Source organism: Jaculus jaculus, chromosome 6 (assembly GCF_020740685.1).
Source record: "Jaculus jaculus isolate mJacJac1 chromosome 6, mJacJac1.mat.Y.cur, whole genome shotgun sequence".
NCBI lineage: Eukaryota > Metazoa > Chordata > Mammalia > Rodentia > Dipodidae > Jaculus > Jaculus jaculus.
Window position 1 is genome coordinate 152,897,328 of NC_059107.1, and position 137,348 is coordinate 153,034,675.

At 49.1% G+C, this 137,348-nt stretch overlaps 2 protein-coding genes, 1 non-coding gene and 1 pseudogene across 7 annotated transcripts; all 4 read left to right on the top strand.

Annotated features, from left to right (window-relative positions):
• The first annotated feature begins 13,642 nt into the window (after window positions 1–13,642).
• LOC101607973 lies at window positions 13,643–14,067 on the top strand (annotated as a pseudogene).
• Window positions 14,068–42,694: 28,627 nt separating this feature from the next.
• On the top strand, window positions 42,695–71,505 carry Hmgxb4 (HMG-box containing 4). Of its 5 annotated transcripts, XR_006637754.1 has the most exons (12): window positions 42,695–42,766; window positions 48,164–48,262; window positions 48,871–49,019; window positions 49,112–49,190; window positions 49,934–50,877; window positions 59,520–59,601; window positions 61,271–61,335; window positions 62,627–62,732; window positions 63,824–63,993; window positions 68,294–68,416; window positions 69,473–69,610; window positions 70,600–71,505. XR_006637754.1 is itself a non-coding variant. In XM_045153046.1 (11 exons), the coding sequence occupies exons 2-11, from the start codon at window positions 48,232–48,234 to the stop codon at window positions 69,515–69,517; spliced, it is 1,794 nt and encodes a 597-aa protein (XP_045008981.1). In that variant the 5' UTR covers window positions 42,695–42,766; window positions 48,164–48,231; the 3' UTR covers window positions 69,518–71,505. The 5 variants fall into 5 exon arrangements, 4 of the variants coding, with proteins under 4 accessions (XP_045008981.1, XP_045008982.1, XP_045008983.1 ...); XM_045153046.1 differs by having other exon boundaries at window positions 69,473–71,505; XM_045153047.1 differs by having other exon boundaries at window positions 59,520–59,595; window positions 69,473–71,505.
• Window positions 71,506–77,134: 5,629 nt separating this feature from the next.
• On the top strand, window positions 77,135–116,347 carry Tom1 (target of myb1 membrane trafficking protein). The gene is made up of 15 exons (XM_004650256.3): window positions 77,135–77,267; window positions 94,375–94,459; window positions 98,493–98,571; window positions 99,456–99,605; window positions 99,879–100,013; window positions 100,094–100,240; window positions 102,904–103,020; window positions 106,385–106,518; window positions 107,512–107,545; window positions 108,065–108,158; window positions 108,813–108,933; window positions 112,433–112,508; window positions 114,234–114,293; window positions 115,447–115,486; window positions 115,562–116,347. The coding sequence occupies exons 1-15, from the start codon at window positions 77,216–77,218 to the stop codon at window positions 115,714–115,716; spliced, it is 1,479 nt and encodes a 492-aa protein (XP_004650313.2). The 5' UTR covers window positions 77,135–77,215; the 3' UTR covers window positions 115,717–116,347.
• LOC123461853 lies at window positions 88,598–88,701 on the top strand. Its single transcript, XR_006637917.1, has one exon. It is a non-coding gene; the product is annotated as a U6 spliceosomal RNA (small nuclear RNA).
• Window positions 116,348–137,348: the final 21,001 nt, after the last annotated feature.

Genomic DNA, 137,348 nt, shown 5'->3' on the forward strand with positions numbered 1-137,348 from the left:
CAAAGAAAGAGCTAGGTTCCTTCCACGCCAGAGCCCGATCTCATCATTCACCAGGCTGTGTGCAGCTGTCCATAGTCCTTACTCCTCCGGGCCTCTGACTCAGCTTCAACAGACAGCCTTCCAAGCCATCACTTTCACGTAAGTTGCATAGATATTTCCTCCAAAATGAAACATTCCCTACAGAGAGAAATGAGGCAGGCTCATAAGACTCAGGAAGCAACTGAAACATACAAAGCCCAGGTGGCAAAAGTCTCTAGAAGCTCCTGAAAGCTACAAAATTAGCAAGACCCCTCCCAAGGTTATATAAAACAGTAACATCAGCTGGTGAGGGGACTGCAGAAAAAGAGAGAGAGAGAGAGAGAGAGAGACAGGCCAGCTGAACTGCCAACAAGTGGTGCAGAGAGCTCCAGGGAAGGAGAACAGGAGAGGCGTGTAACTACAACTGTGCCTTCCCCACACCCGACTATAAGCCAGAATACATCCTTTCTCCCCTGCGATGTTTCTTTTGAATTTCTTTTTTCAAGGTAGGGTCTTGCTCTAGCCCAGGCTGACCTGGAATTCACTAAGTACTCTCAGGGTGGCCTCGAACTCACAGCGATCCTCCTACCTCTGCCTCCTGAGTGCTGGGGTTAAAGGTACGCTCCACCACACCCGGCTTCTGTGGAATATTTTATCATAGCAATGAGAAAAGTCCAACACATCGTCTTTCCTGAACCTCCACAGCTCCTCTGCTTTCACACTGGTTAGCCTCTGAGCCAGTCTCTTCCTATAGAACTAACATATCAACAACCTTAGAGTTGTTTCAGGCATTATCTTATTTAGCAGGGCACCTGAGCTGCATACCCTATGTTGCAGCTACCAAAAACACTGCTCACTATCCAGCCGCCCGCCTGCTGTGCCTGGGACCAGAATGCCCTTCCCCAGATTACATTCCACCTTCAAGGTCCTGCTCAGAATAGCTATCATCAAGAAAACAAGGGACAACAAATGCGGCAAGGATGCAGACACTTTTATACATCATCAGTGATGTGGTAGGAAAAATAAAAACAACTTTACAGAAAAATCAAACCCAGTTGATGCTGTGAAACGCAGCGCGCTCAACCCAGACCCCAGCTGAGACCACAGAGCAATTGGGGAAATGAGCAAGAATGCTGCTCTCAGTTAAGCTGATATCAGCACAAGGGTGATGGAGAGAGACACTGAGGACACTCAACCCCTACCAAACCAGACATCCAGAGGCTGCTAAGAGCCCATCACTGAAGTAGACTTCAAATGTTCCCAGCATGGCTCAGGGAATCTTGCGGAAGAGGGGCGGAAAGATTGTTAGAACCACAAGTTGGGAGATTTTTGCACAGAGATATTGCCTCTCCCCCATAACTGACTGCTGCCCCATAATGCATGACCCACAATCCCCACGGGGTTGTCCTGCATCCCCAATAAGGAAGGCCTCTTCAGAAAACGGGCAGGGAGGAGGGAAAGGATGGTACCAACATGTGATGTTTACATGCAAAATATGTCCATGTCTAATACAAATAAATTCCCCTGAACTTCTGTTATTTTCCACTTGTGGTCCCCAGTCACATAGACCAGAACTTTAACCCACCAATAGTAGAAAGAAATCAAGGGGCTGGAAAGATGGTTAAGGCGTTTGCCTGCAAAGCCTATGGACTCAGGTTAAATTCCCCAGTACCCACATAAGCCAGACGCACAAGTGGCTCATGCATCTGTGCATCTGGAGTTCGTCTGCAGAGGCAGGAGGCCCTATTCTCTCTCTCTCTCCCTCCTTCCCTCCTTCCCTTTCTCTCTCTCTCTCTCCCTCCCTCCCTCCTTCCCTTTCTCTCTCTCTCATAAAAAAATAAAAATAAATATTTCTTAAAAGGAATGCAACGTGGGCTGGAGAGATGGCTTAGCAGTTAAGTGCTTGCCTGTGAAGCCTAAGAACCCCGGTTCAAGGCTCGATTCCCCAGGACCCATGTTAGCCAGATGCACAAGGGGGTGCATGAATCTGGAGTTTGTCTGCAGTGGCTGGAGGCCCTGGTGTGCTCATTCTCTCTCTCTATCTGCCTCTTTCTCTCTGTTTGTCGCTCTCAAATAAGTAAATAAAAAAATAAACAAAAAAATTAAAATAAAAAAGAATGCAAGGTATCAAACTGCTTGTCATACTGTCTATAAAACTCTGGGGGCTGGAGAGATACCTTAGTAGTTAAGGAACTTGCCTGTGAAGCCTTATGACCCAGGTTCTAGTACCCAGTGCCCACATAAAGCCAGATGCACCAAGTGGCACATGCATCTGGAGTTCGTTTACACTGTCTATGTGCGTGTCCCTGCTTGCAAATAAAACCTCTGGATTCTACATGCACCTGCACGTGCGCACACACACACACACACACACACACACACACACACACACATACAGATAATAAAAAAAAAAATGAAACCATGACATTTACAGGAAAATGGATGGAATTGGACATTGTGTTAAGTGAAATAAGCGAGACTTGTAAAGACAAATATTACGTGCTTGTTCTCATATCTGGTGAGATAGTTTGAATTAGATTTCTCTCATAAACTCATGTATTTTTCAATGCCTGGTCCCCAGCTCATAGCAATTTTGGAAATGAAGTCTTGCTGGAGGAGGTGTGTTTCTGAGAGTGGGCTTTGGGGTTTTTTGTTTGTTTTGTTTTGTTTTTTTCAAGGTAGGGTCTCACTGTAGCCCAGACTGACCTGAAACTCTGAAGCTCCAGGTTGCCCTTGAAATCACAGCGATCCTCCGACCTGTGCTTCCCAACGTGCTGGGATTAAAGGCGTGTGCCGCCACACCCGGCCACAGCTTTGGGGTTTCACAGCCAGCTCACTCACCTGGGCCAGAACTCAGCTCACTCTTGCTGCCACCTTACACATGCTGTGGCAGGAGTGACACCCAGCTTCTGCTCTACCTCCTTCCCCTGCCATGATGAAGCTTCCCCTGGAGGCTGTACGCCAAAAGTAACCTCTTTCCTCCCATCGGCTCCTTCTTGTCAGGTGTTTTATCCTAGCAATGTGATGCTAACTACAACAGAAAATTGGCCCGAGAAATGGTAGAAAACCTGACCTTGTGGCTTTTGACCTTTGGAGACTAATTGGCAGGAGGAATGTAGAAGAAGAATTTGAAACGTTGGACTGAGAGATCCTCCCAGACCCTCAAGTTTCCATGGGAAGTGTACTTCATGGCTGAGCCATCTCCCTAGCGCCCATGGCTTATCTTTTTAATTTTTGGGGGGGGATTTTTCTTTTTTTTATTTTGTTTTTTATTAGCAACTTCTATAATTATAAACAATAACCCATGGTAATTCCCTCTTCCCCACCCCACTTTCCCCTTTGCAACTCCACTCTCCATCATAGTCCTTCCCCTCCTCAGTGAGTCTTAAATCAATTGATTTTAGTTTTTTGAGGTAGGGTCTCACTCTAGCTCAGGCTGAGCTGGAATTCAGGATGTAGTCTCAGGACGGCCTTGAACTCATAAAGATCCTCCTGCCTCTGCCTCTCATGTGCTAGGATTAAAGGTGTGCATCACCACACCTGGCTCTCTCTTTTATTTGGATGTCATCATCTTTTCCTCCTAATATGATCATCTTGTGTAGGTAGTGTCAGGCACTGCAAGGTCATGGATATCCAGACCATTTTGTGCCTGGAGGAGCACATTGTAAGGAGTCCTACCTTCCTTTGGCTCTTACATTCTTTCCACCACCTCTTCCGCAATGAACCCTGAGCCTTGGAAGGTGTGATAGAGATGTTTCAGTGCTGAGCACTCCTCTGTCACTTCTCAGCACCATGGTGACTTCTGAGTCATCCCAAGTTCACCACCATCTGAAAAGAGAAGCTTCTCTAACCAAAAATGAGAGTAGCATTAATATACCCCCATGGCTTATCTTTATCACAAGTAGGCACAAGAGGTCCACATACCTGGAGAAGAAATTAACAAAGATTTCAACAATGATAGAAGCAAAGCCTATCGTTTCTCTTACATCCAATTAACTTCTGAAAGCGTGTATAAAGTCCCACTCCATGCTTTATTGACTCGACCTGGAAACAAGCCTCTCTGTCTCTTTCCCTCTCTCTCTCCCTCTCCCTCTCTCTTTTTTTTCTCTCTCTCTCAACAAAATAAAATAAAAATTAAAGTTGGCTGTGATGACACATACCTGTGACCCAGCACTTGGAAGGCTGAAGTGCGAGACTTACAGGCTCCTGGAGGCCAGCCTAAGGCTACCTAGTGGTTTTGACCACAAAGCAAAGCCCTGTCTGAGTTCCCTACCACAGCAAAGTGAAACCCTGTCTCAAAAAAAGAAAGAGAGAGGAGTAAGGGGGGAAAGGAGAGAGGGAGGGAGGGAGAGAACGAGGAAGGGAGGGAGGGAGGGAAGGAAGGAAGGAAGGAAGGAAGGAGGGAGGGAGGGAGGGAGGGAGGGAGAGAGAGAGAGAGAGAGAGAGAGAGAGAGAGAGAAGAGGGGAGGGGAGGGGAGGGGAGGGGAGGGGAGGGGAGGGGAGGGGAGGAGAGGAGAGGAGAGGAGAGGAGAGGAGAGGAGAGGAGAGGAGAGGAGAGGAGAGGAGAGGAGAGGAGAGGAGAGGAGAGGAGAGGAGAGGAGAGGAGAGGAGAGGAGAAAGGAGAATCACAAGGGAAAGAAACTCAGTTTCAGAGAATCTGTCTCTCTAAGCAGCTGAGCAGAGATAGAAGAAACTAGAAACGTGAAGATCAGTGGGAGTGGACACTGGACAGCCATGAAGTGATGGAGAAAGGTTTCTAGAATCCAAATTAGCTCATCCCTTTAATCCCAGCCCTCAGGAGGCAGAGGTAGGAGGATCACTCTGAGTTTGAGGCCACCCAGAGACTACATAGTGAATTCCAGGTCAGCCTAGACTAAAACAATACCTACCTCAAAAGAAAAAAGAAAGAAAGAAAAGAAAAAAGAATTTAAATTGAGGGGCTAGGGAGATAGCTCATTCAGCAAAGTACTTTCCACACAAGCGGAGTTAGTTCCCAGCACCTAGGTGAAAGCCAGGCACTTGCCTGTAATTCCAGAGCTGGGAAGGCTAAAGGATCCCTGAGACTCACTGACTAGTCCCACCTGATTGGTGAGTACCAGGTTTAATGAGAGACCCTGTCTCCAAAAATAAGGTGGAGAGTGACGGAATAAGACACTGACAGTTGATCTGTTTTCCACAGGCACATGCATGCATGGACACCCACCACTCCCCCCACACACACCCACATGTGTGAATCTGTATACACGCATACATACACACCATACACACACACATGCAATATAAATACATAAATGATAGATGATGACAGATGATACATAGATAGATAGAAAGATAGATGATAGATATATAGATAATAGATAAAGAGATGATAGATAGATAGATAGATAGATAGATAGATAGATAGATAGATAGATAGATAGATGATAGATAAATGAAAGAGTCAAAAGTATCAGAAAAAATTGATGAAAGATGAGGGTGAAGTTAAATATAGGTGTCCTTGTCCACGTTGCTTTCTCTTGTTTGTAATACAAGGCAGCCGCCACCCACTTGCTGATTCCTGATGATAAGAGCTGGTGCTCCGAAGGGAAGCAGTACAATAGCGGCGGTGTTGTGCATGTTGATTGATTTAAGTCGCTGGCCTTGAGATGAGACAAGAGCCTTCTACCACAGAAGGAAGACCAAATTGCAATCACTGTGGATTTGCTGTTGAGTGTGTTTTTCCTTCATTCATCAAGAAGTCGTAGAAGGGCTATCAAGAATCCGACACTGCACTGGGGGTCCTGAGATAAGGCCACAGTGCCTGGTCCAGGGACACCCCAAACCTCTCCTGGAAGACAAGCACTTGAGGAGCAGTGGACACACAACGTGGATGAGCTGTCTGAGCGTGAATATGGACTTTGGGGACTTGGAGGTGGTTCAAGGGGAGTTCAGGGGAGGCTCAGCAACTATTTCAAAGCAGGTGGGTCACAGGAAACCCTGTGAAGACAATTACCTTCTCTTTAAAAACAAAAAGTTAAATCTTAAAGCCTTATTAAAGGGCTGGAGAGCTGGCTTAGTGATTAAGGCGTTTGCCTTCAAAGCCAAAGGACCTTGGTTCGATTCCCCAGGACCCACATCAGCCAGATGCACAAAGGGGCATTCGCATCTAGAGTTCATTTGCAGTGGCTGGAGCCTTGGTGTGCCCATTCTCTGTCTCCATTTCTCTGCCTCTTTCTCTCTCTCTCTCTCCATATATATGTATGTATATATATATATATAGTTGGGAGGCAGAAGTAAGAGGATTAAAGTGAGTTCAAAGGCCACCCTGAGACTATACAGCCTGGGCTAGAGTGAGACCCTGCATCAAACACCACCACCCCCAAAAACAAGGTGGAAGCCAGGCGTGGTGGCACACACCTTTAATCCCAGCACTCGCGAGGCAGAAGTAAGAGGATTGAAATGAGTTCAAAGCCACCCTGAGACTAGTGAATTCCAGGTCAGCCTGGACTAGAGTGAGACCCTACCTTGAAAAAAAAAAGATGGAGATAAATTGAGGAAGACACCCAACACCGACCTCCTGCTTCCAAGCATGCATGTACACACGTGCACCTGCACACACCTTTGCACACATACATGCGCTCACACTCATTTGAACATGCATATACACATGCATATGTACCATACACATGCCAAAAACTACCAGGATTCTTAGCAATTTTTTATAGTTTATCTCCCAGCAGACTGAGCCGGAATTCACTATGTAGTCTCAGGGTGGCCTCGAATTCACGGCAATCCTCCTACCTCTGCCTCCCTAGTGCTGGGATTAAAGGCGTGCGGCACCATGCCCAACCACACTTTTTTTTTAATTAAGTAGAAAGGCGTATGGGCGCATCACATGTTAGAACCATCATTTCCCTCCTCCCTGCCCCCAATCCATCGAGGGCCCTCATCAGTGGATGGCTGGTAGTCCCCCCTTGGTGTGCAGGTTGTGAGGTGTGAGATCATCAGTGAGTCATTGTAACTGGGGTGAGGGCGGTGTCTCTGGGCATTCCCTTCCACTCTGTGGCTCTTACAAGCTTTCTTCCCAGGCTACACCATTCCCTGGGCCGTGGGGGTGGGTTTTAAGTCTACTTCAGTGTTGAGCTCTCAGCAGGTTCTGCATTTCTGCCTTGCTGTGATTAGTATCCTCAGTGTCTGTCTCACTATTGAAGCAACACTCTTGCTCATCTGCCTTTTGATCGATCATTTTCATCTAGGTATATAATGTATTTTGATCATAACTCCCTCCCACTACCTTCTCTTGTCCCCCGCCCCCGCCCCCATTCCACTGAACTCCCTCTTTCTAATTAGTCCCTCTTCTACTTGGCATCTTTTTTGTTTCCGGGTGGGGGGGTCTGTTTTGCTCTCTTCCACCATCCACAATAGAATGTCGATAGGCCAATATTGTGCAGTTCTTATACAAGTAATGGCAGCTGCCAAAACACAAACTTTTGTCAAAAAACAAAAAAATGGCCGGGCATGGTGGCACACGTCTTCAATCCCAGCACTCAGGAGGCAGAGGTAGGAGGATTGCCATGAGTTCAAGGCCACCCTGAGACTACATAGTGAATTCCAGGTCAGCCTGGACCACAATGAGATCCTACCAAAAAAAAAAGAAAGAAAGAAAAAGAACCAACTTACAGATAAGATGGTGGTGTAATTGAAGGACTCAGGAACCAGATGGACGCCATGACAGGCTTCAGAGTCCTCAGTAGGCCTAAGTTTTGTTTCCCAGCAAGATCTAAGTCTTTTATCTTCTGGTAAGGATGGGCTTAACAGATACTGGAAACTGATCATGCCATGCATTCCTGAAGTCATAAAGTTCAGTTCCCCTAGCTCCAGCCCGCCGACCTTGCCATAACGGTAGGCTTAACAGTTAAACAGGTTATGCCATACATTATGCCATACAGTCCTGAAGTCATGAGACATTCCTGTAGTCATGGATGAGCTCAATTCCCCTAGCTCCTGCCCGCCAACTTTGCCCACCAAAATCCTAAGCCAACCAGAAGAGTACACTGTTTAAATCAACCAATCATGTGCCCATCCCCTTCTTCTCTGTTCAAGTCCATGCGCCCATTCCCTTCTTCTCTGTTCAAATCCATGCGCCCATTCCCTTCTTCTCTGTTCAAATACACGTGCCCATCCCCTTCTTCTCTGTTCAAGTCCATGTGCCCATCCCCTTCTTCTCTGTTCAAATCCATGCGCCCATTCCCTTCTTCTCTGTTCAAATACACGTGCCCATCCCCTTCTTCTCTGTTCAAATACATGTGCCCATCCGCTTCTTCTCTGTTCAAATACATGTGCCCATCCCTTCTTCTCTGTTCAAATACATGTGCCCATCCCTTCTTCTCTGTTCAAATCCCTATAAAAACCCTACCCTCCCACTACTTGGGGCTCTTGTATGGATCCACTGCGTTGGTGAAGTCAAGAGACTGAGCCTAAGGCCAAATTACAGCTCCTTGTCCTTGAGTACGTGTTTGGTTCTCCTTGGTGGTCACTGGGGGTGCCCAGAACTGGGCATAAGAGTAATAACCACGCCAAAGCAGCCTGGGGGGAAGTGATAAAAAAAATAATAATAAAACAGCAAAAATGCACTCTTCTACCAAAAAGTGAAGGTCTCTGAGGAATTATGAACCTCAGCAGAGAAGCAGGAGAGCTCCAGATCTTCTAGCAAACAGGCAACCAGCAAGAATCAGCTCCTGCCATGGTGCTGGTCTAAGTGGCCACCAGTGCCTGAGCTGCAGCAGAGTCCAGACGAGGGGGTTTTCCACGCACACCAGCCTCCTCATGAAGTCAAGAAGCCTGCAGGGGAAGACGCGCGGACCAGCTGAGCAGCTGCTGATGGAAAACACAAAGGGGTCAAGCTGACCAGCTCTGGAATAACTCCAGGCACCCTGCACAGCCTCCCTTGCCCCAACTGCCAGCGTTGTGAACCACCGAGAGCCACCCCTCAGCCACTCAGCGTCCAGCACAGCCCGTCACAACACGAGATCCAGCGACCCAAATAGCCTAACCAAGTCCACAGCGCAGAGAGGGACTGAGGTGGGCACTCAGCATAGGTGAGGTTGGAAGCCATGCCAAGAAGTAACAGGGCCTGCTTGCACAAAGCCAGGTACGGAGGCCTGCCCTGGAAGTGCTTAGTAATCTCACCTTCCATGTCAGGAAAGGTTATGTGTGAGATTTGATTGATGTAATCTTGGTCAGCTTTATCAATCTCAAATAAGATGTATTTTGGTGTTGAGTCTTGTTGCCTGTGACATCTCCTGATTTTTAAGGGCCTTTGACTTTTTCTTTGTCATTTATATGTCATTACTGGGGGCAGGGTCTCACTGGGCCCCAGGCTGACCTGGAACCTATTTCAGACCAGAAATCTCAGCTTCCCACTTGACAGGATTAAGGGTGTGGGACAACACAAATCCTTAGGGACTTTGACTTTATTAGATTATTATTAGGAGGATCACCATGAGTTTAAGGCTACCTTGAGAATACAAAGTGAATTCCAGGTCAGCCTGGACTAGAGTGAGACCCAACCTAAAAAAAAAAAAAAAAAAAAAAAAAGGCTATAGTACTAACTAGAGAGTACTCAAAAGAAGTACATGGGGCTGGAGAGATGGCTTAGCGGTTAAGTGCTTGCTTGTGAAGCCCAAGGATCCTAGTTCAAGCTCGATTCCCCAGGACCCACGTAAGCCAAATGCACAAAGTGGTACATGCATCTGCAGTTCATTTGCAGTGGCTAGAGGCCCTGGTGTGCCCATTCTATCTATCTCTCTGCCTCTTTCTCTGTCTGTCACTCTCAAATAAATAAAAATAAACAAAAATATCATTTATTTAAAAAAAGAAATACATTCCTGATACTGAAAACTTAAAACAGGGGTAGTCATGAGCCCTAGGGGTATAACATCTGCTAATGTCTGGATAAATGTATATACTATGCTTATCAAACTGACCAGTAAGCACTTCTCTTAATATTTATACCCTTATATTAATGCTACTCTCACTTTGGGTAGAGAATCTTCTCTTTTCAGATGGCAGTGACTTTGGGATGACTCAGAAGGTATCATTGTGCTGGAAAGAAGTGACTGGAGTACTGAGTAACATCTCGATCACACCTTCCAAGGCTCAGCATCTGATGCGGAAGAGGTGGCAGAAAGAATGTAAGATCCAAAGGAAGGGTAGGACTCCTTACAACGTGCTCCCTCCAGACACATTTTTAGCCTCAGTCTCCATGACCTCACAGAGCCTGACACTACCTACACAAGCCCCTCACAATGGCAGGAAAAGACGATGACATCAAAATAAGAGAGAGACTAATTGAGGGGGGATATGATGGAAAGTGGATTTGTGAAAGGAAAAGTGGGAGCGGGAGGGAATTATCATGACTTATTATCTATAATTATGGAAGTTGTCAATAAAAAATAGTATTTAAAAAAAAAAACAGAAAAAGTAGCCGGGCGTGGTAGCGCACGCCTTTAATCCCAGCACTCGGGAGGCCGAGGTAGGAGGATCACCGTGAATTCGAGGCCAGCCTGAGACTAGAGAGTAAATTCCAAAATCCCTGTATGTCCTGGAGGCCTAGTGGGGCAGGAAGAACAGTGGACAGCGACTTTGGTCTGTCCTGAGCAAGTCATGGTGGCTCCTTGGAGGTCAATTCGTCTGTACAAGGTAGCTGAAGGCCTCTCGGTGCCCTTCTCTGGGGCACTTCAGAGCTTCCATTCACTGAAGCGCTGCGATGAGGCAGGCGCTCCTCTCCGACATGTTCGGGCTTTAGCATCTCTGTTCCCCTTTGCAACAATGGAGGCAGCTACAACCAAGGCCACGGAGGCCTGACACGACTTTCTGAAGTCCAAAGGGCTTGTGAGTTGGAGCCGCCATTCAGCACCCAGCATTGCTGTGCTCCAAAATCCAGGCAGAGGAAGCCGTCTTTGGATAGCTGGAGCCCTGAGACGATAAACTTAGCAGAACAGTGAGGAAGGAACCGTCTGATGCTGTCCCCTCCTTTCAACAATGTCCTCCCCAGACCCAGGCAGCTGCGCCACCATGTTAAGTAAGGCTCACGGGGTCTGAGGAAACGCAGAGTTTCTGAGTTCCCAAAGGTCAGTTGGCAAGTGCCTTCGCAAAGAGTCACGGTGGATGGGGTCTGGTAAGGCCTTGCCTGCCCCTTCCTTCCTCTGCCCTCCTCTCTCCTGCCTCGGCCCCCATCACAGAGCGGGGACCTTGCCACCTCCTTCTCCATCAACATCCGGCCAAGCTCGCAGGCAGGCCCACACAGGAATCCCAAATTAGCTCAACCTGCCTCCCAGCTGCTGGGTGAGCCTAATTAGACCAAATTAATAATTTATTCAAGCAAAATGAGACATGCCAAGAATCTCCAGGGAGGCTGTGAAATGATAATGCCTTCTTATTAGAGAAATGTGTCAACACCCCACGCAAACTCTTTGCATCTGGGATAGAAGTGGGAGGCCAGCCAGTCTGACATGACACACCTCCCGAAACCAGCACCCAGGCCTTCCCACCTGGCTGGCCCCATGTAGGACACCTCTGTCATCCCACATGTCCCTTCTGCTCCTCTCCCTTTGGTCTCCTCCTGCTGCTGCTCCTTCTCCCCGCCCCCACCACGTCATTAACCTCACTTGCAAGATCATTCTCCCCCACCAGAAAGAAAAGCTGATGACAAGCTAATATTTCCATGTCACACACTTAGAGATTCTTACATAAAAATTAACAGGCGCCTGACAAAGTCATAATTACTAACTAATGATGCATTATGCAATTTCCATAATTAGTCATGCTATTGATATTTTCTTCCAAGCGCTGAGCTGAGGGGGGACACCTTTATTTACAGGGACAGAACGTCTGCGTGCAGGTTGTCCAGACACAAGCTCAGGAAAGACAGTCCTCTTCTGACACATAGGCCAAGCCACGCCGGCCCTGCATACCAGACACCCCTGGGATTCGCTCCTCTCCTCAGAGCAACAGACACAGGCCAGAAGAGGAGGCACAAGGACCCACAGGGACACTGAGGCTGAGCGCTGTGGCAGGTTTCGCATAGGAGCCAGGCTCTCGAGGCATCCACGAAGCAGAGAAGGAAGCTGGGAACATCACGGGGACTCTACCGTCATCTCCTCCTGTGTGGAGCAGGTCTCCTGGAGGCCATGTCTGTCTGTCCATGTACACGTGGGAGGCTGCCCAAAGCTGGGGCGTGAATGCATGCCTTGCGGTTGGCAGCCTGGCCGGCTGTGCACGCGGCGACTCATGCCACGAGCTCCGCCGCAGCCGTCACTGACGTGGGCAAGGTGCTTGAGCTCAACCTGCGTGTCCTCATCTAAAAAAAAAATTATTTATTTGACAGAGAGAGAGAGAGACACATAGAGATAATGGGCACACTAAGGTCTCCAGCTGCTGCAAACGGACTCCAGACACATGCGCCACCTTGTGCATCTGGCTTACATGGGTCCTGGAGAGTCGAACGTGGATCCTTTGACTTTGCAGGCAAACACCTTAACCGCTAAGCCATCCCTTCAGCCCGTTTTTGTTCCCCCCCCCCCTTTCAAGACAGGGTCTCACTCTAGCCCAGGCTGACCTGTGATTCGCTATGTAGTCTCAGGCTGGCCTCAAACTCCTACCTCAGCCTCCACAACTGGCATCATGTCCTCGCCTTTACCATGACAACACCATGGTAAAGCTCTCTGTGGTGTTCTACATTACATCACCCTGTGTTACCAGCATATCTTTATCACATTACAGTAGTAGTATCTTTCCATTTTGTTGTTCATTGCTTATCTCTTCCTTACGAGAGGAAAGCCCTTGTGAGCAAGTACACTGTGGGCTCTACATCTGGGGATTCAACCAACTGCCAATCAGAAATATTCAGGGAGGGCTGGAGGGATGGCTTAGCAGTTAAGACATTTACCTGCAAGGCCAAAGGGCCCAGGTTTGATTCCCCAGGACCCACGTTAGCCAGATGCACAAGCGGACGCATGTGTCTGGATTTCTTTTGCAGTGCCTGGAGGCCCTGGTGTGCCCATTCTCTCTCTCTCTCTCTCTCTCTGTCTATCTATCTATCTCTGTCTTTCTTCTATCACTAATCTCTCTCTGCTTGAAAATATTCAGGGCAAAATGTGTATGCACTAAACATACGAAGACATGTTTGCTCTTGTAATTGTACCCTAAACAAGGCAGTGAGGCAGCCGTGGACATAGCACTTGCAGTCCATTGGGTATTAGAGTCTGCAATGGTTTAAAGTGTGTGCATACATGAAGACCTTATTTCCACCTCCAGCACTGCACAAAAGTGAATAAATGACCCGAAGCTGTCTGCAACAAACACCAAAGATCTCGACCTGTCTTTGCACAGGCACGGGGTTTAAAGGTCCCCATGAGGGTAGGGCAAGAAGTCAGCCACGTACAAGCCAGAGAGACGGGCCCCCACTGGAAACCGAATCAGCAGGAGCCTTGATCCTGGACTTCCAGGTTCCTGAACTGTGAGGGAAAAAAATCCCTCAGCCCGCGTGGTATTTTGTTATGGAATATTTCCAATGCCCTGCCCAATTTGCCCCACTCTGAACTTTGCCCACTTTCTGGGCACTTAAATCCCTTTCAAAACTTAAATGCACATATGTGCCGGTGCGGCCCGAGCCCGTCAACAGCGGAAAGTGCGCGGGCGCCCCGGGGATGTCTTAGGAGCCGAGCTGGACCGCGCACATGCCCGCCGCCCTCAACGCCGCAGGAAGCGTCCATCGCCTGCCACTAGCAAGGCGACATCCTCCCAGGACCGTCAACACCGCCAGCTGCTGAGTGACTATGGGCCACCATCGCTAGGCTGTACCCAGGGAACCCGGAACAGCCAGGTGCCTCGGAGCAAATATGCCCAGCTGCTAGCCATCACTGAGGAACTGGGAAAGGAGATCAGACCCACATTTGCAGGGAGCAAGAGTGCCATGGAGCCGCTCAAACAAGGCGTCCTCCACGCTGGTTCGGGAGTGCTTGGCTGAGACAGAACGCAATGCCAGATCCTAGTCTCATTAGATCTGAAGGTCCCGTCTTTCTACAAGATGGGAGGTCACAGTTCATCTCTCCTGCTGAGACAGAACTCTTTGGTTTCAAAATGCTAACAGTTTAGTCTTTTCTACCGTGGTTCACTAAGCTCTATACCTACACCCTCAAAGATTGGGAAAATATTTTGCAGTAAAATTTGCATTTTAAGTCTTTAGGATGATCCAAGGTTTTTTTTTAAATTTTATTATTTTTAACATTGACTTAAAGATGCATGTGACAGTGTCTCCCTTTAACCTTTTTTTAAACACCTTTGCATCACCTGAATTGGTCTGCTCCTTTTCATAAGCTTGTCTGACTCTCAGGACTTCACTGCTAGCTGGCTCACCTGCCACACCGTAGCTTCTGCTCAACAGAGCTTTGCTTAAGCATTTGCATGACTGAGTGCTTTGAAGTCAATCTTAAAGATACACAAGTTATAAATTCGAAGAAAGAACAATCTACCAAACCTAACATGCACCCTGAACATTTTCATACTGAGTGGAGATTTCAGTTCTATGTTTATTGTAAGTTGATCAAAACATCTGGAAGAAAGTGACTAAATTGTTTGCATCTTTGTATGTATTTATTACTTGATGTAATAAAACTTATTGTCATTTAAAAAAAAAAAAAAACTTAAATGCCCCAGCGTGCTCCAAATCTCTGAAGAGCATTGCCTCCTCCATCAAAGCATCCCTGGCCCTTCCTACACCGAGCTCAGTGCTCACATGTCAAAAATAAGGACTCAACAACGAGTGCAATAGTGGCACTTCTGTCATGGTGGAAATCAACTGCCCTCTAACTGGACTGGAGGCCCGCTCCATGGGAGGGAATACATCCCTGATACTGAAAACTTAAAACAGGGGTAGTCATGAGCCCTAGGGGTGTAACGTCTGCTGCTGTCTGGCTAAATGTATATACTATGCTTATCAAACTGCCCAGTAAGCACTTCTGTTAATGTTCATACCCTTATATTAATGCTACTCTCACTTTTGGTAGGGAATCTTCTCTTTTCAGATGGCAGCGACCTTGGGACAACTCAGAAGGTATCATGGTGATGGAAAGAAGTGACCGGAGTGCTCAGTACTGTAATATCTCTGTCACACCTTCCAAGGTTCAGGGTCTAATACGAAAGAGGTGGCAGAAAGAATGTAAGATCCAAAGGAAGGGTAGGACTCCTTACAATGTGCTCCCTCCAGACACAAAATGGCCTGGATATCCATGACCCCACAGTGCCTGACACTACCTACACAAAACCATCATAAGAGGAGGAAAAGATCATGACATCAAAATTAAAAGAGAGACTGATTGAGATGGGGAGGGGACATGATGGAGAATGGAGTTTCAAAGGGGAAAGTGGGAGGAGGGAGGGTATTACCATGGGATATTTTTTATAATCATGGAAGTTGTTAATAAAAATTTGAAAAAAATAAGGGTTCCAACAAGTAATATTCACTGAAACTCGGTATGCTCTGCACTGAGCACCTGTCCATATAAACACTGTGCTACAGATCTTACACTGTATCACACAGTCCTTGCACTCACTCTAAGGAAGACAGTACTTCCTAACCCCATTTTACAGATAAAGAAACTAAGGTAGCATCTTGTCTGAGTAACAGGACTGGAGTGATGCTAAAAACCAGGGCCTCTGACCTTGTCCACACTCATGGTATGTTAACAGTTCATTCCCTGTTCTGATCCTTCTCTTTCTCCCCTACCAGACTTCCAGGGATTGAAGACATTGTCTGATTCATTTCTGTATGTGAGCCTTTCAATGCGTAGCATGATGTCTGGCACACACTGGATGTAAAAAGGCTTAAGGAATGAACAAATGCCTCAACATTATACTGCTAGCCACTTGTCATAGTGATAAAAAAAAAAAACAGTCCCTTTCACTGAGGACATTAACAAAGCATCTCAGTGTGGGATAATGAAAGTTACAGCATGCACAGTCTGTCCACACAACTCCACAGTCTCCACGTATGCCCCATCCGAGTGAGCAGATAACTCACGCTGAGATTTACTTAAAAGGCATTTAACTCAGCTCACACGTCTGTAGGCTGAGCCTATTACTTGCAATCCATGCATTTCCATTTTGATTGCCAGCACTGACAGTCAGTGGTAGGTTGGTAGGATCTTCCGCCCACCCCACCATCACCACCAACCAGTTGAGTTACTGTCTGCTTTTGTGGAATAAATTGCTATAAATTGAGTCACCAACACTCTAAAACGAGCAAATATATTCTCGGTGCTATATGTGCAGCTGACAACATTATGGAAATACACAAAGTGTGTGTCAAAGTTTATGCAGACGCTGATGAGCTGTGATGGGTGGAGGATGGTGATTCTGGGGTGGCGGATGGAGAGGGCCCCAGGCAAGGCAATCTCTGCATACTTTTCACAGTGCTCCTGCATGCTCTTCCCAGTGCTCTCTGCATGCTCTTCCCAGTGCTCTCTGCATGCTCTCCCCAGTGCTCTCTGCATACTCTTCCCAGTGCTCTCTGCATACTCTTCCCAGTGCTCTCTGCATACTCTTCCCAGTGCTCTCTGCATGCTCTTCCCAGTGCTCTCTGCATGCTCTTCCCAGTGCTCTCTGCATGCTCTCCCCAGTGCTCTCTGCATACTCTGCCCAGTGCTCTCTGCATGCTCTCCCCAGTGCTCTCTGCATGCTCTCCCCAGTGCTCTCTGCATGCTCTCCCCAGTGCTCTCTGCATGCTCTCCCCAGTGCTCTCTGCATACTTTTCACAGTGCTCCTGCATGCTCTTCCCAGTGCTCTCTGCATGCTCTCCCCAATGCTCTCTGCATGCTCTCCCCAGTGCTCTCTGCATGCTCTTCCCAGTGCACTCTGCATGCTCTCCCCAGTGCTCTCTGCATAATCTTCCCAGTGCTCTCTGCATGCTCTCCCCAGTGCTCTCTGCATGCTCTCCCCAGTGCTCTCTGCATGCTCTCCCCAGTGCTCTCTGCATACTCTGCCCAGTGCTCTCTGCATGCTCTTCCAAGTGCTCTCTGCATACCCTTCCCAGTGCTCTCTGCATGCTCTCCCCAGTGCTCTCTGCATGCTCTCCCCAGTGCTCTCTGCATACTCTCCCCAGTGCTCTCTGCATGCTCTCCCCAGTACTCTCTGCATGCTCTTCCCAGTGCTCTCTGCATGCTCTCCCCAGTGCTCTCTGCATAATCTTCCCAGTGCTCTCTGCATGCTCTCCCCAGTGCTCTCTGCATACTCTCCCCAGTGCTCTCTGCATACTCTCCCCAGTGCTCTCTGCATGCTCTCCCCAGTGCTCTCTGCATACTCTCCCCAGTGCTCTCTGCATACTCTCCCCAGTGCTCTCTGCATGCTCTCCCCAGTGCTCTCTGCATGCTCTCCCCAGTGCTCTCTGCATACTCTCCCCAGTGCTCTCTGCATACTCTCCCCAGTGCTCTCTGCATACTCTCCCCAGTGCTCTCTGCATGCTCTCCCCAGTGCTCTCTGCATACTCTCCCCAGTGCTCTCTGCATACTCTCCCCAGTGCTCTCTGCATGCTCTCCCCAGTGCTCTCTGCATACTCTCCCCAGTGCTCTCTGCATGCTCTTCCCAGTGCTCTCTGCATGCTCTCCCCAGTGCTCTCTGCATGCTCTCCCCAGTGCTCTCTGCATACTCTCCCCAGTGCTCTCTGCATGCTCTCCCCAGTGCTCTCTGCATGCTCTCCCCAGTGCTCTCTACATGCTCTTCCCAGTGCTCTCTGCATGCTCTCCCCAGTGCTCTCTGCATAATCTTCCCAGTGCTCTCTGCATGCTCTCCCCAGTGCTCTCTGCATGCTCTCCCCAGTGCTCTCTGCATGCTCTCCCCAGTGCTCTCTGCATACTCTGCCCAGTGCTCTCTGCATGCTCTTCCAAGTGCTCTCTGCATACCCTTCCCAGTGCTCTCTGCATGCTCTCCCCAGTGCTCTCTGCATGCTCTCCCCAGTGCTCTCTGCATACTCTCCCCAGTGCTCTCTGCATGCTCTCCCCAGTGCTCTCTGCATGCTCTTCCCAGTGCTCTCTGCATGCTCTCCCCAGTGCTCTCTGCATAATCTTCCCAGTGCTCTCTGCATGCTCTCCCCAGTGCTCTCTGCATACTCTCCCCAGTGCTCTCTGCATACTCTCCCCAGTGCTCTCTGCATGCTCTCCCCAGTGCTCTCTGCATACTCTCCCCAGTGCTCTCTGCATACTCTCCCCAGTGCTCTCTGCATGCTCTCCCCAGTGCTCTCTGCATACTCTCCCCAGTGCTCTCTGCATACTCTCCCCAGTGCTCTCTGCATGCTCTCCCCAGTGCTCTCTGCATGCTCTCCCCAGTGCTCTCTGCATACTCTCCCCAGTGCTCTCTGCATGCTCTTCCCAGTGCTCTCTGCATGCTCTCCCCAGTGCTCTCTGCATGCTCTCCCCAGTGCTCTCTGCATACTCTCCCCAGTGCTCTCTGCATGCTCTCCCCAGTGCTCTCTGCATGCTCTTCCCAGTGCTCTCTGCATGCTCTCCCCAGTGCTCTCTGCATAATCTTCCCAGTGCTCTCTGCATGCTCTCCCCAGTGCTCTCTGCATACTCTCCCCATTGCTCTCTGCATACTCTCCCCAGTGCTCTCTGCATGCTCTCCCCAGTGCTCTCTGCATACTCTCCCCAGTGCTCTCTGTATGCTCTCCCCAGTGCTCTCTGCATACTCTCCCCAGTGCTCTCTGCATGCTCTCCCCAGTGCTCTCTGCATGCTCTCCCCAGTGCTCTCTGCATACTCTCCCCAGTGCTCTCTGCATGCTCTCCCCAGTGCTCTCTGCATGCTCTCCCCAGTGCTCTCTGCATGCTCTCCCCAGTGCTCTCTGTATGCCCTTCCCAGTGCTCTCTGCATGCTCTCCCCAGTGCTCTCTGTATGCCCTTCCCAGTGCTCTCTGCATACTCTTCCCAGTGCTCTCTGCATGCTCTCCCCAGTGCTCTCTGCATGCTCTCCCCAGTGCTCTCTGCATAATCTTCCCAGTGCTCTCTGCATACTCTCCCCAGTGCTCTCTGCATACTCTCCCCGGTGCTCTCTGCATACTCTCCCCGGTGCTCTCTGCATACTCTCCCCGGTGCTCTCTGAATACTCTCCCCAGTGCTCTCTGCATACTCTCCCCAGTGCTCTCTGCATACTCTCCCCAGTGCTCTCTGCATGCTCTCCCCAGTGCTCTCTGCATGCTCTCCCCAGTGCTCTCTGCATGCTCTCCCCAGTGCTCTCTGCATACTCTCCCCAGTGCTCTCTGCATACTCTCCCCAGTGCTCTCTGCATGCTCTCCCCAGTGCTCTCTGCATGCTCTCCCCAGTGCTCTCTGCATGCTCTCCCCAGTGCTCTCTGCATACTCTCCCCTGTGCTCTCTGCATGCTCTCCCCAGTGCTCTCTGCATGCTCTCCCCAGTGCTCTCTGCATACTCTCCCCAGTGCTCTCTGCATGCTCTCCCCAGTGCTCTCTGCATGCTCTCCCCAGTGCTCTCTGCATACTCTCCCCAGTGCTCTCTGCATACTCTCCCCAGTGCTCTCTGCATACTCTCCCCAGTGCTCTCTGCATACTCTCCCCAGTGCTCTCTGCATACTCTCCCCAGTGCTCTCTGCATGCTCTCCCCAGTGCTCTCTGCATGCTCTCCCGAGTGCTCTCTGCATGCTCTCCCCAGTGCTCTCTGCATGCTCTCCCCAGTGCTCTCTGCATACTCTCCCCAGTGCTCTCTGTATGCTCTTCCCAGTGCTCTCTGCATGCTCTCCCCAGTGCTCTCTGCTTATCCTTCCCAGTGCTCTCTGCATGCTCTCCCCAGTGCTCTCTGCATACTCTCCCCAGTGCTCTCTGCATGCTCTTCCCAGTGCTCTCTGCATACTCTCCCCAGTGCTCTCTGCATACTCTCCCCAGTGCTCTCTGCATACTCTCCCCAGTGCTCTTTGCATACTCTCCCCAGTGCTCTCTGCATGCTCTCCCCAGTGCTCTCTGCATACTCTCCCCAGTGCTCTCTGCATGCTCTTCCCAGTGCTCTCTGCATACTCTCCCCAGTGCTCTCTGTATGCTCTTCCCAGTGCTCTCTGCATGCTCTCCCCAGTGCTCTCTGCATATCCTTCCCAGTGCTCTCTGCATGCTCTCCCCAGTGCTCTCTGCATACTCTCCCCAGTGCTCTCTGCATGCTCTCCCCAGTGCTCTCTGCATACTCTCCCCAGTGCTCTCTGCATGCTCTCCCCAGTGCTCTCTGTATGCTCTCCCCAGTGCTCTCTGCATGCTCTCCCCAGTGCTCTCTGTATGCCTCTCCCAGTGCTCTCTGCATGCTCTTCCACAGTGCTCTCTGCATACTCTCCCCAGTGCTCTCTGCATACTCTCCCCAGTGCTCTCTGCATACCTCTCCCAGTGCTCTCTGCATATTCTTCCCCAGTGCTCTCTGCATGCTCTCCCCAGTGCTCTCTGCATGCTCTCCCCAGTGCTCTCTGCATGCTCTCCCCAGTGCTCTCTGTATGCTCTTCCCAGTGCTCTCTGCATGCTCTCCCCAGTGCTCTCTGCATGCTCTCCCCAGTGCTCTCTGTATGCCCTTCCCAGTGCTCTCTGCATGCTCTCCCCAGTGCTCTCTGCATGCTCTCCCCAGTGCTCTCTGTATGCTCTTCCCAGTGCTCTCTGCATGCTCTCCCCAGTGCTCTCTGCATGCTCTCCCCAGTGCTCTCTGTATGCTCTCCCCAGTGCTCTCTGCATGCTCTCCCCAGTGCTCTCTGTATGCCCTTCCCAGTGCTTTCTGCATGCTCTTCCCAGTGCTCTCTGCATACTCTCCCCAGTGCTCTCTGCATACTCTCCCCAGTGCTCTCTGCATACTCTCCCCAGTGCTCTCTGCATGCTCTCCCCAGTGCTCTCTGCATACTCTCCCCAGTGCTCTCTGCATGCTCTCCCCAGTGCTCTCTGCATGCTCTCCCCAGTGCTCTCTGCATACCCTTCCCAGTGCTCTCTGCATATTCTTCCCAGTGCTCGGTGCATACTCTCCCCAGTGCTCTCTGCATACTCTCCCCAGTGCTCTCTGCATACCCTTCCCAGTGCTCTCTGCATATTCTTCCCAGTGCTCTGTGCATACTCTCCCCAGTGCTCTCTGCATGCTCTCCCCAGTGCTCTCTGCATACCCTTCCCAGTGCTCTCTGCATGCTCTCCCCAGTGCTCTCTGCATACTCTCCCCAGTGCTCTCTGCATACTCTCCCCAGTGCTCTCTGCATGCTCTCCCCAGTGCTCTCTGCATACCCTTCCCAGTGCTCTCTGCATATTCTTCCCAGTGCTCTGTGCATACTCTCCCCAGTGCTCTCTGCATGCTCTCCCCAGTGCTCTCTGCATACCCTTCCCAGTGCTCTCTGCATGCTCTTCCCAGTGCTCTCTGCATACTCTCCCCAGTGCTCTCTGCATACTCTCCCCAGTGCTCTCTGCATACCCTTCCCAGTGCTCTCTGCATATTCTTCCCAGTGCTCTCTGCATGCTCTCCCCAGTGCTCTCTGCATGCTCTCCCCAGTGCTCTCTGCATGCTCTCCCCAGTGCTCTCTGTATGCTCTTCCCAGTGCTCTCTGCATGCTCTCCCCAGTGCTCTCTGCATGCTCTCCCCAGTGCTCTCTGTATGCTCTTCCCAGTGCTCTCTGCATGCTCTCCCCAGTGCTCTCTGCATGCTCTCCCCAGTGCTCTCTGTATGCCCTTCCCAGTGCTCTCTGCATGCTCTCCCCAGTGCTCTCTGCATGCTCTCCCCAGTGCTCTCTGCATGCTCTCCCCAGTGCTCTCTGTATGCTCTTCCCAGTGCTCTCTGCATGCTCTCCCCAGTGCTCTCTGCATGCTCTCCCCAGTGCTCTCTGTATGCTCTCCCCAGTGCTCTCTGCATGCTCTCCCCAGTGCTCTCTGTATGCCCTTCCCAGTGCTCTCTGCATGCTCTTCCCAGTGCTCTCTGCATACTCTCCCCAGTGCTCTCTGCATACTCTCCCCAGTGCTCTCTGCATACTCTCCCCAGTGCTCTCTGCATGCTCTCCCCAGTGCTCTCTGCATACTCTCCCCAGTGCTCTCTGCATGCTCTCCCCAGTGCTCTCTGTATGCTCTCCCCAGTGCTCTCTGCATGCTCTCCCCAGTGCTCTCTGTATGCCCTTCCCAGTGCTCTCTGCATGCTCTTCCCAGTGCTCTCTGCATACTCTCCCCAGTGCTCTCTGCATACTCTCCCCAGTGCTCTCTGCATACTCTCCCCAGTGCTCTCTGCATGCTCTCCCCAGTGCTCTCTGCATACCCTTCCCAGTGCTCTCTGCATATTCTTCCCAGTGCTCTGTGCATGCTCTCCCCAGTGCTCTCTGCATGCTCTCCCCAGTGCTCTCTGCATACCCTTCCCAGTGCTCTCTGCATGCTCTCCCCAGTGCTCTCTGCATACCCTTCCCAGTGCTCTCTGCATGCTCTCCCCAGTGCTCTCTGCATGCTCTCCCCAGTGCTCTCTGCATACCCTTCCCAGTGCTCTCTGCATGCTCTTCCCAGTGCTCTCTGCATGCTCTCCCCAGTGCTCTCTGCATACCCTTCCCAGTGCTCTCTGCATGCTCTCCCCAGTGCTCTCTGCATGCTCTCCCCAGTGCTCTCTGCATGCTCTCCCCAGTGCTCTCTGCATGCTCTTCCCAGTGCTCTCTGCATGCTCTCCCCAGTGCTCTCTGCATACTCTCCCCAGTGCTCTCTGCATGCTCTCCCCAGTGCTCTCTGCATACTCTCCCCAGTGCTCTCTGCATGCTCTTCCCAGTGCTCTCTGCATGCTCTCCCCAGTGCTCTCTGCATACTCTCCCCAGTGCTCTCTGCATGCTCTCCCCAGTGCTCTCTGCATGCTCTTCCCAGTGCTCTCTGCATGCTCTTCCCAGTGCTCTCTGCATGCTCTCCCCAGTGCTCTCTGCATACTCTCCCCAGTGCTCTCTGCATGCTCTCCCCAGTGCTCTCTGCATGCTCTCCCCAGTGCTCTTTGCATACTCTCCCCAGTGCTCTCTGCATGCTCTCCCCAGTGCTCTCTGCATGCTCTCCCCAGTGCTCTCTGCATGCTCTCCCCAGTGCTCTTTGCATACTCTCCCCAGTGCTCTCTGCATACTCTCCCCAGTGCTCTCTGCATACTCTCCCCAGTGCTCTCTGCATGCTCTCCCCAGTGCTCTTTGCATACTCTCCCCAGTGCTCTCTGCATGCTCTCCCCAGTGCTCTCTGCATGCTCTTCCCAGTGCTCTCTGCATGCTCTCCCCAGTGCTCTCTGCATGCTCTCCCCAGTGCTCTCTGCATACTCTCCCCAGTGCTCTCTGCATGCTCTCCCCAGTGCTCTCTGCATACTCTCCCCAGTGCTCTCTGCATGCTCTCCCCAGTGCTCTCTGCATGCTCTTCCCAGTGCTCTCTGCATGCTCTCCCCAGTGCTCTCTGCATGCTCTCCCCAGTGCTCTCTGCATGCTCTCCCCAGTGCTCTCTGCATGCTCTCCCCAGTGCTCTCTGCATGCTCTTCCCAGTGCTCTCTGCATGCTCTCCCCAGTGCTCTCTGCATGCTCTCCCCAGTGCTCTCTGCATACTCTCCCCAGTGCTCTCTGCATGCTCTTCCCAGTGCTCTCTGCATGCTCTCCCCAGTGCTCTCTGCACCTCTAACCCTGCACCATCTTCTCAGCCCCTCTAATGGGAATTTTGAGGGTGGAACACTAGTATCATAGTAAACAGGAGGCACCAATGGCTGAAGGGGGAAATCTGGACTGTTAACAAAAATAACAATAACAATAATAATAATAATAATAGTAATTCACCTCAAGTAATTAAGAACTAGTTTATTATGTAGTCTAATATAAATGACCATAACCTGAAACATAGATTTAATTTACCCCAATTCCATGTTCCAACATGGTGACAGCTTCATTAAGTTTTGTTTTGTTTTTGTTTGTTTGGGGATTTTTTTTAATGTTTTTTGAGGTAGGTCTCACTCTAGCCTAGGCTCACCTAGAATTCACTATGTAGTCTCAGGATGGCTTCAAACTCATGGTAATCCTCCTACCTCTGCCTCCCAAATCCTGGGATTAAAGGCGTGCGCCACCATGCTCTTCTTCTTTAAGATATATATATATATATATATATATATATATATATATATATATATATATATACATATACATATATATATATTACAAAACAAAGAGAATCACAAACCAAGATACTTTTCAAATACATTAGTGGAAATAGTAGGCAGGTGGGCTGGACAGAGTGAGAAAATCTCCAGCATAGGCTTCAGATGCTCTGATGACATTCTTAGTGTAGGTTGGTGGAAGCTGGGGGTCTATTAGTACATTCCAGAAAGGTCTCCCCTTACCCACTGATAGTCATCACGATGTTAGGTCAGACACAGAGGGGAGCAATTAATAGCTATTAAGGGGCTAAAAGTAACCCAAGATAGTTGGCTTTGAACCTTTGAACCATCTCTCCACAATCACAGAAGCTCTATCAGTTAGTCAGCCAGCCTTGTCTGAAACTGATATAGCCGCTTTCCAGGAACTTTAGTTCTCAATACAATAGAACCAACGTCTGCTAGCGCCCAATAAAGATGATATTGTGAGCCGGGAGTGATGGCGCATGCCTTTAATCCCAGCACTCGCGAGACAGAGGTAGGAGGAGCACTGTGAGTTCAAGGCCACCCTGAGACTACAGAATGAATTCCAGATCAGCCTGGGCTAGAGGAAAACTCTACCTTGAAAAAGAAAAAAAAAAAAAAAAATATATATATATATATATATATGTATGTATGTATGTATGTATATGTATATGTATATGTATATGTATATGTATATGTATATGTATATGTATATGTATATGTATATGTATATGCTGTGCCATGTCCTGTCCTGGGGTCTTCCAGGGCTTGTGTCTGTGCTTCAGCTTCCAGGCTGCACAGTGGGGTCTCTCTGGAAGCCTTCCTGGGTAGACCTTGGTCAGCGACCCCATGATGTGGAAAATGGAATTCCAACCAGTGTCCAGGTTAGAGGAACTCTGAGGGAAAAGGCTGCAGAGCTTCCTGTGGGCTAGGTCTCCTCAGAGGTGACAAGCCTGCTTGATTTCCCTCACCTCCTCCTCCTTCCCCAGCTTGCTGGAGGCTTTCTACAAGGACCCCTGTCCTAAGGTTCCATTGGATGTGAATCCTCATCTCAGGGCCTGACCTTGGGAAAGGGGACATGTGTTGACGTCTATCAACCAGGACAATCTATGTGAGAAAACTGTGGCTGCCATACTTGGGCTGCAAGGTCACTGAGAAATCCTACTGGAGCTGAGCTGAAAACTCCTCCTCCATGTAGACCAGTTGACAGAAAGCTAGAAAAAGCCACGCTGCATGCAGTTCAGTGGGAGAGAGAGAAATCACCAGTGAAGATACTCAACAGTGGACACTGCAAGCCTTAGATTTGGCCATTCAGGTCAAACGAACTAACTAGTGCAATAGTGGCATGTCTGTTATGGGGAAAACTAACCTTCCTCTAATTGGGCTGGAGGCCTGCTCCATGGGAGGGAATACATCCCTGATACTGAAAACCTACAACATGGGTAGTCATGAGCCCTAGGGGTATAACATCTGCTGATATCTGGCTAAATGTATATACTATGCTCACCAAGCTGCCCAATAAGCATTTCTCTTTATGTTCATACCCATATGTTAATGCTACTCTCACTTTTGGTTAGAGAAGCTTCTCTTTTCAGATAGCAGTGACCTTGGAATGACTCAGAAGGCACCATAGTGCTGAGAAGTGACAGAAGAGTGTTCACACTGAAATATCTCTATCAGACCTTCCAAGGCTCAAGGTCCATTGCGGAAGAGGTGGCAGAAAGAACGTAACCGCCAAAGGAAGGGTAGGACTCCTTACAACGTGCTTCTCCAGACACAAAATGGCCTGGATATGCATGACCTCACAGTGCCTGACACTACCTACACAAGACCATCATAATAGGAGCAAAAGATGGTGACATCAAAATGAAGGAGACTGATTGAGGGGGGAGGGGATATGATGGAGAGTAGAGTTTCAAAGGGGAAAGTGGGGGGAGGGAAGAAACTACCATGGGATATTGTTTACAGTTATGTAAGTTGTCAATTTAAAAAATAGATAAATAAATAAATAAATAAAACCAAAGGAGACAAAAATGTATTTAAAAAAAAAAAAAAGGAAAGAAAATGGTGCCTGCATACTCAGGGGAGTGGGTGGGACTGAGGCAGCAGCAGGAAACATACCATGTGGCAGAGTGACTGAGTCACCAGAACCTCACACCAGGCCAAAGGCCATGAAGCCATGTGACATTAGCAGACATAGAAAGACTTCCCTGACCCCTTTTCTTCCCTCCAGATCTCCCTGTCAGTGTTCCACAGCTCGCAGAGGAGTCAGACATAGAAGCTCTGGGAGAGGAAAAGAGCTGTCCCCTCCGAAAGGCCAGCATTGGCCTTCACTGGAGAGGGCCACTGCTAAGATAGGCATTCTTGGGAAATCCCAGCCTGCGACAGCTGCTGAAGGTGTCCTGACTGCCACACGGAGAAATTTGAGGTGTATTGGTTACCTTCTCATTGCTGAGACAAAGCACCTGGAAAAAAAAATTAGCTGAAATGCAGGGCATGGTAGTACATGCCTTTAATCCCAGCATTTGGGAGGCTTGGATAGGAGGATCACTGTGATTTGGAGGCCAGCCTGGGACTACAGAGTGAGCTCCAGGTCAGGCTGCACTGGAGTTGGTTGAAGGGAGGAAGGGTTTGTTTCAGCCTAGAGATCATCGTGGTGGGGAAGGTGTGACAAGAGTTTGAGGCAGCTGATCACTTAAAGCACAGTGAGGAAGCAAAGGGTGGTGAATGCCGCTGCTAAGCCAGCCCACTCCTTTATTTCTTTCTTTATTTAGTTAAGAGAGAGAGGGACAGAGAGAATGAGCACGCCAGGGCCTCTAGTCACTGCAATTGAACATGCATTCTCCACCTTGTGCATCTGTCTATTATATGGATACTGAGGAATCAAACCAGGGTCCTTAGGCTTTACCAGCAAGTACCTTAACCACTGAGCCACCTCTCCAGCCCCATCATTCCTTTTTATATAGTCCAGAACTCCACCCCATGAAATGGTGCCAATGAAAGTTAAGATGGGTCTTCCCAACACAATAAAATAAAATAAATCAAGATAATCCCTCATATAATCTATTGACTTCATTACAGGTGATTCCCAGCCCTGCTAAGTTGACAATCAATAAAAACCATCACACGGGGCTTTTGAGAGGCCAGGTTAATGGCTCAGGGTTTTTTTGTTAAAAAAAAAAAAAAAGAAAAGAAAAGAAAGAAAGCACTTGCTTGAGAGGCCAACAAGTCAGGAGTACTTTTTTTTCTTTATTTTTATTTGTTTATTTGAGAGTGACAGAGAGAGAGAGAGGGAGAGAGAGAATGGGCACACCAGGGCTTCCAGCCACTGCAAATAAACTCCAGACGCATGCACCCCCTTGTGCATCTGGCTAATGTGGGTCCTGGGTAATCAAGCCTCGAACCGGGGTCCTTAGGCTTCACAGGCAAGTGCTTAACCGCTAAGCCATCTCTCCAGCCCAGTCAGGAGTACTTTAATAGAGCCAAGGAAGAGGGTTGGGACATCCTTAGCATCTGCCCATGGCTGCCTGCTCTCTAGAGTCTAACAGAGCATAGACAGGAGTTGGGAGGGGCTGGGCTAGGGTGGGGGAGAAGCGGGGCTGGGGGCTTCTATCCCAGCACCGCAAGGAGGCCGGCGGGCCCCACAGGTGCAGCAAACACACACCAGGCCGAGGCATGGGCCGGTTCCACGTCCCCATGCCGGGCCCTCAAGCAGTGAAAAGCTGTAGATCCCCTGGCAGGGATGCGACTCAGATGTGGACAGAGTTCCCACTGGAGCCAAGCTCCCTTATAAGAGAGAACAACATGGAGGTCTCCACAGAGACACTGAGAACCCAGGCAGAAGCCTATCAAGAATTATTTAAAGGTTTAATGGATGACTTAGAAGTTAAGGCACTTGCCCACAAAGTGAAAGGACCCAGGTTCAATTCTCCAGGACCCATATAAGCCAGATGCACAAGGTGGCGAATGTGTCAGGCGTTCATTTGCAGTGGCTGGAGGCCCTGGAGTGTCCATTCTCTTTCTATCCACCTCTCTCTCCTTCTCTCTCTCTCTCTCTCTCTCTCTCTCTCTCTCTCTCTAAAATAAATATTTTTTAAATAAGGTATTTATTTGCCTCTTTATGGTATGTGTGTGTACGTATAGATAGGTAGGTAGGTAGGTAGGTAGATAGATACATACATAGATAGACAGACACACACAAATATATATATATAATGTTTGTGTGTATGTGCATGTGGAAGCCAGAGCTTGACATCAGGTGCCTTCTTCCATGCTTTCCGCCTTATTTATTTACTTTTAGTTGTATTTACTTATTTGAGAGAGGGAGAAAGAGGCACACACAGAGAGTGAGTATGAACACAGCAGGGCTTTCTGCCACTACAAACTCCAGATGCATGTGCCACTTAGTGCATCTGGCTTTACATGGGTACCGGATAATCAAACCTGGGTCCCTAGACTTTGCAGCCTTAGTACCTCAACCACTGAGCCACCTCTCCAGGCCACCCACCTTATTTGTTGAGATAGGAGCTTTCATTTGACCCCAGAGTTTGCTGCTTCAGCTAGTCTCATTAGCCATCTTACCCAGGGCATCTCCGATCTCCACCTCCCAAGCAACGGGATCACAGGCAGCCATCCACACCCACAAGGCCTTCATGTGAGAGCTGGCACTCTGAACTCAGGTCCCCATGCTTGCATGGCAAGCGTTTGATCCATTCATCCATCACCCCAGCCCTGTATTTGCCTTTTTCTCCCATTTTTCCCATCCTCCTACTGCTGCAGGCATAAGGACCATGGCCAAACCCTGCACCGTTAAATGGAATATGGAGCGGAAAGCCTTAGCTGCAATGGTCAAAGGGATCTGGGACTAGCCTACAGGATTATTAGAAGGCCAAGGTAGAGGATATCATCCCACCCAACACACCCGCAGCTTTAAAGTTGGAAAATGAGGCCCAAAGAGGAGATAAAAGGTCGTTGCAATTCTTTGCAGACTGCTAACTGATCATCATGTGGAAGGTCAAAGTCGAACCGGGCAGACTCCGGGCATTCCAGGAGCCCACAGCCCACAGGAAGGGACAAGCAATCACTCCGGGGCACTCCATGCTGCACCAAGGTTCAGCATACAGATTTGTGGAGCCTGAAGCTTGCTCCAAAAGACCAGCTGTAGGAAAATAAAGTCAGGTTACAAATGTGAGTTTGAACACAAAAGCAGAAGTTTCTGTGCAGGTGAGAGGCAGGGCAACTGAAGTTCTTCAGAAGCGGACGCGGAAACTTCAAGAGCAGGAAGCGTCTAAACTGGGCCAGCAGCGCCCTCTAGTGGTTTCCTGAAGACAGGACTTGGGGAGCCAGAGCCTCTGGAATACATCCTATCCCAGGTGTCCTAAAGCCCGATGTGGGCGTCCTAAAAAATTATCTCATTCGCTGTGGTCCTGCCCTCTCCCCCTCCCCAGAGGGTGTGAAGACAAGCTCAGATATCAGCAGCCAGATGTAGCTACGTCTGGTTGGTAGTCTCCCTACCTGTAAATAAATTGTAGCTTGATAGGATTAGGTACTTACCCCAGAGGGTGGCTGTAAGAACCAAAGACAATGATTTACAGGAAATACTTTCTATAAAGGGCACTTTGATATGCAAGTTATCTATTTTGAACGTGTGTGCATGCATGAGAAGACCAGAGGTCTTCCTCAGTCACTCTACACGTTTTTAAATTTTTTATTTGCAAACTGGGTGAGGTGGCACACGCCTTTAATCCCAACTCTCGTGAGGCAGAGGTAGGAGGGTCGCCATGAGTTCGAGGCCACCCTGAGACTACATAGTGAGTTCCAGGTCAGACTGAGCTACAGTGAGACCCTACTTTGAAACCCCACCAAAAAAAATAATAATTATTATTTGCACCAGGGTCTCTTTCCACTGCAAATGAATGCCAGGCACTTATACCACTTTTTTCATCTGGCTTGACATGGATGCTGGGTAATTGAATCCAGGTCAGAAGGCTTTGCAAGCAAGCATTTTTAACCACTGAGCCATCTCCCTAGCCCCCGCTTTCTTTTTTCGTTTTTATTTATTTATGTGTGTGTGTGTGTGTGTGTGTGTGTGTGTGTGTGCGCGCGCCCATGTCATGGCACACATGGAGGTCGGAGGACAACTTCAAAGTATCTATACTTTCTTTCTTTTTTTTTTTTTTTTTGCTGACATGTGAACTTGTAACACAGCACACTGGAATCACAGATGCATGCACCACCTTGCAGCAGGCTTTATGTGAGTGCTGGGGACCCAAGCCTGCAGGCTTTCCAAGCAAGTGCCTTTAAATGATGAGCTATCTCCCCATGGCATGTTACAGATCCAGAGACAAATCGCCTTGGGCCACCTTTAGTCCCTTTAATAACCACTCATTGCTAACCTGGGTGCGACCTAACATCCTTGTGACTACCAGGCAAAGCCTTCTGTAATATATTAACTTTACAGAGCACTGGCTTCCACCAGCTCAGAAGCCCAGAATGTCACCAGAAAGCATCTGAGACTTGGCCACATTGATATTTTCTTTTTTTAAATATTTTATTTTATTTATTTATTTATGTGACAGAGAAAGAGGGAGAGAGAATGGGCCTCCAGCCACTGCAAACAAACTCCAGATGTATGTGCTCCCTTGTGCATCTGGCTAACGTGGGTCCTGGGGAATCAAACCTGGGTCCTTCGGTTTGCAGGCAAATGCCTTAACCACTAAGCCACCCCTGCAGCCTGACATAGATACTTTTTGAGAGTGCAAGCCGCTCACATTGCAGGATGTCTCCAATTAAGAGTTTACCGGATGTTTCCTCAGGTTAGATTCAGATTATACACGTTCAGTAAAATATCACAGTGTGGTAATTTTCTTCTCAGTGAATTAATTATGTCAGGGAGTAGACGGTATTGATTCCCCATTATTGGTGGCATTAATATCAATTACTTGGGTGGCCAGGCATAGTGGCACACACCGGTAATCCCAGCACTGAGGAGGCAGAGGTAGGAGGACTGCTGTGAGTTCAAAGCCAGCCTGAGACCACATAGTGAATTCCACATCAGCCCAGGCTAGAGTGAGACTTTAGCTCAAAAAACAAAACAAACAAACAAAAAACTACTGATTATGTAGAAGCTGGGGAGATGGCTCAGTAGGTAAGGCGCTGGCTGCTCGTGCCTGGGCATTGAATCCTTGACCACGCATAAAACCCTGAGCGTGGGGGTGTGCACCTGGCTTCCCGGTGATGGGAAGGTGGAGACGGCTGGAGCCCCAGGGCTTTCCGGCCTGCCCGATCCAGCTCTAGGTTCACCTGTGAGAGCCCCTGTCTCAAAACAAAGCAAATCTGGGGAAACTGTTCAGTGAGCAAAGTACTTGCCACTTACATGTGAGGAACGGAGTTTGGATCCCCAGTATATTTGTACATGTATACACACACACACGCACATGTACATACACCCACACATATCACACATGTACATGTATATACATCTGCACACACGTGCACATGTACATACACCAAAAAAGGAAAAAAAAAAAGCAGGGTGTGGTGGCACACGTCTTTAATCCCAGCACTCAGGAGGCAGAGGCAGGAAGATTGCTGTAAATTCAAGGCCAGCCTGAGACTATATAGTGAATTCCAAGTCAGCCTGAGCTAGAGTGAGACCCTACTTTGAAAAAAAGAAAAGAAAAGAAAAAGAAACAAAAGGAAGGAAGATAAAGAGTTAAACTTGGATAAAAGAACATCTTCAAGGTAGCAGAAAAAATGTAAGAGCCTAAGAAAGCCTAAGTACTGCTTACAATGCTGTCTTCCAGACACAAAACGAACTTGACAGTGGTGACCTCACAGTTCCTGATACTACCTACACAAGACCTGCATAATAGGAGTTAAAAATGATGACATCAAGCCAGGATTGGTGGCGCACGCCTTTAATCCCAGCACTCAGGAGGCAGAGGTAGGAAGATCATTGTGAGTTCGAGGCCACCCTGAGACTACATAGTGAATTACAGGTCAGCCTGGGCTAGAGTGAGACCCTACCTCGAAAAACAAAAAAAAAAAAAAAAGATGACATCAAAACAGAAGCAAGACTAAGTAGAAAGAAGAAGGGATTCAATGGTGGGTGGATTTGGGAGGGGGAGTTGCGGGTGGCAATCATTAGTTTATTAATCTGTATTTGTGGAAGCTGTCAATAAAAAGTTTTAAAAAGCTGGGCATAGTGGTGCATGCCTTTAATCCCCAGCACTTGGGAAGGCCAAGGTAGGAGGATCACTATGAGTTTGAGGCCACCCAGAGACTATAGAGCCTGGGCTAGAGCAAGACTCTACCTCAAAAAAAGGGGGGGGGGGGCTGGAGAGCAGGGTTAGCAGTTAAGGCATTTGTCTGCAAAGCCAAAAGAGTTTGGTTTAATTCCCCAGAACCCACGTAAGTCAGATGGACAAGAGGACACATGCATCTGGAGTTTGTTTGCAGTGGCTGGAGGCCCTGGCATGCCCATTTTCTCTCTCTCTCTCTCTCTCTCTCTCTCTCAGTCTCTCTCTCTCTCTCCCTCTCTCTCTCTCTGTGTGTGTGTGTGTGTGTGTGTGTCTGCTACTTTCTCTCTCTATCAAATAAATAAAAATAAAATAAACCATCACATTAAAAAAAATATTAAACAAAAAAGAACATTTTCAAATCCAGGCATGTGGTTCATGCTTATAATACTGACACTCAGGATGCTGAGATAGGAGTATTACTGTGAGCTCGAGGCCAGCCTGGGCTACAGAATGAGTATCAACTAAACCCCGACCAGAGTGAGACATTACCTCAAAAAAAAAAAAAAAAAATTTTAGTTGTTCCACTCTTCTTTTCTTTTTCCTTCATTGTTAGTGTCTTGTGCAGAGCTAATGTGAAACCATATGACTGCTTACTAGCCCCAAACCTCCCCCCAGCAGCACTTGCCCACTTGCACCTGAATGATTTGTGATGCCTGACAAACAGTGGTTGTCTAATTCCATCACCCCACCCCAATTTATTAATTGTATTTCCTCTGTAAGGAAGAGCATTTCCTTCTATATTTATTTATGTTAGTGGGTGACTTTATCAAGTCCCCCTTGTCCAATATTTCACTTTCTGTGATTTTAGTCACCCAGGGTCAACCACAGTCTGAACATATTAAGTGGAAAATTAGAGAAAACAAGCAATTTTGTAAGTTTTAAATTCTGCACCATTCTAATATGATAAAATTCCACACATCCTTTTCTTCTTCTCTTATTGCAGGGGCTAGAATTTCTACCACTGTGATGATTAAGAAAAATGAGATCTGGGCTAGAGAGATGGCTTAGTGGTTAAGGTGCTTGCCTGCAAAGCCTAAGGATCCAGGTTTGATTTCCCAGAACCCACAAAAGACAGATGCACATAGTGGCACATGTAACTGGAGTTTATTTGCAGTGGCTAGAGGCCCTGGTGTGTCCATTCTCATTCTCTCTCTCTCTCTCTAAGAATTAAAGAAAATAAAAATGAGATCAGACATCTGTGCCTCACTCCCAATATAATGAGGAAAGCATTTAGTCCCTCATTGAGGCTGTGAGTTTTTCTGTTCTTGTATCAAGTTGAAATTTTCTTCTCTTTATGACAGTTGTTAGGTTTTATTAATTTTAATGGATGTTGAATTTCATCAAATGCTTTTCCTGAATTATTCTTATGAATATGTAAATTTACTTCTTTAGGCTATCATGATGAAATGTAGAATGATTTAGAAACCCTGATCCCAGGGCTTACTGTCAAAGCCAAAGGACTCAGGTTTGATTCCCCAGTACCATAAAGCCAGATGCACAAGGTGATGCATGCATCTGGACTGGAGTTCATTGCAGTGGCTGGAGGCCCTGGCACACCAATTCTCTTTCCTTGTCTCTATCTCTGTCTATCTAACTCTTTCTCTTCTCTCTCTCTCTCCCTCCCTCTGAAATAAATAAATAAATGCAAGAAAGAAAGAAAGAAGGAAGGAAGGAAGGAAGGAAGGGAGGGAGGGAGGAGGAGGGAGGGGAAGGGAAGGGAAGGGAAAGGAAAAGGGAAGGGGAAAGGGAAGGGAAAAGGAAAAGGGAAGGGAAGGGAAAGGGAAGGGAAAAGAGAAAGGGAAGGGGAGGGGAGGGGAAGGGAGGTGGGAAGGCCGGCGGCGGGCAGGCAGACAGGCAGAAAGGAAGGGAAGGAGAGAGAGAAAGAAAGAAATCCCAGTTACTTTGGAGAGCGGTGTGGCACTGAGCCCTAGATTTCGAGAGTAGTGATACTTCTGAAGCTGAAGAAACATGAAGAACATGCACAAGGTCGCGCATGCATCTGTTTGCAAGTAGCCTGGCGGAGGACAGTGTACCGGGGTACCTGACACGCCCTCCCAAATCTCCTCCAGTCACGGAGGGATGGAACGGCCACAGGTCGCAGGACAACGGGCAGTTTAGAGGTGGGGATAACGGACTGGGATGGCCAGGAGACAAGCGATCGAGTCAGAGGCATAGAAGATCACGGGGCAATCGTGACCCACAGCATAGACAAGAACCAAACTACCCGTGACAGCTTGGGCAACACGGTCACAACCAGCGGCCTCCACATGGCTACTGCTGAAATGTCAGCAGCTTTTGACTACTTTGTTATAACATGCTAAAAGCTGGTGTGTCTTCTTTGATCATGGTTTTATCATACTTTGAAAATGGTTAATTTTTAGAACTTGAGATTTTGTTGTTTTTTGTTGTTGTTGTTGTTGTTTGGTTGGTTGGTTTTTCGAGGTGGGGTCTCACTGTAGCCCAGGCTGACCTGGAATTCACTACATGGTCTCAGGGCGGCCTCGAACTCACTGCGATCCTCCTACCTCTGCCCCCCACCCAGTGCTGGGATTAAAGGCGTGCGCCACCACGCCCAGCTGTTGTTGGTTTTTTGAGTTAGGGTCTCACTCTGGCCCAGGCTGACCTGGAACTCACTATGTAGTATAGAACTTGAAATTTTAAAAAAAAATAAATAAATCTTGCTGAAGAGATGTGATTGTTTCTGGGAACAAATGCGCCCCTTCCCTTCCCCCTAACAAAAAGACGCACTGTATTCTTTGGACTTGTACCTTGTGTACTTCTTTGTTTCATGACTTAGCAGGGCTTTAAATTTGGCATATTTTCCTTGTTTGGCCTCTAGAAGTACTGTCTTTAACACATAAATAAAAATTTTTAAATAGAAAAAAAAAGCTGAACACGGTGGTGCATGCCTTTAATCCCAACACTCAAGAGGCAGAGAGGTAGGAGGATCGCCGTGAGTTTAAGGCCGCCTTGAGACTACACAGTGAATTCCAGGTCAGCCTGGGCTACAGTGAGACCCTACCTTGAAACCGCCCCCCCCCCAAAAAAAAGAAAGAAAAGAAATTCTGAGCCTACTTTACATGTCTCAAGAAATTGTGCAATTCTTTTATTTCTTGCATAATTTCCTTTAGTAACATTTTGCTAAAGATATTTGTGTCAGTGTTCACAAGGCATATTTTTTATTTATCCATCTGTTTATTTGTGTATGTGTCAGTGCCTGCACACATGCGTGTCGTGGTGCACGTGTGGAGGCCACAGGACGACGTTCAAGCACATCCTCACGGTTCCACCTCATCTGGGGCAGGCTTTCTCTAGTGTTGTTCATTCTGCTGTGGTCCCTGAGAGCTTCTGGAAAATTCTCATATCTCCACGTCTTCTCTCACCATCAGTGTGCTGGGATTACAAAAGCCCACGTAGCTTCTGGCCTTTTTACACGGGGTCTAAGGACCAAACTCCGGTCCTCGGGCTTGAGCAGGGCTTTCCCCTCCCCACCCCACCCCCAGCCACACACACACACACACACACACACACACACACACACACACACACACCGCCACCTCTCCAGCCCGTCATAGGGGATATCATTCTGTTTACACTATCCTCCAGGGCTGGAGAGATGGCTTAGTGGTTAAATGCTTGCCTGTGAAGCCTAAGGACCCCGGTTCAAGGCTTGATTCTCCAGGACCCATGTTAGCCAGATGCACAAGGGGGCGCACGCATCTGGAGTTTGTTTGCAGTGGCTGGAAGCCCTGGCGTGCCCATTTTCTCTCTCTATCAATCTGCCTCTTTCTGTCTCTGTCACTCTCAAATAAATAAAAATGAACAAAAAATAATAATAATCATATTATCAGAATAGTCATCATATTATCAGGATAATACTAGCATCACAAAATAAGTTGGAGAGTGTTCCCTCCTATTTTCTGGATGGGATTTTCAAGTTTGAATGATATGAAACATTTGGGATAATTCTTCTCTTAAACTATCTGGTGCTGAAGTTTGGTTGTTTGTTTGTTTTGTTTTTGTTTTGTTTTTTGATTTGCTTGTTTGTTTTTTGGAGGTAAGGTCTTGCTCTAGCCCAGGCTGACCTGGAATTCACTATGTCATCTCAGGGTGGTTTCCTACCTCTGCCTCCTGAGTGCTGGGATTAAAGGTATGCGCCACCATGCCCAGCCATTTTTATTTTTTGTTTTTTTTCCTTGAGTTTTAAGTTATACATTCAATTTATTTCATCATTATAGGGTTAGCAAAATGATTAATTTGTGATAATTTATGTTATTGAAAAGTTGGCTCAGTTCATCTAGACAGTCAAGTTCATGTGTGTGTAGCTGTTCTTTATTATTCTTCTGGTGTCTGCAATGTCTGCAGCAGTATCCTATCTCTTCCCGATAATGGCAAGGTGAACTCTTCTGTTCTGCTCTCCCTCCCTCTTCTATCTCCCTCTCCCTCCTCCCCTCTTTGTTACTGATCTTATTAAAAAAAAAAAAACCAGGGCTGGAGAGATGGCTTAGCGGTTAAGCGCTTGCCTGTGAAGCCTAAGGACCCCGGTTCGAGGCTCGGTACCCCAGGTCCCACGTTAGCCAGATGCACAAGGGGGCGCACGCGTCTGGAGTTCGTTTGCAGAGGCTGGAAGCCCTGGCGCGCCCATTCTCTCTCTCTCCCTCTACTTGTCTTTCTCTCTGTGTCTGTCGCTCTCAAATTAATTAATTAATTAAAAAAACCAGCTTCTCATTTCACTGATTTTCTCCATTGCTTACTGTTTTCAAATTTACTAATTTCTGAAAGCATTCCAATTCACCGTGACCAACCACATGTCCATGTTAGGCTGCCCAGCAGGTCCTTCTTCCCGCTCCATCTGTATTAGTCAGGTTTCTCTAGAGGAACAGAACTTTTGGATGAATTCTTTAAAAAAGAGAATTTGCTGGATTAGCAGTTGCATGCCCAAGAATCAAGGAACCTGGTAGCTGGTCAGTCCGCGTGGCCAGATGCCTCAGCAGTCCCAATCCAACCCTAAAGGCCTGGAAGCTTCCTAAGGAGCTGCTGGGTTTCGATCCACGCAGGTCTTCAATCCACGCTGGTCTTCAGTCCACGCTGGAAGGCAGCGAGCAGCTCCGGCAGCCAAGTGGGAAGAAGGAAGTGGCTCTTTTCACCCAGAGCTTCCTTATATGACGTCCCCCTCTGAGAGGGGCCATCGCTCCAGGAGAAGGACTTCCTCCTTCAGTTAATCCTTCCTGGAAACAACCTCAGAGACCCACCCAAAGGGATTTCTGTTGATTACTAAACAAATCAAGTTGATACCACCTTAATTATCACACCATCTTTCAGAGATAAAAAGTGATCCTTGACAGGACACCTGTAAACATTCTCACATCAAACTCAGGAAGAACAAAGAAGAGTTCTGGGAAGGGTGTGCAGAGACAGAGAACTGGGAAGGGTATGCAGAAAGCATTACCATAGGATATTGTTTGCAATCATGGAAGTTGTTAATAAAAAAAAAGAAAGAAAGAAAAAAGAAAAAGAAATAAAACAAAAAAAAAATCATACAAGGAGTTCAGCTGTCCTGGCTCCCAGCCACAAGCCCCTCTATTTAGCTAGTCTCCAGGAGGGTGCCTCATCAGAAAAGTTGTGGTGGTTTGATTCAGGTATACCATTAAACTCAAGTGTTCAGAATGCTAGGTCCCCAGCTGATGGCCATTAGGGAGTTGAGCCTACTGGAGACAATGCACTGTGGGGGCAGGATTAAGGTGGTTACAGCCAGCTTCCCCCTGCTAGTGTTTGGCACACTCTCTGGCTGCTGTTATCCCCCTGATGTTGGCCAGGGGGTGATATCCAGCCTCTGCCCATGCAACAGTTTCCCCACCGTCATGGAGCTGCCCCTCAGGTCTATAAGCGAAAATAAACCCTTTCCTCCCATAAGCTGCTTTTGGCCAAGTGTTTTCTACCAGAAATATACAGATGATTGCAACAGAAGCCAACCCTGAATATGACTTTAAAGAACAGTCCCTCTCCAGCTTTACCCACACCTGGCACTACTATTACCCTACCAGTATTTTTTTTTTTTACATCTCTGATCATCATCCAATGCTTTTATTACTTTTATTTTATTACAGTTTTCATTGTTACTTTCTGCCTAATAACCCAAATAAAATCGAAGCTCCAGGGTTCAACAACTCTAAATTTTGTCCACTGCTCTATTCCCAACACCTAGACAATGCTTGATTCATCCTATGTTTTTCTTTGTTTTGTTTCTTTTTTTTTTTTCATGGTAGAGTCTCATTCTAGCTCTGGCTGACCTGGAATTAACTGTATTCTCAGGGTGGCCTCCAACTCACGCCAATCCTCCTACCTCTGCCTCCTGAGTGCTGGGATTAAAGGCATGCGCCACCAAGCCCGGCTTCATCCTGTGTTTTTCATAAGGATTTATACAATGAATATATAGATTAATTAATGTGCAGTGGCCCAAGCTGAGGAACAAGTTCATAGAATTTTATGATCTGGAGTAGGCTGCGAAGCTACACTGACTTCAGGTCTATAAGAGCTTAAGTTGAGCTCTGGCTCTCTGATCACTTAGGAACTTTGAGCTGTGGGTGAGTTTTTCCCTCAGCTGGCCCTAGCCCAAGACTAGCTGGAAGGGCCCCCCAAACCCTTACTCTCCACATGGGTTCTTTATCTCCTCCAGCTCCCCCCATATCAGGAGTTCCTTGAACTTTCTTTTCTCTTTTCTTTCCATGCTTTTTGTCTCCAGATCTCTATGTGGTCGCATAGGCTTCTGAGCTGCATGTGGCCCACATGGGCTTTTGGGCTCCACGGGATGCGTTTCTCTTCTCCCCATTTTGTTTCTTACCTTTCAGCCTCCCCCTTTCTGCACTCCTTTGTAAAATCTGAATAAAATGTGATACTTAAAAAAAATTTTTTAAAAAGGGCTGGAGAGATGGCTTAGTGATTAAGGTATTTGCCTGCAAAATCAAAGGATACCAGTTCAATTCCCCAGAACCCACCTTAGCCAGATGCATAAGGGGGCACACACTTTTGGAGTTCGTTTGCAGTGGCTGGAGGCCATGGGGCACCCATTCTCTCTCACTCTTTCTCTGTCTCCCTCTTTCTCTGTCAAATAAGTAAATAAAAAATAAGATTAAAAAAAATTAAAAAAGAGCTTAAATTTAGCAAGAACTTGATATGCCCCATCCTCAGGTCAGAGAAAAGAAGAGAGCTGTAGCCAAGCATGGTGGCACATGCCTTTAATCCCAGCACTCGGGAGGCAGAAGTAGGAGGGTCGCTGTGAGTTCAAGGCCATGCTGAGACTACACAGTGAATTTTAGGTCAACCTGAGCTAGAATGAGACCCTGCCTTGCAAAACAAAAAAAGAGCTGGAGAGATTGCTCAGTGGTTAAGATGCTGCTATCTATCTATTCTTCTCTTTTTCTTTCTATCTTTCTCAAATAAATAAAGTATTTAAAAGGGAAAGAAAAAGACCGGACGTGGTGGCACGCACCAATAAATTCCCCTTTCCCTGTGGACTATTGTGAATGAGGTTTCTGTCATTTTACAGCTGAAAACATCCTGGCCAATATATTAAATATGAAAGTAAAATATTAAATATTATATTATTAAATATATCCTGGCTAGCATATTAAAGGAAACAACAGGGAAATACATTCATAAGGCTCTTACATACTTCAAAGGGAAGCCTAAATCATCCCACAAGGCATACCACAAGAGCAAGTTTTCACCTTTTGGTGAAAATCGTTGCCTATCTTTTTGTTTTTGTTTTTTAAATTTTTTGTTCTTGTTTTTGTTTTTCGTTGTTTGTTCAAGGTAGTGTCTCACTCTAGCCCAGGCTGACCTGGAATTCACTCTGGAGCCTGAGGGTGGCCTCAAACTCATGGCAATCCTCCTACCTCTGCCTCCAAAGTATTGAGATTAAAGGTGTGTGCCACCACACCCGGCTAACTTTTTTATTATTAAAAACTTCCATGATTATAGACAATTAAACATGATAATTACCTCCCCCTCCTCATTTTCCCCTTCACAACTCCACTATCCATCATATTCCCTTCCACCTCTCAGTCTCTTTTTTATTTTGATGTCATCATCTTTTCCCCCTATTGTGATGGTCTTGTGTAGGTAGTATCAGGCACTGTGAGGTCATGGACATCCAGGCCATTTTGTGTCTGGAGGAGCACGTTGTAAGGAGCCCTACCCTTCCTTTGGCTCTTACATTCTTCCCACCACCTCTTCCACAATGGCCCCTGAGCCTTGGAAAATGTGATAGAGATGTTTTAGTGCTGAACACTCCTCTGTCACTTCTCAGCATTATGGAGCCAGAGGTCACTGCCATCTGAAAAGAGAAGTTTCTCTAACCAAAAAGGAGAGTAGTATTAACATATGGGTATGAACATTAAGTAAAGGGCTTACCAGGCAGTTTGGTGCGCATAATATATGCATTTAGCCAGACACCAGCAGTGTTACTCCCCTAGGGCTCATGACCTTCCCCATCATAGGTTTTCATTATCTTTTTGGTGAGCAGGATGAGGGCTGGGGAAAATGAGGCACAATATTGGTTTTCATCATATTTGAGTTTATATTTGGGAATAAATTCAGCAATATAGTTTCAGATGCTTTACATCTCAGCACCTGACAGCTTTAAGAGCAATATCAGAATCCAATCTTCTACTCAGTAGAGAGGGAAAGAGAGCAGAACAAGGCAGAAAAGAATACTGTGCCAAGAGTCTGGTAATCTGGCCTCTAATCCTTATTTGATCCCTTGTGAGCAGTAAACTTTTTCTTCTGATCTTATGACCACATCATTTAAAAGCCGTCATCCAATTCTGGAATGGAAAGCCTGCTGGGAGAGAATTTCTTTGGGGCGTGGGAGGGGGTGAGCCTAAGCTCCAGGAAAACATATATGTGTAAAAAAAAAAAAGAAAAACAAAACAAAAAAAAAAAAATGAGCTGTGTGTGGTGGTGCACACCTTTAATCTCAGCACTTAGAAGACAGAGGTAGGAGGATCACTGTGAGTTCAAGGCCACCCTGAGACTCCATAGTGAATTCCAGGTCAGCCTGGACTGGTGAGACCCTACCTCAAAAAAAAAAAAAATTAACACCCGAAACATAATTTAGCATAGTTCCATGGGGCCCACGACCCTAGAAGTCAATCTATATTTCTAACATTTTTGCTCTACAGTAACTAGGATGCTGACTTCTGATTGGACTCCTTCTTTGACAGACAGCTCATGACTCATGTAGTAGCCCATTATTCTAGCAGTAGAAAAAAGGGGAGGGGGTTAGAGGAGGTTCCTTGTATTAAACCAAGTTCTGTACTTCTAATGTCCACTTATTGGCCTAAATCCTCCCCAGGAAATCGGAAAAGCTGGGTTCTTTCCTGCATAGGAATAGTAGCTCCGCATCTCTCTGAGAACTGTAACTCTGTTTTGTTTGTTTGTTTCATTGTATCTTTGGCAGCATGGTCATACTCTAGCCCAGGCTGGCCTTGAACTCACAACAACCCTTCTACTTCAGCCTCCTGAGTGCCGGGATGAAAAGTATGCATCACCACACAAGGTAGGGTCTAACTCTAGCCAAGGCTGACCTGGAATTTACTCTGTAGTTTCAGGCTGACCTCAAACTCACAGTGATCCTCCTACCTCTGCCTCCCAAATACTGGGATTAAAGGCGTGCCCCATCATGCCCACCAGATATGTTTTTCTACTTCACTTTACAGACCTAATATACAATATAGATGCTAAATTATGAATGAACACTACTGCTATTGATCTTGAGTTTTGCAAAGAGGGGAACTGCTGTATTAAAATGACTTGAAATAACAGCATAGTCTTCTGGGGAAGTCACTGCATTAAAAGTCACAAAACTTAGCCGTGTTGTGGTGGCCTCACGCCTTTAACCCCTGCATTCAGGAGGCAGAGGTAGGAAGATCATTGTGAGTTCAAGGCCATCCTTGAGACTATGTAGTGAATTCCAGGTCACCCTAGCAAAAATAATTAATTAAATTAAAAAATTTTTTTAATGTCATAAGAGTTGGGAAATGATGGCATGTTCAGAGCGGGAGAGCTTCTCTAGCTCAAACCTGGCACAAAGCAAATCCTCAATAAACGCCAGCATCAATGCTTATCAGATGGATTTTTTTTTTCGATGCACTCGGCGCTCTTTCTCCATCGGGCTTTCCCCCGCGACTCGAGCCCGGAGTCTGCGCTCTGCGCTCGACTGAGGCTCCCTGGCCGCTCGCGCTCTTCTCTCCTTCCCCAAGATGGCGGCGGTCGGCAGCGCTGAGGCGGGATCCGAGCGAGCCGAGTGAAGGTAGCGGCGAGCGGAACCCCCACGAGAGCGGGCCGGGACCCCACCCCGAGGCGGCAACAGCTCCGCCAGACCTCCTCCTTCCATTCCGGTGCTGCGACAGTCTCCCGGAGGCTCCCCAGGCCCACCGCGGCCTAGCCCGGGGGCTCAAGCCGGGGACTAGAGTAGCGGCCGTAGCCGCTCCCGGGCAGGGGCTGAAGCGGACCGGCAGTAGGAAGACGGCGGGAGCTGTTCAAATGGGGAAGGCGGGAAAGCTGCGGGGCCGGGAGGGGGCGTGCGGCCGCCCCGGGGGCCTGAGGACCGCCGCCGCCCCTCCCCCTGCCGGGCGGGCTGCGCTCTCGACGGCGTCCCGAGGCCGGCCGAGTGGCGGGCGGCGCGCGGGGAGCCCGGGGACCCCGGGGCGGGCGGAGAGCGCGGCGGGAAAGCTGCGGGGCGCGGGGCGTCTGCGGCTGTCAGGAGGCGGCGGGTGCGCGGCGGCCGGAGGATGCGCGGAGCTCCGCGCGCCGGCTCTGCACACAGCTTTGTTGCAACTAGCTGTTGCTTGCACGGCTGCCAGGGAAGATCCCACTGCCTTTCTTCACCGTGGGGACTCGGGAATGGTGGTCGTGGGGGCTGCTTGGATAAGTAGCCTGGTGGTGGTGGTGGAGCGCGCGCGCGCGTGTGGGTGCGCGTGTGTGTATGTGACTTCTTTGCGTGCGACCCTCTTTGAACATGCCTTTGGAGTGGGAGTCTCTTCCATACAGGCCCATCTTTTTTTTTTTTTTTTTTTACTCCCTCACCCCCCTCCACAACTACTTGTAGATTCACTTGATTTGATTGCATGCAAAAGCGGAGCATCCCGTCAGCCGCACACACACACACCACACACAACCCACCACCAACACCCCCTTTGACCTTTGGCTGAGATTGTGGCAGATTCGGTTCCACCCTAGCAGAATCACTTCCAAAAGAATAAAATAAAATAAATAAATATAAACTGCATCCGAAAGTAACGCCTGTTGATCTTACCCAGGCTTGTCCGAATCGGTATCACTGGTCTCGTGGAGTTGTGTGTTGTCGGCCGATCTGTGCGGTGGTCGTGGCCCCAGTGGCACTGCCAACCGAGGACTCCGGGGCGTGCAGAGCTGGCAGGGCTGTGAGTGCTGCTAGATAGGTCTTTGCAGAAGGGAGCGGCAAGGATGCCGAGTCGCTGTGAGGAGATTGGAGGAAACCTGTGAAAAACGAAAAGGCTTCACCTGCTGGTATCCAAGAAGTAACAGCAAGCATTTCAGCATCTTGGACACGTCTTCTTGTTACCTGCACCGACTGACACCTTGATTGAGTTCCTGAAAGGAGGAAAACGAACAATCATGGACAAGACCTCCTGGACTAGATCTGGATCTTAGGATTCCAGTTACTGCCCACTGTACAGGGCTTGTCTTTTTTTTTTTTTTTTTTTTTTTAGTTCTTTTTTTTATATATTCTGGGATGATTGCTGGAGCTCAGGTTACCTCCCAAAACAAACAAACAAAAAAAAAAAGATTTACAATTTGAATTTTTAAAAGAACAAAGTACTACATTTGATGAATTTAACTTTTCTTGTAGTTACTTTGGTCATGAAGGTTAACTTGTATTTTTATTTCCAAGTGGAAGAGCGACCCTGGCTCTCCTTTTTCATATCCTGAAAAGTCCCAGAAGAGACAACCAATTTGAACATTTTTACCGAAGGATACTTTTTACAGTGGCATAAACAATATTAAATAAACTTTTACTATGTTGTCATTTCTTAGCACATTGAGACAAACATAATTGCAAAACCATCCCTGCCTCTTGAAGTTAAACTCCAAAATTACGGAATTCAGGAGGATGGGTTTTAACACCTGTTTTATACTTGCCAACATTTAATGTATTGTTTTCTAATGTGAAAATCAAACCTAACTTTTTTCATCTTCATTAACCCAATCTGCTCTTTACCTCCGAACCCTGAATTTTTCATGGATAAATATTTCAGACTTAAACTTATGTAAATGTTGCCTGAGCTTTCCTTTCAAACTGTTGCTTGCAAATTCTTTATCTGGTACCATCTTTCTTTTATGAGTCAGCCACCACCACTCACCCCTGACTTGCAGTAATTCCAGGCATTCTGCTGCAGCTGTGAGTATACAGTCCATGGCACTTTTCAAGCTATTGGCTGCCCAGGTCTTTGGTGACTTGTGTTTAGAACTTTTATCCCCCTGCAGATACTTGGTCCTGTCACTTAAGCTCTTCAGTGCTTTTTAAACAGTTTAATCAATAGCAGGCCCAGTTTTAATACATAAAACCTGCCTCTGAGAAGCAGTCCCTAATGTTTCTGTTCCTTTTTTATCTATCTTATTTATTTATTAAAGAGAGAGGGGGGTTAGATAGAAAGAATGGGTGCACCAAGGCCTTTAGCCACTGCAAATGAACTCCAGAAGCATGTGCCACCTTGTGCGTCTGGCTTATGTGCGTCCTGGGGAATCGAACCTGGGTTCTTTGGCTTTGCAGGCTAGTGCCTTAGCTGCTAAGCCATCCCTTCAGCCCACTTTTTCATACCCAACAAGTCAAGTTGGTTATTTTTCTCAACATGCATTCCTATTCTGATGGCATTGCTTAATTCTGTTTTATATGAATATTCTCAAAGAGAAAGCTTGCTTACAAATCTTACATTCAAATGTAAGTGTAAGTAAATGTAAGTGTAAGTGTGCTGTGATGTTGGCCATAGATTGATGGCTGTATTTATGACATTAACTAAGGGGGGTTTTGTGTGTGTGATAGTGGGGGGTTGCCATCAGTTCTCAAATATTGTTTGCCAAGATTCATTTGATATAAAACGTATTTAACTGGAATCTCAAGCTATGCTACTTTTTGGTGTTAGCAGCCTAGGAAAATCAATGTTATCTGTATATATTTTTTCTTTTTAAAAAAATAATTTTTGTTTATTGATTTGAGAGAGATGAGAAAATGGGCATTCCAGGACCTCCTGCCATTGCAAATTATCTCCAGATGCATGTGCCACTTTGTGCATCTGGCTTTATGTGGGTACTGGGGAATTGAAACCAGGCCATCAGACATTGCATGCGAGCACCTTTAACCACTGAACAATCTCTCTAGCCCCATGTATATATTTTTCTAATGATATTTTAGTGCCGATGATATTGACATTTTTAGGTGAATGGATTTAATAATTCATGTGATCACCTTCACCCCTTTTTCGGTTAGCCCCACTTAAGTGGGAAGCAAACGGCTATAGTTTCCATTTGAGAGCTGACATAATAGACCAGGAAAACCTAGCTACATTATCTATCTTGTCTCCTCATGGTCTTGCCTGATTTTTATCCCCTTCATTTTCTACGGAAAGGTCCATATTTCCAGGGTTTTTTTTTTTCTTCCAGTTTTTCTTTAATGCAGTTTATTCAGTTTTTCTAGTTCACTCTAGCTTCTCCAACCTTGAGCGAGTCTATTCTTAATTTCACTTTTTGTGTTTCTTTGACTTGTAAAACATTCTTGACAATGCTTTTTTTCTTTCTCTTTTCAACTTAGGCAAGTCTATGTATTGTTTTTTTATCTGGTTATTTGATTTTTTTTTTATTTTTTATTTTTTGGCTATTTGATTTTTTAAAAAAGAATATTTTATTTATTAAGGAGAAAGACAGAACAGGTGCACCAAGGCCTCCAGCAAGGGCAAGCAAACTCTGGATGCATTTGCCTCCTATATATCTGGCTTATATGGGCACTGGGGAAACAAAAAACTTGCTCTTAAGGCTTCCCAGGCAAGCTCTTTAACTGCTAAGCCCTGATTTTTTTAAATGTTAAATTGTGAACCTTTTATCTTGTTAGTCGAATTCATATTTTCTTCCCCCAAAATTACATACTTCTCTTTTATCCATGCCTACCTGAAGGGCTTAATAATGTGCTAGAGGCTGGGCATGGTGGCATATGCCTTTAATCCCAGCAGAGGTAGGAGGATCACTGTGAGTTCAAGGCCACCCTGAGACTACATAAATTCCAGGACAGCCTGAGCTAGAGTGAGACCCTACTTCGAAAAACCAAAAAAAAAAAAAAAAAGTGCTAGAGAACTGTCCTTTAGTATTCCTCATAATTCGGAAGCTAAGATAAAATTTAATACATGACTGATCTGATCAACTTGTAAGCATTTGACTAGCTGGATTAAAACATTTACAAAATATTTGTACTGTTAAATTTCCTGCAAAGACTTTCTGCAGGACTTGTGGCTTTGCCAGTCCTTAAGGTATTTGAAGAACTTCACCTCACAGTGCAGTTATAGCATTGTTGTCTTTAGTCACTATGGACATCCAAGGTGAATGCCACAAAAAGCTTTAAATATGTAGTACTCAGAACAGGTAAGTCACAGTTTTTCTAGCTGGTATAAATCCTAAAGTCACCACCAGCAGATGAATGACAGTTCTCCTTACTTTTTCCTGGCCTTTAGGAAAGGCTTGGTGCTGGTGTTACTATAGCCAGTGAATGTAAGAAACATGCCTGTTGTGGTACTTAAATGAATTTGAGCAAATTCATACAGCTCAACAGAATGCAAACAAATTATTTGACATCCCTATAAATGTTATTTTTTTTCTTTTCACAGTTTTTTTGTTTATTATTTTTATTTACTTATTTGAGAGTGACAGACAGTGAGAGAAAGAGGCAGATAGAGAGAGAGAGAGAGAATGGACATGCCAGGGCCTCCAGCCACTGCAGATGAACTCCAGATGTGTGCACCCCCTTGTGCATCTGGCTAATGTGAGTCCTGGGGAATGGAGCCTCGAACCGCGGTCCTTAGTCTTCATAGGCAAGCGCTTAACCGCTAAGCCATCTCTCCAGCCCTTTTTTTTCACAATTTTTATTAACATTTTCATGATTATAAAAAATACCCCATGGTAATATCCTCCCTCCCCCCATTATTTTTGTTTAACTTACCGGATAACAGATTTTTCCAGTTTACTGGTCCAGTTGGTAGGATCTCATGGCCCTTGACTCTCTGGTGTAACCGTCCTCTTCCACATCTGGCTTTGTCTGTGTGTCCTTTAACCATGATTGAACTGACGCCTCTGACTTAACGTCAGTGTGGGCCCTGTCTCAGTGTCATCAGTCGTGTTGGCGTTCCAGAAATTCTCAGGAATCTTGGAAGTATTTTTTAATCTAAGAAGTATTTTATATACTTCTCTAATGACAACTTTAATTGATGATTTATTCTAAACCTAGAATCCTTCCTGCAGTTTCAATCCCAGTGTGTTGACAAGCAGAATGAGGAGGTGACAAGACACTCCTTGGTCTCTTGCTGCCCTTCCAGTCAGCCCTTGGATTCCTTCACATTCCACCTGGAAGGTTGCTTCTCCACAGTGATTTCGCATTACAAGAGGGTTTTCCTTCTTTGTTTCTCAGACCTGGTCCTGTAGACGGGAAGGAGCCTGGGCACAGTGACACATTCTCAAAGGCCGTGCAAGACCACCATGGCTTATGATGACTCCATGAAGAAAGAAGGTATGACCCCCTTACTCAGAAGCATTCCAAAGGGGGTAACCTCTTCAGTCCTTGCAGCCCATGGATGTAGAGACCAAGACTGGGCACCACAGCCTAGACTCCCAAGTGATGGTCCAGAGCACTGTTATGACACTCAGCCTCTACATCATCCCCAGACTGGGCCCATGGAAATGAAAACCAGGACAGGGTTCCAACACAAAGTCTGAAATGAGAGTCTCTTAGTTTGTTGGGGTGATCCCCTGCAGCACTCTAGGTCCTTGCCAGCTCCAGTGTACAGGAGTTTGGGGGTAGGAATCACATTGGACTCCCACAGACCAGCGCAGCACATGAATCGTTACTCTTCAGCCTTACCTCTGCAAGCCTCTGCATACCAATCACTACTAAGAAACCTTGTCTGAGGATGCATATTTCGCATTTGCATACTGTGGAAGCTATGCAAATGAAGTTTCTTTGTGTTTGACTTTTACGTTTGCAGCCAGGTCAACAAGTACTCTTGGCCCTGTATTTCAGTGGACTCACTGAAGTGTAACTTTAATTTGGAAATAGGACTGTTGCATTTGCTTGTTACTTTGCTGTTTCTGTTCCTAAAATGCACTTGTGCTTCCCAGATTGCTTTGATGGTGATCACAGCTTTGAGGACATAGGACTCGCAGCTGGCCGAAGCCAACGAGAAAAGAAACGTTCTTACAAAGATTTCTTAAGAGAAGAGGAAGAAATCGCAGCTCAGGTCAGGAATTCTTCCAAGAAGAAGTTAAAGGTCAGTTCCAAACATGTCTTCAAAGTCACATCATGAAAGAACAATAATGGTTCCAGACTTTGTGGCCTCATCTTCTCCCCCTTCAATTATAGGATAGTGAACTGTACTTCTTGGGGACGGACACACACAAGAACAAGAGAAAGCACTCCTCGGATGGTTACTACTATGGAGGTGAGGCTGGGAAAGGGCAGCAGGCGGGACATGCACATCACTGGTTCTTGGAGTCGGGGTAGGGGAAAGGGATCCAGATGTTGCTGACTCAGTGGCCTATTTAACAGGACAGTGGTTCTTGTTCTGAGTGCCGATAAACCAGTGTGAAGGAGGAGAGAGGTGGAGGGCTGGTATTTTGGAGGATTCAGCATAGAAGAACAGTCTTCATTTGTGATACACCAGGTACCAGGTTCCTTCTCCCCCCACTCATTCACTTATCTGTGCCATCGTTGCCTAGAATTCCCTTTGCCAAATGCAATGCAGTTCCTGGGCCCTCTGGCCGATATCTGTGGGTCATTTCTCAGCCAGTTTTCTTAGCTGTTTTGCACATAGCCGATGAAACTAACCTTTCACCAGAATGAGTATGCCCTCAACACACAAGTGACACTCTGTCCACAGTGTAATCTAGATTGTAACTGCCCTTGGTCCCACAGCTGTCGTCTCTTCTTCTGGGTATGCGCTTGCTGGTTGCTTTTGAAGACTTACTGAAGAGAATCAACTTTAGTGGCAAGAATGATCTTGAGGGTCAAAGGCAAAATCTCCCAAAAGCTCTCCAAACTTTAGGGACCAAAGGGTCTGTCTCCCCCATCAAATCGCTCCTGGTAGCTTCGTTCTCTTGCCAGTTGAGTATTTTTGGTGAGAGAAGAAACTTGCTAGAAGGGTCTCCCTCTCCTATTGATAGTGCCTCTCTTGATTATTTCTAGATATTTCGTCTTTGGAATCGTCACAGAAGAAAAAGAAAAGGTCCAGCCCACAGTCTGCTGATACAGCAATGGACCTGTTGAAAGCTATCACTTCCCCACTGGCAGCAGGCTCCAAGCCCTTTAAAAAGGCGGGGGAGAAGCCCTCCAGTTCTCCTAGCCACTCAGACAGCAAAAAGGAGCATCACCGGAAGAAAGGAAGCGGGAGCGGTGGGGAGCGCCCCCTGGAGGACGGCAGTGCCCACAAATCCAAAAAAATGAAGCCCCTCTACGTGAACACGGAGACGCTGACTCTTCGTGAGCCTGACGGCCTGAAGATGAAGCTTATTCTCTCCCCTAAGGAGAAGGGAAGCAGCTCAGTTGAGGAGGAGGCATTCCAGTACCCCTCCCCACAAGCAGCCGTGAAAAAGTCCTCGAAGAAATCCGCTCGGGACGAGCAGGGTGCTCTCCTCCTCGGACACGAGCTACAGAGCTTCCTGAAAGCAGCCCGGAAGAAGCACAAGGCATCCTCGGAGCCGCGCTCGTCCCCGGGCCCTGAGGGCTGCGGGTCCGAGGCGTCCCCGCACAGCGCCAGCCTCGACGTTTCAGGGCTTGAGCCCATTCTGGTAGAGTCAGACTCGTCCTCGGGTGTGGAGCTGGAGGCCGGGGAGCTGGTCATTGATGACTCGTACCGCGAAGTCAAGAAGAAGAAGAAATCCAAGAAGAGCAAGAAGAAGAAGGACAAGGAGAGGCACAAAGAGAGGCGACACTCCAAGGCCAAGAGGAGCTCCGCACTTTGTGCCGCAGCGACCGAAGAGGTCACAGGGACACCCGGCCCTCCGCCCAGCGCCCCCTATGCAGGAGCCCCGGGGCCTGCCGCGCCACTTCCTGCCCTCCACACGGATGGGCATGGGGAGAAAAAAAAGAAAAAAGAGGAGAAAGACCGAGAAAGAGAGAGAGGAGAAAAGGTAAACGTGGGAGTGAGTGTGTCATAGACAGAACTTGAGTGGAGCGGCTGAGGGGCACCATTGGGAATGTGGTACTGGGAGAGGCTGTTGAAGTGATGTACAGTATATGGGCTGGGCTACCTGGAACAAAATAGCATAATTTAGTTATTTATGACTCTTTTGCTTTTTTTTTTTTTTTTAAGGTAGATTCTTTCTTACTCCATAGCCCAGGCTGGCCTCAAACTCGTGGTGCTTTTCTACCTCACCCAGAGTGCTGGGGTGGATGAGTGATGTGAGCCACCACACCCGGCTTACAGCTCTTAAGTTATCCTTCCTTTGTGCCGACCAGGGGCTAGTGCTGCGGCCGACTCGGCCTGGCTCATAGAGCTCATAGAAGGAGCTGCTTCATCTGCTTTCCTTCCCTCCGCAGCCCTGTGCTGGAGCACTTGAGTCATGGGAGAGAGTATCCTGCAGATTCACTTAGGAGGCCAGAGGTCATCCTCATGTTAGCTTTAGGAAAATTGTTTATTTTTAAAAAAATTTTTTATTAACAACTTCCACACTTACAGACAATAAACAATGATATTTCCCTCCGCTCCCCCATTTCCCCCTTCACAACTCTCTCCATCATATCCCTTCCTTCTCTCCATTAGTCTCTTTTATTTTGATGTCATTGTCTTTTTCTCCTATTATGACATGATAATGGCACATCCAGAAGACATAGATTGCTACTAGAAAATTTTCAGTGCCAGGGCCTTGAGCTCACAATGAGCCTCCTACCTCTGCCTGCAAGTGCTGGGATTTCAGCCATTTGGTTGTGTATGGGTGTGTGTTTTATTTTTTTATTTTTTATTTTTTATTTATTTTTTTGAGGTATGGTCTCACTCTAGCTCAGGCTGACATGGAATTCACTATGTAGTTTCAGGCTGGCCTTGAACTCATAGCGATCCTCCTACCTCTGCCTCCCAAGTGCTGGGATTAAAGGCATGTACCACCATGCCTGGCCTGTGCTTTAATTTTTTAAATATATTTTATTTATTTATTTATTTGAGAAAGAGAAAGAGGTGGGGGTCAGGAAGGGAGAGAGAATGGGCGCTCCAGGGCCTCCAGCCATTGCAAATGAACTCCAGATGCATGTGCCCCTTTGTGCACCTGGCTTATATGGGTCCTGGAGAATCAAACTGGGATCCTTTGACTTTGCAGGCAGATGCCTTAATCACTAAGCCATCTCTCTGTCCCGTCCCGTCCCCCCCCCCCCCGTTTTAATTTTTTTTTTAACAAGGTCTGGCTATGTAGTCCAGGCTAGTCTGAAATTTGTGATCCTCTTGCCACAGCCTCCTGAATCCTGAGACTTCTAGCATGCACCATTACACTTGGCCTTCCCTTTTCGGCTTTACATGCACTGACTATGCAGAAATCAAATGCTTGACCGTATATCCTCATGTCAATTCGGTTTTTTGTTTTTGAGAGCAACAGACAGACAAAGAGAAAGAGGCAGAGAGAGAGAGAGAGAAAATGGGCGCACCAGAGCCTCCAGCCACTGCAAACGAACTCAGATGCATGCGCTACATTGTGCCTCTGGCTTACGTGGGCTCTGGGGAATAGAGCCTTGAACCAGGGTCGTTAGGCTTCACAGGCAAGCGCCTAACTGCTAAGCCATCTCTCAAGGCCAATTCTGTTGTTTTTGCAGTGACCTCCTCCTTTTCATCTATTGAAGCTCTGCCTTCCCTTCAGTGCCTTGTCACGTCACCCCTTCTGAGATATCCCAAACTCGTGTCAGAATTAGTTCCCTTACCTGTCTCTCTCAGTGTACTGATGGTCTTCCCACTGAAGCTATCTTTGTGCGTATTCCATTTCTCCTATTAAGCACTGTGCATTCCTTCTTGGTAGGGCTGTTTTAGTCCCTCAACTCTTTCATGTCCTTGGCAAGCAATTTTCTCTATATCAAACAAACAAATATGTAGATGAAAACAGTAATGAAAAAGAAGAATGGCTAGGCATTGTGACGCTCACCATTAATCCCAGCACTAGGGAGGCAGTTAGGAGGATCACTGTGAGTTCAAGGCCACCCTGCAACTTCATAGTGAATTCCAAGTCAGCCTGGGCTGGATTAAGACCCTACCTCGAAAAACAAATTATATATATATATGATAAAGCAGAATGGAATAAAATTGTAAAGAATCTTAACATCCAAAATAAGGGACTTGGCAATGGTTTATAAGGCAGGTTTTAATATGAAGGCAGTGATAGTTTGAAGGAGATGATAGAGAGGCACAAGATGAAGCAGATGTGACAGACCAGCCGCAGGTTATGACCGTGACTCCCAGACTGGAAGCATGAGGGAAAGAAATAAAGAATAGATTGAGGACAATGAAGGAAAGTGGGCAAGATCTGGCAATGGGGAAGCTGGAAACATGAGCATAAGGGACACCCTCCCCACCCCCAAGGCTTTGGGTCTGGGTGTTTTATGATATAGTAATATTAGGTTTAGGAACCTAGCTCTTCTGTAGCCTCTACATGACTAGTATTTGCTCATTAATTTTAGTTTATAACAAAAACCTTCATAGGTTAATACTTGATTATGACCACCCCCCAAAAAATATGAAGTAGTCTTACTCTGAATCTAAAATCTAATCATTTATTCAACATATACTATTGGTGTACAATGTTTTTTTAAACCCGACCTGAGAATAAAATTTTCCTGGTAAACCGGGCATGGTGGTGCATGCCTTTAATCCCAGCACTTGGGAGGCAGAGGTAGGAGGATCTCCATGAGTTCGAGGCCACCCTGAAACTACATAGTTAATTCCAGGTCAGAGTGGACCAGAGTGAGACCCTACCTCGAAAAACAAAAAACAAACAAAACAAAAAATCCTGGTAAGTGTAAAAATACATCCTTTGCAGGGCTTGGTGGTGCACGCCTTTAATCCCAGCACTCAGGAGGCAGAGGTAGGAGGATTGCTGTGAATTCAAGGCCATCCTGAGACTACATAGTGAATTCCAGGTCAGCGGGCTAGAAGAAGACCCTAACTCGAAAAACTTTAAAAAAAAAAATCCTTTCGTGAACTCACGGTGATCCTCCTACCTCTGGCTTCCAAATGCTGGGATTAAATTGTGCTCCATCACACCCAGCTTGGGTTTTTTTTTTTCTTTTTAATTTTTTTTAAATTTATTTATTTGCAAGCAGAGGGCAAGAGAAATAGAAGAGAGACAGACAGAAAGAGAATGGACATGCCAGGGCCTGTAGCCACTGTAAACAAACTCCAGACGCATGTGCCCTTTGTGCATCTGCCTTACATTGGCCATGAGGAATCGAACCTGGGTCCTTTGGTTTTGCAGGCAAATGCCTTAACCACTAAGTCATCTCTCCAGCCTGAGTTTTTCTTTTAATTGTTTAATTTATTTAGTTATAGCCGGGTGTGGTGACACACGCCTTTAATCCCAGCACTTGGGAGGCAGAGGTAGGAAGGATCGCTATGAGTTCGAGGCCACCCTGAGACTACATAGTGAATTGCAGGTCAGCCTGGGCTACAGCAAGACCCTACCTCAAACAAACAAAAGAATTTTATTTGTTTATTAGAGAAAATGGATGCTCCAGGGCCTCAAGCCACTGCAAACTAACTCCAGACACACGCACCATTTTCTGTATCTGGCTTATATGGGTACCAGAGAATTGAACCTGGAGCCTTAGGCTTTGCAGGCAAGCACCTTAACCACTAAGCCATCTCTCCAGCCCACTAAGGATGGTTTTTGTTTCATTGTGTGTGTGTGTGTGTGTGTATTTTTATTAAGTAGAAACTTAACATCATATGTTGGTACCATGATTTCCCTCCTCCCTGCCCCAACTCCACTGAGGGCCCTCCTTAATGGGATTTATTTTGGTTTTTGAGGGAGGGCCTCACTCTAACTCAGGCTGACCTGGAATTCTGTAGCCACTGCTGGTCGTGAGCCTGTACACCCTCCTTTACAGAATTTTGACTTTTTTCCCTGTCATATCAAGATCTTCATCTTGGAGTAGAGAATGCCTTGGCCTGGTGGCCCTGGCAGAATAATACAGAGCAATACAGTGATGGCCAGGTCTATGGTAACTGTGGGGCTACTGACATTCCTTACTACAGGAGGAGGGGTGGTCCTGCCCCTCCCCCAGCTGCTCTGATCATAGAAATGCTGAAAGAAGAAACTCCACGACGCAGCTTCCACTGGGTCATCATCTCTGAGGGGTGAAACTGGTGATGCAGCTGCTTTGGGGTCACCCCCCCTCCCATAAGTAACCCAATAAACTCACAATTATAGCTAGTCAGGCATTAGCAAGACCATATTAGCAAGTGGAGAACAGACCCCACCCCCTGTTTCCCTGGTAAAAGTTAAAGGAAGCATTACAATCATCCCTCCCTAGGATTCAAAATACCATATGAAGAGAGGAGTGTAGAGGTGTCTGAGCTTCTGCTTAGACCCCTGAAGGGAAAAGCTACTTCAGAGGTACAAAGTCCTCTGGCCCTGCCTGGGTAGAGACAAAACATTCAATTATGGTCCCCTCCCTTAATTGTTATTTTACCTGTCCATCACCTGATCTGGAGACCACTCCTCCCCACCTATAGACATGCTAAGGAGGTAGGAGGAATAATAATCCTCTAGTGAGATTAGATACAAATAACCCTCCCCGGCCCCTCAGGAAAACTGCTTACAGATCTTCACTGTAAACTTGCCTGGCTTTCTGGGTTCTGACTGAGAAAAAGGTAATCATTTATTTTTCCTCTTTCAACCTCCCTAGGTACTAGATGAAATTCTCTACATGTTAACCCTGATACTCTGCCCATTCTGCTTTTTGTTCTTTTTTTTTTTTTCTTAATATATGTGAGAGGGAGAAAAAAGCAGAGAGAGAGGGCACACCAGGGCCTCCAGCCACCTTAAATGAACTCTAGATGCATGCACTCCCTTGTGCATCTGGCTTACTTGAGTCCTGGAGAGTCGAACTGGGAATCCTCTGGCTTTGCAGGCAAGCACCTTTAACCACTAAGCCATCTCTCCAGCCCCATGCCCATTCTTTTATCAATAAAATCTCCTTTCCTTAACTTACTCCTCTTTCTGTGCCTAATTCATCCTGTTCAGGAGACAAGGGCCAGCCAGTAAGAAAATCTACACTAGCCGGGGTGAAGAGAGGGCCACCTCTCCCCAGAAAAAGTTACCAGAATAAACACAGTAGAGGAAAGTTAGACTTCCTACCTGGTGAAAGGTAACCTGCGGTGGTGTCTGGTTTGCAGGGTTTTAGTGTTTTTCAGTGTTTGCTCTGGTTGCTGTTTTGCCTTGGGTACTGCTTCCAAGAAGGAGTGAAGTACTAATGTCTTAATTTCTATCTAAAGATCCTCCCCTTGGAGTGGTTGACCAATGTGACCAATGAGGAGCAGGATGCAATTAACATTACATATTATTACAAATTAACATTACAAACACCCCTTACTTTTGGTCTTCCTCAAAGTAATGCCTGTGAGGTTGCCACTTCAGAGGCATTGTTTCCATGTTTGTCCTCTGGGCAACCTCAGGCAGGCTGGGAGCCAGAGCCTGTTATCTGCTAATGAACTAAATCTCAGGTAAAGCAGACTGTGCTCTCCCTCTGTCCGAACTGCTGGTTAATAACAGTACGGGTAGGAGTTAGATGCCACCGTGTGCTGCGTGCCTGCTATGTGCTATGCGCGCAGAAGTGTTTGATGTATCGGTGTCAGTGTTGATTGATTGGTATCGTTGCTTTATGTGACATGGGGGAAGCTGGGTAGTAGTGTGGAGCCAGAATTCTTTCTAGAACATGTAGACAAGGCTACTCAGCACCTTTTTGTTTTTAATGTCCTGGGGAAGCAAACCTTACTTATGCTGGGCAAGTGCCCTACATGGTAGATGGGTTGCTTAGTTGGCTTAAGAGACAGGTCTCTGTGTAGCCCTGCTGGGTTTGAAGTTGGGATCCTCATGGCTCAGCCTCCCAAGTGCTGGGATTACAAGTGTGCAACACCATATTTGGCTCATAAACTGTGACAGATTTAAAAGTACATTCTAGGGGCTGGAGAGATGACTTAACAGTTACGGCATTTGCCTGCAAAGCCAAAGGATCCCAGACCCGTGTAAGCCAGATGTACAAGGGGGCGCTTGCATCTGGAGTTCTTTCATAGTGGCTGGAGGCCCTGGCATGCCTATTTTCTCTCTCTTTCTTCCTGCCTCTTTCTCTCTCTCAAATATATTTACAAAAGTACATTCCAGCTGGGCATGGTGGCACACGCCTATAATCCCAGCACTAGCACTCAGGTGGCAAAGGTATGCCATGAATTTGAGGCCACCCTGAGACTGCATAATGAATTCAAGGTCAGCCAGGGCTAGAGGAAGAAAAAGAAAAGCTAGGTGTGGACACGCACACCTAACACTGAGGTGAGATAGGAGGATCTCCATGAGTTACAGGTCAACATGGGCTAGACCTTACCTCACAAATAACAGTAGTAGACAGGTTGGAGAGATGGTTTAGCAGTTAAGCACTTGATTATGAAGCCTAAGGACCCCGGTTCAAGGTTCAATTCCCCAGTTCCCACTTAAGCCAGATGCACAAGGTGGTGTTTGTTTGCTGGAGGCCCTAGTGCGCCCGTTCTGTGTCTGTTTGTCACTGTCAAATAAATAAAAATATATAGGGCTGGAGAGATGGCTTAGCAGTTAAGACGCATGCCTGCAAAGCCTAAGGACCCCGGTTCAATTCTCCAGGTCTCACATTACCCAGATGCACAAGGGGGCGCATGCTTCTGGAGTTCATTTGCCATGGCTAGAGGCCCTGACGCACCCATTCTCACTCTCTCTTCCTCCCTCCCTCTCTCTGTCTCTAATAAATAAATAAAACTCCGATTTTTAAAATAATTACATATGTATGTATGTATGTATATTAGAGTGTGGTGGTGCATGCCTTTACTCCCTTACTCCTTAAAGTGAGGTAAGAGGATCATCAGGAGTTAGAAGCCAGCCTGGGCTAGAGTGAGATTGCCTTTGTTGCAGTCAGGTTCACATTGCTGGTAGAAATCAACCAACCAAGAGTAGCTTCTGGGAAAAAGAGATTTATTTTGGCTGACAGGCTCGAGGGAAGCTTCATGATAGCAGGGGAAAACGATGGCATAAGCAGAGGGTGGACATCACCCCCTGGCCAACATAAGGCGGACCATAGCAACAGGAGGGTGTGCCAAACATTGGCATGGGGAAACTGGCTATAAAGCCCATAAGCCCACCCCCAACAATACACTCCCTCCAGGAGGCATTAATTCCCAAATATCCATCAGCTGAGAACCTAGCATTCAGAACACCTAAGTTTATGGGGGACATGTGAATCAAACCACAACAGCCTCCAAAAAGGGGAGTGGAATGTTCAGTGAGTTCATTGAAGACCTGTGCAGGTGCGGTAGGAGCCTGAGGTGATGAGAAGTAGTAAATGGGGATTGGGTCTGGAGAGATGGCTCAGAAATTAAAGGAATTTGCTGGCTGGCCTTGATCTCACAACAATCCTCCTACCTCAACTTAATCCAACTTCTAGGATTAAAGGTATGCACTAGCATGCCCAGCAGGCTTTTAATTTTAATGGCGTCTAACCTATTATTTTTTCTGCCATAGAATATCGAATGTTTGGTGTCAAATGTAAAAACTCATTCCCAGCCAGGTCATGAGATTTTCTTGAGAAGTTTTGTGTGTATGTTCTCTTTAACTCTCTGGTTCCATAGTCTGTCTACATCCTTTGTTGTGGTGGTGGTTGTGCTTTCCAGCTGGTGGATGTCAGTCGCAGCACCATTGTCACTAGACTTTACTCCATTGTATTGACTCTGCTCCTTTGTCAGGGAACAGCTGGCTACATTATGTGAGTCTGTTTCTAGGCTCGATTGTGTTCACAGATACATTTGTCTATTCTTTGCCAGTCCATGCTGACTTGATCACTGTGGCACTGTAGTGAATGTAAGTCAAGTGGTCCCTCCTGCAACTTCTTCAACACTAGGCTGGTTATTCTGGGTCTTTTGCCTCTAACAGATAAATTTGTTTTTGTTTTTTGAGGTAGGGTCTCACTGTACCTCAAGCTGACCTGGAGTTCACTCTGCATTCTCAGGGTGGCCTCGAAATCACGGCAGTCTTCCTACCTCTGCCTCCCGAGTGCTGGGATTAAAGGCCTGTGCCACCAAACCTGGCTCTAACAGATAAACTTTGAATTAGATGGTTGATATCTACAAAGTAACTTGCTGGACTTTCTTGTCTCTTTTAAGGACCCTGGTTCAGTTCCCCAGGACCCACGTTAGCCAGATGCACAAGGAGCACATGTGTCTGGAGTTCGTTTGCAGTGGCTGGAGGCCCTGGTGCATCCATTCTCTCTCTCTCTCTCTCTCTCTCTCTCTTTCTCTCCCTCTCCCTCCCTCTCTCCCTCCCTTCCTCTTTCTCTGTCAAATAAATAAAAATAAATATTTAATTAAAAAAAGAGAGTGATTGGGGGTGATAAGATTGAAATACATTATATAAATATATGAAAAATATCAAAATGGAAAAAGGAATAAAATTACCCTGGTTAGGGGATCTGGTTAGTTGTGTAGAATTCTTCTTTAAGTGGAAAGGTACTAAACGTGGATTCTATTAACCCTTGCACCATTCTCTTTTCTATTTGGTATTAGCCAAAAAAGAAGAACATGTCAGCCTACCAGGTGTTCTGTAAAGAGTATCGTGTGACCATTGTGGCTGACCATCCAGGTATAGGTATGAACCTCCTTTTTTAATTTCCACTTTTATCTCTGTGGCAGTGCAGTGAATTAATTCTGTAGGAGGCAGCTTCTTTCCCACATTATCAGAGATAAGTTACAAGCCAGGCATAGTGGCTCATGCCTGTAATCCCAGCAGTTGGGATGCTAAGGCAAAAGGATTACTGCAAATTCTGGACCAGCTTGGGCTGCATAGTGAGATCCTATCTTAAATGAACAAAAAGAACACAAATTAGCCAGGCATGGTGGCGCAGGCCTTTACTCCCAGCGCTCGGGAGACAGAGGTAGGAGGATCAATGTGAGTTTGAAGCCACCCTGAAACTAGATTCCAGGTCAGCCTAGGCTCATATTATAAGGTCAAATAAAAAGATAACAGCTCCTAGGCATATAGCCAAAGGACTCATCTCATTTCCTTAGAAGTACATGCTCAACCATGTTTATTGCTGCTCAATTTATAATAGCTGGGAAATGGAACCAGCCTAGATGTCCCTCAACAGATGAGTGGATAATGAAGATGTGGCACATTTATACAATGGAGTTCTACTCAGCGGTAAAGAAAAATGAAGTTATGAAATTTGCAGAAAAATGGATGGACCTAGAAAGTATTATACTAAGTGAGGTAACCCAGGCCCAGAAAGCCAAGTGCCACATGTTCTCCCTCATATGTGGATCCTAGCTACAGATGATTGGGCTTCTGCGTGAGAATGAAAATACTTAGTAGCAGAGGCCAGTAAGGTAAAAAGGAGACATAAAGGGTAGAGAAAGGAAGGGAGGAGGATACTTAATAGGTTGATATTGTATATATGTAATTACAATGATTGTAATGGGGAGGTAATATGATGGAGAATGGAATTTCAAATGGGAAAGTGTGGGGGTGGGGAGGGAGGGAATTACCATGGGATATATTTTATAATCGTGGAAAATGTTAATAAAAATTTAAAAAAAAAAGATAACAGGAAAATGGGCTAGAGAGATGGCTTAGTGGTTAAGGCACTTGCCTGTGACGCCTAAGGACCCCGGTTCGAGGCTCGGTTCTCCAGGTCCCACGTTAGCCAGATGCACAAGGGGGCGCACGTGTCTGGAATTTGTTTGCAGAGGCTGGAAGCCCTGGCGCGCCCATTCTCTCTCTCTCTCCCTCTATCTGTCTTTCTCTCTGTGTCTGTCGCTCTCAAATAAATAAATAAAATTTTTAAAAAAATGAATCTTGCATTAAAAAAAAAAAGAAAAATTTAAAAAAAAAGATAACAGGCAGGGCTAGAGAGATGGCTTAGTGGCTAAGGCACTTGCCTGCAAAGCCAAAGGACCTCAGTTCGATTCCCCAGGCTTCATGTAAGCCAGCTACACAAGATGGCGCATGCATCTGGAGTTTGTTTGCAGTGGCTAGAAGCCCTGGCGTACTCATTCTCTCTCTCTGTCTTTCTCAAATAAGTAAAAATAAAATATTTAAAAATTAAAGAAGAAAAAGATAGCAGGAAGATATCTAGGAGATAATCCCTGGGAAAGATATATGAGGATTTGAGCCCATCTCATGATGACCCAAACATGGTAGGGCCTCGTTCGGTTCTGAGTCTTATAATACTTAAATCTGATACTCCAGACTTATTTCAGTTTTCTTTTTACTCTTAAGGTTTTCTCTGTTTTTTGTTTTCTTAACTCTTTTATGACAGATTTTGGGGAACTTAGTAAAAAATTGGCTGAAGTATGGAAGCAGTTGCCAGAAAAAGACAAACTTGTAAGTATACTTCTTATATGCATATGCAATTTCTTACTGTTTTTTGCCTTCCAAAATATATAATTCTGTTTTTTTGGGTTTTGGTTTTTTTTTTTTTTTTTTTTTTTGGTTTTTCGAGGTAGGGTCTCACTCTAGCCCAGGCTGACCTGGAATTCACTATGGAGTCTCAGGGTGGCCTTGAACTCACAGCGATCCTCCTACCTCTGCCTCCCGAGTGCTGGGACTAAAGGTGTGCGCCACCACGCCCAGCTCAAAATATATAATTCTGATCAGCCAGACAATGCTGAAAAGAGTTGGTTGGGGATGGGGGGATTATCAAGCAATACGATGGTTTAGCAGAGGACATTAACATTGTCAGTATCAGTCTATTCTAGGTAAGGATTTAACTGTGATAAGTCTTGATTACAGTGCAAAAAGAGAATCCAGAGTCACAGCCCCCTACTGTAAATACTTCGTCAGCCATCATCTGAGGGTCACCACAGGTCCCATCTCACCAACTAGTAATAGTGTACCCTCCTACCAAGAAGCTAATAAAACAGCCAGGCGTTCCACCTTGAAGACCGAGGCAGGAAGATTGTGAATTTGAGGCCAACCTGAACTAAGAATCTTATCTGAAAAAATCATGCCCCTCCCACCACCGCCACCTCCCAAAAAAGGAGCGAATAAGGAAATGATAAATAGTCCCTTTTGAGTCATGTTCTGTCACCTTCCAATTGGGAAGGGCATTCCTATAATCCCAACACTGGGGAGGCGAAAACAAGAAAAATCCTAGCTAGTCTAGCTGAATCTGTGAGCTCCAGTTCAGTGAGAGGCTGGGCATAGTGGCACATGCCTATAATCCCAGCAGAGCATTGCCATGAGTTCAAGGCCAGCCTGGAGCTACCAAGTGAGTTCCAGGTCAGCCTGAGCTAAAGTGAGATCCTGTCTAGGGGGAAAAAAAAAGTGCATGCACATAGGAGTACACACAAGACAGGTAGCTCTTACATATGAAGCAGTCTTGTTCACCCAGACAGATTACCCATGATGGCTTGCTGCTTTCCATTGCCAACCACGGCACTGGAGGATATACTTAAAGCACATGGACATACTTGCTTTGTGACTATATTTCAACCTTAGTGTTCTGAAAGTTGGCACTGAGGTTGGCCTTAGCACTGAGGAGTGTTCATGTTCCTCCACCTAAGATAGCAGTTCAGGGGCTCAGCCCTCACCACCGCCACCACCATGTTGGTGTTTCTTTCTAGCTACTTTCCCTTTGCTGTGTCTCAAATGTTCTTGCACTGCTCTGTTGCAGATTTGGAAACAGAAGGCTCAGTACCTACAGCATAAACAGAACAAAGCCGAAGCTACAACTGTGAAAAGAAAAGCATCCAGCTCGGAAGGTTCCATGAAAGTCAGAGGTAGCAGTGAGCACTTCCTGCAGCACCGTGGGGTTGGCTTCTTTACTGGGTGGGAAAGTGAGCTGCTTATTGTAAAAGCCTTAAAATCATATTTTATGTTATTTACTACACATTAATAATTTATTATGTGCTTAATCTATTGCTGTTATTACTGAATAGGCTGAAAAAGAAAAACAAGGTGTTCAGATGTAGAAAATCTAAGTCAGAGGACAGCAAACATCTAGAAAGATCCTTGAAGCAAGCTAGGCACTAGGCATGGTGCCTGATGACCACACATCCCAGCACTCAGGAGACTGAGGCAGGAAGATTATGAGTTCAAAGCTAGCTTAGATCACATACCAAGTTCCAGGCCAATCTAGATGATGCATTGAGCTCTATCCAAAAAGTCAATATTTAAAAGGCCTTTGTGTGCCGTATGCATTCTCAGGTGTGCATACGTTCTTTGTCATTCCTACCACCCTTTAAAAAAGTAAAGCCAGGGGCTGGAGAGATGGCTTAGCAGTTAAGCGTTTGTCTGTGAAGCCTAAGGACCTTGGTTCAAGGCTGAATTCCCCAGGACCCATGTAAGCCAGATGTACAAGGTGGCGCATGCATCTGGAGTTCGCTTGCAGTGGCCTGGCATGGTGGCGCATGCCTTTAGTCCCAGTACTCAGGAGGCAGAGGTAGGAGGATCACTGTGAGTTTGAGGCCAGCCTGAGACGACATAATGAATTCCAGGTCAGCAAAACCCTACCTGGCGGGGGGTGAGGGGGGCTTTTTTTTTTAAACTGCATTTATTATTATTTGCAAGCAGGGAGAATATGAGAATGGATGTGCCGGGGCCTCTTGTCAGGGCAAATGTACCAATTTGTGCATCTGGCATTTTACGTGGGTACTAGGGATTCAAACCTGGGGCATCAGGCTTGCAAATATCTTAACTACTAAGCCATCTCTTCAGCCTGTAAAACTGTTCAGTTCACACAAAAAGAAGTCATAGGCTAGGCTTAACCCACAACATAGTTTTTGCTAATGGCTGCATGAATAGGGAAAATCAGAAATAACATTTTGTGATGTTCAAGGCCATAAGCAAACTTTCATTCCTCTCTTTCCAGCTTCTTCTGTGGGAGCACTGCCACCCCAAAAGAGGTCTCCACCTACCACAATGCTGCTACCAGCCTCACCAGCCAAAGCTCCTGAGACAGAGCCCATTGATGTTGCTGCTCATCTTCAGTTGCTGGGAGAGTCCCTCAGCCTCATTGGACACCGCCTACAGGAGACAGAGGTGGGTACAGCCCGCCTGCTTGGCTTCTGTTTGGGTTCATCCCACATTTGTTGAGCAGCTACTGTGTATTAAACTGTGCCAGGTACTTGATGAAATGAAGGGATAGTAGAGACATCGAGAAATTGAGAAGCTATCTTTTGGCTCTCAGAGTTCATGCTAATATCATCCTATAGAAACAGTGCACAAGAAGTTTAGTGCAACTGTTGCTTTAGTCTTTTTTTTTTTTTTCTTGGTTTTTCGAGGTAGGGTCTCACTGTAGCCCAGGCTAACCTGGAATTCACTGTGCAGTCTCAGGGTGGCCTTGAACTCTAGGCAATCCTCCTACCTCTGCCTCCTAAGTGCGGGGATGAAAGGCGTGCACCACCACGCCCAGTTTGTTTTAGTCTTTACACATTCAGAAGACAGGCATGGTGGCACACAGCTGAAATCCCAGCACTCAGGAGAATTGTCACAAGTCGGAATCCAGCCTGGTACTTGGTAAGTTTCAGGCCAGCCAGGGCTATCTAGCAAGACCCTGTCTCACAAAGCCAAGCAAAAAGAAACAAGCAGCAGCTGGAGAAGCTGAGGTTCTGAAGCCCTGTTACTGTGCACTATACAGTGTTACTCTAAATTATACAGCGTTCTGCCCAAGGGAGGTCTTTGTTCTCCTAAGCTTATTCAAAAGTCTCATCATGCTGTGAGCACCCAATCTGTTGTGGCCATGTGTGTCCAATATTCAGTTTCTGCCTATACTGTCTTTATAACTCAGTAATGGAGTGCTTCAATGCTCAGTTCTAGTAAGATAGTCCAGCAAAGAAATCATTTAAACAACTTTTAAGCTAAGCACTCTGGGTAGGAATGTAAAGCTAGTCACTTGTTTTTATGTGGAAACTAAATTACTATTCAGCAAAATACCAAACACTGCAAGAGATGAATCTATGCCTGAGTTCTTTGGCAAATGTCTAAAAATTCAGTAGATCTTGAAAGAACTTGGACAGCCAGGCATGATCGCACACTCCTTGGATCCCAGCACTTGGGAGGCAGAGGTAGGAGGATCGCCGTGAGTTTGAGGCCACCCTGAATTCCAGGTCAGCCTGGGCCTGAGTGAGACCCTACCTCAAAAACCAAAGGGAGAAAAACCCACCAACAACAAAGAGTAACTGAAAGCATGGCAAGGGCAATGACAGATCAGGGGTCACTCCTGTAACCAGGAAAGAGAAAGAGCTTGGCAGGTTCTACAGTGCTTTCTTCTGCAAGAACCTCGAGATTTAATTCATATCCATAAAATTCACTGTTAGAGTGCAGACCATTTCCATGACCCCCAAAAGAAACCCTGTATCCAGAAGCAGCTGTGTGCCATTCCCTCTTGTTCACTGCTCCCCAGAGTATAATCACCTGCATATAGCCTTGCTGTTTGTACTTTCCTTGTGCCACTTGTAATGTCCTTGTAGCACTTTATTTAAATAAATGTATCCACTTTTACAATATTCTTTTTGTTTGTTTGCTTTGGTTTTGGTTTTCCAAGGTAGGGTCTCACTCTAGTCTGGGCTGACTTGGAATTCACTATGTAGTCTCAGGGTGGCCTTGAACTCACAGCAATCCTTCTACCTGTGCCTCCTGAGTGCTAGGATTAAAGGAGTGCACCACCACACCCACCCTTCACTTTTATGATATTCTTTACATCACAAGGATGATGTTTGGATGGGGGGGGGTGATATTTATAGTGCCATAATGGCTGTATAACTATAAAAGCTAAAGTTCATATATATGTCACCTGAAATTAAGGAATAATGATTAAGATTGAATGTCTGGGACTGGAGAGATGGCTTAGCAGTTAAGACATTTGCCTGCAAAGCCGAAGGACCCAGGTCCCACATAAGCCAGATGCACAAGGGGCACATGCATCTGGAGTTCATTTGCAGTGGCTACAGGCCCTAATGTGCCCATTCTCTCCCTCCCTCTCACTTTCTCTCTCACTCTCTCTCTGGCTGTCTCTTTCTCTCTCTCTGCTTGCAAATAAATAAAAATTTAGTTGTGTTGTTTAAAAAAAAAAAAGATTGAATGTCTGAAGCCACATGAAGTTAATTGACAAGGTGTGCACTGTCAGCCTGAGAAGTAGAGCCCCGTCCAGCTGGCCCGCCAGCCCTCGTCCTGCTTTCTGTGCTCACCGAGCAGTTTGAAGACTCAAAAACCAGTGTCCCTTGGGCATGGCAGCACATAGCTGTGGTCCCAGGACCAGGAGACTGAGGCAGGATTGCTGAAAGTTAGAAATCAGCATGTACCACAACATGAATCTCTGTCTCAAAGTATAAGAAGGGGAAAGGGAGGGAACAGTGTCATTGATGGAATTGAGTCAGAAAGGTCTTGTGAAAGGGAAGCCCATAAGTTGAGGGGGAGACATTTCAAACAAAACAGGGACATCTGTGTCTCACCCTCAGAGGGTAAGAGGAGGCCTACTAGGCTTCTGGGCCTCCCACCCCCACTTGAGCCAGATTGGATTTTTTTGACAATTTTTATACACGTACATAATGAATTTTGATAATATTCACACACATACACGCAAGCGCACGCACACATACACATATCTGCCACCTTCTTAAGTGCCTTAACTGCTGAGCCATCTGGTGACCCTCTTCTTCCCACTCCTACTGTCATGTTGTTTTTGGGGGTGAGTGGCCCCTCAAGTTTCATTAAGGTTACTTGCATAAACATGGGTGGGGACTGTTACATGTATTGGGGTTTCATAGAAGATTTTATTGAAAGAGCAGCTGCCAAGATGCTGAAACAGAGGAGGAGCAAAGCAAATGGGGTACTTCGGGCACACAGCGTGCGGTGGTAGAAAGCCAGGCAGAGCACCTTCAGTGGACACTGTAGTGTTTGTAGTTTGCCGTTCTGCAACAAGAGGTTTTCAGCAGGACAAAGTGACTAGAATGTCCACTGGGTTCTCTCTCAGAAGGTCCCCCAACTCATGAGTGAAGAGAGGCCAGCAGACAGGAGATATTACAATGGCAACCCAGTGTAGCTGGGGCGACTATTTAAAGTTAATCCAGCAATTTTTCCTTTTTTTTTTCTCAGTTTTTATTAACATTTTCCATGATTATAAAAAGTATCCCATTGTAATAACCTTCTTCCCCCCCCCCCCCGCCCTTCCTCTTTGAAATTCCATTCTCCATCGTATCCCCTCCCCATCTCAATCAGTCTCTCTTTTACTTTGATGTCATGGTCTTTTCCTCCTCTTATGGTGGTCTTGTGTAGGTAGTGTCAGGCACTTTGAGGTCATGGATATCCAGGCCATTTCGTGTCTAGAGGAGCACGTTGTACAGAGTCCTGCCCTTCCTTAGGGTCTTACATTCTTTCTTCAGGAGAGGAAGTTGTTTGTTTTCAGGCAGGGTCTCACTCATGGTTTTCTTTTCTTTTTAATATTTTTTTTTTGTTTTTTTTTTTTTTTTTTGAGAGAGAGAAAATGGGCACACCAGGGCTTCAGCCATTGTAAATGAACTCCAGATGCATGTACCACCTTGTGTATCTGGCTTATGTGGGTCCTGGGGAATTGAATTTGGGTCCTTTGGTTTCACAGGCAAATGCCTTAACCACTAAGCCATCTCTCAAGCCCATGGTTATCTTTCTGCCTCAGCTTCCACAGTCCAGAATGACAGGCATGAGCCACTATACCTGACCTGAATTCACTATGGAGTCTCAGGATGCCCTCAAACTGACAGTGATCCTCCTATCTCTGCCTCTTGAGTGCTGGGATTAAAGGTGTTCACCACCATGCCCAGCATTTTTGGCTTTTAGGAGACAAGGTCTTTCTCTAGCCCAGGCTAGCCTTGTGTACACTCATGGTAATCTTCCTACTTCAGTTTCCCAAGTGCTGGGATTAAAAACATGAGCCACTTTAAGCGCTTGCCTGTGAAGCCTAAGGACCCCGGTTCGAGGTCCCACGTTAGCCAGATGCACAAGGGGGCGCACGCATCTGGAGTTCGTTTGCAGAGGCTGGAAGCCCTGGCGCGCCCATTCCCTCTCTCTCCCTCTATCTGTCTTTCTCTCTCTGTCTGTCACTCTCAAATAAATAAATAAATAAATAAATAAATAAATAAATAAATAAAAATAAATAAATCAGGAAAGAAAAAAAAAACATGAGCCACTATGCCTGACCAAGAGGTATATTAAGAGGACATAAAGGAACAGGACCTTAAAGACCACAGGGGAAGCCAGGCATGGTGGCAGCACACACGTTTAGCCAAAAGAAAAAAAGGTGGAATCATCGAGAAGATAGAGCACGCTTGAAGGAATGTGCTTTGAGTTGGTCTCCTCTGTGCAGGGCATGGTGGCAGTGTCTGGCAGTTTGTCAGTGCTTCTGGATTCCATTATCTGCGCTCTTGGCCCCTTGGCATGTCTGACTACACAACTGCCTGAATTGAATGGCTGTCCCAAACAAGTCTTGGTGAGTTTCCTTTGTTTTTTTTTTTTGTTGTTGTTGTTGTTGTTGTTGTTCTTGTTTGGTGGGGGGCAGTGGTCAGAGTCCTTGGGAGGCTGAGAGACCCTCCCTTAATGAGCACTGTCAAGTCCAGACTCCTGAGGCTTTAAGGTACATGGCGCTCCCTTCATGCATTGTCCCACAGAACATGGCACTGTTACAAATACGTACTGTGCTTTCAATGGCACTGGGAAACATCATTTCCAAAAGAACTCTTTGGGGTTTTTCTTTTTCTTTTTATTTTCTTTTTTAAAATTAATTTATTTATTAGAGATAGAGAGAGGGAGAGAGAGAGTATGGGTATGCCAGGGCCTCCAGCCACGGCAAACAAACTCCAGACACATGTGCCACCTTGTGCGTCTGGCTTACGTGGGACCTGGGTAATTGAATCTGGGTCCTTAGGCTTCGGAGGCATGTGCCTTAACTGCTAAGCCATCTCTCCAGCCCTTATTTGCAAGCATAGACAGTATGGGTGTGCCAAGGCCTCTTGCCATGGCTTACGGAATCCACATGTATGAGCCACTTTGTGCATTTGGTTTTATATTGCTACTGGAAAATTGAACCCCAGTCCATTAGGCTTTACAAGCAAGTGCTTTAAGTACTGAGCCATCTTCTCAGCTCACTTTTTGTTTTGTTTTGTTTTAAATACTTGTACTTAAGAGAAAGTGGATATGCCAGAGCCTCTTGCTGCTGTAAATGAACTCCAGATGCATGTGCCACTTCGTGCATCTGACTTTACATAGCTACTAGGGAATCAAACCCCAGGCTAGGAGGTTTTGCAGATAAGCACTTTTAACCACGGAGCCATCTCCCTGGCCCCAAAATAGTTCTTTGAAAGCTGTCGGACCCTTGAGGTGCTGCAACACGACAATGTAGAAGTTTCTGCTTCTTTGTTCTTAGAGTGAGTAAAGTGAGCAGAGATGCTCCTGACATATCTGACCACTGGTGCCTGACTGTCGCTCTTGTGGACAAGGAACCACAATAAAGTGCTCTTCAATTGAACCCTTTCTCCTTGTTTTGCAGTCAAACACACTAGACAACATTGCTTACATCATGCCTGGACTGTGACAGCAAAGACTCCTGGGACAGAAACCTCTTCTCCCTCTTTGCTGGTTTGTGTATATATAACTGACTGTTCCAGATCCCTTCGCTGGCCTCTGGGTATAGGTTTTAAATTTTTATATCTATACATACATATATATGTGTATATATAATGTACAGTATATACATAGGACTGTAACTACTTTGATTTTAATAATTTTATGACATGGCAAAGGTTTAGCTAAGAGGAAACTGGCATGAATATGGGCTTGTGATTCTTTATTCTTTTGTGGATAAATCTGCCTTAAAAACCAGTGTAACTCGGGGGCTGAGGGCTTGTTCTGGGTGCCACATGCATCTCCTTATGGATGGCTAAAATGTGATTTTTTTCCAAACTCAGTTGTACCTCCAGACCCATCACTGACCATTTGCCTTACCTGTCTTAAATGGGAAATATAATATAGATGATGGGAGGATGCCAGCCGAGCACAGTACAAACTTGACATGACCTGGGAGGCAATACGCTCTTTCCCACGGTAGCTGCTGAGAGGACTAAGCAGGGGTTTGTTCCAATCCCTACTACACAGGTGTCCATGTCTTACGTTCTGTTGTAATCATTGCTACCACTGGCAGCCTCAGTTACATGATTCCTGGCAGCAGGAAAATACCTTGGCATAGGACCAGCTGTCAATGCCACCAGCTGAGCCTGTGTATATTCTCAGCTGCCCAAGAACCTTTGGTCTAGCCAAGAGCTGGTTTCTCTCATTGGCAACATAAGTTGGCCACCAAATCCTCACACGTTCTGCTATTTAGCTGCTTGGTGGTTACAGAACTTTGTCCAGCAGGTTCTTGGATTCGTCTCACTGGTTCCCCTGGTGGGCAAATGCTGTTCTGCATTCCACATGTAAGAGAATTGCAAAAAAGTACTCAGTTCTCCTGTAGGTTTATTTATACGTGTGTGTGAATGTATATTTTAATTATGTGTATTTAACTCTTTAAAATTTTGATTTTAATTTATCCTGTAAATTTCTGTATATATAATTTAATAACAAAAGCCTCCACCAGCAATAGCATGTGGATCATACAGATTTGTCATTTCTTCCTTCTAGTCTCTTCTGAAAACTAATCTACATTCTAAGGTGTTGGAACTTAAACAGGAATCATGATGTTGGTATTCTAATTCTGTGTAAAGAAACTTCATGGCCTTCAATAATGTTAGGAAGCGGACTAAAGGGGAAGTTGCAACTCCCAGCCACCCTGACTCCCTAAGAACCAGACCTGCTTTCCAGTCAGGAAAATAGCTGAGCACTGCAGGGTTGCTTCTGAATTGGCCGTGAGATTCCCCACCAAAGCCAAGCCGAGGCGGCCATGCTTCCTTCCCCCAGCCTGCGTGGACCGGCATCTCGTGAAGCTCTAAGGACTGCAGCCAGCTTCAATCCTATTGCATCCCCGACTCCCCACTGGGCTGCCGGCTGCCGCAGGGTGGGCTTCTCAGAGGTGTTCTTGCTGCTGAATCCCTGTCCTAGCTCAGAGCAGTTTTAAGATTTAATCAGGTAAAGAAGGAAACTAAAATCAAGAAGAGTAGAGATTTTCACCTGACTTCATGTACGAGCGCCATGCCTCATTTGTACCCATGGGAGTTTCCTGTGTGAAACTGTTTTCCGGAGAGGCCAGAAGCCATGGAAGGTACAGGAAGCAGTCAGTACTTCCATTGTCATTTGTATACCGTAATGAAATCCTGATGAGGACCTGCGTTTTCATGTGCTTTCCTTTGAAACCTCATCCTGTTGTATTTGTACTAAAGCTTTGTACACATTTGTATAATAATCTGTACCTTGTGGTATTTGGTACTATTCGGGGAAAATCTTTCGATTCAGCCTTCTTGCAGCTTTTATATTATTATTTTTTGTTTTTTAAAATAAATCCTGGTGGTTTGATCCAAATCCCATTACAGTTGTATAAAGAAATAAGATTTTGTACTTATATTATTAAAGATCGCATTTTTAATATTTGTAGCCCAGTGTCAGCTGTCTTTTCCCTAATCAGGTTAGTCACAGTTGCTATGAAATTACAAGACCTATCTTTCACACTATTCAACCATGATTTTTCTTTCAAAAAAAAATCAACCTGAAATAGAGGTCAAGTTTCTAATCAGTTGTTTTTCTCATTTACTGTTTCTATAATTTTTCTGTTGTAGAGGCTCTCTTATCATTTGCAAATTGCAGAGAATCTGAGAGTTGTGGCTACACTCATTGTCAAGTGAAAATGTGTGTTGTGGTGTGGGCTTAATCCAACAAAGGGTCCCCACAGTGTGTCTATATCCTGTTCTGAAGACAGTGTGGCCCCTGCAGTTTCAACATGATTTAGGCGGTGATGTGAGTAAGCTTTTTCTGGAGCTTCCAAAGTCATCTGGAAGGTAGTGTGATGCCGCCTCCCTGTTCCAGACCTACAGCCAACCAGCCTAATGTGAATGTTTAGTGATAAGATAAACACTGAATATATAGAAATTTTAAGGTATAAACCTCAGTGGATATATGAGGTGTTAAAAGTTGTAAGTATTGCCTAGGGAGAGTTGGCTCAGTGGTTAAAGGTATTTGCTTTCAAAGCCTAGTGGCCTGAGGTTCAATTCCTAAGCACCCATAAAGCTGAGTGCAAAAACTGGTATGCATGCATGTGATGTAGATTTGCAGCTGCAAGACACCCTGGAATGCACATTCACATGCAAATAGATAGGTGTTTTTTTTTAAAGTTGTAAATAGTGAAATGATAGTATTTAAAAGGCTAACAGTTGATACACTCCTGCAATCCTAGCACTCCAGGGGTAGAAGCAGGGATCTGAGTTTAAGCCAACTTGAGGAAAACCTATCTCCGAAAGGGGTTGAAGTTACAGCTCAGTGGTAGTACGAGTTTAGCCTGCACAAGGTCCTGGGTATGAACCCAACACCAGGGAAAAGGGAAAAAAACAAAAAAACATTGAGCCAGGCATGGTGGCACACCTCTTTAATCCCAGCACTTGGGAGGCAGAAGTAGGAGGATCTCCATGAGTTCAAGGCCACCCTGAGACTCCACAGTGAATTGCAGGTCAGCCTGGACTAGAGTAAAACCCTACCTCAAAGAAAAAAAAAAAAGGGTGATTTATGGGCTGCAGAAATGGCTTAGTGATTAAAGGCACTTGCTTACAAAGCCTGACAGCCTGTTCCATTCCACAGTACCCACCTAAAGCCAGATGCACTAACTGACACATGCGTCTAGAGTTCCATTTGTAGTAGCAGAAAAACCCTGGCATGGCCAAACTCACCCACTCTGCCTCTTTCTCAAGAATTTTGTTTTGTTTTGTTTGTTTTCCAAGGTAGGGTCTCACTCTAGCTCAAACTGACCTGGAATTCACTACGGAATCTCAGGGTGGCCTCGAACTCTGCGATCCTCCTACTTCTGCCTCCCGAGTGCTGGGATTAAAGGCGTGCGCCACCACACCTAGCTTTGCAAACACATTTGTGAAGTAGAGTCTCACTCTAGTCCAGGCTGACCTGGAATTAATTCACTGTGTAGTATTAGGACAATCCTCCTACCTCTGCCTCCCAAGTGCTGGGATTAAAAGCATGTGCCACCAGGCTAGAATTTTTTTTTTTTAATTTGGTTTCTTTTTTTTTTTTGGTTTGGTTTGGTTTTGTTTTTCGAGGTAGGGTCTCACTCTACCCCAGGCTGACCTGGAATTCACTATGAAGTCTCAGGGTGGCCTCAAACAGCAATCCTCTACCTCTGCCTCCCAAGTGCTGGGATTAAAGGCATGCGCCACCACGCCCAGCTTTAACTTGGTTTCTTGAAGTAGTGTCTCACTCAAACTCAGGCTGACCTGCAATTCAATGTGTAATCTTGAGGTGGCTTTGTACTCACAGCGATTCTCATCCCTCTGCCTTCGAGTGCTGGGATTAAAGACTTGTGGCACCATGCCCTGCCCCATATTTTTTGTTGTTGTTAAATCAATCCACACAACACCTCTGGGAGCTGGAGGGATGGTTCACTGGTTAAGGCACTTGCCTGCAGAGCTTAACAATAAGAGTTCAATTCCCTAGTACCTATGTCGATACCATTCTCTCCTTTTTTTTTTTTTTTTTTTTTGAGATAGGGTCTCACTGTAGCCCAGGCTGACCTGGAATTCACTATGGAGTCTCAGGCTGGCCTCAAATTCATGGTAATCCTCCTACCTCTGCCTCCTGAGTGCTGGGATTAAAGGCGTACACCACCACATCCCCTATTACTGTCTTAAGTTTGGTAGCAACATATTTCAATTTCTGTCTGAAAATGCTTAAAGGAGGGATATAGTAGTCTTACAGTATATCAATCTCAAGGGACTTCTTACCTTTATTTACCCTTAGGCACGGTATTGGGGTGAGAGATGGTGCAGCAGTTAAAGGCTCTTGGTTGTAAGGCATGGTATTATTATTACTAAAACATTTACAGGGGAAAAAATAAAACATTGCTAATTAAGTTTGCTTCTTACTAGTGCATTTTAAAAATAATTTTAATGCTTTGTGCTGCGCTTAAAATGTTTGCCATATATATTCCTATCTACCGTTTTGGTAAAACTGACAAACTCATTTATGTATGAAGCTACATAGTATCCTGTTTGCATTCAGTATGATTGTACTTTCCGCTTGGGAATATTTAGGTTGTTTCTGATTTCCTACTATGAAGAATAAAGCTTTTAAGAACTTAACATAAATGGACACCTAATATGAGCATGTTAAAGGTTACTAATGGAGAATCCAAAAGTTTATGCTAACTAATACTGCATATAACCAGGCAGTATGCTTGTTAGAAAGAAAGACATGGAAATTACCTGACACAAAAGCATCTTAAATGTACATCCCCGTCCATCCATCCACCCAGCATAATCCAGATGCCATAACTGAATGGAAGACTGGTTCGTTTTAAATTTGCATACAGCTGGGTGTGGTGGCTTATGCCTTTAATCCCAACATTTGGGAGGCAGAGGTAAGAGGATCACTATGAGTTCAAGGCTACCCTGAGACTACAGACTGAATTCCAGGTCAGCCTGAGCTAGAGTGAGACCCTATCTCGAAAAACCAAAAATATAAAAATAAATTTGCATACATTCATAGTGTTAGACAAAAGTATCTTCACAGAACATCTAGATTACTGGGGAAAGATGCTTTTTTTTTTTTACTGTCTCATAAGTACTGTTGAAATATTTGAAGTAGGGTTTATATTGTGAAGATATCAGACTTCATAGCTGCTCAAACAAGTAAACTTTTTTTTTTTTTAAGATTTTTATTTATTTATTTGAGAGTGACACAGAGAGAAAGAGGCAGATGTAGAAAGAGAGAGAATGGGCGCGCCAGGGCTTCCAGCCACTGTGAACAAACTCCAGATGCATGCACCCCCTTGTGCATCTGGATAACATGGGTCCTGGGGAATCGAGCCTCGAAACGGGGCCCTTAGGCTTCACAGGCAAGTGCTTAACCGCTAAGCCATCTCTCCAGCCCTAAGTAAACTTTTTTTTTTTTTTTTACTTTTTTGTTGACATCTTCCATAATTATAGACAGAACACTATGGTAATTCCCTTTCTTACCTCCACTCACTGCCTTCAATTTGTCTTCTATTATGAAGGTCTTGTGTAGGTTCAGGCACTGCAAGGTCATGAATATCAAGGCCATTTTGTGTGAGGACAAATGCATTGAAAGCAATCCTACCCTTCCTCTGGCTCTTACATTCTTTCTGCCACCTCTTCTGCAATGGAAGTTGTGATGGAACTGTTTCAGTGAAACAAGTAAACTTCTAATCCCAGAAGCGATTTACTTCTTTGTTTCCTATTACAGTCAGATTTGCATTGCTCGTAGAAATCACCCAACCAAGAGCAGCTTGTGGGAAAAAAGAGGTTTATTTTGGCTTCTAGGCTCAAAGGGGGAAGTTCCATGATGGCAGGGGAAAACAATGGCATGAGCAGAGGGTTGACACATGATCTGGCCAACATCAGGTGTACAACAGGAACAGGAGAGTGTGCCAAACACTGGCAGAGGGAGACTGGCTATAATACCCATAAGCCCACCCCCAACAATATACTGCCTCCAGGAGGCATTAATTCCAAAACCTCCATCAGCTGGGGAACCTAGAGTTCAGAACACCTAAGTTTATGGGGGACACCTGAATCAAACCACCGCATTTCCCATCCTTCCAAATTTGTGCTTACTCAGTTTAGCCTTTGAGATCTGACATCACAAACACGATCAGTAAAGCTCCCCACAGAGGCCCATTATGTCTTGGTGGTCTGTGTGAAGAAAACCATAACCCACTGGTCAGGTATCATGTGGGTGTCATCTGACAGCACACAACCCAAAGACGGAAGATGTCTGAGTCACAAACCTGGGAAAGACCTTGGAGATTCTTAACCTGGGTGCACTCTTGTGATTCTGAAGCTCAAGAAACTCCCTGAGGTTGGCTTTTCCTTCAGAAAGGATCATGACTTCAAGTTTTCAAAGGAATCTGTGACCTTAAGGCACCATAGTGCTGAGAAGATGTGACAGAGGAGTACTGAGCGCTGAAACATCTCTATTACTCCTTCCAAGGCTCAGGGTCCACTGTGGAAGTAAGAGCCAGAGGAAGGGTAGGACTCCTGACAATGTGCTCCTCCAGACACAAAATGGCCTGGATACCCACGACCCTCTCAGTGCTTGACACTACATACCTCACCAAGACCATCATAATAGGAGGAAAAGATGATGACATCAAAATAAAAGAATGAGAGAGGGAGGGTATATGATAGAGTGTGGATTTGTGAAGCAGAGAATGGGAGAGGAACGATCATGGTTTATTGTAAGTATGAAGTTGTCAGTAAAATGTGGTTTAAAACGGGAGTGATGGCACACGCCTTTAATCCCAGCACTAGGGAGTCAGAAGTAGGAGGAGCTCTGTGAGATACAGAGTGAATTCCATGTCAGCCTGGGCTAGAGCGAGACCCTACCTCGAAAAATAAAACGAACATTAAAAGTGACTTAAGAGCCCTTGATTTAACTAGTATGGACAAAATGGGAGCCTGCAGTTTGCATCACAGGCAAGGTTCACGTACCACAATCACACTGCATGCTGTCCTCTGGGGTGCAGGCCGCAGTTACTTAAATTGCTCTCAGTCTTAAGGAAACAAACTCAGTCCCTTACCTCTCATTGGAGGCAAGCGAATTAGGACTGCAAGCAGGAACTCACTTTGGAGCAGGGAGACCTGACTTCAAGATTGAGCCCGGACACGACAGGGACAGTGTCACCCTCAGGCGGGTGTGTGGTCACGGAAGAGTCCCTCCCTCCTTCCCTCCCGAGGTCTAAAGGCTAAGGAGACGACCTCAGCTGGAGCTTCTGCGTAACCCTATTCCAGTCCTTTCCCGGGCCTGAGCCCCACTTTGCAGCAGTGCAGGTCTTTAGGCCACGCCCCCCGAGGGGTTTCAGCGAGAGCCTGGGCGTGGCCTGGAGGCCCGCGCTCCCAGGCCCCGCCCCCCGCCGCGCGTGACGTCCGCGCCCTCGGCGGGCCGGCAGCGAGCCTGGAGCGCCCGGACCTCGCGTCGGGGGGCGGGGCCTCGTGGCTGCGGTCCAGAGCCCCGGCTCCGCCCCACCGGCGCCTCCCCGCGGGCCGTCCCGCGGGTCACGTGACGGCTCGGCGGTGCTGGCGGTTGCTGTCAGCTGATCCCGGGGTCGGTGGCAGCGGCAGCCGCGGCGATGGACTTTCTCCTGGGGAACCCGTTCAGCTCTCCAGTGGGACAGCGCATCGGTGAGTCCCGGGAGCTCGGCGCCGCTCCACCCCTCTGCTCCGCACCGGCCTCGGCCCCCGGGGCTTCTCTAGATTCCCCGTGTCGGGCTCGGGGGAGGCCGGGAAGGCGGCGCCGCTGGCGTTTCGCTCCCGGTCGAGGTCCCGCCTGTCGTTCCCGCCCACCTTTGATTGACAGCAACGTGCACCAATGGGAGGTCTCCACTGGGGATGGATGCTCGCGATGGCCAGTAAACAAGGAGGGGAGGCGGGTCTTGGCGGCCAGGGTTCGGCCAATGTGCGCGTGCTGGGGTCCCAAGTGGAGGGAGAAAGTTTTGGGTTAAAGGGACTGGGAGGTGAGAGGGCGCCGAGTCGCGCCCCGATCCTGCTGGCGGTGCTCCCCCGGTACCGATACCTTGAGAAGGGCTGGACTCCCTTCTCCCGGGATCGGGGAAACCTGCGTCCACGGCGGCTCATAGAGACCCGGCAGCCGAGCACCTGCCGAGGCGCGCGGCCGCGGGGGAGCCCGGGTCTCCCGGCACGGAGGCTGAGCCGCTCCTCCCGCGCGCTGCGGTCTGGAGATGCGGAGCCAGTGTGACGCAGCCTCCGTGGCGTTCTGGCCCGTAATTAGGGCATGACGGCCCAGACCACCTTGGACTCGCTTGCAGACTAGAAACGATAATAAGCGAGAGTCAAAGGACACTGCCTGGCATATGGCCACGTTTTACAAGCCTAACACTGGCTATCATTGTCTCTGCGATACCACCTAGTGGGGCCAGGAATCCCTGGGAATGGCCAGACTGTAGTAGGTGTGTCCTGGGAAATCCAAATGGCTGCACTTCTCTGGGAATGGATGGTGGAGAAATCCGGCAGCACTGTGAATTCTCCTTTGGTTTGCTTTTTTGCCTTGGGCCCACATTGGGAAAGCTGGATCAATTGTTTTAATATAATTATTTTTTTTTAACTCCTGATCCTTCTGCCTCCACCTTCAGAGTGCTGGGATTACAGGCATGGGCCACCATACCCCATATATGCAGTACTTAGGGCCTTCAAACATTTCTATCCTCTGAGCTACATTACTCTGCTCCCAAAAGACTTTCCATTCTTTCTGTCTTGGAAGCCAAGCTTCCTAAGGTCAGTTGCCCAGTTCTGTTATATCTGCCACTGTGGCTGTCGGCGGTTCTTCTGAGGTGGTCGGTTATTCCGAGGGAGAGGTGGTGTCCAGAATTTACATACCAGGATGCCCCAGGAGCCCAGGTGCTGGCACACGCCCCACACTGAGTCATTGTTTGGGAGCTGAAAAGAAGGCAGCTCTATTTGAGACTTTCGACTCAAAAATATGTCAAGCAATCCGACTTAGAAAGCCAGCCACATATTCCTGAGACTTTCTGGAAAAGCTCGTCTGGGCTTAGGGTTTCAGCTAGTCAGAAAGCAGCTTCACTTCTTACCCTGAAGGTTGCCTTCCTTGGGCAAGGAATACTTTCGGCCAGAGAGAATGCTGCTGTGCGTCAGCACCACTGAGCCCTAAACCCAGTCTCACTTGTGGCCTCATTCTACCTTGGGAATCCCAAGCTACCCCCCCCCACACACACACACACCACTTCACATCAGAATAAATATCCAGGAGAGCTTGGCCCCACCTCAGAACTTCTAGCTGGTAGATCTGGGAGGATGCCAAGAATTTGCATTTCTAACAAGTTGCCAAGCGATGCTCTTGTAGCTGGAGACCACAAGTTAAACCTGTGGCTCACGCCTGTGATCTCAGTTCTAGGAAGGCTGAAGCAGGAGGATTGCCAAAAATTTGAGGCCAGCATGGAAGGAGCTTGTCTCCAAATACTGGCTTGACTGCATCTCCTTCTGATCCCAGGGAGTGGAAAGACAGACTTACCCAACACTCCAGTGGATTGGTAGCAAAGGGAAAATGTACTGCCCTGAGCTACTGAAACTTGACCCAGAGCTAGAGAGGGTGCGGAAGAGGCAGGCGTGGTGGTGCAGGTGGTACATGCCTGTGGTCCCAGCACTCAGCAGGCTGAAACGGAAGGACTGTGAGCTCAAGCCAGAGCGACATAGTGAGGTGGAGGAGCACTAATTTAGATGTCCAGGCAGAAGTACTACAAATTGGATGTGCTTTTTTTTTTTTGTTTTTTTTTGAGGTAGGTGTCTCACTCTAGCTCAGGCTGACCTGGAATTCACTATGTAGTCTCAGGGTGGCCTCAAACTCATGGAGATCCTCCTGCCTCTGCCTCCCGAGTGCTGGGATTGAAGGTGTGTGCCACCACGCCCGGGCTCTTTTTGAGACAGAGTTTCTATGTTATACAGGTTGGTTGGCCTCTTAACTCCTGGGATCCGGAGTTCCTCCCCCTCAGTTCCCAAGTAGCTGGGACCTCCAGCTTATGCCAGTGGAGCCTGACTGGCTGTGTTAACTGGTAACTGAGTTCTAGCTGTTTCTATTCCTGTAAAGCAGGCTCCTCTTTGCTGCAGGAGTAAATTGATGCCTTTTCAACATGTCCTTGTTGAGAGTGGAGCCTTAGAGGACAGACGTCCCAGAGGACAGTGAGCTCTAATGATGCTCAGTGTACAGTGTTGTCATGTCCACCGTTTGTCCACACGCACCCTGATGCGTGCTGCTCCTGTGTCCCCTAAGCCGAGCACCTGACATGATCACTCCCTCCCTGAAGCCTTCCCTAACCTTTTCTAACCCAATTTCTATTTTCTCTGTTCTGCTATCCTCTGCCTCCTGTCAATTCAAAACACAGCCTTCGCCTCACAGGGAATAAAAAAATAAAATGGTTTATTCTTGAGCCAAATATGAGTGACCATGGCCCAGAAACATGGGTTCAGGACCCCAAATAACATGCTCCAGTGTGGAAATGGTTTCATAAAGTTTTTTTTTCTTTTTCTTTTTTAACATATGTACTTACAGAGCAAGATCAAAAATCAAGAAATTCTTGAAATACATTGGTAGGAATATGAAGTATGCGTTACTGCACAGCAGGGAAGTCTCTAGCATAGGTTTCAGGTGATCTGATGACATTCTTATCTTTATCTTTTCTTATCTATCTGACCACATTCTTAGCTTTTGGGTTGGTGGAAGCCAGTGTCTGTTGATATATTTGAAAAGGCTTTATCTGATAGTCACAAGGTGGACAATGAATGGCTATTAAAGGTACTAACAGTAGCCCAGGGTAATGTAGCTCTGGATCTGCAGCATTCCGACTCTCTCCACAGTCCCGAAGCTGTAGCCAGTCAGCCTGTAGCAGCTTTAACATAGGGGTGCCCTGCCCGCCTCCCCCACTTCACATGCTTTGAGCTCCCTTTCTGAGAGCAGTTGTAAGCATGAAGCAGTCCAGTCCCCAGAAAGTGCCTGGCCTGGTGTGAGCGTGCTGGAAACTTCAGCTCTTGTGTGACTCTCCTCGTCACTCGTGCTAGATGCGCCACGGGCACACTCATACCTCCCCTTTGTCACTTTGTATCCTTCTCTCTCTAATCGGCTAGACAAACTGCCTGTCACTTACCTGACCCCTCAGCACCTAGCATGGTGCTGACACCCAGCAGCAGAGAGAGAGAGAAGAAAGGACATGAACATTATATGAACAAATACCATATGCCAGCCATGACTGCTGGAATAAATACCAGATGTCTTCATGGTGACCCTGAGAGTGTTAGGGAGAGTGACACTTGTCAGAGTCACTGCAGCCCTGGCTGTTTTCTTGTAACTTACCACACCCCCTCTGGCTGCTCAGAGCATATTTTTAAAAAACTATTTTATTTTTTTAATTTTAATTTTAATTTATTTGAGACAGATGGAGGGAAAGAGAGAGAGACACAGTAAGCATGCCAGGTCCTCTAGCTACTGCAAACTAATTCCAGCTACATGTGCCACCTTGTGCATCTGGCTTACATGGGACCTGGAGAATCAAACCTGGGTCCTTACGCTTCACAGGCAAGTGCCTTAACCACTAAGCCACCTCTGCAGCCCACAGAGTACATTTTAACTTTTCATTAGGTTCACATTATTGCTCTAGCCACATGGCAGGGGTTTGTGCACACTTCAGGTCGCTGCCCGATCGACTCATAGCCAAGTGGTGGTGACATAGTCCTCCTTTCTCAAGGCTTTTAGACCCCTCCCCAGGTATGCCCCGAGGACAAATGTTACGGAGACAGACTCCCACTTTCCACTTCTGGCTATTGACTTGAGGCTGGCACTTAGAATCTACTTGCGGACATCAGGACTGATGTAGTCATTCCCTGGGGACCATTCCACAGGCAGTCAGCTTGGTGGGGGTAGACATCGGCGCAGAACACAGAGCCTAAGGCTGGACCCAGGAGAGGAGAGTGAAGAAAAGCTCGGCACTGAGCCTGGAGTGTATAATCCCAGTACTCCGCAGGCTGAGGGCAAGCCAACTACTGTAAGTTTGAGGCTAGCCTGGCCTACATTGAGTTCCTGGCCAGCTTGGGCTACAGAGTGAGGTGTGAGATCCTGTCTCAAAAAAGACAGAGATAGGATTGCCGTGAGTTCGAGGCCACCCTGAGACGACATAGTGAATTCCAGGTCAGCCTGAGCTAGAGCGAGACCTTACCTCGGAAAAAAAAAAGAAAGAAAGAAAAGAAAATTAAAAAAGGATCAGTGCTGTCCTTGGGATCCTCCGGACTCCCAGGGAGCCACTCCAGACCCTGGGGACCTTTGAAGAAGGTGGGCTGGAAACCAGAGTGGATACTGGAGCCATAGTGTAGATACCAGACTGGTTTGTCAGGAAAGCTGGTTCCAGACCCCGTCTGCCCGTCACCCATCTCCCAGCCATGATGCAACACAGGTGCTTCCACACCCTCTTCTCCCCAGAGGTCTGGAGAGCAGGGCCAAGGGCGCCCGGGATGGGAAAGTATCGAAGGTAAAAGGCAAAAGCAACAGACTGTGAAGAGGAGCCAGAGCTCAGATGGCACAAGGCAGAGGGCAGAGTGTGACAACCCAGGGGGGTCAGCGCCGGGCACACAGCCATCCCTGGGTCTGTCCGAGATGGGTCAGCTGGCTATCTGTTTGGTAGAGAGCATCCCAGCACTGATGGTGGGAGGGAGGCTCAGAAGGACCTCTGTGCAGAGAGGATTAGACCAAGATCAGTCTACAAAGGACCGCTCAGTGTAAGTCCTTGTGGCTTTGTGGTCCATGTGATCTGTTGCAGTTATCCAACGAGGCCATTATTGCCTAAGAGCAGCCAGACTAAGGTAACGGAAAGAATGTGCTGTGCTTCAGGAAAAGCTTATTTAGCTGAGGGCCGTGGAGCACTCCTTTAGTCCCAGCACTCGGGAGGCTGAGATAGGAGGATTGCCATTAGTTGGAGGCCAACCTGGGGCTTCAGAGTAAGTTCCAGGTCAGCCTGGGCTAGAGTCAGACCCTGCCTTGAAAAAAAAAAAAAGAGAGAAAAAAAATACCTTACTATGGGGACTGGGATTTGAAGTTCATGTAATGCTCACATGCTGTTAATTATTATCCCTCTAGCTTTGATTCCAGCCTTTTTTAAAACGTCAAGATCATCAGTAGCTCTCGGTCCATAGAGAGATTGAATTTGGCCCGTTGGCTGCTAGAGGACTAACCTCTGGATCAGAGCCGCTGACCAGAGGCCGAATGAGGGGAGGTGATCTTTCCCAAAGTGGAGTTCCGCAGCACCACCCCAGATGTATGAGGTGCTGTGGCCAGGGGCGTGTCCATGGGCCAGACTTTTGGTCCCTACCCATGGGGGACCTGGGGAAGACTTCATAGCTTAAAGCCTCAGGTTCCTAGTCCATGAGTGCACACTCTACATTAGAAGCCAGCGCTCTGTCCTGGGGATGACACAGGGTAGTGTCTAGAGGGCTTTGCAGCAGCTGGACAAGTGCTAGTAAGGCCAGGGTGACCTCGAGTCAGAACGCCAGCTTCGTTACCTGGAGCCGGTTACTTAACCTCTCTCTGCTTCGGTTCCCGCATCTGTAAAATGAAGCTAATCATAGCACCTGGCAGGCGGGGTGGCCATGTCACAGTGTTGTGAGGTGCTTGGCCTGGTGTCCACCCCACCAGACAGATGTCCTCTTAGCCATGGGAATTTTCCCTAGTGTTGACATTGTTCCTGGACCACAAGGTAGTGGCAGAGTTAAGGTGCCATCCCAGGGCCCCAACTCCAAAGCAGTCTTTGTTTGCCTGGGATATGAGCAAACCCTGGTGGCCACATTCAGGCGGGTCAGGTTTCCGCTGTGGGGTGGAGCCCAGTCTCTTGGGAATTGAGGCCTTTGCCTGACTGCATGGATCTGGTGAACAGGTTTTCTTTCTGGAGCTCACAGAAATAAGAGTAAAGTCCTGTATTTCTGCTTGTCTAGCTTGTTGGGGTGGGGAGGACCCTCAGTGGCTAATTAGCTTGGGGCTATCAACAGGTGAGAAACAGGGAAAATCCAGAACACGTTAACTCTTCACCTGCTGACCAAGAGGGTGTTTTGTTTTGTTTTGTTTTAGTCTTTCAAGGTTGGGTCTCACTCTAGCCCAGGCTGATCTGGAATTCATTATGTAGTCTCAGGGTGGCCTCAAACTCAAGGCAATCCTCCTGTCTCAGTCTCCCAAGTGCTGGGATTAAAGGCGTGAGCCACCACGCCCAGCTGACCCAAGAGGTTTTTTTTGTTTTTTGTTTTTTTTAATTTTTATTAACATTTTCCACAATTATAAAATATATCCCATGGTAATTCCCTCCCTCCCCACCCCCACACTTTCCCATTTGAAATTCCATTCTCCATCATATTACCTCCCCATTACAATCATTGTAATTACATATATACAATATCAACCTATTAAGTATCCTCCTCCCTTCCTTTCTCTACCACCAAGAGGTTTTAATGAAAGCCAATGCTCTCCAGACTGCCATCTTTCTTATTATTTTCATGGCATTTTCCTCTGATCAGCTCACCTTCTCATTTGCCTCCTCTGATGTAATTAACCATGAAATTATAGCTTGATGCTCTGGTTCCTGTTTTATTTCTACTTGACATTAGAGGAGTGACAATATGGATGTCTCTGTTTGTCCTTGTGCCCACCTTACATGTTCTAAGGAAGCATGTTTGGACCTCTTAGACCTGAGCGGTCTACAGTAGAGTCTGCATGGGGACAGCTGGGTTCAGGTGCCAGCTCCACCCTCCAGGTATGTGACATACCTTCTGAGGGTCTCTCCCCTCAAGGGACATGGAAATTTGGCCATTGATAGAATACTGCAAAAGCACCCAGACACTGCTGCTCCACACCCTAAGTGGAGAACTGGGCTTTCCTCCACAGGGATGGAGGCACCACACAGGCCAAAGCTGACAGAATTTAAGGACAGACAGGGGTGTCCACTACAATTCGAACAATTTGGGTTGGTGCAGGATGACCTCTGTGGCAGTTCACTTCATATGTCAATTTGGCTAGGCCACACAGCTCCAAACCACTTGCTAGGATAATCTAGATGTGTCTGTGAAGGTACTTGGTCAATGTGATTAGTGTCGTAATCAGTAGACTTGGATGGGAGCAGATTGCCCTCCGTAATACGAGTGGGCCTCGTCCTCGTCCAGTCAACTGAAGCCTTAGTAGAAAAAGACTGACCTCCACAGAGCAAACAGGAAATCTGGCAGCACGCTTCCCTTGACTGGAATTGTGTGTGGCCCGGAGCCTCCACTCTGCTGGAGGCTGCATGTGCCAAGCCTCTATAGGCGTGGGCCTATTCCTTAAAGTTAAAACCAGTAAGCCCACTCACTGATCGCTCTGTCACTCCTGTCACTTGTCTGTCTGTCTCTGTCTCTCTCTCTCTCGATCTATCTATCTATGTATCTTTTTCTGTCCCATTGCTCTGGATTCTAACCCATCCCGGCCCTGGCTCCACCCCTGCTTCCCAGGTTGTCAGCACATCTTGTGCATAAGTTGGGGGTCGTCACACACTGGCCCCCTACCTCTGCTGTGTGGCTTTGCTCCCTACAGGGGCAGGGCAGGAAGCTGGAGGCCCTGCAGCTCCATGAGCTTCAATGGGGCTTCTCTTGTGGCCTGTGGTTAAAGAATGACAGGGCAGCGCTGCGGTTTTGAGGAAGGGCGGTCCAACAACTTAGGAAACCGATGGAATTTTCCAGGCTGACTCTGGAAAGAGTTGCTCATTTGGACAAATGGGCTTCAAGGCAACTTACTGACTCAAAGAAAGAAAAAGGAACGTTGGCCACCCCGTGGATGTGATTTTAAAGCATTTGCATGGGAAGGCTTGACGTGTTGAGAACATCCTTTGGTGTTACTTTCATAGTGGGCAGTATTTGTTTGGGGGCTTAGCCTGTGCTCGGTGGACGTAGCATGCTTGAAGCACATCTCATCTCCTCCTCACACAGCCTGGGAGGTTTCTCTTTGCTTCCCAGGAGCAGCTGAGGCACAGGGAGGCGAAGGAGTCCGCCCAGAGCCACGCAGCTGATGAGCGCTGAAGTCAGGGCCTGAACTAGGCCGAGTCTGTCCACGTTGCACACTTCGAATTTTCCCACATCTCTACTGCCCCTTGGGACTCAAAGGGAACCACCAGGTTTCTCTTTGAATCGATGCGCTTTACATATTGGCTTCCTCCTCCTGGCAGGGAGCTCAGCTGACAGTATCTCTCCAGGGAGCAGAAGCCTCCCAGGGACCACCCCAGAGACATCCACCTGTGTTCAGGTGGCCTGAGATGCTGCAAGGGGCTACCAAGAAAGTGAAATAGCATGAGCCAGAGGACGGAGTCTTTGAGGGCACAAGTTAGCTGGTGACAGCCCCACACCATGGACTTCATGAACAGTTTATAATCAAATGTCTACAGAATCCCAGGATCCAGTTTAGCAGCTTGTGAGAGCGCACACTGATGGCCTGAATTCCAGGGTGCCACTCACGAGGGGAGGTGACCACTGTCAGGGTCATGTCTAGTCAACTGGCTCCAGGTGAGGATGTTAGGGCTGAGTAAGGAAAGACTGGAACTTCCTGAAAATATTCCAGGGGTGGTCAGTAGGAAGAAAGATTGGGATTTCCACCCTAGCAGCTACCAGAGGATCCAGCAGTGCCAGAGCAGGGAGGAGCTTCTTGCAGTGCTGTCCAGGTGATCACGCGGCCTCCTCGTCATCTAGTCACTCAGCAAGCAGGTCCTGCAGGCTTCCCAGGGACAGGTCCCACCCCTGTAGAGAACAGAGGTGGCTCATGAGCTCTAATCTACCCCCTGGTGGGACAGATGGATACAGAAACCAGTATTATGGCATTGTTAAGTCCACTAGGCATTGCTAAGCGCTGTGGTCTGGGCAGAAAGCTGTTGGTCAGTGGAGTGCAGGAACAGGCAGGAGGACTCAGGGTGCCTGCGCAAGAAACCTGACCTTGATGTTGGCCTAGGAGTTGAGTTAAAAAAAAAAAAAAAAAACTAAACAAAACAGAGCCGGGCGTGCTGGCACATGCCTTTAATCCCAGCACTCGGGAGGCAGAGGTAGGAGGATTGCCATGAGTTCGAGGCCACCCTGAGACTCCATAGTGAATTCCAGGTCAGCCTGGGCTAGAGTGAGACCCTACCTCAAAAAACCAAAAAAAATAATAAAATAAAATAAACCAGGCACATTCTCAGAAGAATAGGCGTGTTCCGAAGTAGAGAGGCATCTGGGTGAGACCCAGCTGGCCCGGAGCCTCGCAGGAGGAAGCCGAGCTGTGGAAGAGGGGCCGGGCCCATCTTCACACCTGCATCCAATCTCCAAGCTCCAGGAAGCCCAGGGTTGCTCCAGCCCTCTCTGGGGAGGTCTCATGAAGAAGCTGGGCAGCAGCAGTTCTGGACAGACAAGAGACCTAACCCTGACGGACAAAAGTCTGAAGGGTGGCAGCTCCCAGGAGGCTTGCAGTTCAATCAGGTCTGACCCAGACTCTTTCTGTCTTTAGCATGCAGGCTGATCGGGGGAGAGCAATGAGTGCTTGGGAGGCCAGGGAGCTGCAGCCCTCAGCATGGAGTTGAGCACCTGGCAGCCTGGACACTGTGTCCACTGTCCCACAAGCATGCAGAGACTGCCCCTCTGTTGGCCAGAGGTGGCGGAGAGGATTCTGCTCCAGGCAGGTGGAGGTGGCCTTCACAGAGGGGCGAACACTCCCCAGCGCAGGCGGGCACAGCGCAGGGCGACGGGAGAGGAGGGTCATGCACAAGCTGACACTTGCTGGCTAGCTGGTCATTGTTTTCCAGTGAGGTTGTCACCTCGCAGAAGGAAGAGGAACACAGTCAGCCGGGAGGAGGCCCAGCTGAGGAGCAGGTTCAGGGCGGGGCGTGGGGGGGATTAGCCAACTCATTTCCTCTCTGCATCCCAACCCCACAGCTGTGCTGACTCAGCCCATGGTCTTTTTTTTTTTAATATAATTTTATTTATGAGAGAGAGAAATGGGCATGCCAGGGCCTGTTGTTGCTGCTATTGTGATCCAGTCACATGCACCAGTTCGTGTATCTGACTTTATGCAGGTGGCTGAGGAATCAAACCTAAGGCAGCAAGCGCCTTAACCACTGAGCCATCTCCAGTGGTCCATGGTTCTGTGAGTCAGCCTTACTTTCTGCATTGTATATCATAGTCTCCTCTGGGCCGCACATCTGCTGCAAGCAAGGTGGCGCTGGTTTTACTCACGCATAACTCCCAAAAGCCTGGATGTGCACGTAGCAGTGGTTAAGAGTGTGGGTTTATTAAGCAGGGCATGGTGGCTCATGCCTGGAATCCCAGCACTTGGGAGGCAGAGACAGAGGTAAATTCCAGGCCAGCCAGGCCTACATAGTCAGATTCTGTCTCAAAAAGAAAAAAATTAAGCCGGGCATGGTGGCACACACCTTTAATCCCAGCACTCAGGAGGCAGAGGTAGGAGGATTGCCGTGAGTTTGAGGCCACCCTGAGACTGCATAGTGAATTGCAGGTCAGCCTGGGCTAGAGCGAGACCCTACCTCGGGGGGGGGGGGGGGAGGAGAGAGCAAAATTAAGCTGGGTGTGGTGGTACATCCTTTAATCCCAGTACTCAGGAGGCTGGGGTAGGAAGATTGCTGTGAGTTCAATACTAGTCTGAGACTAATTCCAGGTAAGTCAGCCTGGGCTAGAGAAAGACCCTTCCTCGAAAAACTTTAAAAAAAAGTAAAAAGAATACTTGCTTTTTTTTTAATTTTCTTTTTATTTATTTGAGAGAACAAGCAAGAAGCAGAGAGAGAGAGAGAGAAGAGAATGGGTGCACTATGGCTTCCAACCACTGCAAACAAACTCCAGATGCCTGCGCCCCCTTGTGCATCTGGCTTACATGGGTCCTGAGGAATTAAATCAAGGTCCTTTGACTTTGCAGGCAAATGCCTTAATCAGTAAGCTATCTGTCCAGCCCAAGAGTGGTCGCTTTGACAACACATACTAAAATTGGAACAGTACGAGAAGATTAGCATGGCCCTTGCACAAGAATGACACACAAATTCACAAAGCATTACATATTTTACAAAAATGAAGGTTGACCAGGCATGGTGGCACACGCCTTTAATCCCAGCACTTGGGAGGCAGAGGTAGGAGGATTGCCATAAATTCAAGGCCATCCCGAGACTACATAGTGAAGTCCAGGTCAGCCTGGGCTAGAGTGAGACATTACCTCAAAAAAAAAAAAAATAAATAAATAAATAAAAATGAGGGTTGGAGAGATGGCTCAGTGGCTAAAGGCACTTGCTTGCAAAGCCTGCTAGCCAGGGCTTAATTCCCCAGTACCCACATAGAGCCAGATGCACAAAGTCGTGCATGCATCTAAGCTCATTTGCAGTGACAAGAGTCCCTAGCATACTCCTTCTCTCTCTCAAATAAAATATTTTTAAAGATTTTTTGTTTTTTCTTAATTTGTTTTTTATTAACAACTTCCATGGTTGTAAACAGTATCCCATGGTAATGCCCTTACTCCTCCACTTTCCCTTTGAAACTCCACTCTCCATCATATCCCCTCCCCTTCAATCAGTCTCTCTTTTGTTTTGATGTCATGATCTTTTCCTCCTTTTATGATGGTCTTGTGTAGGTAGTGGCAGGCACTGTGAAGTCATGGATATGCAGGCCATTTTGTATCTGGAGGAGCATGTTGTAGGGAGTCCTACTCTTCCTTTGGCTCTTACATTCTTTCTGCCACCTCTTCTACAATGGACCCTGAGCCTTGGAAGGTGTGATAGAGATATTGCAGTGCTGAGCACTCCGGTCACTTCTTTCCAGCACCATGATGCCTTGTGAGTAATCCCAAGGTCACTGCCATCTGAAAAGAGAAGATTCTCTACCAAAAGTGAGAGTAGCATTAATATGTGGGTATGAACATTAAGAGAAGTACTTACTGGACAGTTTGATGAGCATAGTGTATACATTTAGCCAGACAGCAGCAGACATTACAACCCTAGCGCTCATGACTACCCCTGTTTTAAGTTTTCAGTATCAGGAATATATTCCCTCCCATGGAGCGGGCCTCTAGTCCAGTTAGAGGGCAGTTGGTTTCCAGCATGACAGACGTGCCACGATTGCACCCATTGGCTCATTTGGCCTGGCTGGCCAAATATAAGGTTTGCAGTGTCCACTGTTGAGTGTCTTCACTGGTGATTTCTCTCTCTCCATTGAACTGCATGCAGCATAGCTTTTTCCAGCTTTCTGTCAGCTGGTCTACATGGGGGAGGTTTTCAGCTTAGCTCCATTAGGATTTCTCAGTGGCTTTGCAGCCCAAGTATGTGGAGTCTCCAGCAATAGGGTCTTACCATCTATTCCTGGTGGGAAACCAAGGGCCTCAGCAATGGCCTATAATGTTTTGGGGGCATCAGGGACCTCCCTCGCCAACAACTCACTGGAAAGCATCACATCCCTAGTACTGTCAACATTCTAGTAACAATCTATGGCTCCTGAGTGTTCCATTGTCCAAAAAAGTATGTTTCCTCCACCTTTTCTTTACTCAGTCTCTTCCCATGACCTCACTTGGGCCTTTTCACCCCCATTAATCTATTCTTCTACTTACATATGTACAATACCATCCTATTAAGTACCCCTCTCCCTTCCTTTCTCTTCCCTTTATATCTCTTTTCTAGTTTACTGGCCTTTGCTACTGAGTTTTCTTCCTACTCACATAGAAGTCTAATCATCTGTAGCTAGGATCCACATTTAAGAGAGAACATGTGACATTTGGCTTTCTGGGCCTGGGTTACCTAAAGAATTTTTTTAAAACAATGAAACAAGCCAGGCATGGTAGCACATACCTTTAATCCCAGCACTCGGGAGGCAGAGGTAGGAGGATCACTGTGGGTTCAAGGCTAAACTGAGACCACAGAGTGAGTTCTAGGTCAGTCGGGTCTAGAGTGAGACTTTACCTGGGGTTGGGGAGGGATGAAACAGACAGAGAGTAGGTGTGAGAGGCACACTTTTCTGGGTTCAGATCTCTGCTTGCGCTTACCAACCATGTGACCGTGGGCAGGTACAGACCTCTCTGTTGCCCGTTTTTTCCACCCTCTCCCTTGGGATTGTGTCACTAGGCGTGCAGAGGGTTCTGTCTGTGCTTGGTGCGCACTGCATACCCTGTGAGTGTGTCTGTATCCTGGACGCCTGGCTGCTTGAAGATGGCTTTCTAGGCAGAGCCCAGGACCTGAAAGAACCAGAGCTCAGAAGGTGGAGACTCCTCCATCCCGCAGCCCCTGAGGAGTTCAGGTTTATGGCCCGTGGCAGCAAGGAACTATGGACCCTTTGTTTTGTTTTGTTTTTGTTTTTGTTTTACAAAGTAGGGTCTCACTGTAGCCCAGGCTGACCTGGAATGCACTGTGTAGTCTCAGGGTAGCCTCGAACTCAGGGCGATCCTCCTACCTCTGCCTCCCGAGTGCTGGGATTAAAGACGTGTGTCACCACACCCAGTGACGATGGACCTTTTTAGCAGAGGAGAGTGCTAGTAAGATTTACTCTTGGGGAGGACATGGGGGTGCCGGCCCAGCTCTGGGCAGGTGACGGCACACCACAGAGCCGGCCCATCATGAAGCAGGTGAGAGACATGGTAGTGACTCACATCCGTGCGCTGCCATTAGCCCCGCTGAGCGCCTGCAAGACGGCCCGGGCCGCAGAGCAGAGCTCCTTGAGGCCACCATGGCCCGGGCTTGTGGTTACTTCTGGAAATAACAGCTGGGTCGAGACACGCAGCAGCTACCTGCGACATGGCTGAAGGCAGGTGTCTCGCCTTTGGTCACCACTCATTTCTTCCTTTTGGCCCAAATCCCAGGCACACCCCACAGTTGCTCATTTCCGCCTCTACCTGTCATTGGCCTATAGGCTTGGAGAAGCTGCGCCGCGATGGGACAGGCAGGCAGCCTGATCTGACCCGCAGACAGAGGGGAGTGAGGAGGATTCAACCTGCGCTGAACAGCACCAGAGTTAGGTGAGGCCAGCAGGCCTGGGCCACTGCCTGGTGTAAGTCTCTGAAGGAAGGGAAGCTTGCCCTTGTACCAGGCAGAGCCCTGGGGCCCAGTGGATAGGAGGTATCTACACCAGGCGCAAGACAGGGCAGAGAAACTACCGAACTGACAAATGTCTGGTGACCCACAATGGCAGGATTGCCGGCCTTAGGCATCAGCTAGCCCCTAGTGACAGCTCAGGGTTACAGGCCTGGTCCCTCAGGAGTGGGGAGACAGGAGCCAGCCACTGCCCAGCAGCCCTTAAAGGTCACTTCCAGCAGCTGCAGATTGAGAGTCAGTTATCATTCTCTGGGTGACTAGTAACCACTGTGTTTTTATTCCTCTTCTTAAAATAGCAAGCTGACTTGTTTTCCTAGTTAAAAACAAAACATGACAATATCCTCAAATTCTTGTGAGCTCAAAGTTCTATCCTTGCTGGGCACGCCTCCCCATGGGAAGTCAGCAGGGAGTCCGCAACTCCCCAGCCGTGCCAGCCACACCCCGACCCAGGGGACCTGAGCAAGGACCAAGGACTGATAGTCAGCGCAGATGTCACCCAGTCCTCACCTCATCTGGCTTCTACTTAAACTACTGACATGGGTCTTACCTCACCTATGCCGCCGCCTCTGCCTCTGCCTCTCCCCATTCCTGCTGATCCTCTGAAGGTTCTGCCCACCCCTGGCAACTACCGGCTGGCTTCAGACTTGCTCCCCGGGCCCTTCTGCACCACCGCCTCCCACTGTGATTTCCTGGCTTCTGCCTTTCCACGTGGCTGCAGTTCCTGGCTGGCTGTCCCCGGAGAGGCAGGGTGCTGTCATTCTCTGCGCGTGATAGGGGTCATTAGTGGTCATTAGGACTTGCAGGAGGCTGGCTCAGGAAGGGCAAAGTGCGCAGTTCCAGGAAGTTCCAGAAGGACATTAGCAATGCCAGCTCCTCATGGCACTGAGAGCCAGGCAGAACGTGAGGCGTCTGCCTTGCTGTAGCAGCTGCCCATCGCCACTGGAGAGGGTGTTTTGAAGGGCTGACCTCTGTCTTGGCTTCCTTACTAGTGAGATGAGGGCACGCCTTGCTGGCTGACGGTTAAATCTCTTGCTTTGTATGGCCAGGTAACGATGCTGGTGGTTACACAGTTTATAACTTGAGAGGTCCAAGTATGATGGAAGGGGTTGTAAGCCAGGCTGAGGCCTACGGAGCCCAGAAGGCTGTAGGCACAGGAAGAACGTGGTCACTTCCAGGTTTCAAGACGTGCCTCTGGGACAGCATGGGGAGCAGTCAGGGGAAGAAGGGAACATGGAGAGAATGGGTACGGTGTGGACTTGGGAGCTGGGACTGGCAGGACAGCTGTGGTCATTAGACATGGGCTGAAGGTCATGGATGACTTGACGCCTGCTGCCCATATGACAGCGGGCCGTGGCCTGTGCACTAGGAGCAGGCTGTCTTGCATGAGCAGCTCCAGGTCATGGCCTGCTAGAGGGTCCCTGGTCCTTCCTGACGAGTCCTGAAGTTAAGAAGCACGTGGGAGGGGGAGCCACACTCAGTAGACAGTTTGGGGAAGGAATAAGTTTTTCAACACTTCTTTTTTTTTTTCCTCCCAAGGCAAGGTCTCACTCCAGCTCAGGCTGACCTAGAACTCGCTCTGCAGCTCCAGGATGGCCTCAGAGTCATGACAACCCTCCTACCTCAGCCTCCCAAGTGTGCCTGGCTTCAGCACTTCAAAACAAACCCCTTCTTCATCTCTTCCCTGGCCATAACCCAGCAGTGAGGCCACCACCCTCCTGCCTTCGCTGCCCGGCAGCTGTGTGGCTCTAGGGCCCAAGGGTGGAGCTGAAGTCAAGCCCCACTCTCCTAACCAAGATCTTGGAAGGCTTGGTTCGAGCGTGAGAGCATTGCTGCAGGGCGGCCTGCTCCGGGTTGGTGGTACCAGGCTGGTTCTAGGCTTAGAATTCTCACCTAAGAATCGCCCCAGCGAGGAAATCTCACGGAGGACGTGGCGCTCATGCAGCCCTGTGACAGTGCAGTGTGTCCTGCATGGTCACGGTGGTTTCAAAGGAAGACCAGGGCGGGGTGATACTCCAGGGATAGGGTGCTTGTCTACCACGCATGCACCCCCCCCACACACACACCCCAACAAAAACAGAAGGAAAAGGAGGAATGGCCAGCACCCGCTGCTCACCTACTGTGTGTGAGTGTTGCCTGAATGATTGCCCCTCTTTGAGGCAGCTCTGGGTGTGGACAGAAACTGACTCAGAGGGACGCCAGGTCCCATGAAGAATGTCCCCAGGAGATTGTAGAGGAAACTGATTATAGTGGGTGCCTTTAGGAAGTTGAGACTGGGGCAGGGACACACATTTACACCTTTGGAACATTTTGCATTTGAACCATGTGACCATTACCAACTTAAAGGACAAAGTAAAACGGAGCTGACTTTAGCATCCCCGGTCTCTGTTACCATGTCGGATCCTCTGGGACTAGGCCTGCCCCAGTTGGTGGCCCCAGCCCAGTCCTCGCTGAGACACGGGTTCCCATTCTTTCAGGGGACAAGGCTACTCGCAGTGACAAGTGGGGTAGTGTGTGCAAAACTGGCGCATCTTGGGTGCCCAGAAAGCATCTGTTGGCTTCTGTCGTCTCGTTTCCTCCCCCCATGCACCTCCCTTCCCACCTCACCCCGCTCTTTTAAGTTTGCTCACAGGGGACTCCCCACACCTATGTGACTCCTGCTTTCTTCTCCTCAGAGAAAGCTACTGATGGCTCCCTGCAGAGCGAGGACTGGGCCCTCAACATGGAGATCTGTGACATCATCAACGAGACCGAGGAAGGGTGAGGACTCTCCAGGGTGCTGGGACAGCGGGCTACACTGCAGCACACATCAGGACTGACTGTGCCCCGCCAGAGAGCTCCACCCTCAGCCCACCACTACTGACCCACAGAGTCCAACCCCATCATGGCCCTCGGGTACAGGGTCTGGAGCCCCATTTGGACAGGAATGTAGAATCCTAAACCTTTTGCGACTGTGATCCAGTCTTGCCCCTTCATCAGGTGGATGAGAGGCCCAGAGATGCAAAGTTAAAAGCCAGCCGGGTGTGGTGGTGCACGCCTTTAATCCCAGCACTCTGGAGGCAGAGGTAGGAGGATTGCTCTGAGTTCGAGGCCACCCTGAGACTACATAGTGAATTCCGGGTCAGCCTGAGCTAGAGTGAGAGCCTACCTCGAAAAACCAAAAAAGACAAGTTAAAAGCCACAGTGAGTGGTCAGCTGGCCCCAAGTGCTGTGACCAATACCAATATAGCTTCCCTGAGCAGTGGCTCAGATGCCACGCAGATCTGGAACCTCCCCCGGGCCCTAGACTTGGTGTAGCACCTCCCTGGGCCAAAACGATCTGGAAACCTATAATGAGGAGGTGGTCCCAAGTGTCGCCCTGCCTTCCAAAGGCTGCACGTGTGAGCAAGAACATGTGCTACCTTAAGATTTGAAATGCCTGGGTCTATGGGTGACCTTCAAGATCCGGTGCCACCAGGAACTGAAGCCAGCCCCTCCTAGAAGTGGCTCAGTAAAGGCAGGGAGCTGTTTGAGGCTGCCTGGTTAACACTCACCCTTCTGGGCAGGCGCCCTTACCCGCCTCAGCTCCCCCACTGCGGCCCTTGCTGCCTCCAAGGCCCACAGTCACATGCAGGAGGCCTTGCCTCTGCCTTCACCCCTGTCCAGGACCTTGCCAGTGTGCCACACTATCCCTGTGTGGCCCTCCAAGGGTCAGCACTGACAAGCAGGTAGAGTCAAGACAGTCGCAATGGCCCTTTGCCAGCCCGCCAGTGTCCCTGGGACCTCTGCAGCAGGTTAGGCTCCCTGCTCTCTGGTCTGGTCTGTTCACGCATTTCAAATCTTAAGGTAGCACATGTTCTTGCTCACATGGCTGTCCCTAACACGTGCAGCCTTCGGAAGGCAGGGCGACACTTGGGGCCACCTCCTCATTATAGGTTTCCAGATCGTTTTGGCCCAGGGAGGTGCTACACCAAGACTGGGGCCTGGGGAAGGTTCCAGATCTGCGTGGCATCTGAGCCATTGAGAGATGCAAGCCCTGGGGCTGCTTCATCGTGGGCCTTCCGCTGAGGAGCATGGAGGGCTGGGGCAGGGCCTGGAGCAGTCCTGGAAGGGCCAAGCCCCAGGCTGGAGCTAGAGGTAGCCGAGTCAGCAGAGACTAAGAGCAGGAGACCCCAGGCTTTCACAGCCTCCCAGCGCACTGAGGTACAGCCATGCTCCAGTCTATGCCCCGGCTCTCCTGGCTCCCTTCCACCTCTCTTCTCTGCCCCCCAAAGACACCAGGCTTCTCACCAGGCCCCTGGCCCAGCCTCTCCTGCACCTGAACCACCCCTTCCTGCTTCTCCCTGCACCTTCCTGTCCTTCGGGGCTGGACTATAAGGCTGCCTCCTCAGAGGCCTTCTGGGCCCCACCGCCACTGCCCCTCAGGACCTACTTTGAGCGGATGATGCCTTAGGAGCAGCGTGGGGTGGGGGCCACTTGGTAAGACTTGAAGGATGGATGGCTGGTGGAGGAGCTGCTGGCCAGGCCACAGAACACTGTTTGCAGGATATTTAAAAAAAATTTTTTTTGTTTATTTTTTATTTATTTGAAAGCAGCAGACAGAGAGAAAGAGGCAGAGAGAGAGAGAGAGAGAGAGAGAATGGGCGCGCCAGGGCCTCCAGCCACTGCAAACAAACTCCTGATGTGTGTGTCCCCTTATGCATCTGGCTAACGTGGGTCCTGGGGAATTGAGCCTCGAACGGGGGTCCTTAGGCTTCACAGGCAAGCGCTTAACCGCTAAGCCATCTCTCCAGCCCAGGACGTTCGTTTTTAACATCAGTACCTACAAGTCCCTGGGGATGTGGGGAGCATAGACACTACAAACCTTGCGGGCCACTGTCTGAGAAGTTGGCTCCTGTGCTCCAGGGTGAGGCCTGAGATCCCGTTTGGTTTGGTTTGGTGTGCGTGTAGTATGTGGTGTGTGCAGATGTGGAGGCCAAAGGAGGACACCAGGTGTCTTTCTCTATTGTTTTTCCACCTTGTTTCCTTGAGATGAACCTGAAGCTCACCATTTTCAGTCAGACCAGCCGACCAGTGAGCCCTAGCGATTCTCCTGTCTCCCCTCCCCCAGCATTTGGAGTTCATGGTGTGCAGCCTCGCCCAGCTTTCCATGTGGATGCCAGGGATTAAAGTCAGGTCTGAGTGCCATCTCCCCGCCGGGCCATCTCCTAGTTCTTTATTTATTTATCTACCTACTTATTTATCAGCACACATATGGGTATGCGTGTGTCAGGACTTCTTGCCTCTACAAACAAGTGCTAAACTTTTGCATCTGGCTTACAAGGGTAGCTTTGGACTTGAACCCCCGGCGGGCAGGCTTTGCAAGGAAGCACCTTTCCTTGCTGAGCCATTTTCTTAGCCCCTCCTGTACTATATATTTTTTAATTTATTTTATTTATTTTGAGAGAGAGAGAGAATGTGTGTGCTAGGGCCTTCAGCCTCTGTAAACGAACTCCAGATGCATGTGCCACCTTTGTGCATCTGGCTTACATGGGTCCTGGGGAATTGAACCTAGGTCCTTTGGCTTTGCAGGCAAATGCCTTAATTGCTAAGCCATCTCTCCAGCCCTCAGTACTGTATGTCTTTTTGATTACTTTATTTTTATTTATTTATTTGGGAGAGAGAGAATAGGCATGCCAGGGCCTCCAGCTGCTTCAAATGAACTCCAGATGCATACGTCACCTTGTACATCTGGCTTACATGGGCCCTGGGTAATTGAACCTGGTCTTTTGGCTTTGCAGGCAAGTGCCTTGGCCACTAAGCCCTCTCTCCAGCCCCAATACTATATTTTTAACAAGCATCACAACTCCCCCAAAGTAAAACTGTGACAAGAAACCCAGGGACCACAGGCTGAGAGTTCCTGCTAGACTGTCAGGCTCTCCTGAGAAGGCCGTGGTGGAGCATTAGGATCCCACGTGATGGGAACCTGGACACAAGGCCTGGAGAGAGGGCTCATTGGATCAAGCTGAATGCCCAGACCCCACATAAAAAGACAGAAGTACCAGGCATGGTGGTGCACGCCTTTAGATAGGAGGATCGCCGTGAGTTCAAGGCCACCCTGAGACTACATAGTGAATTCCAAGTCAGCCTAGGCTACAGCAAGACCCTACCTTGAAAAACACACACATATATATATTTTTATTTATATATATATATATATATATATATATATATATATATATATATATATATATGTTTTGTTTTTTTTAAATAAAAAGGCTTGGTATGGTAGTGCATACCTTTAATCCCAGCATGTGGGATGCTGAGGTAGGAGAATCACTGTGAGTTCACATTCCAGCCTGAGACTACAGAGTGAATTTCAGGTCAGCCTGGGTTAGAGTGAGACCCTGCCTCAAAAAACAAACAGCAACAACAAAAGAAGCTATAGCAGGCTTCTGAAATCCCAGCACCCTGACGCTGACAGCAAGTTGGGAGGCAGAGACAAGAGAATTTTCTGGAAACTCGGGGTGCTGCACCAAAGCACACCCAAAGCAGAGCAAGGTCCAGAAAGAAGGTGCCTGACTTGGACAGATGAGAAAGGGCCCACTCGAAGGTTGTCATTTTACCTCCACACACGCTCTGCATTCACACGTACGCACACACATACAAACAAGTAATAAGAAATAAAGAACCTGGACACAGAGGTGCAAGGGGGCGGGCCAGATCCTAGCCTTTCTAACTTTGCAGGACTTGCTGAGTTTAGGCCCTTGACTTCCAGTTCTGAGGAAGGAGGTTCCCTGTCTAAGCCCATCCTTCCTTTTGTCCTTCTGCCCAGTCCCAAAGATGCCTTCCGAGCAGTGAAGAAGAGAATTGTGGGGAATAAGAACTTTCACGAGGTCATGCTGGCTCTCACGGTGAGTACCTGTCTGTCCTCTGTGACCATGACCATGCTGGAACATAATCTGCTGAAAGCCTCCTCCCTTGGGCCCAGTGGGATTCCTTTCCACCCTTGGGTTTTCTATCCAGATACTAGAAAGGACCATGGGCAAATGACCTTCTGATCCACACTGTAGGTAGATGTTGATAACAAGCAAGGGTAGCCAGAAAGGTCCTCTCAGCCCCCAGCATGGGGAGCAGACATACCAGGGCCACTTTCCTTCACCACCACTGGCAGACAAGAACTTAGTAAACCCAGGCCAGGGGAGGGGTTGTGGCTGACATATTGAGTGTCCCCAAAACAAACGCCAGTGTCCAGGAACAGGCCTGACCACCATACACCAGTGAGCCAGGCCAGGATAGGTGCCAGGCACAGCAAGCATCTGGGCTTCAGGGCAGTCTGCCTGGGGAGTGGGCAGGAATGCCCCCTACCCTGCCCTCCCCCGAGTAGCACATCTGGACAGTGTGATAAACCGTGATGCAAGGGCCATCCTGCTGGCCACAGGGAAGGAAGGCCGGTGCTTGGTCCGAAGGCCACTGCATCACCAATGGGGAAGCTCAGGGTGTGTGATTCCTCACGGAGAGCGACCTCGCTTCTAGAGCACATCAGCTTGGAAGTGGGGTCGGGGTGCACCTCAGGGTGCAGGAGGCCCTGACGCCGTCTTTCCTCAGGGACGGAGTCTCGGGCAGCCCACCACCCTCTCCGTGTCCCAGTTCCTCACACAGCACTGCCTGCCACCTCCACGTTCCCCACGCTCCCTTCAGGAAGTGCCCTCTCCTCTGCGATCTCGGAGGAGCCTCGAAGGGGCAGCTGGGTACTTCTCTGATGGGGGCACTCTTCCCGGCGTCTCTCGCGCTGCAGGTCTTGGAAACGTGCGTCAAGAACTGTGGGCACCGCTTCCACGTACTGGTGGCCAGCCAGGACTTTGTGGAGGGCGTGCTGGTGAGGACCATCCTGCCCAAGAACAACCCACCCACCGTCGTGCACGACAAGGTGCTGAGCCTCATCCAGGTACGCTCCGCAGCCGCCAGGGCCGAGATGCCTGGGGAGGGCGGCCGGGGCCCGGGCTCCCTTGCTGCCATCCACATCTGGCTCTCAGCCTCTGAGCAGCTACTCGTGAGTGTGGCGAAGCTTGTCCCTGGTGGTGTGCCACACGCGCGTAGTCAGAGAACCGAGAAGGAAACAGGGAAGCACTTCTGTCCCATCTGGAGGTCAGGGCGGGGCAGGCTCATGGGGAAGAAGGTGAACAGTGGTTACCGGCCATGTCCCCTTGTCCCCTCTCAGTCCTGGGCCGACGCGTTCCGCAGCTCGCCTGATTTGACAGGTGTTGTGGCCGTGTACGAGGACCTGCGGAGGAAGGGCCTGGAGTTCCCCATGACTGACTTGGACATGCTGTCACCCATTCACACGCCCCAGAGGGTGAGGAGAGCTGGGGGAGGGGTGGGGGGGCTCCCCCAAGGAATGGGCAGCACCTTTCTCACCTTGTCCTTTGTCCCCAGACTGTGTTCAACTCAGAGACGCCCTCAGGACAGGACTCCCTGAGCTCTGACACCAGTCAGCGAGGGGACCTGAGCCAGCAGGCCTCCCCTCTGCCCCCACCAGCCGTGCTTCCAGGTGACACACCCATCACGCCAACTCCTGAGCAGGTAAACAGACCAGCCTGTTGGCAGAGCCATCAGGTCAGGGCAGGTGTCAGGGAGAACCTGTCACTGGAAATTCCTTCCTCCTCCCCGCAGCCAGCCGGGTACCTCACACTTCCTGTCTTCAGCATAAGACTGGAGGAGGTAAATTTCACTCACCCAGAGTCACACAGCTCATCAGAGTCAACTGGGATTCAAGCTCAGGCCTGCCTAACTACTGGCAGTCCAGTCTAGTTCCTTTAGCCATTTTCTTTCTTTTTTTCCTTTTTTCTATTTTTAAAAAAATTTTATTTATTTATTTATTTGAGAGAGAGAGAGAGAGAGAGAATGGGTGTGCCATGTCCTCCAGCTACTACAAACAAACTCCAAACGCATGCGCCACCTTGTGTATCTGGCTTATGTGGGTCTTGGGGAATCAAACCAAGGTCCTTTGGCTTTGCAGGCAAATGCCTTAACTGCTAAGCCATCTCTCCAGCCCCTCCTTTATCCATTTTCCAAACTCTGCCCTCCATGGAGCCCCAGGGCATCATGACAAGTAAAGAAATGACCCGCAGGCAGCCCCCTCAACCAGAGCTGCTCTGCTTTATTTGGTGAATAATGTGGCTACATGAAGTTTCATCTGAAATGAGATTCTGGCTGAAGTCAAGAATTAAACATTTGCACCAAACTATAAAGTTCATGTACATTGCACTTTGATGCTTCCCACCAGGCCTCACGCAGTTGTTGAGGCCTGTGGCTGCCTCTGGAGGGTTACCTACCTGAGACCAGGTGGCTGTTCTCTGGGTGCTTGGTCATTTGAGATGTCGTGCTGAGCCAGGGTTGAGGCCTGCACAGTGGGGTGCTCACTTTTGAGGCATTCAAAAGCTTCACACCCATCGTGGGCTAAGTGTGAAGGCTTAGTGGCTGGGTGTGCTGGTGGTAAAGACAGAAGCGGGATGGAAATGGAGAAGGCAGCGCTCTGCAAAGGGCTGCCCCCACTGACAGCTTGTGTGCTCAGTCACTGTGTGTTCGCAGGAAAATGTCCATGCTATCTCACTGCAAATTATGACATCAATCCCCAGAATTACAAAGATTACTAGAGAAGATGTACACACTGCACAAAAGAATTAATGAAGTATAAAAAATTGTAAAACTGCCCTGTAATCAAAAAAAAAACAAAACTCTGCCATGATTCTAGCATCTATGTGAACCAACACTGGTCACTTCTAGTGCTAGAAGGTTCTTAAACAAAACTGAGTGTTGTTGTTAAATTTCGTAATCCCTTTTTGCCTCATGGGGCACATGAGGGAATGCCCAGGCTCCTTTGTGGTCGGGTCCCTTCAGTTTTGTATGTGTCAGGTTGACGATCCACAGCTTCTCCACTCACACCAAGCGTACCAAGCCAAGGACACCAAGCACTGTGGGTCATAGATGTGGGGTACCATAACGAACACTCTGTTTGCCTCTGAGTGCCCACTTCTTCATTTGTCCAAGCTAAGTGAGGGCATCTGAGGTCTACTGTGGCAGTATGTGTTCAGTGCTTGGCACTTTTTAAGATGGCAATTGTTGCAGTCAGGTTCACATTGCTGGTAGAAATCAACCAACCAAGAGCAGCTTGAGGGGAAAAAAAAAAAAGAGGTTTATTTTGGCTTACAGGCTTAAGGGGGAAGCTTCACGATAGCAGGAGAAAACAATGGCATGAGCAGAGGGCAGACATCACCCCCTGGTCAACACAAAGTAGACAATACAACAGAAGGGTGTGCCAAACACTGGCAAGGGGAAACTGGCTATATATAACACCCGTTAATTCTCAAATCTCCATCAGCTGGGGACCTAGCATTCAGACCACCTAAGTTTATGGGGAACACCTGAATCAAACCACCACAGCAATAAATGGTGAATTCAACAATTTAGGATAGACCTCCTAGCTGCCAGACCCATGAGTTATCCCCTGATAAAAGAGTTTTCAGCCAGACACACCTTGGGGGCCTTCATGTATTTCTTCACAGTGTAGGGTCCGTGAAGATACATAGGTCCCACCACAAAGACACCTATACCAGTGGCCCCCACGACCTCATCTGTTTGAGGACATTTGAGCACCTTTACTGGTAATATGTCCCCATGCCTCACAGCTTGGCTCCCTTTGATCACTGGAACAAGTACTGAATCTGAGTTTCAAGCTCAAGGCGGGTAGGAGGGCCAGGACTCACTCTTGGCTAAGCTTGGGGCACTAAAGCAGACCAGGAGCAAGACAGACTCTCAGTTCACCTTGGGGTGGAGAGATCCCTGTCCTCTCAGGCAGTCGGGGCCTGCAGCCTCCTAACTCCACTGGGGAGGCCACCATCCCCCAGGGCCTCGTTAGCTGCCAACCTTAGCCCAGGAGGTACAGGTGATCTCCCAGGCGGGCTCGGTGGCTCCTTCCCTCAGCTGGTCACACTCCTTTCTGCCTCTCCCTGGACTTAGCTCCTAGTTTGAAGATGGCAATGGTTGGTAGCATTTCTGTGAGGGGTCTGTCTGGTGGGTGTGCCCTCCGTGGGCCTCCGAGTGCAGGCTGTGCACAGGAGTCAGGAGGGAGGCTGCCCAGAGAGGGTGCTGCCAGGACACTCCTTTGGGAAACACCAGGGCCAAGTTCTGTCGCTGGGCGCAGCACAGGCTCCCGGCTTCTCTTCCCTCACAGTGGTGCCTTTCAGATTGGAAAGCTGCGCAGTGAGCTGGAGATGGTGAGTGGAAATGTACGGGTGATGTCAGAGATGCTGACGGAGCTGGTGCCCACCCAAGCAGAGCCTGAAGACCTGGAGCTGCTGCAGGTGAGCCCACGGCCCCCCGCCAGGCTCATCCTCCTCTGCCCCCCACTGGTGACTGCGTGCCGGCCAGCCTTCAGGTTTTGCTGGGGGCTCTCACTCAGTGGGGGACATAAACCAGACTGGACTTCATTTAGAGAGCCGCTGCGCTCCTTTGTAGTCCCTCTTCCTCCGTGTACTGCTTGACTACAAGTTGGACGTGAGATCAAACGAGGTACTGTATGTGAAGCACCCAGTGACGGTGACGGTGAGGAGGGGTGTGCTGCCATCATGGACGAGGGAGCAAGAGCAGGGACAGAGCAACTCTGAGATGGGTGACTGTTCTTGGGGAGTCAGGCAAGTGGGAGCTGTTGGATTTTACAGGACTCCTGGAGTGAAGGGAAATGCAGCGTCCCTGTGGTTGCCTCAGAGAGGTACCCAGAGGTACTGGGGCCCATGAGTCTCCAGAATTTTCAGTTATTATTTATTTGTTTATATCTATTTTATGAGAGAGAGAGAGAGAGAGGCAGATAGAGATAGAGAGATTGGGTGCACCAGGGCCTCCAGCCACTGCAAACGGACTCCAGCTGCATATGCCATCTTGTGTATCTGGCTTTATGTGGGTACTGGGTAATTGAACCAGGGTCCTTCAGCTTTGCAGACAGGCTCCTTAACTGCTGAGCCATCCCTCCAGCCCGTGTGATACGGTTCTTAATATGTTCCTCTGATTTCTCATCACTCTCCTACCAGTCCTCACAGCCCTTGAGAGCAAGTCTCACAGGCCAACTGTCCAGGGGTGGGGAATAAAACAGGAGTGTTCTTTATAAGTAGGGTCTCACTAGCCCAAGCTGGCCTCTGTCAGCCTCCAGAGTGCTGGGGTTAAAAGCATGTTCCACCATGCCCAGCAAAGTAGGAGTGTCTTCACTGAATGGACACGAAAGTGTGAGCACTAGTGAGAAAAGATGGAGTAAGGGTGGCTGTGGTGCCCTTAGCTTCATGCACGCTAAGCCACGGCCTGTGGCCTGTGAGCAACCCAGCCGGCAAGGAACCTGGGACAACTCCTATGTGACGGGTACTCCCAGCATGCCAGGCTCAGCATAGGCACTTTACATATGCTCCCTCGTATCTCTGATCGAGCCCAGGAAGCAAAGGCAAAGGGGGCTTGTCTACCATGGCCGGGGCCTGCCACTGGTAGATAGCAGTGCTGGCATTTCAGCCCAGGCGCCTGGAGAAGGGAGCCAGTTTCAAGCTCTGCTCTTCTGAAGCTCTCAAGGAGGTCAGTAAGGGAGTGGAAGCAGCCACGAATGTTCTTGATCGTGGAAGGAAGAAAGAGTAGGGCCCAGGATGTTGCAAGTCACCCCGAGCTTCCCAGCCGCGTGGTAACGAGAAATGAAGAAACCCCAGAGGGCCTCTCCCAGGAGGATGTGAGTAACAGGGCCCACCAGAAGCCAAAACAAACACTGGAGAAGAGCCTGGCCTTCCAGGATAGAAGGGCACTGGCCCCGAGCCACTGTCAGCCAGGCCAGCAGCTGTCTGAGCCACAAGTCCGTGATCAGGTGGCAGGTGCCTTAGAAAAGGGTCTTGTTTTTTATAGCTCAGGCAGGCCTGGAACTTTCCACACACACACACACACACCCGGCTTCAGTCTCCTGAGTGGTAGAGTTACAGGTGCATACCACCACATCTGCCTGTTTTCTTTTTTTTCTTTTTCCAAAATAAGTTTAAATGTGGTTAAAAGTCAATCAGTAACACAATCACTAAATGCAGTGTGGGATCCTGAAGGGGGGAGGGGCAGAAAAACTGGTGAAACCTGAGTAAAGTCCGAGTTTGGCGTGTGGGGTCCTACCACCCTTAAAGCCTTAGTGATGACAAGCGGTGACTGGGTGAAGGTGCCTGAGCACTCTGTCATCATTACAACTCTTCTGCAAACCTAAATTTATTCCAAGATGAGTTTGCGTATGTATCTGTATGTATGTTGAAGCACAGTCTCACTGTATAGCTCAGGCTGGCCTGGAACTTACCATGTGCCTGGCTCAGCTTCCCACGTACTAAGATTAAATTCATGTGTCATCCCTGCCCCAAAGTAAAATTTATCAAAAAAGGGGGGGAAAAAGTTGGGCCTGGTGGTGCACATCTTTAATCCCAGCACTCGGGAGGTATATACAGGAGGATCGCTGTGAGTTCAAAGCCAGCCTGGGACTACAGAGTGTCAAGTCAGTCTGAGCTAGTGTGAGACCCTACCTCAACAACAACAACAACAAAAGAAAGCGGGCTAGGGAGATGGCTCAGCAGTTAAAGCAAAGCCTGCTGGCCCAGATTCAATTCCCTGTCCACTCACGTAAAACCAGATAAGCATCCATTTGCAGCAGAAGATTCTAGCACACCCATACACAGACTCACACATACACACACGTATGTGCGCATGTTCACACACACACTCGAAATTTTTTTTTGTTTTTCGAGGTAGGGTCTCACTCTAGTCCAGACTGACCTGGAACTAACTATGTAGTCTCAGGGTGGCCTCAAACTCACAGCGATCCTCCTACCTCTGCCTCCCGAGTGCTGGGATTCAAGGCATGTGCCACCACACCTGGCTCAAATAATTTTTAAAAACAAAAACAAAAACAGGTATGGTAGTGCACACCTTGAATCCCAGCACTGGGGAAGCAGTGGTAGGTGGAGCACCAAGAGTTCGAGGCCACCCTGAGACTACATAGTGAATCCCAGCTCATCAAGACCCTATCTGGAAAAATTAAAAAAAAAAATTTTTTTTAAAAGGCAATGAGAATAATAAGGCAAAAACTCAGAATCAAAGTACATGCATGAGGGTTGGCGTCGTCTAGCTTACTGAGAATGCAGCGCAGAAAGTAGAGTATTTATTTATTTATCTATGAGAGAGCGAGAATAGGTGCACCAGGCCTTAGCCCCTGTAAACGAACTCCAGATGCATGTGTCACCTTGTGTGTGGTGCTGGGGAATTGAACCCTGGTCCTTAGGCTTCATAGTCAAGCACCTTAATTGCTAAGCCATCTCTTCAGCCCCACTTTTCTGCATTTAAATTTTAGTGCAACGCATGGTAGTCCCAGCTACTCAGGAAGCTGTGACTGGAGGGTCTCAGACTATGAGCAACACTTTGGCAACATAGCGAGACACACACACACACCCACACACCCCCCATCTATCTCACAATTAAGTAATCTAATTACAGTGTCACACCCTGAGAAGTGAAATTGAAATCAAGTTTATTAAACCCCAAAAGGCTGTTCCGCAGAGCATGGAAGCCCAGCATGGAGACCTGTCCCCCCTCCAGGGCAAGCGTAGCCTGAAGCGCATCTATCAGGGACCTCCGTGCCCTGCCGCGTGGCGCTGATGCCCCGCTTCCCTCCCGCAGGAGCTGAACCGCACTTGCCGCGCTATGCAGCAGCGGGTCCTGGAGCTCATCCCGCGCATCTCCAACGAGCAGCTCACCGAGGAGCTGCTCATGGTCAACGACAACCTCAACAACGTGTTTCTGCGTCACGAACGGTAGCCCTGCCCTTCCCCCGGCCCCTGTCCCCCGACCCCCTGCGCTGTCAGTGTACCTAGCGTCCCTCTCAAGCACAAGGCAAGCTGCCAAGGCCTCGTGCTCTCAACCGCCCTGCCCGTCACAGAGCTGGTCGGTAGCACCGCCTGGGAAGCGTGCGGCGTGCCTGGGGAGCAGTGATGGCGAGTGTCCCGGCCTCCCCCTGCCCCTCCTGCCTCTTCTGATGTCCATTCAGCGGACACTCACTGAGAGGTTTCTAGCCAGCTGAGGGGGGCTAGGGCCGCTGCCGGTCACATCTGGCTAGCCCCTTCCCCTTTCCCCAGTAAAGGGCAGCGTCCCCTCCCTGCTATCTCCGGGTGAGTTGTGCACCAGTCCCCAAAACCCCAACACTCGGGTCTCAGGCCTCCTGCCTGCCAGTGCGTCCCATCCACCAGTCCTCAGGGTCCTCGTTGATCCTCAGCCCAGCTGTCAGGCAGGTGCCCACAGACATGGCATGTGTCGCAGTGATGTCCCTTATGCAAAACCATGATTCTAAAAGGCCACAGATTAATGTCTTCTCCATCCACCTCCCCAGTCCTTTGGCCCCGAAGTGGTCAGGGTTGGGGACATGTCCTTTCCTATGCCACCATGAACAAACACACACACACACACGCCAGTGTAGAAGGAGGTAACTGAGACAGTTGGCAAAGCTACCCTCACCCGCTCTTGTGCTGAGTGACCGCGTTCCTCTTCTCGTCTGTGTGTTCCTCTCTCGAGTTTCTTGCCATCATTAGGGTGGCCTTATAACTGATGGTTTAAATTGGGATCCTTGTGCAAGTGAAAGAAGGCTCTGCTAATAATTGTGGGGATAGCAGGTGTACACTGGCTCTGTCCAGGACAGGCCAGGTCATCGTGTCCCTCTAATGGTGACTGATGTTGAGACCTACCGTGGATGGTTCTACTGGAGCTCAGCATCTCAGTGCTGCCCTTCAACTAGGATCTCTCCTGTCCTGTAGGTTTGAACGGTTCCGAACAGGCAAGGCCACCAAGGTGAGGAAATGATGTCTATCCTGAGACTGGATCATACTGGTTTTTGTTGTTGTTGTTGTTGTTGTTTTGGGGTTTTGGGGGGTTTTTTTCAAGGTAGGGTCTCACTCTAGCCCAGGCTGACCTGGATTTCACTATGTAGTCTCAGGGTGGCCTCAAATGCCCAGTGATCCTGCCACCTCTGCCTCCTGAGTACTGGGATTAAAGGCGAGCGCCACCATGCCTGGCTTGGATCATACTGTGTTGATGGAAAGTTATCCTTGTCCCTGATCTGCACATACTGCTGGTGCTTTCCCGGACTCATAGGAAGTCTCTTCTAACTTCTTGTATCACGGTCCCTTTAAAAGTGTTAAGGCTCCACCACCCAGTGGTGCTCCAGAGCCTCCCCAGCCTCCCAGAGGGACAGCAGAGTGGGAGCCCAAGGAGAGGCAGATGCAGTAGTGGAGAATGTGACCCCGGTGTGGCTGGCAGAGGATGAGGCTGCACACAAGGAGGATGACCGGGTGTCTCCCCTCTCCCCAGGCTCCCAGTGAGGCAGAGCCGACCACGGACCTGATTGACATGGGCCCCGACCCCGCAGCCGCCAGCAGCCTCTCATCCCAGCTGGCAGGAATGAGTAAGTGTGGCTGGGATGCTCCTAGGCCAGTCATCAACACCAGAACACTGCTCCAGACCTCACCTTGCGAGGGGCCCAAGCCAAATTTTGCTGCAAGGTTGGGCACTCAGGACAAAAGCACATGGAGCACCTGGGACCCCCGGGGGTCCTGCGCCCTGTGTGTGTACATATGTATGTGGGGGGGGGTGATGCGGGTAGGTAGGTGTGCATGTGCCATGACGTGTGTGGAGGTCAGAGAACACCAAGCACTTTGTCCACTGAGCCATCTCCCTTGGCGCCAGATCCCATTTTTGAACATTCAAATCAGATCACTGTCCTACTGCCCAGCCTGTGCTTCTAACAGATGAAACAGCAGCATTTTCCTGTTCTCTAATCTGCACCTGGAGAGGATGGCTGTGCCCCACCTTAGAGATGGCACAGTAAAGCAGAGAGGAAGTAGCTCGATGCCCCTTAGACAGCAGGCAGCTATCCCACCCGACACCCATACCCCCGGGGCTGTCACTGTGTCTGGTGTCCTCTGGGAACAGGAGCCCTGGCTGCCTTCCTTGACGCTGTGCTCTCCCCAAACCTCTGGCCGCTCCTCAGCACCCAGCCCTGAGCCCAGCAGGGAGACACGAGGACAGTGGGTTTCACGTGGCCATTCTGTCCCTTCAGACTTGGGCTCCAGCAGTGTGAGAGACGGCCTGCAGTCTCTGGGGGCCCCAGGCCACCTGGAAGACGACTTTGACATGTTTGCCCTGACACGGAGCAGCTCACTGGCTGAGCAGCGGAAAGGGTGAGTGGTGCCCGGCCCTGGCTTGGGGGTAGTCACACTGGAGAAAAGTCCAACCAGCGCAACGTAGCCCAGAGAGTCCCGTGTTCCAGAGACAGGCGGTGTGCCCCACGGGCAGGGATGGGTTGGAAAACGATGCCTTCATCTAACCAGAGTGGGTACTGAGGCTGGCCATGAGCCCCAGGCCAGCCACTGGCATTGGGCAGCCCTAAAGGAGTCTGTCCAAAACAGTATAGCTGGCCCGCCTCCCTCTGCACTACACAGCCTAGACCAGGCCCAGAGAAGCATTAGCGACTTCAGTTCAAGTCCACTGTTCCACAACCACCCTTAATATTCAGAAGAGTCCCTGTGGCCCTACACAGGTATTCCACTTTGCACGCAAGGTCAGGTTCTGCCTTCCCTGTGAGCTGTCCATCTTTAGGGACTTGCTATCAGCAGTCATAGCCTTTGATGGACTGGGCCTCCGAGGACCCCGCCCCTTGCCTTCTTCCACACAGACTGTGTACTTGCAGGTCCGAAGAAAGTTCGGTTGCTTTCTTCATCTCTTTGCTTTTAAGCCCAGGGCTGAGTTGTGGGCAGCCAGGGTTCTTAGAGCCAAGGAAAGAAACCTCCTAGGTACTCCCACTTGGCTTCTTTTTTGTTAATATTTTATTTATTTATTTATTTAAGAGATAGAGAATGAGAATGGGCGCACCAGGGCCTCTAACCATTGCAATGAACTCCAGATGCATGTGCCACCATGTGCATCTGGCTTACTTGGGTTCTGAGAAATCAAACCTGAGCCCTTAAGCTTCACAGGCAGGTGCATTAACTGCTAAGCTGTCTCTCCAGCCCCCACTTGGCTTCTTTAATATTTTTTGTTTATTTTTATTTATTTATCTGAGAGTGACAGACAGAGAGGAGGAAAGAGAGAGAGAATGGGCACGTCATGGCTTCCAGCCACTGCAAATGAACTCCAGATGTGTGCGCCCCTTGTGCATCTGGCTAACGTGGGTCCTGGGGAATCGAGTCTCAAACCGGGGTCCTTAGGCTTCACAGGCAAGCGCTTAACCGCTAAGCCATCTCTCCAGCGCCACACTTGGCTTCTTAATGGTTACTTGGGTGTCTTTGAGAACTCCGCCATGGCCAACAGAGAGTCTAGGGATTTGTAGCCCATATCTGCAGAGCCAAGTGCAATCTAGCAGGCAGAAGCTGGCCTGTGTCCATGAGACTGCTCCTGGCCCTGCCTCTGACCAGAGCCAATCTGATCTGTGAGCCAGGTTTTTCTTTACTTCAAGCAATCTGTACTCCCAAGCCCAGGGGCTCTGAGACCAACAGCTCCTGGCTGCCGTAGAGTTAGGGAAGTTGCCAAGAGTGTTATGCAGGTGGAAGCTAATGAGTCTGCTGGGACCTGCGGCCCTGTCCACCTAGGCCCCAGAAGGCAGCACTGCTGACTGCGCTGGACAGCACCTGCTGCTGGGCCGGGCCTGCCAGCCTGGCTGAGGCCCACGCCTGCACCATGATGCCTTGCCTCCACAGGGAAGGCACTTGCCCCCCAGGGCCTGCAGTTCCTCGCAGTGGAGTGCGCAGCCATTGCTGTGCGGCGCGGCTGTGCCTCAGGGACCGGCAGCCACGCAGAGGGTTTGGGGTGGGGGGGGGAGGCTGGAAGGATTTTAGGCATAGCATGCGCAAAGGCTCAGAGGGCCGGAGGGAGAAATGTGTTGTGGCCCCCCTCACAGCGTGCACGGATGGATTCAGATGCTGGAAGGTAGCAGGGCCATTGGCCGCACAAAGGTTTCTTGCTAACGTCGGCAGTAGGGAGCCAGAGGAAGATTTCCAGGCAGATGTGCATCATTGAAATTCCCTTTGCCTGGAGCAGCTGAGGAGGCATCCTTCTCAGGCCTGCCTAGGCACTGGTCCGCACGCCAGCAGAGTGCACCCGTGGAGGGAGGGCCCGAGCTCCGAGGCCCTCTTCCCTTGACTCTGGCTGGCTGGTGAGCCCCTCCTCCCACTGCCGGTGGATCGCCAGTCCTGCCTACCTGGCTGGCCTTTTCTGCCCAGACGGTGTCTAGCCGCCACCGCCTCCACCCTGCTGCAGCTGGTTCTGCCTGGGCCGGCAGGAAGCCGCCACCTGGTTTGCTGTCCACTGGGGTGCATTCAATGGGGCCCTCCCTGTGCATGCCATGCCGGGTACCTGAAGCACCTAGAAACATCACATCAGGTGCCCTCAGGCCCCAGGCCCTGCCCAGCAGCCTCACAGACCACACGAGTCAGGGCCCTCCTTGCTCTAAGCATAACTCCTAGCCCAGAGTCGACAGCCTTGCCAAGGTTGTGTGAGGGCTTCTTCCAGAGGGTCACACTGGTCCCCTGGGGCCAGACACGGGTGACAAGGAGCACTTTCAAGAGCAAAGGGCTCCTGTGAGTGACCCGGCTGGGCATGCTAGTCCCTCCCTTTGCCTGGACGTGCGTTCCCTGAATCCCAGGCCTCCTCAGGCCGAGCTGGAGATCTGAGGGGCTGAGCCCAACCTCAGCTCCGCCCCCGGCTTCAGGGCGGCTCTGGAGCAGCCCTGCAAGTACCACCAGCCTGCTGGCCATGTGACCCCAAGAAGGAACAGCCAGCACTCTTAGCTGGGCCTCCTGAGGGGGGAATAACCAGGTCCCTGGAATGGGGCTGTTACTCCAGAAGGTTCCTTTAATGGCAGCCTACCCCATCCCCAGGAAGGGAGCCCCGCATTGCACAAATCCAGTGTGACATGTTCTCCAGTTCTGAAGTCCCCAGCATTAGCACAGTGACAGATGCCTCCCCCCGCAGAAGACTCCACCTTGGCTGCACCTGGCCAGGAGCCCTGTGGCTGCCTTCCTTGCCTCCAGGCTGGATGGCAGGACTGATGTCTGCCCCCCCCCATTCAGTGAGAACAGCCATCTCCTCCCGGCACTGCACCCCCCCCACCCCACAGTAGCGGGTGGAGACACTGGGTGCCTCTCCTAAACCCAGCGACCTTGCTGCACCTCACTCTCAGCACATTTTCCTTCCCTGACCTCTTCTACCTGGCTGGCCGCCCTCTAGAGACATCTAGAAAAGCCGTCAGGGTAGTGAGAATGAGCCCTCTGCAGCCAGCACGCTCATTTCGGTAGCCGGAAAGGACTCCCCCATCCAAATGCAGCCTTACACCAAACCATAGTTGATGAAATTATAAGACGGCAACTGCTCTGAAAGGAAAAATCTCCGTGACTGGGGTCTCTATTTCGCAGTCCCTCAGCTTGGGCAAATGGGGTCACTGCTGTTGGTAATCTTGCCCCTGGTCTTGGGCCCAAGCCCTCCCTGAAGTTTCCAGCTCTTGCTGATGCATGTCACATGGTGTACACATCTGAGCTGAATTCCCAGAGGCAGGAAATGGACCCCTTTCTTCCCATCCCCGACAGGCCTAGAGGGGAGGAGCCTTGGCCCAAGCCATCCTGTGACCTGAGCCCCCCTGCCCAGGCCCACCCCCTCAATCCTTGGCATGCCCGCTCTGTGTTTCAGGGTCAAGTACGAAGCCCCCCAAGCCACAGACGGCCTGGCTGGAGCCCTGGACGCCCGACAGCAGAGCGCCGGATCGGTAAGCACAGGGGCCCTGTCCCACCCAGGGCCTTCCAGAAGGAAGGGAGAACAGGCCACCCCAGCTGTGGGCCCACCGTGGGCTGGGTCCCGCTCAACACACCCAGGGCCCTTCGTGGCTAACGCCATCATTCCCAGCTGACCGCTAAGGTGGCTGCTGGGAGCCTCAGTCACCGGCTAGTGTTCACCCAGCAAGGAGTCAGGCCCAAGCCTGAATTAGGAGCTGGTGTCCAGCGGCCCTTGGTTCACCTCCCACCCACCTCCCACTAGCTGTAGGTCCTCAAGCAGGTTCACTTTCTGACCCTGAGTCTCTTCTTCTCTACCTGTCCACCTGGGGCTTCCGGGGACAGTGGCAGCTCTCAGCACTGCACAATTGTCCCCCACCCCCCGCCTCTCCACACACCGTTCAGTAGCCGGAGCGTGGGCAGAAGACAGCAAGATAGAGACAGACCCCAGGACACGCAGGACTCACGGGCACTCTCAGATCCCGTTAGATGCTTGTCCAAGTGTCGTGTTGGAGCCATGTCTGGCACGGCGCGCTCCGTGGCCTCCCTCCCCGCAGCAGGGGCTCTGAGCCCAAGCCTGTACCTTTGAATAGCTGCGCCCTGTGAGAACTGCTGTCGCCTAAGAGCCGCGTTGCTCTGGGAGAGAGCCAGAAACCGCACATCCGCCCCGGAGCTGGGGTACCAGGGCAAGAAGCGGGCCCCAGAGATCAGGGACGTGGAAGATGAACTGAAGACCAGCGGGCCTCCGGGGAGGGAAATGAGGTCTGAGGGGTGGCTGGGAGGACCATGGACCTCGTCCTAGGTGAGGGGTAGAGCCCTGAGCACAGGAAGGACATTACCAAAACGGTGGCTAGCAGACCACCAAGAGGCTAGGGACGCTCTTACGAGGGCTGCAGTCTGGTGACGCCCAGGACTCCGTCTGCATTTCTGTGGCTCCCGGCTTCTTTGGGTCACTGTCAGGTCAGAGCGGGACATGGGGCAGCAGGCTTCATGAAGGAGTCTAGGGTTTCCTGTGTGCTGCTCCAGGCACCGGCCTCCAAGCAGAGCATAGCTCAGCTCCAAGAGGCCTGCTGACAGGTAAGGGACACCAGGTGCCAGGAGTCACACTGTCCCGAGGAGCCAGCTAAGCCAAATCTGTGTTCATGGCCTCCAGCCGGATTTTCCCCGTAGAAGCCATGAGACAGGAAGCCCTTGTGTTGGAACTGGCATGGCGGAGGCCGTGCCTTGGGGCCCATCTAGAGTGCCACCCACTACCCTGGCTTTCTGTCTACTCGCCATCTGCCTCTCCCCTCAGTGGCAAGCTGAGTCTGTGGAGGTGTCAGGAGATAGGGATCTGAGGAGCTGAGCATCTTCGGCCAGGCTTGTTCCTGTCCCATGCTACGGCACAAAGCCCCTGTCCAGGGTGTAGCCCGCAGGCATCTCAGAACACGGGGTCCATTCTGTCCATGTACGGTGGGCCGCTGACTCGTGGCCCTGCCTCCGCTGCTTCGAGCCCATTCCCCACTCTCTGTCCTGGCCCTGCATCTTCTTACCCCTGGCCGGGCACGTGTGGCACAGTGGCAGGTCCTAGGCAGCTAAAGGAGGGAATCCCTGGGTCTGTACCTTACCAGGAAGCAACTATATGAGGAGGAAGCTCAACGCAGGGGCAAATAACTACTGAAGCCTCCACCTAGTTAGCCAGGCTGCCACCTCTGCCTGCCTGACTCTTGTCTTCCTTCCAGACCCCTGCCACACAGGCCCGCATCATGGAGGACATTGAGCAGTGGCTGTCCACGGACGTGGTAAGTCGGGGACCACCCCCTCCCGTCCCACCCACCTACTGGCAAGGATTCCAGTTGTCTCACAGAGTTGGACTGTCCAAAGCAAGGCTTGGTAGCACAGGTGTGTAACCTCAGCCCTTGGGAGGTGGAGGCAGAAGATTCGGGAGCTCAGAGTCATCCTCAGCTACATAGTTGGAGGTCACACGGGGCTACACAAGACCTTGTCTCCGAAACCAGAGTTGGACGTACCAAGAAGGGCCCCATAGAAAGCTGGTGAGGAGAGGCGAGAGTCAGCGCCTTCATCTGCGCTCACTCAGCCCTCTGCCAGCACAGCAGCCCTCTCGGCCGTGTGCCAGAGCCCGCGCCCCAGCGTGAGGTTCCCGAGAGTGTCGGCCGCCACACAGGAGGTGAGCTTGATTAGAGACAAGGAGGGACTAAGCTGTGTCCCACAACCGCTCCTGGACACCTATGGCCACTGGGCGGGAGACGCCACGATCTCCCCACTTCATATCAGAAGAGGCAGCTGGCTGCAAGTGCACCCAGGCCGTGGCCACTGCTCCCTAAAGGGACAGGGCCCAGGAGACAGGGGCCCCAAGCCAAGCCTCAGAAAGCAGAAAGGGCAGCAGTCAACATTTGACTCTAATGTCCAGGATTCCTTCCCCAGCATCTCCATCCCTCTCCGGTATGGCCACCAAACTTGAGCTCTTCTGGACCAAAGGCTCCTGTCTTTAAGTGGCAAAACATAGCCAGGCCAGGGGTCAGGACCTGGGCTCTGGAGTCTGGAGCAGAACCCTCACCGTCTCCACCCCGCCATCACCATTAGCTTTCTCAAATGACCCGTGTCTCAATTCCAGCCTTCCTTCCGCGGGGCTGCTCAGTCCACCTCTGGACCCTGGAAGGAAAGGAATTTGCATGCACTGAAGGCCGCTGGGAGCATGTTCTGTGCCGAGGCCCACTTTGCTTCCAGCACCCGTCAAGTTAGCCACAGCCTTCTTGTTTCAAAGGGAGGAAAAGCCAAGGTTCAGAGAAGTTGGGACAGCCAAGGCCCTGTGGCTCGGGCAGGGGTCAGGCTGAGCTGGTCCCCTGCAGTGGCTCTGTGGAGCCTGCCCTGCCGTGCCCAGTGGACTATGTTCCAGCAGCCCATAACCTCTGCTCTTTCCCTCCGCATTCTCAGGGGCGCAGTGCTGAGGAGGCCTCTGGTGTCACCAGTGAAGGTAACAGTCTCAACATGTCCCCCCTCCCTGCCCAGCCCCCGGCCTCCGAACCCACACTCCCTGCTCTCCTGCTAGAATTTGACAAGTTCCTGGAAGAACGGGCCAAAGCTGCTGATCGGTTGCCTAACCTGGCGAGCCCCTCATCTGAGGGGCCCCCGGGGCCCCCTCCTGGCCCAACCCCCCGGAGGAAGACCCAGGAAAAGGACGACGACATGTTGTTTGCCTTATGAGTGTGTGGTCTGGTACCCACAGCCCAGGGCCCCCCCCCCTCCTGGTGTTAAGGCTGCTCGAGGGTGGTGGTCCCCTTCCCCTCTCTGGGCCATACTGCCTGGATGCTGGAGCCGTGGGATGAATTGAGGGAACGGACTGGCTCTCCACTGGGATCACGGCTGCTCCTGCTTCCTGTCCGCATCCCACCATCCACTGTCTGCTGCGACCGCAGGGCCCCAGACAGGCTGAGTGACCCGGTTGACCTGGTGTGATGCTGCTTCCCCGGGGCTTCCCTGGCCTTTCCCAGAGGAGCCCCTCAGAACCCACACTGCCACAGCTCACCCATCTCCTGCCCCTACCCAGTGGGTCCTGCCTAGAGGCTTTGGCTAACTGTTGGGGGTGTGCCGTGATGGCCTTGCTGGTGAGCCACTGCCCAGGTACGAAGCTGCAAGGGTGGGGCAACGTAGGTGTCAAGATGAAACATTGGGGGTGCTGGGTGCCCAGAGCCCCCCAGTCCTGCCACTGCCTTTTTCCCACCCTTACTCTGTTCCCCCATCAGGCCTCCACCCACTTGGGGTCCACCCATTGGTTGGTCCTCTGGTATAGGCAGAGGTGCCTTTTGTATCCCTCAATAAAGATAGAAAAACGCCCTGCCCGTGTTGTTCAGCCTCCTTGTGGACAATGACTTGGCCTCACAAGGTCGCGACTTGCTTTGGGTTGAAGACCTGAGAGGTGGGTGTCTACAAGAGGACACTCCTAGTGACAGGACCGGGCACCTGTCCACAGCCACACAGGTGCCATCCAGCCTCACCGTGCGCATCCAGTGCGAGAGTGTTCCTGCCTCCCTGGGCTTGCCCCTGCCACCGTCTCCTCCAGTGGCTCTGCCCGCCTGCAGCCGTGGCAGCACCTTGATGAAGAGAGGCAGTTCGCATGAATGATGTTGGCATGTTGGGACAGCAGGCCGTGGGGAGGGTGGTGGTGCCAGCGATGGCCCAGGTACCAGCCTGTGTGCTGCCACTCTAGAGCTGCTTGGCTGTCTTGGCACACAGGCACTGGGTCGTATAGGTCAGGTGCAGGGAGCTCAGGGAAGGAAGTGCCATCTTCCTGGTTCTGGACTCTCCATAGTAGGCATTGCTCTTGGCATGGATGCCTCCTGGCTCAGCCCTCAGTAGTGGGAAGACAGAGGGCCTGCTTGAAAGCCAAGGAAAGGGGTTGGAGAGAGGGCCCAGTGGTTAAGGCACTTGCCTGAAAAGCCTAAGGATCTGAGTTTGGTTCCCTAGTAATCATGTAAAGTCAGGTGCACAAAGTGGCGCATACGTCTGGAGTTCATCTGCAGTGGCTGGAGGCCCTGGTGTGCCCATTCTCTGTCCTCCCTCTCCTTCCCTCCCTCTCCCCCCCCTTTCTCTCTCTCTCTCTGCTTGCAAATAAATGATAGTTTTAAAATTTTTTTCTAATATTTATTTGAGAAAGAGAGAGAGAAAGAATGGGTGTGCCAGGGCCTTCAGCCACTGCAAATGAACTGCAGATAACGTGCTCCCCTTGTGCAGATGTGCGACATTGCATGCTTAGGCTTTGCAGGCAAGTGCCTTAACTGCCAAACCATCTCTCCATCCCTAAATAATACTTAAAAAAAATACAAGAAAGGCTGGAGAGATGGCTCAGTGGTTAAAAGCTATTGCTTGCAAAACCTGACAGCCCAGGTTCAATTCTTCAGCACTCACGTAAAGCCAAGCCCATGCATCCGGAGTTCATCTGCAGAGGCAGGAGGCCCTGGTGTGCCCATTCTCTCCCTCCCTCCCCACTCTCATATTTTTTTTAATGCACGGAAATAAAAGAGGGGGAAAGCAATGCCATGGCCAGCACCCCGAGGCCTCACCTGGACTCTCAGACCTGGCCCAGCCCTCCAGGGACAGTTGGGAAGCAGTGTGGGTACAAGCACCGTGGAACCTGGCTTGTCCCGTCCCCAAGCAGTGGAGGGTCTGCTGCTGCTGCAGGATGGCGCATATGTAGTCCACGTCGGAGCCTGCACGCTCCTGTGTACACCCCAGCAGCACCACGCAGTCCATGGTGTGGCCACCACTTACAGGTGAGGAAGCAGCGGTTTGTCTAGTTCACACCAAGTCACAGAGGGACCCCATTACCTCCCCTCACTGCAGCTTCCCTTCTGCCCACGCCTCAGGCTTCCCCCTTTCTCTCCTGTATCTGGGGGTCTTACTGGAGAATTGTGACTCTTAAGTATGAAAGCCCAAGCTGTCTCTTCCCTATGTCAGCTAGGAGGCCCAGAGAACTTTCTGTGGGTGACTTCCGGGGCCCAGGGCCCTGTCCGTGACTACAGCGTCAGCTTGTATATCCTGTCCTGGGTTTGGAGTTTTGGCTGAGTCGTACGCCAGGTATAAAGGGATAAAGGCAGGAATATGACCAAGTCCCCTACCCCAGAAAGGGATGGGAAAATTAGATAGATAGATAGATAGATAGATAGATAGATAGATAGATAGATAGACAGACAGACAGACAGACAGAGAAGGAAGGAAGGAAGGAAGGAAGGAAGGAAGGAAGGAAGGAAGGAAGGAAGGAAGGAGGGAAGGGAAGGGAAGGGAAGGGAAGGGAAGGGAAGGGAAGGGAAGGGAAGGGAAGGGAAGGGAAGGGAAGGGAAGGGAAGGGAAGGGAAGGGAAGGGAAGGGAAGGGAAGGGAAGGGAAGGGAAGGGAAGGGAAGGGAAGGGAGGAAGGAAGGAAGGAAGGAAGGAAGGAAGGAAGGAAGGAAGGAAGGAAGGAAGGGACCACTGGGCGTGACTGGGAGGGTATCTGTGAGGAGGCCTTGGCTGCAGGGAGAGTGGGGCGAAGCAAGAAGCTGGGGTGCAGGCAAGAGCCCTGTGGCACCCGAGAGGGCATTCCTGGACCTTCACCTGGACAGTGCTGGGCAACAGGGGTCTTCCCAGAGACCAGGCAAGAGAAGGCTGGCAGGAAGCCAGGTGCCGAGCTGAGGTGGGTTGACAGCTGCAGGAATCCTCACGGGGTCTCCACCCGACCCGAGAAACAGGACCGCCCTTCTCCGTGGCTCGCACTGGGAAGACAGCAGGCCCGGGGCCGGGGAGCAGGATGGGGAGCAGGGGGTAGCCAGGGCCAAGTGGAAGGAGGAGGCAGCCCTGAGCCTACACGGAGACACTGACCAAAGCTTCCTGAACGCCTCTTGGTGGCAGCACCTGTACCCCCCACTCCCCCTGACTTCCCAGGGCCACCAAAGCCCTGGGCCTTGACGATGCCATCCCAGCGACAGTTCTCACACCTCTCTACTGTCACTGTCCTGGGCAGTCACTCTGAGCAGTGTGCACGTAGGACAATTACCCAGCCTCTCCGTGCCTCTGTTCCCTCACTTGTAAAATGATCTGAAGACAGTCACTTGCATACAGCGTCGGGAGGCTGAACTGGGGCGGGGGGGGGGGGGGGGCAAGTGGCCACTGCGTCTGCCACACGGGCCGTGCTCCGCCTTCCTGCTGGCCTTTGGGCTCCCCAGCTCAGCCCTCAGTATTGCCTCCTGTGGTGGTTTTGAATCAGGTGTTCCCATAGACTCATGTGTTTGGCATGCTTGGTGCCCCGCTGGTGGCAGCTTGGGAGGTGGGGGAAGAATGTTGCCGGGAGGGCGGTTGGGGGTGCTACAGCCAGCTCCCCCTTCCAGAGCCCCACTCACCTTCTTGCCGCTGTTTGCCACCTGCTGTGGCAGAGGCCATGTGCAGCCTCTGCTCGTGCCATCCTTTTCCCCTGCCATCATGAAGCGTCCCCTTGAGACTGCAAGCCAAAATAAACCGTCTCCTCCCATCAGCTGCTTTTGGTCCAGTGCCTTGTCCCAGGACTGTGTAGGCAAATGCATCATCCTTGAGACTTTGAAGACAAGGCGGGGGATGGGGCTGGCTCCTCCTCTGCTACTGCACTTTGGGAAGCCCCTGCTAGTCCAGGTTCAAGGACAATGGCTCACGGTGGCCACAAGGTGGCAGCAGTGCTGCGTGCCCAGGCCTACTAGGCACACTGGATAGGGTCTCTCCTGCGCCTGGCCCTCTGCCCTTTGCTCCGTAGGCACACACAGCCACTTCTCATAGTCCGGGTGTGGGGCAGGGGCAGGAGCTGAAGCCTGAAGGATCTGATTCAAGGCCCGCCTTTGAAGCCAAGCTTGGGACTTCGTCTCCACGGGCGTCAATGCTTATACCTCCCTGCCCTCTCGGCCGGCATGCTCCCCACCACCCTCCTTACAGCACCTAGTGTGCTCACCGCTGCACCCCCTCCCCAGTTCTCCGAGGGTAGCTGCTGCTATTTCTATAGGTAGGAAAGCAAGAGTGACCGCTGTGCATGCACCAGGCGCAGCCCTGCACCTTCCTGCTCCAGGCTTCTGCGGACTCCCTTCTGCAGCAGTGAGAAACGTCCCTCCTGCTTTTTGTTTTAATTTAATGTTGTTATTTGTTTGTTTTCAAGCAGAGAGATAGAGGAGAGACAGAATGAGCACACCAGAGCCTCCAGCCACTGCAAACCAACTCCAGACACATGTGCCACTTTGTACCTCTGGCTTTACAGGGGTACTGGGCAATCAAACTGGGGTCGTTAGGCTTTGCAGGCAAGCGCCTTGACCACTGAGAAATCTCTCCGGCCCCTTGTTTTTGGTTTGGTTCCCCCCCCCCCAAAAAAATAGGGTCTCACTCTTACCCAGGCTGTGCAAGAATTCACTATGTCTCAGGGTAGCCTTGAACTCACAGTGATCCTCCTACCTCTGCTTCCCAAGTGCTGGGATTAAAAGTGTGCACCACCATGCCTAGGTTGTTTTTGACTTTTTAAAATTCATTTTAATTAATTAATTTATTTATTTGAGAGAGAAAGAGAGAAAGGCAGATAGCATGGGCACCTACCAGGACCTCTAGCCACTGCAAATGAACTCCAAATGCATGTGCCACCTTGCGCTTTCATGAGTACTGGAGAATTGAACCTGGGTCCTTACTCTTCTCAGGCAAGCACCATAACAGCTAAGCTATCTTGGCCGACCCCCCCCCTTTTTTTTTTTTTTTTGGTTTTTCAAGATAGGGTCTCACTCTGGCTCAGGCTGACCTGGAATTCACTATGTAACTATGTAGTCTCAGGGTGACCTCAAACTCATGGTGATCCTCCTACCTCTGCGTCCCTAGTGCTGGGATTAAAGGCATGTGCCACCATGCCTGGCTTTTTCTGTGTTTGTTTGTTTTTAGGTAGGGTTTCATTCTAGCCCAGGCTGACCTGGAATTCAGTATGTAGTCTCAGGGTGGCCTCGAACTCATAGCGATCCAACCAAGAGCACCTTGTGGGTGTGTTGATCTGTACCATGGGATCCCAGTGGCCTTGTTTGTTCCGGGGGCAGAGGTGGGGGCTTGGCACAAAAATGTTCAATTGGCCCAAATAAAGAGTAAATATGTTACTAGTACAGTTCACAATGGTACTTTCCATTGCTGCGCAAATAGAAATTGAGGAAAACTGGGCCATCAGACAGCACCTGACGGCACAGGCATCCAAGCTTAGGGAATAAGGTGGCCGTCAGCATGGTATTCTCATCTGAGAGGTAATTTGGTTTCAGCAAAACAGCATCATTCTTCTCATTAAATTAATGCTAAATGAAAAAAAAAAAAACTTTGGGAGCTGGGCATTTATTTATTTTTATCTATTTGTTTGATGATAATCTCATGTAGACCAGGCTGGCCTCAGATTTGCTCTGTAGCTAAGGAAGGATGGCCTGATTCTCCAGCCCCCACCTCCCAAGGGCTGGACTCAGGGGCATGCAGCACCACTCCCAGTTGAGGCTGAACTTTGTCATGCTTGAAAGGGACACGAAAGTAAATGACTGAACTGTGACAAAACGTGCAAAGGGGTGGGAACTGGCTGGGTGAAAACAGAACCAGGCTTGTCACATTCAAGTTGTGAAATGAAGTCTGTGTCGTGATGTCTGATTTACATGTTTGAGGACACCTGGCCTGGAAGGGGGTGATGACCACACCGCCCCGGTACAAAGCATAGAGCCTGAGGGGGAGGGGAGAGGAGACCCGGGAGGGTGAGCCCGGCGCCAGGCAAGGGGTCCTGAGGAAGGGAGAACAGCTGCTGGGTGGGGGAAGGGCAAGCAGACACGTTCAAGTCACCATGTCATATTGTTTTCCTGGTAACCTACTGTCATCCTTCTCCGCGGCCCCAGATGCTCTGCCCACAAAAAAATTTGTCAAGAGTAGCACTTTGTGGAAATGGAGAAGGAGTGAAGTTTCATGTTTGAGTCAGCACTGTACAGACAGAGTCGACTCAGGAAGGAGCTGGGCCACGGGGCTGGGGCTGACGTGGTGAGAACAAAGTGACCTCCCCACCCTGCCAGGGTCCCCAAAGACGTTGCACTGGAGTTAGGGGATGAAGTGTGAGCACGTCCCCTGTACACACACACACATCCACACAGGAGGGCCCTCACGCGCAGCCGGGAGGAGCTCTAAAGAGCAATTGTAATACTGTTTTACAAAGCCAGCACCTCCCCCAGCAAACCTCAGCACACAGCCAAAATCCCTCACTCAGGTTAAAGACCCACCCCCTGGCCTGGCCAAGGCCTTCAAGTCTGACCTTGCCACACCCGGGTACACAGACTGTGTTTCACACCTCCAAAGTCCCTTGCCCTGAATCCAAGGCCTCTGTACATCATGATGTTTGCTGTTCCCTACAGAACACGTGCCTTCTCCAAGTTAACACACTCATCATCCTTCAGGGCTCGGCGTAAGTGTCACCTCCCTGGACAAGCCACTCCTAACTCCTGACCTGCCTGTCATTCACCCATCATGGAATTCACCTCTGCGATTACATTGGCAACAAGGAATGGAATGATCACAGGGTGCCTTAGCGTCTACTCCTTAGACAACATAGCTCATTCCTGGCTCTGGGCCACCACCCGTGTGGAAACACGTTGGGGATTTGTCATCGAGGGGGTGGCTGTTGACAACAGTGCCTGTCACATTACCAAGTACTTCACACCTCTAACTCACATGTTTGCAGGGAGACGGGCTGTTGGATAGTCCTAGAAGAGCGTGCGGGGTGCTGGGCTTGAGACTGACGGCTGCCCCGCTGCCTTTCAACCCAGGGAGATTGCCTCACACCACCCATCCTTGGATCACAAGCCCAGTCCTTCTCACCGCCCCTCCCCCCAAGTGACTGGGCGCTCACCACCTGCCGGGGAGCCACAAAATAAACCACAAAGTCTAGCTAACACATTATTGAAGGAGGACAGAGTTGCAGGCTGGGGTGGCAGAGGCCATGGGGGCGGGCATGAGCCACAGAACCTGTTTCACCCTGTCACGTAGAATGGGAAGTCTTATGTGACATGTATTTCACCCCAAGTTCTTTTTTTTTTTTTCCTTTTGGTTTTTCAAGGTAGGGTCTCACTCTAGTCTAGGATGACCTGGAATTAACTATGTAGTCTCAGGGTGGCCTTGAACTCACAGTGATCCTCCTACCTCTGCCTCCCGAGTGCTGGAATTAAAGGCATGCACCACCATGCCCAGCTACACAAATTATTATTATTTCTTTTTTAGTATTTAATTAATTTATTTATTTGAGAGAGAGAAAGAGGGAGAGAGAGAAAGAATGGGCAGACTAGGGCCTCCGGCCACTGCAATCGAACTCCAGATGCGTGCGCCCTCTTGTGCATCTGACTTACATGGGTCCTGGAGAATTGAACCAGGATGCTTTGGCTTTGCAGGCAAATGCCTTAACCTCTAAGCCATCTCTCCAGCCCCATAAATTCTTTTTTATTTTGGGGGGCTGGAGAGATGGATTAGGGGTTAAGCACTTGCCTATGAAGCCTAAGGACCCCGGTTTGAAGCTTGATTTCCCAGGACCCACGTTAGCCAGAAGCACAAAGGGGCGCACGCACCTGGAGTTTGTTTGCAGTGGCTGGAGGCCCTGGTGTGCCCATCTGTCTATCTCTCTCTCTTTCTCTCTCCCTCTTTCTCTCTTTGTCTGTCGTTCTCAAATAAATAAAAATAAACAAAAACATTTTAAATATATATATATTGTTTTAGCCAGGTGTGGTGGCGCATGCCTTTAATCTTAGCGCTTGGGAGGCAGAGGTAGGAGGATCACCATGAGTTCGAGGCCACCCTGAGACTACATAGTGATTTCCAGGTCAGCCTGGACAAGAGTGAGACCCTACCTGGAAAAACAACAACAAAACAAAAAAAGGGAGGGAGAGAGAGAGAGAAATAGGGATGGATATTTTTATTTATTTATTTATTTATTTTTGGTTTTCTGAGACAGGGTCTCACCCTAGCTCAGGCTGACCTGGAATTCCCTGTGTAGTCTCAGGGTGCCCTCGAACTCACAGTGATCCTCCTACCTCTGCCTCCCGAGTGCTGAGGCTGGTCTGGGGCTGAGAGAGCTGAGAGAAGGCCAGGTGGGGTGGAAGAGGGTGGGCAGGTGAGTTTGCCCTCACCATCAATTAGCTTTTTCTTTTCTTTCATTCATATGCATATATATCATATACATATATATGATATATGATTCATTCAAATATATATATTTGATAACTTCTATACTTAACAGACAACAAACCATGGTATTGCCCTCCCTTCCCCCACTTTCCCCTCTTTTTTGTATTTTTTTTTTTTACAATTCTTTTATTTCCTTTCAAAAACATTTTTATTAACAACTTCCATGATTATAAAAAATATCCCATGGTAATACCCTTCCTCCCTCCTCCCACTTTCCCTTTGAAATTCCATTCTCCATCATATCCCCTCCCATCTCAATTAGTCTCTCTTTTATTTTGATGTCATGATCTTCTCTCTCTCTCTGCCTGTCATTCTCAAATAAATAGATAAAATAAAAAAATTAAATGCCTTATTTTAAATTTTTACTTAAAAGTCAAGGCTAGCCAGGCACACACCTTTAATCACAGCACTCAGGAGACAGAAGTAGGAGGATCGCCAGGAGCACAAGGCCACCCTGAGATGTTTTGGTTAATTCCAGGTCAGCCTGGGCTGATGTGAGCCCCTACCTTGAAAAACAAAAGTCAAAGATAGTAATAGACTCACAAAATATTGTTAAGTAGAAAGGAAATCATCTTTTTTTATTTTTTTCTTGTTTTTGTATTTCAAAGAAGGGTCTTACTCTGGCCCAGACAGTCTGGCTCAGACTGACCTGGAATTCATTATGTAGTTTCAGGGTGGCCTTGAACTCAGCGATCCTCCTACCTCTGCCTTGCAAGGGCTTGGATTAAAGGCCACACTCAGTGATTTTTTTTTTTTTTTGGTGGAAATCATCTTTGTTGATCTTTTTAAAAAATTTATTCACTTATTTATTTATGGGGGGGGGCGCAAATAGAAAAAGAATGGACATGCAAGGGCCTCCAGCAGCTGCAAACAAACTCCAGACACAGTTGCCACCTCGTTCATCTGGTTTACCTGTGTTCTGGGGAATTAAACCTTGGTCCTTTTTTGCAGGCGAGCACTTTAACCGCTAAACCACCTCTGGTAGGGTCTCACTCTGGCCTGGGCTGACCTGGAATTCACTATGTAGTCTCAGGGTGCTACTGAACTCACAGTGATCCTCCTACATCTGCCTCACTAGTGCTGAGATTAAAGGCATGTGCCACCACGCCCAGCTGTGTTTTTTTAAGTGTGTGTGTGTGTGTGTGTGTGTGTGTGTGAGAGAGAGTGCACCAGGGTCTCTTGTTGCTTTAAACGAAGGCCACTTAGGGGTCTGGCTTTATCTGGGTGTTGGGCAGTTTGCCTGGGTGTGGTGTTTGCAAGCAAGTGCCTTCATCCACTGAGCCATCTCCCCAGCACCCCTTCCCCCACCCTTGGTCGGTGCTGAACTGAGCTTCAGGCAATGGTGATTTCAGCTGGTGCCACGCTGCCCAGGATCTGAGCCCACCGGGCCCTAGGCCACGCTCCCCTGGGTCCCCCGGCCCGCTCTCCCACTTAGGCCTCCTCCCTGCAGCCTCGAAGGGCGCTAACCGCGCTCAGAGCAGAGGCCCGGGCAGGAAGAGGAGCTCGCCGTCCCCAGGGCAGAGCACCCCGGGCTCGTCCCCGCCCCGTCGCGGCCCCGCTGTGCTGAGCAATCCTTTCCGAGCCACGAGGCTGCGCCTTTCCTGCTGAGTCAAGGTTCCGGGCAGCGTGATGCTGAGTCACGGTCCCGAGGTCGGTTTTCGCTGAGTCACGGTTCCAGCTGCTTCAGGTTTAATCCCCAGAGGCAAAGTTGAGAGCGGAGCGACTGCGCAGACGTGCGGGGTCAGCACGTCCTCGGCCGGCCGAGCAGGCGCCCTGCCCGGTGCACCCGCTGCCCCTGGGCCTGTCATTGAGCTCAGCGTGGTGGGGGGGCAGAAGGTTCTGGGGAACTGCTCGGATGGAGGGACATCTGCCAAACAGCTGGCCTGTGCTTTTCAAAACGTAAAGGAGACAAAACAAAAACCTAGGAGAACAGACAGGAAACAGTGCAAAACAGACCCGTGTTGAAACTTGGACCAGAACACCAGCTACCCAGACAAGGTGTTAATTGGCTCGCTCGCGCTCTCTCTCTCTCTCTCTATGTATATGTGTGTGTGTGTGTGTGTGTGTGTGTGTGTGTGTGTGTGTGTATGTATATGTATATATATATATATACACACACATATATATATACATACATATATCTGTATATATGTATATATATACATATATAGGTGTATATGTTTTTTCAAGGTAGGGTCTTGCTTTAGCCCAAGCTGATCTGGAATTCACTGTTGTCTCAGGGTGGCCTCGAACTCACAGCGATCCTCCTACCTCTGCCTCCCAAGTGCTGAGATTAAAGGTGTGGGCCACCACGCCTGGCCCAATTGGTAATATTTGAACATGCTCAAGGCTTCGTATAATGTGTGGGTATAGTTCATTTTTGCATTAATTTTTCCCCAGTGCTGTGGATTGAACCCGGGGCCTCACGCATGGTAGGCAGGGACAGGATCACTGAGCTGTATTCCCCAGTCCCAGGCTTTCTGTTTGAAGAGGTTGAGGGCTGGGGTTGGAGCTCAGTTAATAAAGTAACAGCCTACCATACACCAGGCCTGTAGGTTAGAGCACTACATCGACTGGTCACCATGACCCTAATCTGTAATCCCAGCACTAGGTTAGAACACTACTTAAACTGGTCACGATGACCCTAATATGTAATCCCAGCACTCCGGAAGCAAAGGCAGGAGAATCAGAAGTTAGAAATCAGCCTAGATCACATGAGACCCTATGTCAAGAATAATAATAAATAAACCAGACATGGTGGTACACGCCTTTGATCCCAGCAATTGGGAGGCAGTGGTAGGAGGATCGCTATGAGTTCAAGGCCACCCTGAGACTACATAGTGAATTCCAGGTCAGCCTGAGCTAGAGTGAGAACCTACCTGGCGGGGGGGGGGGGGGGGGGAGGGGGAGGAGAGAAAGAAACAAAATTCTTAAACCCTAGTTTAAAAGCCTATACCGGGATGGAGAGATGGTTTAGCAGTTAAGCACTTGCCTGCCAAGCCTAAGAACCCTGGTTCGAGGCTTGATTCCCCTGGACCCACGTTAGTCAGATGCACAAGGGGGCGCATGTGTCTGGATTTCGAATTTGCAGTGGCTAGAGGCCCTGGTGCGCCCATTCTCTCTCTCTTTCTCTCTGCCTCTTCCTCTCTCTGTCTATAGCTCTCAAATAAATAAATAAAATGAAACAAATATATATATAAATATATATATATGCCTATACCTGCAGAATTTTGCCTTCTTTTACAATACAATGAATTTGTATCAGACAGATTTCCTGTTATTTACAATTGTATTGTTGTTCCAAGAAATACTCTTCTGGGAATAATCTCTGCTAAAGAATTTAGAGATAAAGGCATGTTTTCTGTAATTGACTTTTAAGTACGTGTGGGTGGGATCAGAGAGAGAGAGAACAAACATGATAAATGTGACACAATACTAAACTAGTAAATCAGGATCAACGTGTACAGAATTCTTTATCTTTCAAAGCTTTTCTGGAAATTTGAAATTACTTCTCTGTAGCCCAGAGAAGAGCTGGATATGATGGTGCATGCCTTTAGTGCCAGCACTCTGGGGAGGATGTGAGTTTGAGGCCAGCCCAGGGCCACAGAATGAGTTCCAGGTCTACCTGGGTTAGAGCCTCAAAAAAGGAGAGAGCTGGGTGTGGTGGTGCACACCTTGAATCCCAGCACTAGGGAGGCAGAGGTAAGAGAATTACTGTGAGTTCGTGGCCACCCTGAGACCCTAAGACTACATAGTGAATTCCAGGTCAGCCTGGGCTAAAGTGAGACCCTACCTCAAAACAACAAAAAAATGCCGGGCGTGGTGGTGCACGCCTTTAATCCCAGCACTTGAGAGGCAGAAGTAGGAGGAGAGCCATGAGTTCGAGGCCACCCTGAGACTACAGAGTGAATTCCAGGTCAGCCTGAGCTAGTGAGCCCCTACCTCAAAAAACAAAAACAAAAACAAAAAAGGGAGAAGTTACTTTTTTTTTTTTTTTTTTTTGGATACAGGGTTTTAGTAGGCCAGGCTGGCATTTAGCCAAGGAAGACCTTGAACTTCAGATCCCTCTGTCTCTACATCTCAAGTGCTAGAATTACGGATTACACTACATTGGTTTTATAAGAAATTAACTTTTTTTGTTTTTTTTTTTTTTTTAGTTTTTCAAGGTAGGGTCTCACTCTAGCCCAGGCTGACCTGGAATTCACTCTGTATTCTCAGGGTGGCCTCGAACTCACAGCGATCCTCCTACCTCTGCCTTCCAAGTGCTGAGATTAAAGGCGTGTGCCACCATGCCCTGCTCACTTTTTGTTTTTTAGCCTGTGTATACATGTGGTGTATGCATTTGTGTTTTCCTGTTCACATGTGTGTGGAGGTTCACGTGGAAATGTGTGCTCATGTGTGGAATCCGGAGGTTGAAGTCAGGTGTCTTCCTCAATGACTCTCTAAGACAGGGTCTCTCACTGACCTGGGGCTCACTAGGCTAGACTAATCAGCAAGCCCCAGGGATCCCCTGTTTCCACCTCTCCAGCAGGGGGATTACAGACACATGAGTACTGGGGATCTGAACTCAGGTCCTCACGTTTGTACATTTTATGCACTGAGCCATCTGCTTAGCCCAGAACTTTTCAAGAAAAAAATAAATAAGGACGTTAAGGAAGTTGAGATTCACAACTTATGATGGAGAAAAGGTTTGTCGGATGTCAGTGACACTCCCCACCCTTGTGCAGGACCCTTCAGAAATTTCTAGACTGGAAAAAGTCTTAGGCTGAATAAAGAAAGGGGAACTCACTGTCTCTCTGACCAAACATAACAGTGAACATGTCCCCATGTCCCTGAGTGAGGCCCAGTCCAGTCTCTGCTTCTCACAGATGCCCAACTAACTGATCTAACCCTTGCCACAACCCCTAGAGTCAATGCCATTTCTTTAAACTTTGATCTGAAGAGAGGGCTTAATAGTTAAGGCACTTGCCTGTGAAGCCTAAGGACCCAGGTTCGAATCCCCAATACCCATGTAAGCCAAATGCACAAAGTGGTGAATGTATCCGGAGTTCGTTTGCAGTGACTGGAAGCTCTGGTACACCCATTCTCCCTCTCTATCTGCTTCTTCCTTTCTGTCTCTCTCTCTCAAATAAATAAATATCATGTATTTATTTATTTATTTGAGAGAGAATGGGTGTGCCAGGGCCTCTAGCCATTGCAAACCAACCACCTTGTGCATCTGGATTTATGTGGATACTGGGCAATTGAACCTAGGTCCTTTGGCTTTGCAGGCAAGCGCCTTAACCACTAAGCCATTTCTCCAGTACCCTGGAATGCAATTTTTATTTATTTGTTTAATTTTATTAATTTAATGTTTTAGTTTTTAAGGTAGGGTTTCACTCTAACCCAGGCTGACCTGGAATTCACTATGTAGTCTGAGGGTAGCCTCGAACTCATGGCGGTCCTCTGACCTCTGCCTCCCAAGTGCTGGGATTAAAGGTGTGCACCACCACAACTGGCTAGAGATGCCATTTTTAATGCCATTTGTCAAAGGAGGAAATGGGAATTTGGGAGCCTCGTACTCATACATAGCTGACTAGTCAGGGTCCTGGTGTGAGCCAGCAGCTTTGCTGAAGTCCATGGCTTTTCCCAGTCTTTAGTGTCTTAGAGTCACTGAATCATGCAGGGCCAGAAAAAGCCAGGTGTCAGGGCTGTAGCCAGGCTCCATGTGGCTAGTCAGTGGTCTGGGTGTCCATAGGTAAGGTGTCCACCCTGCCTAGATGTTGGTCTTTGGACCAGGGACCTATGCTGATGGAGGCTGGATGACTTCTGAAAAGGATGTTGCTTTTTCTCTGCTCCTCAATGCCCAGGCCCAGGGGTTCCTAGAGAGTGTGTTGTAAATAAGAATGTGCTGAAGGGCTGGAGAGATGGTTTAGCAGTTAAGCGCTTGCCTGTGAAGCCTGAGGACCCCGGTTCGAGGCTCAATTCTCCAGGACCCACGTTAGCCAGATGCACAAGGGGGCGCACACGTCTGGAGTTCGGTTTGCAATGGCTGGAGGCCCTGGCACGCCCATTCTCTCTCTCTATCTGCCTCTTTCTTTCTCTCTCTGTTGCTCTCAAATAAGTAAAAATAAACAAAACAAAACAAAAAAAGAAAAGAATGTGCTGGAGCCGGGCATGGTGGCACACGCCTTTAACCACAGCAGAGGCAGGTGGATTTGAGTGAGTTCGAGGCCACTTGAGGCCACCCTGAGACTACATAGTGGGGTAGGGTGAGACCCTACCTCAGGTGTGTGTGTGGGGGAGAGAATGTTATGGAAACCAGTCATACCTGGTCTCAGATCACATGTGAGCAGTGTGGCCTGAGGCAAAGAACTGAACTCTGTTTGCCAAGCCTTCTTCATGTGTATGTGGAGAATGCCCAAGTGGTGCCAGCCTCTGGCATAGGAAGGTGACACCAATATTGTCTTGTGGTCAAGTTGCTCATAGCCACTATGAGCTGCTAGGACACAGGAAGCTGGGGGCGGAGCCCCCTAAGGTGAACAAGAACTAGGAAAGCCTGGGCTGGGACTGTTTAGTGGCCTCAGAGGCATGACTGGTACTCAGTAAACTCCGTACTTAAAGTAAATGGTGTGGTGAGTCTTGACAGCCCTCATAGTCCCTGAAGCCATCCGTGCCATCAAAGCCAAGAATTTATCCATCACTCCCAAAAGCATTTTCACTCTCTCTTTTGGTTTTTCAAGGCAGGGTCTCACTGTAGCCCAAGATGACTTGGAATTCACAAGGTGGCCTTGAACTCATGGAGCTCCTCCTACCTCTGTTTCCCAAATGTCCTTTTCTTTAAAAAAAAAAAAAAAAGTTTTATTTATTTATTTATTTGAGAGAGAGAGAGAGAGAGAGGCAGACAGGCAGAGAATGGAGAATGGGCACGCCAGGGCTTCCAGCCACTGCAAATGAAATCCAGATGCATAGACCACCTTGTGCATCTGGCTTATGTGGGTCCTATGGAGTTGAACCTAGGTCCTTTGGCTTTGTAGGCAAGTGTCTTAACTGATAAGCCATCTTTCCAGCCCATAATGTGTGTGTGTGCATGTATATTGTGTGCATGTGAGTGCCTTGGCATGTGTGTGGAGGTCAGAAGTCAACTTTTCTTTTTGAGGTAAGACCAACAAACTGGCCTTTTTTAAACAAACAAAAAAAAAATTTTTATTAACAACTTCCAAGATTATAAAAAAAATGCCCCATGGTGATACCCTCCCTCCCCCCACTTACCCCTTTGAAACTCCATTCTCCATCATACCCCCCGCCCCATCTCAATCAGTCTCTCTTTTACTTTTGATGTCATGATCTTTTCCTCCTCTTATAATGGTCTTGTGTAGGTAGTGTCAGGCACCATGAGGTCATGGATATCCAGGCCATTTTGTGTCTGGAGAGAGCACGTTGTAAGGAGTCCTACCCTTCCTTTGGCTCTTACATTCTTTCTGCCACCTCTTCTGCATGAGCCTTGGAAGGTGTGATCGAGATGTTACTCAGTACTCCAGTCACTTCTTTCCAGCACTATGATACCTTTTGAGTCATCCCAAGGTCACTGCCATCTGAAAAGAGAAGATTCTCTACCCAAAGTGAGAGTAGCATTACTATAAGGGTATAAATATTAAGAGAAGTTCTTACTGGGCAGTTTGATAAGCATAGTATATACATTTTTCCAGACATCAGCAGATGTTACACCCTTAGGGATCATGACTACCCCTGTTTTAAGTTTTCAATATTAAGGATGTGTTCTCCCCCATGGAGCAGGCCTCCAGTCCAATTGGAGGGCAGTTGGTTTCCACCATGACAGACATGCCACTATTGCACCCGTTGGCTCATTTGGCCTGGCTGGCCAATTATAAGGCTTGTAGTGTCCACTGTTGAGTATCTTCACTGGTGGTATCTCTTTCTCCCACTGAACTACATGTAGAATGGCTTCTTCCAGCTTTCTGTCAGCTGGTCTATATGGAGGAGGTTATCAGCTCAGTTCCAGCAGGATTTCTCAGAGAAACTGGCCTTTTTTTTTATGAGAGAGAGAGAGAGAGAATTGGCATGGTAGGTCCTCAGCCACTGCCATCTAACTCCACATGCATGTGTCCCTTGTGCGCATGAGCAACCTTGTGTGGTTGCATCACTTTGTACGTCTGGCTTATGTGGGACCTAGAGAGTCAAGCATGAGTGTCTAGGCTTTGCAGGCAAGTGCCTTAAGCCTCTTTTTAAAATATCTTATTTATATATTTTCAAGCAGAGAGATGGAGAGAAGACAAACAGACAGAGAGTGGGTGCACCAGGGTCTCCAGCCACTGCATATGAATTCCAGATGCATGTGCCACTTTGTGTATCTGGCATTACGTGGGTACTGGGGAATTGAACCTGGGTCCTTTGGCTTTGCAGGCAAGTGCCTTAACAGCTAAGCCATCTCTCTAGCCCTGGCTTGAATTCTTTTCTTTTTTCTTTTTTTTTTTTTTTTTGGTTTTTGAGGTAGGGTCTCACTCTAGCCCAGGCTGACCTGGAATTCATTCACTATGGAGTCTCAGGGTGGCCTCGAAATCGCGGCAATCCTCCTACCTCTGTCTCCCGAGTGCTGGGGTTAAAGGCGTGCGCCACCACGCCCGGCCTGGCTTGAATTCTATATCCTCCTGTCTCTACCTCCCAAATTCTGGGATTAGAGGTGTGTGTCCCCATACCCAGTTCTGGGCTTAGTCTTGGTCAGCAACAAAGGGACAAGAGTGGGTGTTCTAGGGGGGAAATACCCTGGCAGTGGCTCAGGAGGTTGAAAGCCTCTTTGGTGAAGTGAGCCGGGTGAGGTCCCTCTGCTGGATGGGTGGGCAGGGTAAGATGTGAGAGGGAACGCACGCTAGGACGAAGGCCTTGAACCTCTGTTGCCTTTCTGTGAAGTCGGGGGGCAAGAGGAGGAGAAAGTGAGACGAGGAACAGGAAGTTATTTCTCAGGGCCGTCTACCCAGTCCTGCTCTTGGGCACCAGGGTTTGACTTTGGACTCTCCATGAGGAATGGAGTAATGGAGGAGCAGAGGAGAGACGGAGTGTGCTGAGCAGCCAGCGCTAACTGCTGCTCCTGTCTTATTGCTTTGGGGAGCCCTTTTATTAGGGTGTTCATTCTGCCTCTCAGGCTTGGGGCTCCATCACGAGTGTGGCTAGCATGCATTTGCCTGTTTACATCTCATTTATGGGCTCTCTTGCCACCAGAAGTCTGGCAGGTGGTGATTTCCTTTATGTAGGGTCTCACTCTAGCCCACGCTGACCTGGAATTCACTATGTCTCTATGTTGTCTCAGCGTGGCCTCGAACTCAGGGCAATCCTCCTACCTCGCCCCCCCCCCCCCCCGAGTGCTGGGATTAAAGCTGTGCGCCACCACACCCGGTTTATGCTATGCAGCTGTTTTGAGTTACACTGGGCCGGGTGTAGATTGCAGATCCCCACTGGGGCCTCTTGCCCTGTGTAGGGGGAGGGGACACATCCTCTCTAGGACTGTGTGGGGTATTGTGTAGTCAGGGCATCCTCTGTGAGGCCCTCTGCTTGAAGATAGACAGAGAAACGTCCCTGCTTTCCTTCCTGCTTTCTAGCTGGGACAAAGACCCCCCTCCCCGGGTCCCCATCCCTGGCCCAGGTCCCCTGCCGGGGCCTGGACTTTGTTTTTCACGTTAGAGGTTTGGCTCTGGCTGCCCAACCACTGCTGGGCCTCTGGAATGCTGAGTCGCGATTTCCACACTGCTGGGAGCCAAGCAGCTGCGTTTCTGCTGTGTCATGGTTGGGAGGGGGACTGGAAACAAAAAAAAGGAGGATTTTTGCTGAGTCACTGGCTACTTCCTCAGGCTGTCTGTCGGTGAAAGGGCAGCTTTAACCTTAGGGAGAAGGAAGTGAAACTTCTAGAAAAGGGCAGAAGCCTGTCTCTAAATTCACAGTATGTTTATCTGCTGTTCTCCAACACCGACATGCCCCCCCCCCCAAGTGCTGTTGAGGTTCCCCCACACCTCCAGGTAGCAGGACACCAGACCCACAACCTTGCTCGGTTGCTGGACCAACAGGCTTTGGAGCTCCTCCCTCTTAAACCTGCTCTATTCTGAAAGTCCCCACGGCTCTACGTTAAAGCCCGATGCATATGTTCCACACAGTCTGTAGGCGCTGGGACGTGGATATTTGTCAGGGGCGTCATTTTGGCACCCTGGATTTACATCATGTCCTGGTGCAGTTTAAACAGGACAGCTGTGTGCTCAGCGTGTGTGAGCCCTGGGCATCTGGCTAAGAGCAGCCCTCCAGCACTGCTTCTTCTCTCTTACCCATCACGCCTCTGTGCCCTGTCCACTTCTGAGACCGTACCACTGCACCCCCGACTTCCTCCAGTAGGATCTGGAGGCTTGGGAGTGTGCCCCATCATGGGGCTCCCGTTCCCTCCAGCTCACCTGGAAGAGGCAGCGGGCTGCCAGGGTATGAAGCTTCCGTAGGGGTGTGCCAGGCATCATGCCAGCACATGGATCCTGGGGGGGGGAGGGGTGCAGAAGTAGTGAAGGATCCTGGGGTCCCCAAGGTCTCTGCTTGTCCCTCTTCTGCTTTCTGGAGTTAAGGAAATATCCCAGTGTAAAGAAGGCAGGTTTTAAGTAGGGGCAAAGGCCCTGTCAACTGCTTTCAGTGGCTTGAAAAAGCACAGTGAACAGTGGGTCTCTGGATTTCTGGAGAAGTCCTCAGGTTGCCATGTTTTCCTAGCTCCCTAAGGCCACCTGAGCTCCCAGGCTCGGGGCTGTGCCCTTGGTTCTCACAGACAAGAGGACAGTATGTCCCAGTCCTCCTGTGTCCCTCTCTTCCCTTGTCCGTCACCTTCTGTGACAAAAACCATTTAGGCTCTTCCCATCAGAGGCCCTTTGTGATGACCTTGGGCCCACAGGACTGATCCAGGATAGTCACCTCATCACTTAAGCACATCTACAGAATCCCTTGGTCACGTAGAGGACCTCTCCCCAAGTTCTGAGGTCAGTGTGTGGGCACCTTCCAGTGGCAGCTTCTCAACAAGCCACAGCAGGAGGAAGAAGGGCATTTAGACTGTGTGAAGGGAAGTCAGGGAGCTGAATCAGCATGGGCACAGGCTGTCCCTCTGGCCTGGCTGCCTCTCCCCCAGCATTGTGTGTAACCTATCTTTTGGCAAAGTCTGGGACTCCATGGAACAAGCCAAGATTAGATGACAGAAGCCCAGAATTAAAGCTGTCCCTAATGGGGCACAGCCTGGGCCAAAGCCTCCCCCTTTCATGGGTGTCTCTTGTTCTCCATGTAAAGAAAGGATCGGGGCTGGAGAGACTGCTTGGCTGTTAAGGAGCTTGCTTGTGAGGCCTAAGGACCCAAGTTCAATTCCCCAGTACCCATGTAAACCTGCATCTGGAGTTCCTTTACAGCGGCTTAGAGGCCCTGCTACACCTCCACCCTGTCTCTCTCTTTCATAAACAAACAACATATACATATAAAGAAAAGAGCAGGTCTCATAGACTTTACCTTCTGGGTGATAGGCCCTAGATATACAGACTTCCCACTCTTGCCCCCAAACTCCTATACCCTCTGTGGAAGGGCTTGAGGTGTGTTAGGAAGAGGCATCCGATTTCCAAGTGCTGTGGTTGGAATCTTGGCTCTGCTGTATTTCATTGTGTCCAGGGACAAAATGGATATAAAAAGTGGTGATTGGGCTGGAGAGATGGCTTAGCGGTTAAGCGCTTGCCTGTGAAGCCTAAGGACCCCGGTTCAAGGCTCGGTTCCCCAGGTCCCACGTTAGCCAGATGCACAAGGGGGCGCACGCGTCTGGAGTTCGTTTGCAGTGGCTGGAGGCCCTGGCGCGCCCATTCTCTCCCTCTCCCTCTATCTGTCTTTCTCTCTCTGTCTGTCGCTCTCAAATAAATAAAAAAAATGAACAAAAAGTGGTGATTGCCAGGCGTGGTGGTGCACGCTTTTAATCCCAGCACTTGGGAGGTGGAGGTTTGGAGGATCGCTGTGAGTTCGAGGCCACCTTGAGACTACCTAGTAAATTCCAGGTCAGCCTGGGCTATAGCCAAACCCTACCTTGAACCCCTGTCCACCCCCCCCCCAAAAAAATAAGTGGTGACTGCAAACTTCTCTCCAGCTGTTGTCAGGATTAGATGAGTGGCCGCACATAGCCAAACGCTCCATACAGGCTGGCTCTGATTGCACTGGAATTAGTTACAGCCTAACAGCCGCATCCTCTGGCCCAGCAAGAGCCCTTGTGTGTTCATTCATTCATTCGTGCAATTATTAACTGTCTGCAACCTGCCAGGCACTGGCCCAGCCCTGGGGATTTATGGAACAAGGTGGACAAGGGCTCCACCCTCCTGCTCTCTCCCTGGGCAAGGCGGTCCCATCCAGGTCACCTAAGGAACGTCTGCTGTTTGGCAGTGCCACTTCTCCTGTCCACTCTGCCACTCTCAGGGAGAGGATGTGCTACCCGCTTTCCAAGAAGTATGGAAGTTTAACTACCACATTGAGTACATACACACACACAGCTGTATAGTGAGGTTGGGTTTCACTCTAGTTCAGGCTGACCCGGAATACACTATGTGGTCTCATGGTGGCTTTGAACTCACAGCGATCCGCCGACCTCTGCCTCCTGAGTGCTAGGATTAAAGACGTGTTCCACTATGCTCGGTTCACACCCATGTCTTTTGCTTTTTGCCTCAGTTTCCTTATTTGTAAAGCTGCAATACCACCTGTACTGACCTTGTACAGTTCTTGTGAAGGTGAATTGAGTCAATGGCTGTAAGTGCTTGAACTGTCTCTCTCTCTCTCTCCCTCTTTCTCTGTCAAATATATATATATATATTTTAAAGTCATCATTTGCTGGCATGTGGTTGTGCATGCGTTAAACTCAGGAGGCGGGAGGCAGATAGGAGTTCAAGGCCAGCCTGAGACTACACAGTGTACTCCAGGTCAGCCTGGCTAGCGTGAGACTCTACCTTGAAAAAATTTTTTTCAATATTGTATTTTTATTTGAGAGAGGCAGAGAGAGAGAGAGAATGGGCGTGCCAGGGCTTCTAGCCACTGCAAACGAACTCTAGATGCATGCTCCACCTTGTGCATCTGGCCTACGTGGGTACTGGAGAATCGAACCAAG

Bases quoted from the DNA above. Each gene is read 5' to 3' on its own strand.
- Hmgxb4 (XM_045153046.1), top strand. From the start codon at position 48,232: ATGGCTTATGATGACTCCATGAAGAAAGAAG. The intron at 49,020-49,111 runs GTCAGTTCCAAA...CTTCAATTATAG, and splicing joins CTTCCAAGAAGAAGTTAAAG to GATAGTGAACTGTACTTCTT. The intron at 50,878-59,519 runs GTAAACGTGGGA...ATTTGGTATTAG, and splicing joins AAAGAGAGAGAGGAGAAAAG to CCAAAAAAGAAGAACATGTC.
- Tom1 (XM_004650256.3), top strand. From the start codon at position 77,216: ATGGACTTTCTCCTGGGGAACCCGTTCAGCTCTCCAGTGGGACAGCGC. The intron at 100,014-100,093 runs GTGAGGAGAGCT...CTTTGTCCCCAG, and splicing joins CCATTCACACGCCCCAGAGG to ACTGTGTTCAACTCAGAGAC. The intron at 112,509-114,233 runs GTAAGCACAGGG...TCTTCCTTCCAG, and splicing joins GACAGCAGAGCGCCGGATCG to ACCCCTGCCACACAGGCCCG.